The sequence below is a fragment of the Podarcis filfolensis genome (genome assembly GCF_964270895.1).
Source record: "Podarcis filfolensis genome assembly, chromosome: 9".
NCBI lineage: Eukaryota > Metazoa > Chordata > Lepidosauria > Squamata > Lacertidae > Podarcis > Podarcis filfolensis.
Window position 1 is genome coordinate 19,548,092 of NC_139610.1, and position 144,179 is coordinate 19,692,270.

Here is a 144,179-nt window from a genome sequence, read left to right on the forward strand (position 1 = left end):
CATATTTTCGAAACACCGAAAGAAACCTGTGAACAGAGATGGTAGCAGGCGAATATGTACACTTAGTATGCAATGAAAGTAATATTAGCTCACCTTCAGGTGTGAGGTGGTGAATCTCCTATCATCTGCTTCCAGCCTTAGTAGCTTTCTGTGATAAAACTCTCTTCTATATCTGGCAGTGCCACACGGATCAGTTTCAACTGACCATGACCATGCTGGGTCAGGGCCCCCTCCCCCCAAAAAACGTTGTTCTGGCACAGGGATCATAATGGCTTTTTCTGACTGCTGCTAGGTTCGCTTGTTTGCATGTGTAGCAATGCATAGGATCTAGTCTGCCTCCTAGTTTTTCAAATGGAAATCATTTTAATTATTTTCTACCCATTGTCATTATTTTCTGGTTATTATTTTAAAATGATTAGCGGTAACAATTTTAAGTGGCCTCTGTTTAATTGAGTGTGAAATTCAAGTTTTCAATAAACACACTGTTAAATAGACGTAGTGTTTATTTTCCTTGGCAGCCTTTTATCTTTCCCCAGTATTTAGCCTAAAGTTTCAACCCTATACAGAAAAAAGTAAGTCTCCTAGATCAGGCATGGGCAAACTCGGCCCTCCAGATGTTTTGGGACTACAACTCCCATCAACCCTAGCTAACAAGACCAGTGGTCAGGGATGATGGGAATTGTAGTCTCAAAAACATCTGGAGGGCTGAGTTTGCCTCTGCCTACTCCTAAATCCAAAGGTTAGGGACTTTAGATGGGCAATATGTCGTAGTAGTAATGACCAGTGCCTCTGTGTTGTTGTCCATCATTAGTTAATCTCCTTGCATTTGTGCCTAGTAATCCAAAGAACTAATGCAATATGGGTGCTTGTATTGCTCTGATTATGAGGCAAACACAATGAGCTTATGGTGGTTTGTCTTTGCCACAGTAGCATTGATAATTGTTGCAACGACTGCTAGGCCCCGTGTTTCCAAACCTGTGTCTGGTTTGCTAGGCTGAGCTTCCTGCACTGCTGAGGAATCGTATCAGCACAGCTGGATGCTGACATTTACAACTGGATACAAAATTATTCTGTATTGGCAATTGGATCAGAGGCTCCAATGAAGGAATTAAGAATGACTTCAGTGGGCGCATTACACTGCATAGCACTAAGTCACAAAGACTACGGTAAGTGTTAGCAGGCAGTTGAAAATACTATTAGCCACTTATAAAGGTAAGGAACTGCCTTATGTTGAGTAATCAAAACCATTATTATCTACACAGACTTGGCAAAAGCTCTCCAGGGTTTCACCTTACCTGGAGTCGTCTGGGATTGAGCCTGGAACCTTAGAGGTGCTCTAACACTGATCTCCTGTTTTATTTTCTGTTTTCAGAGGATTCCTTGAACAGGTGCTCAGTGTCAATTCTTCTTGTGCAAACTGCACACTTTTAGGATTGCATCCAAAATGCTAGTCTAGATATAAAGCCTTGTTTGTATGTGCAGGCCATCTTTGCTGTATTGGTACACAATTGTGAGTTGGATCAGAGTGTAAGTGGGGGGAGGGAAGAAGGAAAAACATGAGAGTTAATATAGGGAAGCTTTAATGGCAGAATCTGAAAATGTAGGTGATCTAGGAGTTACAGAGAGCTAGGATAGTATTCAGTAGATTGACCATCAAGGAAGAGACTGATTTGTGTGTTTTTCTGAGCACATAAAAAGAAGTACAATGTGGTCCTTGGGTTTATTTAGAGTGGATAGAAAGTGAACCTATTTTGTGTCCTGTCTCATTATGCTTTAGCTAGGCACATAATTTAATTCCTTAATGCAATGTATGGTACATATTATAATTTTTATTGGGTGCAATCTTTTTCTGATAACAGAAGGAGAAAGTGAAAATGCCGCAGCTGCTACAACTTTAGCTTGTTTGCAGTTAAGCTTTCTCCCCTGAAACTTCTATTTCATTTTTACCAGAACAAATATTAAGTCCAAATCTGGGAAAAGAAGTCAAACTCATAAGACAAGCTATACTAAAATTAAAAATAAAATCCTAATACACCTGCTGCAATTTTAGAATTCAGCAGGCTCCTAACTTCTCTCAGGTTGCATGAAATTTTGCCTTGTGCAGAGAGAATTTTAGTTATTATTTGGGGGGGGGGGCAAATGTCCTGTTCAACACTTAAATAAAATTGGCTTGGTGGGTTTATGGTGCTCCTCTGCTAGTTAAAAAAATGCAACCCCCTGCAACAAGACAATAGTGGCAGTTCTACTTGTTGAATTTTGCATCTGTGTTGAAAAGATTGCAGGGAGAAATTGCTGGATGTGGTGGTACATTTGGTGAGAACTTTGCATGGATCTCATTAGGTTCAACTATATTGATCAATAGCAAATGAAACTTAATTTAAATTTTAATAGCTGGTCAAAGGCTAGAGTTAGCAGTTCTTGATGCAAAGTAGTCTCTGTGTCTTCAACATCTGTATGGCAATTAAAATCTTGTCTGGAACAGCTGCTGCTGTGATGATTGCAGAATCCACTATTCTGAATCATAGTTCTGCAGCGATGTCATCAATTCAGGACTTTGGGGCCGACATCCAGTGTCCAACTCAGCAGAATGATTAGAGGGGCCTCAAAGAGCAGCAGGGCTGGTGAACAACATTTTGAAGTGACCCCCATCAAGGCCAGAATCTAACATTGCCTAATTGCACTACACACACAGACACACAGACACAGACACACACCGTCTTCACATTGTTAAATGAGTACACCTAAATGTACACCTCAAAATATAAGGTGTTACTGTGGAAAATAAATATCTGAAAATATGTGTTCTATATAGGTATGCTTGTTAGAGCAGAGACTGGCTGCAGCTGTACCTGCTGAGTGTTCCCTGGGTGAGAGATCCAGGTTTATTACTGTGTTATGTATGAAATGGGCCTCTGGCTACACAGAGCACTCCCTGCAGAACACAACACTGCTATACTAAGGCAGTCGAAAACTGTGCTCTTTGTGATGGAAATGCGTAGTTGACATGATTCTGGACTGAGAGATTTAATGGATATAGCTTTTATAAGAGAGTGAAGCAGGGTTAGTGTTTAATCTGAATTTGAGTGGGAAATTGTGAAATGCTTTAATGGGAGGAATGTCACGAATGAATGAGTAAGGTCTTGTTTTCTTTTGCAGAAAAGTAAAATGAGTAGTTGCTGGCCGTCGATTATTGTATGTTTACTTGAGAAAAGAAGAATGTACTTGAGAGAAACTGTTAATTGGAGTCCTCAGAAAAGGGCACCTACTTATTGAAACATGTAGAGCATTTTCTCTCAGAAGCCTTATAATAGCTGCAAACCAGACCACATTTACTTTAGAGTAATCCTGTTTAAAGAAATGGGGTTTTGCCACTGTAAGTGGCTTGTGGATCTGGCCAATGTGTCTTCCATTGGAACACTATTAATTTGAAATTAATAATGTTCCAGTTTCTTAAAGTATCCTTTTGGTTCATTTATCTTATTTTTCCATACGTTGTTGACTCTAAACCCAGATATCTGATCAGCAGAAAATTATTTTACAACCGGATTTTTAAGAACCCGAGTCTAGGCAGTTTTGAGTTATTGAAGCTAACCAGGATTTAGGAAACATGAAAATTAAAGTTGCTGTTGGCTAGAGTAAAATCCACAAGGAAAACTACTTCTTCAAATGATTTGCCACATCTGTGTGGGTAGACAAACCCAACTGTGCTATAAATGGTTGCTGATAGGGTTAGCTACCCACGTGTAGGTGAATCCATGCTAAAATCGTATTTTTTATAGAAAGAAGGGTCCATTTAACTAAATGGAATACTTATGAATAAATACGTACAGACTTGGTGTGAAAGTCTTGCTGGTTTCAGTGAAACTTAGGGCTGATTTACACATGCACATCATTCTGCATCTGAAGTGTCATTTAAACAGTCCATTCAGACTGTGGGAAGTGCTTTTCCACGGATCCCTCATACAGTGCTACTGTAATGTTTAAAGGCCTACAAGGTTATGGAAATGGCCAGATATCTTCATCTTTCTTATGGAATTAGAACTCTTGCCAGAAAATCAGTGCTCCTTGTAACTTTTAAAGAGCACTTGAAAAGCACTGTGTTTCCTGTGACCTCACCTCATTCATGTATTCTAGATGAACAGGTGTTTGTGAACCAACCCAGAATTACACCTTTCTTTAGTCTGGGATTTGGTGTTTGGATGTTTATAGGCTTTTGCCATAACAGCTACCCCAATCTGAAGCCTCTGCAAACTGATATTTCCAGACTCAGTTGGGTGTTTGCACTTGCCTGTCTGGAATATGCTCCAGTTGCATTCCTACTCAAGCTGTCAATATAGGTTTCATTTCTGGTTCTTTTGTACACTTCTGTCATTCTCTTTCTCAGATACAGGAAAGCGTATTAACTTTCTTCATGTGGTTAATCATTTATGATTTATTGCACTACTTCTGTGCTGCAAAACATAGTATGGTAGCCTTTAAGATGGGAGTTGGGGAGTCAATGGGCATGCCAGTTTGAATTCAGTCAACATAGATTTTGAGCTCATGCACACTTAACTTTGCCCTGTGCTCTCTATGCGCAGGTCTGGGCTTTCCAGGTCTGAGCATTGTCTCCCCCCCCTTCCCCCCCCCCGTCCCAGCACTTTCCCTGGGAATTCCCTGTTTTACCGCTGAATCGGAGCAAATGCGAATCCGCAGGAAACCCGATTCCCATTTGCTTTGATTCAGCAGTAAAACACAGGTTTTCCTGGGGAAAGCACCAGGACAAAAAGAAACCCCAACAGCAACCCACTCCAACACAAACCTAGAAATCTCAGACCTTTGCCTAGAAACACTATACAAAAGGAAATGTGGATGAGGCCTTTTCGTTTGGCAGTTTGAATTTCTGGCGTTAAAGAAACTAATTTACTTTGAAACATCTTATATCTGTGTCACTCCTCCTTCCTCAGTTTAATTCAACTAACTGACTTTTTTTAAAAAATAAACATTTAGGGATATCTAGAGATTGGTGTGCACCATAGCTTGATTTAGTACTTCCGAGAAGTGTTACGAAATGTGTTTTTGAAAATATGCAATATGGCTTGTTATTATTTATTAAATTTGTGTACTGCTCTTCATCCGAAGATCACAGGGCAGTTCCTGGTGCACTTATAATAAGCTCTGTAACTTGTTTTTTTATCATACACCTTAAATGTTAATTGTTGCATAATGTCACACCATTCTGTTGGCCTGCAACTCATGCAACTTGTGTTCAAGGTGCTCAGGATTGCACTAAATTAAGGTTTTTGTAATTATTAGATTTTAAACATATTTGGCCTAGAGGAGCCCTAGCGCAGGCATAGGCAAACTCGGCCCTCCAGATGTTTTGGGACTACAACTCCCATGATCCCTAGCTAATAGGACCAGTGGTCAGGGATGATGGGAATTGTAGTCTCAAAACATCTGGAGGGCCGAGTTTGCCTATGCCTGATCTAGTGTGTTAGACTTCTTTCTCATAACCATTTAAATTAACACAGAATTAGGGAAGAAATTGTTTGTTTTTGGCAATTCTATCTTTTTGGCAATTCTATCATGTTAGTTGTATCTAGCAGTCATGGGTTTACAGTATTTAGCTTTCAGCACAGAATGCAACATGGAATTTATTTATTCATCAAAAGATACATGTATAGATACGCGCTCGGGGGCGGGGGGGAATAGCCAACAGCTAAGGAAAACAAGGGAAGATTTGATGGGACTTCTATTCAGTACTGAATAGTAATTCATTTGGCTTCATCAAAACCAAGGTTTGTGATATGGATAAAGTGGCTTCTCTAGGCCAAAGAAATGATCAATCATACCTTAAAAAGTTTGCAACTTTTGACCCACCAAGCCATGTGCAATCCACTAGCCATGATTTTTGGCCTGCCAGATGTGTGTGACAAGCCCACTTTTTCTGTGTCCGTTGGTGACAGCAAAAAACAGATTCACTGAACCACTGGTAGGACTCTGTAAATCATGCCTAGCTGGTGGACTGTTTGCCTTGGTGAGATCGAAAGTTGAGCAAGCCTCATTTATAGCCAGCTTGTTTTCAAATGCCATCTGAGTTACATAGGACCCAAGCTGTTTGGGGTCAAAGCCAGCACTTTGAATTTGGCTAGAGAATAAATTGGAAATCAGAGAAGATGGTGCAATCTAGGAGTTACAGGCTCCATATAATGCACCCTAGTTAGTGATCTAGTAGCTCCCGTGAGCTGAGCACACTTAAAAGGCAGAGCCATGTAGAGTGCATTGCTGTGATCCAGTAGATAACTGTCCTGTGTGTGATAGTGACAAGGCCTGACTTTTCCAGAAAATGTTGCCACTAAGGCACCACCCTAATCTAGGGAAAAGTACTCACATTCATAGCAACTATGACCAGGGCATCCAAGGGCAGTGTTGGGTCCAGGGACACTCCTAAAACGTGACCCTGATGAGACTTTTTTATTTTTTTGTTGAGTGAAAAAGGAGCATCAGTGGTGAATTGTTTGCTTTTCTAAAGAAACACACACACAAACACAAACACACACAAATTAAACACTTGCACATTTAAAAAAATCTGCATGATAAATGTAGTCTATGTAATTTTGAACATCAGTGTCATTTAAAAAAAATCTCTGGATGGCAGTTCACTTTTAAGTGTTCTATAGATAAGGAGAAAACAAAAAACAAAAACAAAGTGGGATTATAATATTCTGTAATTTGTGACCTTGTTTAGCTGGGGGGAAAGTTATTGCTTTCATGAAAATGTAAAAGAAATAACTTGACCAATGTTTGAATGTGTCACTCTGCTTGCTGTTAAAAGAATATTTATTAACCCCCACACAGAATATTGCTAAATATTATCTTTTTCGTACTTATTAAAATAATTTAAATAGACTGTATTTGTTTTGTTTTGGCTCTGACGGCATACCTCTCCACATCTCTGTGTGTTCTGTAAAACGGAAAGAATGGAAGCACTATAATGAAAGGTGTTCACATAAAAGAAAAAAAAAATTCTCTGTGTTCTGTTGTACCATTTTGTGTGGCAGGGGTATTATGGATGCCGCCTCCTGGGTCGAGTGGGAGGGGGATAAATAATACCCAGGACATGGGGGTGGGTGAAAACAGGCCAGCACTTTTGCACTTTGGAAAGCAGGGTTGCCATGGCATTGGGTCAGGTTTTGTCAGCCCCTAAGACTTCTGATCTAAAGCCCAATACACCACAGGTGGCACTGTGGTCTAAACCATTGAGCCTAGGGCTTGTTGATCAGAAGGTCGGCGGTTCAAATCCCCACAATGGGGTGAACTCCCGTTGCTTGGTCCTAGCTCCTGCCAACCTAGCAGTTCGAAAGCATGCCAGTGCAAGTAGATAAATAGGTACTGCTCCGGCAGGAAGGTAAACAGCGTTTCTGTGCGCTGCTCTGGTTTCGGGGTTCCGTTGCACCAGAAGCGGCTTAGTCATGCTGGCCACATGACCCGGAAAAACTGTCTGCAGACAAATGCTGGCTCCTTTGGCCTGTAAAGTGAGATGAGCGCTGCAACCCCAGAGTCGTCTGCAACTGGACTTAACTGTCAGGGGTCCTTTACCTTTACCTTTTAAGACTTCTGATCTAAAGCTCAATACACCATCCCAGCTTGCCTTCTGGAGAATGCAGTGGCAGTTCACCAACACAGAAGGGCCAGTGTGTTCCCTCTGCCACATGACTGGAATGCAGCTGGTAACCTGAGATGAGTGGTGCCAGGCCAATCCCATCCAAACTTGGGCCAGGAGCTGGTACTCCTTCTCAATACCCCCCCACGAGGCACCCCATATTGTTTCTCCCACCCAATGCCATTTCCACCAAAGTTTTGGCAGATAGCCATAAGCAGAACATCTTGCAATTGTGCTACCCACCAAGAGACAGGAAAAAACCTCTCAACCACTGCAATTCTTTCTTTCTTTCTGTCTTTCTTTCTTTTTGTTAAATGCTTTTTATTAACTTATTATTACAGCACATACACACACTGCACTTAAAAAACAAACTACAAAAGAAAACACAAACTAAATGATAAACATATATCCATAAATCTGCAAGTATCTGCACACAGACTTGTGTTACCCAATTGTTAGTTCTTATTCTATTCTAATAGACTTCCTCCTCAACGCGGGTCTGATTTTAAACTTGATAAGCTGTTTCTTTCTCATTTCGTCTTTTCTACCCTTCTCCATATGTTGTATTTGTTTTGTAAAAATTATTCGAAGCAAGACCAGGTTTTAATTTGAGGGCACTGTTTTTTTAAAAAATAATCTCTGTACTTTCCCCACTCTTTTTGAATTTTTTGTTTAGACTATCCCCTAATTGCATCCGTCATTTTTGCCAACTCAAGGTAATCAAAAATTCTCTCTTGCCACTCTTTTTTTGTTGGTACTGTTTCACTTTTCCAGTTTTTTGCAATTAGTATTCTTGCTGCGGATGTTGCATAAAGGAATATTCTCTTATTTTCATTTGCAATGTCTGAATCTATTATGCTCAGTAGAAATGCTTCTTTTTTTACAAATGTTTGTTTAAATATTTTTTCAACTCCTCATATACTCAACCATTGCAACTTTCAGTTTTCTGGATGGGAAATTTTCAAGCCTCGGTACCCATCTCAAAAAGGGGAGGAATTTGCTTCATGGTAAGATAGAGCGGTATCTGATTAATAAGGCAGACCTGCCCATAAGTACATTTCTTGGGCTTCTCAATGGAGGATAAATATTAAGGCCTCAACCTTGGTAACCAACAGGCTGCATTCAGTTATTTAATAATTGTGCTATCAGACAATGAAAGTGATTTTTTTTCCAAGTCTTGTACTGTAATAATAATAACAACAGCAATAACAATTTTATTATTTGTACCCGTTCATCTGACTGGGTTGCCCCAGCCCCACTGAGTGGCTTCCAGCATATACAAAAACTTAATAAAACATTCAACATTAAAAACTTCCCTATTGAAAATATTATGTTTTGCTTCAGGCTCCATTAATTGCCATCCAAGCAGCCAATTAGCAAGCTATTTAAGCCTGGATTCAAAACAATCTTTAATTAATAGTAATGTGCTAATACTTGTGCAAATAAACAAATCCTACAGTCTTGAATTCTCAAAATAAATATATGCCAGCACCTCTCCATTCAAACTAATTATTCACTAGGGTAAGACTATAGGACAATAGTCAGGACAATAGATACCAAGACCTTTTGGATGTATGGAGATCTTAAAGCACAGTGCTTTTTGTTTGGTACAATGTTTGGAATCTTAGTAACCCCTAGAATGCAAGTAGTCCATGAATGTAACTAGTCCATGGCATATTCCTTTCTCAAAAGAGAATGTTGAATCCTATCTCTCTAGGGCAGCTTCCCCCAACCTTGTGCCCTTCAGATGCTTTGGGCTACAAATCTAATCAGTCCCATCCAGCATCGCTTAGACAGCAACACTATTCCGAAATGTTGCAGGAGGAGAGTTTTGTGAGTTCTTATTTTTTCCACTACTACTTTTAGAAAAATTATAATTGTGCCATGTTTCATCTACCTTGCTTGCATGGATGGTGGCTGGAGGATTTGGGTGTGTGTAATGATATATCATAGGGACGCGGGTGGCACTGTGGTCTAAACTACTGAGCCTCTTGGGCTTGCCAATCAGAAGATCGGCGCTTCGAATCTCCATGACGGGGTGAGCTCCCATTGCTCTGTCCTAGCTCCTGCCAACCTAGCAGTTCGAAAGCATCCAAGTGCAAGTAGATAAATAGATACCGCTCTGGTGGGAAGGTAAACGGCGTTTCCGTGCGCTGCTCTGGTTCGCCAGAAGTGGCTTAGTCATGCTGGACACATGACCCAGAAAAACTGTCTGTGGACAAACCCCAGCTCCCTCGGCCTGTAAAGCGAGATGAGCGCCGCAACCCCAGAGTCGTCTGCTTCTGGACCTGTCAGGAGTACTTTACCTTTACCTTTTAATGATATATCATAATATTTAAGATATGGCGATATATATAACTGATGCACACACATTCCAGCACATTCCAGCACAGTATGTCTTACTGAACTCAGTGGGGCTTATTTCTGAGCAGACGTGTATAGGATTGAACTGTCATTATGCAAGCTGTTGGACTTCCAAATAGTGTGTCTTATCTATGTTATATTAGCTGGAAAACCCTTTTTTTAAACATGACACTTGTTTTTCTGAAATTGAAACTCTGCTTTTAATAAAATGGCTAATATTTTTAAAGCCTACAGCTTCAACCAATGGGTTTTAAAAATACAGTTTTTTACATGGTATTCAAGGCTCAGTAATGATTCCATAACTTTCAACCGAAAGGAGAGTCAGAAAAGGTAGCAATGATGCTCCAGAAAAATAATGTTGAAAATTCCTGGCTTTCCTAAGAAGGAAATCATTGAGATATGTGGGAAGGGAGCATGAAGGTTGCACTGCGATGTGTACCGAGAGAAGGAAGGGGAAGGAGACTTCAATTGTGTTTAAATGCCATCGTTTTATTAAAATACTCTGCAAAGACCCTGAAATGCCACAACCAATGTATAGCATTCTTCTCTCTGTTTGTAAGCTAGCTACCCACAAGTCAAAAACTGAAGTATCAAGGAGAAGAGATGCACAGCTGGGTCTCTCACTGCTGGAGGGCTGAAGTACACACCTGCCTAGTGAAAGAAAGAAAGAAAGAAAGAAAGAAAGAAAGAAAGAGAAATTTGTTTGGGTGTAATACACATCAGTACAACCTGTCAAACACAGACTAACTGCCGTATATATAAAGTAAAGGTAAAGGGACCCCTGGCCATTAGGTCCAGTCGTGACCGACTCTGGGGTTGCGGCGCTTATCTTGCTTTATTGGCTGAGGGAGCTGGCGTACAACTTCCGGGTCATGTGGCCAGCATGACTAAGCCGCTTCTGGCGAAACAGAGCAAAGCACGGAAAAGCCGTTTACCTTCCCGCCGGAGCGGTACCTATTTATCTACTTGCACTTTGACGTGCTTTCAAACTGCTAGGTTGGCAGGAGCAGGGACTGAGCAACGGGAGCTCACTCCACCGCGGGGATTCGAACCGCTGACCTTCTGATCAGCAAGCCCTAGGCTCTGTGGTTTAACCCACAGCACAGCACCACCCGCGTCCCCTGCCATGTATATAGACTCTTACCAAACATTCAATGAACTTCTTCCCACCCGATTCTTAGGTGGAGAATCAGGTGGGATTTTTCTTAAGTAGTCCATAGGAATGTGGGGAGAGATCCTCCTACAACAAGTCCAGAGGTGATCTCTTCAGGATAGGGCGGGCTGGTGGAAAAAAAGAATGTCAGCAGGAGGCTCCTGCCCCTTAAGCAGTTGCATAGAACTGGGAATGTCAGCAAGTCTTGCATAACAAGCTATACCTGGTGTAAAGGGAATTGGGGGTTGCTCGTGCGTAAGGGGGCTGCTGCTCTAGGCAACGTTGTCTGGCTAAACCTTTCCCTGGCTGGACAGCCCTTTCTCCGTGGCTGTGTCAGTCACTGGCAGAATCCGTCAGTGGTCGTTTCCTGAACTTCTTCCAACATAAAAGCTCTTTGACGCCAAGTCTCCGCCTAGCCTCCCTGCGCGGAAGTCTTCTGCGCAGAGTGGGCGTGGCCAGCGGAGGTCCTGGGCTCTCCCCACTGGTCTCTGTGGAAGAGTCTTGGAGCCATGTCTCCGAAGTCCTTCCCTGCTCCCCTTTCTTCCTGGTGTCACGCCGATTTCCTTCCCCAAAGGAAGTGTTCTCTCTCTCCCTGCTGGTCCCTTCTCCTGCATCGTTGGGGAGCCTTACCTCCACTCTTGGCTCCGATGGCAGTTCCCTGACACCTGGCTAACATTTTCTCTTCCGCAGAGCCATTAAATGTTCAGGATTCTCTCTTTTTGACCTGGTCACTCACCTTCAGGATCTGACAGCATAAGCTCCTTGACCTGGGCTTCTTACCTCCATTGAGGCCATAGTTTCTATCCATCTCCACCTCATTCCCAACCTAGGTGAGCAGGCACAGCGCCCTCAGAAGTTGCTGAAGGGCAAAGAGAGAGCAAATAAATAATTATATGCTCAAAGCTCAGACAAGGAGGGAAAGTAAAGATAAGCATTTGCTATATTTAAACAGATTACGCCTTCTAAGAAGAATTCCCAGTAGACAGACTCGAGGCACCGAGCTACCAAAGTAATCTCTCATTTCGGCTTAAGGTGGCCGACCTTAAACCACATGCTTCACGTTTGTCCTCCTGAAGGTTTTATAAGCTAGGGAGTAATCAACCTAGTGGCCTCTAGGTAGAAGACTACAACTCCCATCGTCCCCAGCCAGCATGGCCAATGGCCAAGGATGACAGGCATTGTCATCCAAAATGTTTGAAGAGCACTATGTTAGCTGCTGCTGGTCTAAGCAGCCAGAAGACTGCAAGCAAAGGTATGTAAGAATCCTTCTGAACTGCAACATGCACCTGAAAATTTCAAAGCAACCTCCTGTGATCAAACACCAAATTTAAACAGGAGCAGTGTAGGTTTTCAAAGGATGGGTGCCCAGCAGCAAGTATCACACACATACCAAGTGCAACAGCACCCTTAAATAAATATGTGTAAATGTAAATGGAACCATTATACTGTGGTACCTTGGGTTAAGTACTTAATTTGTTCCGGAGGTCCGTTCTTAACCTGAAACTGTTCTTAACCTGAAGACCACTTTAGCTAATGGGGCCTCCAGCTGCTGCTGTGCTGCCGGAGCACAATTTCTGTTCTCATCCTGAAGCAAAGTTCTTAACCCAAGGTACTATTTCTGGGTTAGCAGAGTCTGTAACCTGAAGTCTATATAACCCGAGGTACCACTGTACAGTACACTTATCAGAGATGTGGAATTGGCTAGATTTTTCTGTCAAATGTACACAGTAGCAAAGCTGGGGTCCTTTTTTGAAATGCGCGAGATGGCCTAGAGTCCACTGGTGTCACATGAGAGTAAAACCAAAATCAGTATTCCTTTGAATGGTAGTTGTTAAGTTGTGGGTGAACATATCAGATGACACAGCGATTCTTCAAACAGCTCTTGTTTTATTCACAGGCCGGGACAGAACTGAACTGAAGGGTTCAGTCAGCCTGCTTATATAGAGCTCCAGTACAATGTAACTGTAACAATTTTCTAAAACTATCCAATCACTGAACGTCACTTTCGATCCCTTATTTGCATAACTATCTACAGTATCCCCCTGCTGGCCCAGGGTGAGAACTTCAGTACATAACAGTAGTCAGGATGTTTGAGGGGAGGGGCAAGCAGCAGCAGGTGACAGTTGCCCTCATACCCCACATATGGGGTTCTCAGAACATCTGATCTTTGGAAACCCCAAATTATTTCTGCACCAGCTTCCAACCTCCATCCACCCAACTCATCCAGAGGTTTCACATACACTTAACCCCATTCATACCTTGGCCAAGGCCAGGGCATTCACTTGGCATAGGATGAGATTACTCAAAATCTACCCAGATCACAATATACCAGTTTTAATTCAGCAAACAAGTCAGGTGTATTAACAACCCACAAGGCCACAGATACGCAGTCAGTGAAACAAACAAAACAAAATTGTTGGTTTTCTTCCCAACACTTGACCTAGTAGTTGATGAAATAAGCAGTTTGGTTAAATCCTACCTGCAGAGAATCCATAACAAAAGGCACTAGCTGTCTCAGAAATATAGAAATAAAATCAATCTACCAAGGTGTAGCATAGATTCCATATTTTGTGAACTCCAACTGAAGAAGCCTTTCACAAGACTGAGACTGTTCTAGGGGGTTCCACACAGAGGTGGAACCAAGGTCAGTCCACCATAGCAACACGTTAGGTGCATAGTTTTAGTTAGCTTTTATTGTTCCCCCTGGTCTTGTAATTTATGGTTGTTTTTATGTGATTTATTTAACTTGTATTCTGTACCCTGTCATAGAATCGACTGTGGTGAAGGGCAGGCAATAAACACTCTGAATGCATAGAAACATACCCTTTTGGCCCTTAGGGAAGAGGCTGGGAAGGAAGCTTGGGGGCTCTATTTAAACGAAGTCTCATACAGGCGTATACATTTTGTGCAATTTCTACAATTTAATACCTCCCTAACTCTCAGTGACAGTAACAAACAGATGAGATGCCTAAAACAGTCCTTCAAGTCTGGTAGTTTATCATGTCAGACAGTCATTTTTTTCTTAAAAATGTTTAGGGGTACTCTCATTTTGACTCAAGAAAATCACCATTTTACAGCTCAAATTGGGAAAAATAAATACAGTAAAGGGACAAAAGTATAAAAATTCACAAAATGTTTGGGGTATGCGTACCCCTGCGTACCCCCAGGGGGGAAAAGCACTGGTGTCAGATAAACCTAAGAACTACTGATTAAGAAGTGTAATTTGTTATTGAAAAAAAAATATCAAAAAAATCTATAGCCTTGAGTTTGAGAGGGCTGCTTTTGGTGTGTGTGTGTGTGTGTGTGTGTGTGTGTGTGTGTGGTATAAATGCTGATCAAACAGGGCGTTAAGCTAAATCCTACTGGGCTGTGGGGAATCCATAGCAGAAGGCACTAGCCAAATCAGATATTTTTAAAAAAGCTTATTTTCACCTTGACATTATACATGCTCTGCTTGGGGGGGGGGGTCACCTAGGCAAACATTTAGCTAATTAATTGGTGGGTGCCTATTGATCACTTTAGCATAAAGTGTCCACTGCTTTTCTTCCATTCTATTTGCTGCAACCCTATGCCTACTTACCTGAAAGTAAGTCCTATATAGTTTGATACTTACTTCATATATATGTGTGTATATGCATGTTTTACACAAAATGTGACATTATTCAATTCACTTTCAATATAATAATTCATTACATTTTGACTTCCCATCCTTACATCCATGATGTTCCTGTTGTATTCCTTTATCTGCTGTCATATCTGCTGTTTATTTTCCGTTGTAGTATAACTTATATTACAATCATTTATTTCCTGTCCTTCCCTTGCCTATTATTCAAATCCTGCTCACGATTTCATTGGACTAGTTCTCAAATAGTCCCAAAAGAAACTCCACTCTTTGACAAAGTTTTCACCTTAAAACAAGACTTACTTCTGAGTAGGCACTCATAGGCTTGCGCTGCAAAGAACCTAGAAGTAAATTATCCATGACTCATTTAACATATGGATGTTATATAATTTATTTCTGAAATAGTAATCTATTTAGATTGCTTGCTTGGCTTTTTCTTGAAGGCTCAATGCAGTCTAGCAAAAGCTAACTGTTGCAACTAAGTCCCGCTGCAAGAATGGAATACATCACGGAGCCTGAGTCCCAACAAATTCCATGAGACTTGCTCTCAATTACATGTGAATGAGATTAACTCAAGTTCTGCTGATTTCTCTCTGCTATGTGACCAGAGTTTGCTGGAATGTGACACCCAAACAGGTAGCGATTCATAAAACCACCCTGGGTTGGATCCAGATTTTGTCACAGTTAGAATACACCCACTGCAATCAACAGGCATCAAGAGAATCATGATGAACTCTAGATCCACCTCATTAACATTTCCAAATGACCAAGCTATTATATGATAATTGAAATGCTCTTCAGAACCTTTGAGGGTACCAGATAAGCCTAATGCAGGCATGGCCAAACTTGGCCCTCCAGATGTTTTGGGACTACAACTCCCAACATTCCTAGCTAACAGGACCAGTGGTCAGGGATGATGGGAACTGTAATTCCAAAACAGCTGGAGGGCCAAGTTTGGCCATGCCTGGCTTTGTTGTTGTGTTGTCGTTTAGTCGTTTAGTCGTGTCCGACTCTTCGTGACCCCATGGACCAGAGCACGCCAGGCACTCCTGTCTTCCACCGCCTCCCGCAGTTTGGTCAAACTCATGCTGGTAGCTTCGAGAACACTATCCAACCATCTCGTCCTCTGTCATCCCCTTCTCCTTGTGCCCTCAATCTTTCCCAACATCAGGGTCTTTTCCAAGGAGTCTTCTCTTCTCATGAGGTGGCCAAAATATTGGAGCCTCAGCTTCAGGATCTGTCCTTCCAGTGAGCACTCAGGGCTGATTTCCTTGAGAATGGATAGGTTTGATCTTCTTGCAGTCCATGGGACTCTCAAGAGTCTCCTCCAGCACCATAATTCAAAAGCATCAATTCTTCGGTGATCAGCCTTCTTGATGGTCCAGCTCTCACTTCCATACATCACTACTGGGAAAATGGGTGCCAATTTTAAAAATGCAATTGACTATAGGGATAAGTGTGGGTTGGTATATGAATGAGAGAGGCCCTCAAGTTTGCAAGGATCAAGCTATTCTGCCTTTCGTGTCAGGCAAGCCTTTGGAGTTCGTCATGTCTCTACAGATTCCACTGATAGCCGCCTGGGAGGAAGCCGCCTGCTTTCGTTCGCTGGCTGTTAATTAGCAGCACGGAGTGTTCACTTTCTATCAGACGTAACTCCCTAGTGCTTCTTAAATATTGCATGGAGTTTGAAATCATATGGAACTAAAGAGAGAGCAATTATTTCTAAGTCTGCTGGATTTACCTCCCTGCCCCCACCCCACCCCAGGCCTTCCTCATAGTAACAACAAAAACATTTTCAATTGCTTAAGTTGCAGATTTACGTGCTTTCGGTTCTGTATCTTTGTAGAAGCTGCAAAGACCTAAAACTGGCATAGGGGAGCCCATCTCTCTATCTGGCCATGATTCCTTCCCAGGCCATCCCCTTCATTGGCCTTCCTCTGCACCATCCTCCAGTGCTTTTGCCTGGCTGAGATGCCCCTTGAATTATGGGAATCTCTCTTGTTTGCCTGGGTGGAGAGGTATGCCCAAGTGTGTAGACCTCTTGACTGGAGATGGAGGAGAAATTCAGTTCAGGGAACATTTGAAGCCAAATCTGTCAAAAAACACATTTTAAAAAATAATATGTGAGCTGAAAGACAAAATTCACGCTGATCCAAATTTTGCACTGCGGTTCTCTAACCACGTTTTACAAAAATGCATATAATAGGTGACGTTTGTAAATCGCTTTGCAGGTTGCTGATGCTTTTACAATCAAGGAATGTATTGATTTTATGAAATAAAATTAAAGTGAGTAAGTGTGCATAAAAAGAAGATATTCATGAAAACGACATGCAAAAATGCATTATTTTAGGGGGAGGGTGCGTACATTACTCAAAACTGCATATAAAATGTGTTTATTAAGAGATATTCACACTAAAATGTGAAGAATTTTCTTTTTTAAAAAGAACATGGGGAACTTAATTTTTTATTTATTTTAATTTTAAACCCTTTATTGAAATTCATGGAGATTGGTCAGCATAATGATCAAGGTACATCTGAATTGTTGTAAGTGTTAGAATTTCACCTACTGTCTGACTGGCTGCACCAATCTACCTTTTAAAAAATAAATGGATTCGCATGGCACAAAGAGTCACAACACACCCTGGTCTTTCTGACCATGCTTTCTATGGTGGAAAGCACATTTACACAGACTGGAGCACTAAGAACATCCTACAATTCTCAGATTCAATAACTACAAGTGCCGCCCTGATCCGTAGACACGAGCAGCAATCTTGTGTGCATTGCTAGCTTAAATGTAGATGTGCATAGGCAGATGCACATCTTGATTCTCATCCAGACCTCATCGAAATGCCTGGATGCATATGCTGATGTGCACTTGGATCCTGTGCCACATGCTGTCGCCTTTGACTCATTGCCCAGGATGACTGTGGCTAGATCAGAGCCTGGATATCTTGCTGTTATCTTGGAAGCAATAGCCGTAAGACAGTCCTACAGAAGTTGAAACTGGGTTATTGCGCACGCCCTAACACCTTAAAGTATGGGCCGCAAATTAGGAGGTTTGATTTGGAAAGAAAGATATAAAAGTAGGTCCTATGTAGGGGATGGGCAAATCTGTCCCACACTGGTTTTCCACTTGGGCATCCCGGTTCATCCCCGTGTGGATTGTTAGGATAATTCCATATGAATATTTTAAAAAACAAACCCTGTACTGTGCACGAGAACAGTTCTGAACACACAAAAACAAAGACTTGGAAGTTGAGATAAGGCCTTCCTCTCTCTTTTCTCTGGTATAAGCAGTGCTGGATTTACGTATAAGCTAAACAAGCTATAGCTTGGGCCCCACTCTCTTGGGGGCCCCCAAAAAATTTAAAGGAAAAAGAAACACCTGGATGTGCATTTCCAAAATATAAGATAAAAAACAAATAAAATAAAACCTACATACAGCAACAGTATTTTGTGTTGTGTAGGCTCCTATGGTGTAAATAATGGGCCCTGCTGTGGACATAGTGTATTTTGATTTCAGTAAGGCAGGCGTAGACAAACTCAGCCCTCCAGATGTTTTAGGGCTACAACTCCCATCATCCCTAGCTAACAGGACCAGTGGTGAGGGGTGAGGGGAGTTGTAGTCCCAAAACATCTGGAGGGCCAAGTTTGCTTATGCCTGCAGTAAGGCTTTGACAAAGTCCCCCATGATATTCTCATGAGGAAGCTGGTAAAATGTAGGTTGAATTAGGCGGATTTGTAGCTGGTTGACTGACCGACCCAAAGACTACTCATCAATGGTTCATCATCATCCTGGAAAAAAGTGACAAGTGGGGTGCCACAGGGTTTTGTCCTGGGCCCGTTGTTGTTTAATGTCTTTATAAATGGCTGGGAAGAAGAAATTGAGGGAGTGCTCATCATATTTGCAGATGACACAAAACTGGGAAGGGTAGGTAATGCCACAGAAGGCAGAATCAGAGTTCAAAATGACCTTAACAGATTGGAGAACTGGGCGCAAGCTAACAAAATGAATTTCAATAGGAACAAATGTAAGGTTCTGCACTTTGGCAGGAAGAACCAGATGCACAAATATAGGATGGGGAGGGGGCACCTGGTTTCCTAGCGGTACATGTGAAAAGGATCTAGGAATCTTGGTGGACCACAAGCTTAACATGAGTCAATAGTGTGATGCACCGGCAAAAAAGGCTAATGCAATTCTAGGCTGCATCAACAGAAGTATAGTGTCCAGATCAAGGGAAGTAATAGTACCACTCTATTCTGCCTTAGAGTGGTACCATTACTTCCCTTGACACTATACTTCTGTTGGTGCTAGTTTTCTCCTGCTCTGGAGGGTAGGACTCAAACCAATGGCTTCAAGTTGCAAGAAAGGAGATTCCAACTGAATATTTGGAAAGACTTTCTGACAGTAAGAGCTGTTCAGCAGTGGAACAGACTCCCACCAGAGGTGATGGGCTCTCCTTCCTTGGAGGTTTCTGAACAGAGGTTGGGTGGCCATCTGTCATGGATGCTTGAGCTGAGATTCCTGCATTGCAGGGGGTTGGAATAGATGACCCTTTGGGACCCTTCCAGCTCTAAGAGTCTATGAAAACACAGCTAAGTCATTAGTTTCTTCAATTCTAAATGGAGTTGCTTTGAGGGGAAGTACCGTATTTTTCGCTCTATAAGACGCACCAGACCACAAGTTTTTGGAGGAGGAAAACAAGAAAAAAAATATTCTGAATCTCAGAAGCCAGAACAGCAAGAGGGATCACTGCACAGTGAAAGCAGCAATCCCTCTTGCTGTTCTGGTTTCTGGGTTAGCTGCGCAGCCTGCATTCGCTCCATAAGACGCACACACAGTTCCCCTTACTTTTTAGGAGGGAAAAAGTGAGTCTTATAGAGCAAAAAATACAGTATGTAATGCAGAATTTCCTACGAAATGGCAGAATAGTTATGGTTTGTAGCTAATGTGTGTACACCGCTTCCTAAGCCAGCGATGGAAGCACACTGGATGCAGAGTAAATAGGAGTGTGTACACAGCCTCAGTAACTAGGGATGGAGGGGAAATTCGATTCAGTGTGCATTTAAAGCGAAATCTTTCAAATCCACACTGTCTCAGAGATTATGTGAACTGAAACATAGCTACGCTTCGTCATTCACACTTAACTCAATTTTGTAGGGCAGTTCCCCAGCCAATGTTTGCAAAAATTTGAATATTAAGGGAAAGGTTGCATAAAAGGAAGCTATTACTGAAAATAACATGTCATAAATGCATCATATTAGGGGAAATTGAGAGACAATGGAGTGCTGTGCTAGAATACGGATAAATTTTCATTAGGGTTTTAATTGGTTTTGTGGGGTTCTTTTGCTGAAAAATGTAGAGAACTGAATTTAAGATTGTAAAGAGAGAGAGACAGAAACTGAGAGAAATGGACAGATATTTCTATCTTTACCAGTTCATGGGACAGCAGCAGGAGTCAGTTACAGTGGTACCTCCGGTTAGGTACTTAATTCGTTCTGGAGGTCCATTCTTAACCTAAAATTGTTCTTAACCTGAAGCACCACTTTAGCTAATGGGGCCTCCCGCTGCCGCCGCGCCGCCGGAGCACGATTTCTGTTCTCATCCTGAAGCAAAGTTCTTAACCTGAAGCACTATTTCTGGGTTAGCAGAGTCTGTAACCTGAAGCGTATGTAACCTGAAGCGTATGTGTCACGGACTCAGGAGCAGGAGCACTGGGGAGAGAGGAAATGGAGAGCGAAGGGGAAGAATCCGAGGGCAGCGTAGGGGAGTATGACAGTGGCCCGAGAGATTCCATGAGCTTCTCCAGCGAATCAGAAGATTCCCAGAAGGGGGCGCCTATGGTCAGGGCAAGGGGGGTCCCAGGGGGGACGCACCAGAAACAAGGAGCCAGAGGGGAACCCCAAAGCAGCAGTGGGGGATCGGGACCAGTTTCCCCACCAGAGCGTAGTGGGGGGGAAGAGTCACATGTGTCAGGGCCAGCGTCTCCTCCAGCGGGGAGAGAGAGTGAGTCAGGGCTGACCACGCCTCCAACGGAGGGGAGGTCAGTTGCAGCTAGCCCCCCCAGAGGGGGAAGCAGTGACAGCAGCAGCAGTGAAACGGTCAGGAGAAAAGTTACCGGCTGGGCACGCGCGCCAAGTTCAAATGTACAGGCGTGGGGAACAGCAGGAGACCCGGATGGGGAACCAGCTCCTAAAGCCCGCCGGAGGGAGGGGGAAGGCTCAGGGGACTCAGCGTCAGAAGAGGCTAGAAAGGGCGAGACCCCAACGGCCAGGCGCAACCAGAGGCGGAAGGAACTGAGGAAGAGGTGGAGTAAGGCTAGAGTCTTAAATTGGTGTCTGGGGGGAGGAGACTCAGACGGAGCATCAGCGGTCTGAGAGTTGAGACGTAGAGCTGCGCGCTGCGGCTCTGGAAGTGAAACTGAACTTCAATAAAGACTTTTGTACTTAACAATGAAGCAGCGTTGGTCCTTTGTGAGCTGGGACCTTGGGCAGCTCTGACAGTATGTAACCCGAGGTACCACTGTATCATGCTTATGTCGTCAGCTTCCTATAAGCATCTGGTTGTTCAGTATGAGAAACAGGATTCTGGGGCAGGTGGCTCATCGTCTGACCCAGAAGGGCTTGTTTTCTGTTCTTAAGATCTCAAGCCATCCTTAGATGACACTAGAAGATTTATCAGCTGTAACTATTTATACTGAGTATATTCTACTTTGACTAGGAAGCAGCACACATATCCTACACTTGGATCTCACATTCTGGCCCCATTATTAAATTCTCACTGGAAACACCAGGAGAACAATTTTAAAAGGAGTCATTTGCAAACACAGTTCCACAAAGGAGCTTTAAAGGTGGAAAGCATTAAGATCTATGTCTTCAGGAATTTCCCATGTCACATTATACTCCCTGGATCAGATTAAAGAGCATAGGAGTAAGAAGTCATCACTAAGGGAGTTTGTTCTGCTGAAACCTACATATCCCTAAGGTACTGTAAAAAATTGCAATAGTAATACTATGGGAATGGCTAAGAAACTCAGGCTAGCACAGTGAAGTGCTATTAAGATGAATGTGCCTATGGAGAAGTCTGGTCGCTTAAATAATTTAATTTGCTAAATCAATCTGGATTTAGTTCAGAACTTAGTTACTCGTTAAATTTTGCTTTTTCTGCAGCAGTGATCTTTTCCTTGCAGATATTGGGCTTTAATAACCCTACTTCTATCTTCTTAAAAGGTTTAGACTGTTGTGCACTACTGATATGCTGCAGTAGGTGCTTTTCAATGCTTGCTTTATCTGCAAGATTAAATCAGTTCACTGTGGCTTCACAATTCAGATGGGCAGAGCAAGCCCAATGAGGGGCCAGGGAGGATCGCAGCAGATACCACCATATTCTAAAACCCTGCTAGGGTGGGAAAGCGTGTTGTCCCTTCCTGGAGTTTCCTCGTGATTATATGTCACAGTAATTTAATATTTAAATGGATGCCTCCATAAACTATAAGTCTCTGAAATGGAGGGACGGAAAATCTGGCAATTAAATTTCAAGGAAGGAAAAAGTTGCATGCATATCAGGTGAAAATTTACAGGAAAATTGGCTCTCGTTCAGAACCAGCGATGTTGTCTAGTAAATCACCACCAGAGACTTTCTTTTGAACTATGGGCAGACAAGGGAGATGAATCAGTGAGCGATGTGCTCAGTTTCCCATCATGCAGGAATTTGCGGTTTCTATGCATCCCTTGGACACATCAAACAAAGAAGCGGAGATTCCCTGTTTTTACACACTTTAATCTTTGCACAGCTTGTAAAAAATAGTTTGCAGTCCAGTGCATCCATGACTAGCCATAATGACAACAACAGCATAACACTTCGGGTACAATGAGCCTTTTCAGATGTCACATTCCTGACTTAATAAACCATAGTTTACTAATAAACCATAGTTTATTAAGCTGGGAGTGGGCAACAGGCTCCTGGGACTTGCTCCTCACCTCTTTTCCTCCTCCATTTGTGGTGAGCTTTAGTGCTTCAGTTTTGATTTGTGCAAACCAGAGTTCCCGGTGACATCCAAAATGGGGTACTCTGGTTGAATGCCAAGTTAACTAATGAGGGTCATATTATGGTTCAAGTTACTGGACAATAAACTGACATTAAAACAGAGCTACTAATTCTGGATGTAATGTGGCTATTTGGTTTACTTTAAACAGAGCAGGATTGAAGCATCAAAGGGAGAGTGTGAGGGTTGTTTTTTTTAAAAAAACAAAACATAAAACTTCTCGTGTCCCTTTATGTTTTGTTTTGTCTTGGACTATGATTCATATGCTATCATATTAGCATGGGAGATTCTTTCCGCTGTTTACAGACTAGCATATGAGCTGCAGCCACAAATAACTCAGAGTGTGTTTCCAAACTCGGCCATTAAAATTCTGCTCTGGAGTTCTTCCTCGGCACAGATCTTTTCTCAAATTCAGCCTCTTTGCCACATCTGTTCAGCACCAGTTCATTCTTTTTTCCACCACTGCATTCCTCCAACAACAGTCCAGGAATAATTTTAAATAAAGTAAGAAAGCATAAGAAAGCACAAAGCCTTGTGCTTCCCCCTCCTTCTCCAGCTGTTGTAAGGGTTCTCAAGCTTCAAAGAACACATTCAGCTACCTTCAAAGAGCCAATCCCAGTCCTTTAGACAGCTGGGTGATTGCAGCCCATTAGCATATGTCAGTCCAGAAGTGCCTCTTGATTGATGTCAATTGTCCAAATTATGGAGGAACCAACCACAAATCATGCCAGAGACAGAGGTTCGTCCATGGCAGGGACACACTCCCAGGTCACACCTGTTCTGCCTTTCAAGTTGACAGACATGGGCTTGAGTGGCACAGCGGGATGCAGTGAGCTCCCTAGACCCCACTGGGGAACACTGCCAGGATTTCTGCCTCATAAATCCTGGCATTCCCCTGCCTGAACCTCCTTGTTGCCCTCCCACCACCATTGACTCATGAGGTAGCCAAAAACCCCTTCTTTTCCCTTTCTTGATCAGTGTTGTCAAAGTTGACCACACAAGCCATTGGTTTGACAGATTTCCACATAATAAACTCTGTATTCTCTATTGTGCACACAACCAGTACTTCTCTGCAAATATTTATAGATCAGGGCCAAAGACGGTGTTTCTTGATTCAGCACCTGCAGTACCATCTGGCATTCTTGTCTTCTGGTCAAGATGTCAAAAATACTGGCTAAAAGAAGTTAATGTACTTGTCAAAGTCAATTTGGGTCTTTTTGCTTTGTCCCTTTGAATCTGTTTACTGAAGATTTGTCTTCCATGGTGTCAAGATTATTTAGATACCGTATGCCAATGATGTCTGCTGTACACACACACAATTCGAAACGTTTGAACTCATTTTGAAAATGGCAAAACTGCATAAGAATGGAATTTTTAAAATGACTTTAAAAACTTCAGATCAGTAGAATTAGAAGTAAACTTTCTGTTCTAACTTTCAAGCCTACAAGAACATTTTCACTGATGTTATGTAAACTAAGGCAGATCATAAGATCAAAATTAGAAGCTACACATTTGAAGGCTTAGCTGGTGTGATGAGCAAACTCACCGTATATTAGCACAAGGTTCTTGGATCATACTGCACTCCTGTGTAGATGAATGGATCTCCTCCTAAAACAAAGTGACACAGTGAGTTTTTGTAGAGTACGTCAGCTTGGCATCAAATAGTTATCTGTCCTCTCCAATATTCAGCCTCTCTGAACATAAGATGCCATATTGTACACCTAGAAGCTATTTAAAACTTCCAGAAGAGACCTACGATTGCTGCTTTTTAAAAGGCTGTAGTGAAGGCCCTTTCCCTTCAACCCTTCAATTTTTCTACTTTATTGGATATTCTCCTGATACACAATGGCAAGAAGGATGGGGTCGTGCTGCCCTAAATTATGATACTTAAAATTATAACCTATTAAGGGATTGTCTTGCTTTCAATCACACATCCCGGCACATACAATGGGATTCCAATGCAAATTACTGTTATTTAAAAGAATTTACTCAAGAGTTAGTTCACATGTTAAACTGAAGAGTAGATGATATTATAGTTCATAGACATTTTAAGGAAAGTATAAGAGAGAGAGAGATGTGGAGGTCAATCCTGTCACTAAATTCAATGTAAATACTTCCTACTAAGCATGTTGAAGATTGCTGTCCAAGGTAACAATGGACCTGTTAATAAAGCTTCACTGATATAGATTGCTAAACACATAGATGAAAATGACAAATTCATGACTGGCTATCCTAATGTAGCTTTTTTTTAAAAGGAGGAGGAGGGCAATTTTCTGAAACTGCAATTCATTGTTTCTGTATAGCTCCCAGCAAAACATCTGTAAGTCTACTAGGTGAAAAAAAATGTAAATTAGGATTTTCCACCTAAAAGATTTTTCTATATGAAATTGCTGATTTCATGACGAAACAAATTAAAATAGGATAAAATTTAACTAGAAGAGTGTGACAGTTTTGTGCTTGGAGATAAAAAATGAACATGTTTGCTCTTTACTGGGTTTCAGTTAAGGCGGTAAAAGGGGTGGGAAGAGATGCCAAATTCTAACTATCACAAGCTGACTATTGCCTGCTCACTCATCACTATCTATTTGGGATGAGTCTAGATCTCCAATGTGCCTCACTGATGGAGTAACAAACTGTACTAGCCAACACACTGAACTCCATGTGTTTTGAAGAGGGATATTTCTGACCATTTGTCTTGTCTCCAGAAAGAACGAGTCGCTATTAAACAAGTGATCCACAATTGGCCCTGATCCACAATTGAAATATTTTCAAATAAATATTTCACTGGCTATTTCATTAGGCAGTAAGTGTTAGGATTGAGCATAAGCCCAAAGGTTGTTAAAGCCAATTCAAACAAATAAAGGCCTATCTTTCTTTAAATGTACACAATAAAACTTGTTTCTGTATAATTGTGACCGGATCTGTTAGCCCTATTATCTATTTCTTCAAAGCCCAAACAAGTTGGTTCTGCATAAAGATCTACAAATAATGCATTTTCTTGGAGCTATCCTTATGAAAATTGCTCATTTTCCAAAGCAAGGAGCTCTCCCTTCCTGAACCACAATCTGTAGTCAAGAACAAACCTTGGCTACAAATTGTGGCTAAGGAGGAGACAGCTTAACTGCGATCCCAAGTTGAGATGCCATGCCACTCTGAGCCAAAACATGCTAACAAGCCAATGTACCACCCAGCTTCTGTGCTGGTGGGGACAGGATAAACTAGAAGACAGATTTAGCTTTCTTTCTCAATAAATGAGCATAACCCATATCTAAGTCTGGAAAGGTTTTTTGTCTTTAGCTGCTTGAGGTGGGGGAATTTCTTTCTTTTGGGTGGGGACACACAAACGTTTTGCCCTCTAGGTCTTCCTCCAATGAAGTGTACCTTAGGAGTTTTCCTCCCCCTACTTGCGAACCATTTGGATATCTAGTCCATTTGAGAAGAAAATCCTGTTCAATTAAAGGAGGTTGAACTGAAATATTTTCAGGTAGAATTGTAGAGTTGGGAGGGTTGTTGTTGTTTAGTCGTTTAGTCATGTCCGACTCTTCGTGACCCCATGGACCAGAGCACGCCAGGCACTCCTGTCTTCCACCGCCTCCCGCAGTTTGGTCGAACTCATGCTGGTAGCTTCGAGAACACTGTCCAACCATCTCGTCCTCTGTCGTCCCCTTCTCCTTGTGCCCTCCATCTTTCCCAACATCAGGGTCTTTTCCAGGGAGTCTTCTCTTCTCATGAGGTGGCCAAAGTATTGGAGCCTCAGCTTCAGGATCTGTCCTTCCAGTGAGCACTCAGGGCTGATTTCCTTAAGAATGGGTAGGTTTGATCTTCTTGCAGTCCATGGGACTCTCAAGAGTCTCCTCCAGCACCATAATTCAAAAGCATCAATTCTTCGGCGATCAGCCTTCTTTATGGTCCAGCTCTCACTTCCATACATCACTACTGGGAAAACCATAGCTTTAACTATATGGACCTTTGTTGGCAAGGTGATGTCTCTGCTTTTTAAAATGCTGTCTAGGTTTGTCACTGCTTTCCTCCAAAGAAGTAGGAGTTGGGAGGGTAGTCTAGTCCAATCACCTGTGATGCTGGAGCCTTCTGCCCAGTGTGGGGTTTGAACTCACAACCCTGTGATTAAGAGTCTGATGCTGTACCAACTGAGCTATTCCAGTCAGATAATTTAATGATTCCAGCATTCCTAAATATCACTTTGAAAAACCACTGATTGGTTAAATACAGGGTAAAGAGATTTTTTTAAATACGTATATAAAAAAACCTTATTGTCCTATAAAGTTGGTCTTAAAGAAATTACTGGACAATCATACTGTTAGTAGCTGCACATAAAGCATTACACTGGATTATTGAACTGTACTTGAACAAATGAAGAGGAAGAAGAGGAAAGTTTAGCTTAAAGGGCACAGAAAACAGACTACGAAAGCCTAATTTTTCATTTCTGCTGTTGTATCAGGGTGAAAAATAAGCGAAACAATTGCATTCTACCAAATAGTCAATATGTCTGCTATAAAAGAAATTGCATAAAGCTCTTATTTCCTACAGTTAAATACCATTTTAATTAAGATGTCATTGATTAGCTGCCTCGATTGCTTACATTACTCATTAACATGATTACTAGCAGCACGACTACGGCAACACTTAAAAATTAAATGAAGGAGGTAATCCTTAGCGTAGAAGTGCTTCTTTTCTTTTTGTTTTCAAGAAGCACTCGAGGCCAAACTTTTAATAACAATGAATTACACCTTTCCTGCTTGCTCCATGTGCCTGAACACCGGAAGCAAATGACATGTGCAGAAAGATGTTCTCTCCATGAGTAGAGTTCATGTCTGCAGGAGTGGAGTGAGGCCATATCTCTTGCCTCTGACCACTTGCTCCAAGCCGTCTGCACCCCTATACCTGCATGCTCAGAGCAGGTGTTTGCAAAGGGCTGGCTCTGTGTGAGCAGCTGCTCACACCACTAGTAGCAGTCCATTGCAGACTCTCAACACACAGGTGTCGAGAACCAGGTCTGTAATGGATATGGCAATGTGGATGGGACACCCTTCTCAATTCAGCACAAGCATGAACAGTGTCTTTCTTTTTTAAGGGTATAAGCCAGGGGTCAGCAACCTAAAGTCCATGGGCCACAAGCGGCCCGCGGGGGTCATTTTACCAGCCCATGAGCTGCCCCCAAACTGAGCCGCCCGCTTGGCGAGTCCCTGCAGCGCTGGAAATTGTGTCTGCGTGGGCACAGATGCCAAAAATCGCATCTGCGCAAACACAGATGCCGGGAATTGTGGGAGCGCACGCTCACGACCCACGGAGGGGGCTCCGGGGCAGTGAACTGGCCCAGGCAAGGTAAGCCTTGCCGACCCCTGGTAAAAGCAATCACTGGGAAAGAATAAAATAAAGTGGTACCTCGGGTTAAGAACTTAATTCGTTCTGGAGATCTGTTCTTAACCTGAAACTGTTCTTGACCTGAAGCACCACTTTAGCTAATGGAGCCTCCCGTTGCCGCTGCGCCATCGCTGCACGATTTCTGTTCTCATCCTGAAGCAAAGTTCTTAACCCGAGGTAATATTTCTGGGTTAGCGGAGTCTGTAACCTGAAGCGTATGTAACCCGAGGTACCACTGTATCTAAGACCACAAGATGGCATTTTCACTATTTAATTGTGCAGACCCTCTGCACACTCTGTTCACATTAGGCCATGGAGCCCTGATTTCAATGCCTTCTGCTATATGTGCCCTTGCTTACACTCAGATGTTCGGCATCTGAAACCAGGCTCTGGGTGCTGTTGTCAGCTGGTGATCGGCAGGCATCCGCTGGGAGCAGGGCCTCCTTGGTAGTGGCACGTACTTTGTGGCTTCCCCAGAGGAGTCTTTGCCAGGTCCCAATATAAGCAGGCTTTCACAAAAAGCTTTCAGGTGATATGGCTTTGTTCTTTTAGGCTTCACAGATATCCAACTCCAGTGCTTTTGTTTTATTTAAATCCCTTGTTTATATGCTGCTTCTGCTGGGTTATTTTTCTTCTTATTATTTTTACCTTTGCTGCATTATATTTTGCAATCTTAAATTTCTGGGATGTTTTCTTGATTTTATTGTATTCGCTGGTTTGCGGTTTATTTGGATAAAGGAAAGTGGGGTCTAAAATAGTTAAATTCCACCAAGGTGCAGCAGAGGGAAAGAGAGATGGGAAGCAGGGCCATTCCATTGACTCTGAGAGACTAGCTGCCTTTGGCTCTTCCTCTCTACCTTCACTGTCACCTAAAGGCAGTGCTCTCCCATCATGCTTCAGCAGAGAGGAAGAAATGGGGGAAATGGCCACTTCAATCAGTTCTGTTGAAAAGCCTGCTCCTTTTGCCTCCTCTCCCTGAACTGTTTATAAGCTATAAAAAATGTAACTGTATTTGCCTATTTTCCCTCTTACCCCCACATCCCCTTTTCCTTTTGTGTCTTTTTTTTTTTTTAAGTCTGGGGGCAGGGACTGCTTCGTTGTTGTTGTTTAACTGATATGCTCCAATAACAGCCTTTTTGGTTAAAATACTTAAAAAAATAAAAAAGTAAAACGAATAGGTGAATAAAACAATCATTTAGATTGTTGTGATATCTAGGGATGCAATGACAAGCCACACAAAAATAAAAAGGTATGCAGCCTGATGAAGTGTTCCAGAAAACTCAAACCTTTGCTCGCTGTTTTGTGACGTTTTGATGAGTCTTAATAGAGGGAATGCCCTACTGTGGGTTTTGGATTTACTGAATTAGGAGCAGAAGACCTGCATGCACAAACCGCTCTGCCAAAAGCATGGAAAATGCCTTGCCAGAAGGATTGTTCCCCAAAGGTGGTCTTAAAGAGTCTGAAGCACTAATAAGAGGTATGTCATTTAGGATAAGTTGGGGTGATCATTCCCTGCTATGTTTCAGACAACACATGATTTTTACTCAGTAGAATCTTTCTCTGGTTATTATGAGGTGCAAAAATAGCCTTAAGTTGCACATCTGTGTGTGTGTGTGTGTGTGTGTGTGTGTGCGCACACACACACACACACACACAGACACACACAGACACAAGCATTCAAACCATGGTGTGAATCCCAGTCTTCTCACCACTGAAATCTAAGCCCTAGCAATAAGACTACAGTGTGTAGAAAAATCTGCACATTAAATAAGGGAAGATCTGAATATCTGTACAAGGATAACAACATCAGAAGCATTCTTGACTCACATTGATTTTAAGCACATTTAAGATTCAGGACAAGACTTCTACAAAAGTTGTTGAAGACTGTATTTAGGCCCCTTTTATGACTCATCAGCCAAACAAAGTGGTTTCTGGCATAAGTGCTGCTGTTGGTTGACTCAAGATGCAATTTCCACCTGGCAGTTACATTCTGGAATTTTTATTTTTATTTTTTTACATTTAAGGTTTCTCTCCAAAGAAGAAAGGAACTGTGTCATAATTTTAAAAATGGCACCCTCTGAGAAGTTCCAAGACATGTCTGTATTAGGCAAGCAGGGATTCTGTTGCTTCTCTTTTCTATCAATTCTCACAAATAACAGATTTCTACTGCATCTGAAATTTGCTTTGTGAATACACCATCCCCAAAAGAGCACTGTGTGAAACAAATTTAAGATACATGCTGCAGATACTTATGTGTGCATAGTGATCACAGTGAAGAACCACATGCAACTTTCACAGAGTTTCCTGCATCAGAATGATTTTTGCTGTAGGAGAATGATAATGCCATTACAGGAACAATAAAAAATCCATTTCACTCACCTGGCATGTTATGCATTCTTGAAACTGTAACCATGCTATCTTTAAAATACATTTATGGAAGGCTTTCTAAACTTTTGTTATGCAAAAGTAATAAAAAGCTAGTCTTGTTGTCTACTTTTGATAAAGCTTGCTGCTAGCAAAAACAACCATTTTTACAGACTCAAACAATCTTTGTTAAATGTAACCATTTGCAGATGTTTAGTAACTAGAGAAGTACAAAATGATACTTTTAGAAATGCTTATTTTGAGAGAGACTACATTAAATAAGTGTGCTAAACAAAGTTTTGCCTGTCAAAATATACAATTTGAAATGCATATATATATATATATATATAAGCTAATAACTGCATTGAAACATTTGGGAAACACAATAGCCATTGGACAATTTCCAAATCAGTAATGGATAGTGTTGTGCTGTGATGGCACTCACCTGATCTCTTAACAGCTTATATACTTATAAACCTATCTGTATACTGCAGTATCATAAAAATATATCACAGGGATTTTCAGCAACATAAAAACATAAAACCAGACAGTAAAACCATAAAGTTACAAACAAGTTAAAAGCAATACAATAAAACATCAGTAAGCAATTGTAGAGGAGTGCTCTTAATTGCCTGCATAAGCCTTTCATTTTATTTGTTATATTTCTATGCTGCTTTTCACTCACAAAAATCACAAAGTGACTCACAAACAACATAGTAGAACATCTCAAATACAACCTGAATCATGAATAATAATTAACAAACCATCACTAAAACAACCATATTCCATGAAACACTGTTTAAAATAACTTTTAAAAAGCTAAACATCACAACCACAACAAAAGTCCTGTTATAAGATTATCAAAGCATTACAGCCAGTGCTATTTTCCTAGAAAAAGAGGTGTGAGAGCTCACAATGAACATCTCCGTTGTTCTCTAATACCAGCAATGTTGCCCACCTGAGAGGTGATGGAGCAATCCACAAAAACAAACTAAGCAATGTTCCACTCAGTTCATCAAGACACTGACACACAATCCCCACAATGCAACTCCGTTCTGAAGGCTCCTAGGGCTGGAGGGTGGGGCAAGACAGGTGGAAAAAGCCATTGCCCAATGGCCAGCTCCAGGTCTCTCTCCTCCGACAGTTCTTCCTCTCCTCTGGAAACAGGAAACAGGTCCCCTGTGAAGGCTGGAGGAATAGAAAAGTTTTCAGCTGGTATTTAAAAGTTGGCACAGAAGGTACCCGCTGAATCTCTATTAGCAGAGTGTTCCACAGGGCTGGGCTGATGACACTAAAGACTCGGTTTCTGGTTGCTGTTAAATGAGCCTCACCAACTCATGGAATGACCAGAGATGCTTCCACAGATGATCTCAGTGCCTGAGCTGGGATATAAGGGTTCAGGTGATCTCTGAGGTATCCTGGAGGTATTCAGGGCTTTGTAAATGAATGCAAGAACCTTGAACCTGGTTCAGCAGCACATAGGCTGCCAGTGCACCTGTTTTAACAATGATGTCACGTAGAGACTGCAGATCAGTCTCTATCACAATTCACAAAGAGCAAATTCTTCAGCATCCCTACTGGGAAGACCAAGCCACTGGGAATGAGGCCTGGGGTGCATCTCTTTCTCAGTCTGTTGATTGTGGCCGCAACATGTCCTCCCAAAATGATTGCAAAAGCCATGGAAGTTTTTGTGTATATTGCAACGGAAATGTGATTGGCAATGAAGTTTCCAAAACAGTGTCTGAACACAGGATTAAGAGAAATGGCTCAAAAAACAATGTAGCTCTTTTGAAGGTTGAGAGAGAGAATTTTACTAAAGAGATTAAATGAGAAGGAATATCTCAGCAGGACAGCCAATGAGAATACCTTCATACATGTGCTCATTCTGAGACCAACTAGATACTCTTGGTGGTGAAATTTACTTCCAACCCTTTGGACTTGAAAGTGTCTTTGCAAGTTCACCCTAAACAGACAGCAAAGGATGTGTCACTCTGCTTCATACAAGAAGGTTGGTGAACTGCAGTCATCTTTGTGTTGTGACTAATCGAGCTACCAGCAAAAGCACAACTCTGTGGCCCATGCAGAACTTCCTGGATGCAAGGATTAGGCACCCTGCAAACTGAAAAGTTTCCGGTTACTATAAACGTGTTGTGGTGGCTCCTGCTCCTGCCAGATTTTCTCCATCCCCATAGCAACAGCCGAGTCTCAAAAAGCTTCAGCGGTATGCTGCTCATTAACATTGCTTCAAAGATTGGGTTGGGTACCAATCTGCCCATCACTGGTGCATTCATTTGTGAGCATGTGAGATTAAACCCAGGGAAGGTGGATTAGTTGGCCTAAGCCATTTAAAGTGGAAATTCAAGTGTCTTTTATGGGAAGTGTATATTACAGAAATCTAAAGGGGTAAAGTGCCTTAGAGCCTGCCAGAAATAATAAGCTCTAAAAGGTGGCCTCCAGCATTAAGATAATATATCTACTGTGCCCTGGTGAGTGGCTAGGTTTGCTACTGGGCCAAAATAACACATGCTGTCCTCCCCGCAATGGCTTGCTGCCAAATTTTATTGACAAAATATTACACTTTTTGCATTTGTAGGTTGTTAAGAAGGAGAACTCAATGATACCTCCTGAATACTAAATGTGAGCCTCTTGTTACTGATCCCTGCTACTGCAATGTCAACACAGTAAAGGTAAACAGTTAAGTCCAGTCAAAGGTGATTATGGGGTGCGGCGCTCATCTCGCTTCAGGCCGAGGGAGCTGGCATTTTTCCATAGACAGCTTTCCGGGTCATGTGGCCTGCATGACTAAACCATTTCTGACACAATGGGACACTGTGACGATCGGCAGAGTTCCTGCTCCATGATTGCAGTCATGGGATTGTTGTCTTTCACATGACGGTGTATGTTTTGACTCCACAAAGTGGGAGTGACGGAGACAGGATGTTTGTGTTACGTGAAGTGGGACTATTGTCCTTTGTTTTTTTCTCTTTGCTGTCTGATGCTAGAGAGAGAGGGAGCCATGTTACAGTGCTCCATGTGTGTTTATATGTAAATAAAGTAGAGTAGCCAAAATGCTGAGTTGCTGAGGTCTGTTACGCAAGCTGCGAAGACTCTGCGGATCCCTAAGTGTGCCGATGTCTGTTGGCATCGGTTGCTGTGATGTTCGGACTGAAGAAAGCTTTTGAAGCTCCCGAACGATCGACCAGGAAGGAGAGAACATACCAGTCGGGCATGTGTCCTACTCGAGTGTAGGATGAGCTCCTGACAGGAAACACTATTTACCTTCCTGCCACAGCAGTATCCTGTTGTGCTTTTGAACTGCTAGGTTGGCAGAAGCAACTGGAGCTCACCCCGTCACACAGATTCGAACCGCCGACCTTCTGATCAGCAAGCCCAAGAGGCCCAGTGGCTTAGACCACAGCACCACCCACTCCCTTTTAATGTCAGTATGATATGTCAGTTTGTGATATTTCACTGCATCAGTATTAAACATGTTACATCTGAGGACAGAGTTTCAACATTGCTAGAGAGAAGCATTTGACTCAGCTTGCCTGTGTGGCAAGAGCTGCCAGGTCTCAAACAGGAAAACATGCAGATCTGTGCAGCTGGAGCATCTTCCTGGACAGCTTACCTGGACCACCCAAGTTGTCAATTGGACCCTCCTGTACATGAAGTACTATGAAAGGAGGTCCTGCTTAAGTTAGGTCGTGTCTGTACAACAATGTCTTCCTGGCTCGAGTGCATTCCTGTGCGTTATTTTGATTGTTGATTGGCCCTGACTTTTGCTTTGTCCTCAGCCCTGACTTCTGGCTTGCTCCCCAGATCCAATTCCTTGGTTCACCTCCTGACTCCTGATTCATCTCAGATAACTGTCGACAACCCATCCCTGACACCATGACAGTGATGGAACATGTAAGCGTTCACATTATTCTGAGCTCTTATCCCAGTAGAACTTAAAAAGAAGCCATCTTCCAATTCTACATGAAACTAATTTACTTGTAAATGAACATAGATCTAGTCATATAGATGTATTCCGGCCTGTATGCATGCAGTAGTGCATTAAAATGATTCTTGTGAATTCATCCTACCAATAAGTACATGAAGGATTGCAGCATGCACTTTACAGCACAATTCCATTCTATAATAATGTTCACTGGAGCTCTTTAGGGGTCCATTTCATCACATCTTAGCATCCTCTATCATTGTACCTTGGAAATATGCCATCGATGGGCACCCAAGACTCTTTACCAGAAATTTGAGTACCGTATTTTTCGCACCATAGGGCGCACCGGACCATAGGGCGCACCCAGTTTTTAGGGGGGGAAATCAAGGGGAAAAAAATCCCCCCCCAGCCCCAAAGAGCAGTGTACAGGCTGCGCACAACCTCTCCTTGCCGGAGGGGTTGCGCGCAGCTATGGAGCAACCCAAAGCAGCAAGCGGAATGGACCCCGCTCGCTGTTTTAGCTTCCCCTTTAGCCCCGTGCAGCCTCTCCCTCCCGGGAGAGGCTGCGTGGGGCTAAAGACTCCATAGCCCCGTGCAGCCTCTCCTTGCCGGAGGGGTTGCGCGCAGCTATGGAGCAACCCAAAGCAGCAAGCGGGATGGATCCCACTCGCTGTTTTGGCTTCCCCTTTAGCCCCGTGCTGCCTCTCCCTCCCGGGAGAGGCTGCGTGGGGCTAAAGACTCCATAGCCCCGTGCAGCCTCTCCTTGCCGGAGGGGTTGCGCGCAGCTATGGAGCAACCCAAAGCAGCAAGCGGGATGGATCCCGCTCGCTGTTTTAGCTTCCCCTTTAGCCCCACGCAGCCTCTCCAACCCGGGAGAGGCTGCTTGGGGCTAAAGACTCCATAGCCCCGTGCAGCCTCTCCTTGCCGGAGGGGTTGCGCGCAGCTATGGAGCAAGCCAAAGCAGCTAGCGGGATGGATCCCGCTCGCTGTTTTGGCTTCCCCTTTAGCCCCGTGCTGCCTCTCCCTCCCGGGAGAGGCTGCGTGGGGCTAAAGACTCCATAGCCCCGTGCAGCCTCTCCTTGCCGGAGGGGTTGCGCGCCGCTGTGGAGCAAGCCAAAGCAGCAAGCGGGATGGATCCCGCTCGCTGTTTTAGCTTCCCCTTTAGCCCCACGCAGCCTCTCCAACCCGGGAGAGGCTGCTTGGGGCTAAAGACTCCATAGCCCCGTGCAGCCTCTCCTTGCCGGAGGGGTTGCGCGCAGCTATGGAGCAAGCCAAAGCAGCTAGCGGGATGGATCCCGCTTGCTGTTTTAGCTTCCCCTTTAGCCCCGTGCAGCCTCTCCCGGGAGGGAGAGGCTGCTTGGGGCTAAAGACTCCATAGCCCCGTGCAGCCTCTCCTTGCCGGAGGGGTTGCCCGCAGCTATGGAGCAAGCCAAAGCAGCTAGCGGGATGGATCCCGCTCGCTGTTTTAGCTTCCCCTTTAGCCCCACGCAGCCTCTCCAACCCGGGAGAGGCTGCGTGGGGCTAAAGACTCCATAGCCCCGTGCAGCCTCTCCTTGCCGGAGACGCTGTGCAGGGCTTTCCTGGCTTTACTGGGAGGTGGGGGGATTCACCCACCTCCCGCAAAACCGGCAGAAGCCGTGCAACTCCTTTAAAGAGATCGCGGCTTCTCCTGGCTTTTCTGGGAGGTGGGAGAAGGGACTGATGCGGCCAGTCAGTCCCTTCTCCCTCCTGTGGAAAAGCCCGCAAGAGCGCACGGAGCTTGTGTGAAGCTCTTGGGGGCTTTTCCCGCCTGCCTCCCCCCTGCATTCGCTCCATAGGACGCACACACATTTTCCCTTGCTTTTTAGGAGGGGAAAAGTGCGTCCTATGGTGCGAAAAATACGGTATATTATATGCTGTGTAGGAAAGGGAATCTTTGCTCATAGATGTTCATGTGCAGGTATGACCTCACCATGTACTACTGAAAGCAAATATGAGAACAGACACTTGGTACAGCAGTAGCAAATACCCCACTGCCACCGTTTGTCAAATACTCACAATCCCTTTTGCCTTGTAATATTGCAGCAGGCACTGTGGAGCTTAACATTTAGCCACAGCATACAAAGTTCAGCTGAAAAACCCTAAAGGGAACAGGTAAGTATTGTAAGCACGGCAGTTAGTAATCCAAAGAGATGGAGCCCCAGAAGCACACTGGAAGTGAGAGGGGCTGAGGCAAAGCACCACTCCCATTTACGGCTGTTACCTCCCTCTCTTTTTTGTAATTCACCTCTCGCATCTGTTTAGCTAAAGAGCAACCCATTGCAGCTGTTAACTGGTGCTCATAACTATCCTTGTCTCCCAGCTTTCCACAGGCAGCGGTCCAGTAGATACAGCAGCAACGTTGTTGGTATCATACAAACCAGAAGTCAGGCCCACAGACTGACCACCACTGCCACCTACAATTCAGAGAGATTGCCAGCTGTTCTGTCCTTGTTCCTTGGCAAACCTAATGGAGCAAGAAAGGGACATAACACCCACACGCCGCACTCTGCCAAGTGCTTCCAAGGGCACAGGCACCCTTCCAAGACTGTAGAGTTGGCAACCTCATCTGCACATTTTTCTTTCTGGATCCGCCTGCTCTCTGATTCTGTTCAAATTCACCTTGTTTTCCGTTGCAGCTGAGTCTTTATGCGAGTATGTGGTCCTGAGATAAAGAGCCCTGTGCCCCGTTGTTCACCAGAGCTGCCTTCAGGATATGTCCTGCAGTGGAAAGGGGGTCCAAAGCGGGAAACAGCTCCACTCACCACGATCAAAGGATCGGTCCATCATCCACACTCTGTAGCACAAGAAGAGCAGGCTCTATAGTGCAAAAGAGCCACGGGGAATCACAATAAGCTGGGGTAGGAAGGTGAAGTAGAGTGATGGGTTTGTGCCTCCATCACTATGCCACATATTTCCCATTTAGCCCCATGCAAAGCATGCTCTGAATGTCTTGCTAGAACCATGGACCAAACGTTTTGTTTTATAAAGAAACTATTTTCTTCCTCTCCTTCCTAGACTTTGCACAGAAGTCTTCAGGTGTGTCCTAGCCAAACCTATTTTAAAAACCTATTTGGTTTCAGTGGAAGTGATGGACATAGGAGCCAACTCCTAGGGGCCGAGGTTCTTTTGGTCCCCCCCAAAAAAAAATATTTGAGGGGGGCAGGCCTCAAAATTTGATGGGCATCTTGTGATCAGTTTTGAGGGCTTGCCTCCCTCCCAATATTTTATTCAAATTGGCACCCTTGAGATGGAGGTATAGCGAATAGCGGCAGTATTAATTAATACTGAATACAACCATGTGACCTTGCACATCTAGGGTGTAGAACAGTTAAAGAATTAGAATACAGATATTGGGGGGGGGGGGAGAGAGGTAAGTAACTGAAATACTGTAAAGCCTTAGTAGCTACATGTTTGCATCTGCAGTTCACTTTCTTCTCCTTTCGTTAAAATATGTGTTTCCCCCCTTTGATTAAAAGATGTGTTTTCCTACAACCACGGGGCCTGGAAACTTTAAAGGGGAAAAATGGCGGGGGTGGGGGAGACAGAGAAACGAATCTGTTGTGTGGTGGGAAGAAATCTCTTGATCAAGCAAGGAACGCAGGATTAGCTGCATAATAATTTGCTTCAGCCGAGACCCCTTTTCGGAGCTTGGCAACGCAGATCCAGAGAGAGAAACTCTCCCGCCACTTTTCCTGAGGGGAGGTTTTTCCCTCGCTCTTTCCTGTGAGACTTTTGCTGGAAAGAGAATATCCCTAGGAAGCACACACACACACCCCAATTCTAAAAAGTTGGAGGAGGGAGCAACTCCCCAGTTTACACAAATAACCTCCAACTTTCCTCCACGAGCAGCAAGCCCGGAGCCCTTCCCAGCAGCAGCCCCGCTCCCTATTGCAGCAGCCCGCCAATTTCTCCTCTCTCCCCTCAGCCCCGCTTTCGAACGGAAAGCAAACCCCGCCCCCGGGCCGGCTTGATTGGCGCTCTCGATCATTTATGGCGCGGGCTGAGGCGCCGATTGGCCAGTCACGCCTTGACGGCTCCCCCGCTCCCGGACCCGCGGCTACCTGTTTGCTGCTGAGGGGTTTCTCGCGCTCTCCTTAACTGCTGCCGCCGCCGCCGCCGCTACTACAACTATTATCGCGAAAGCAGCAGCGGCTGCAGCAGCAGCCGGAGGGCAAGTAGCGGCGGCGGCGCTGGTGTTGCTGCTGCCATTTGCGAAGTGGAGACGGGAGTCTGCGGACCCGGCGCGCCAGCAGCAGCAGTGGCAGCTGAACCCAGAGCGCCGAGCGCGCATGGAGCCGGAGTTGGGTGCCTGCTTCCCTTCGCGTCCGTGGGGCCCCCGCGGCGGCGCGAGGCTCCTGCTGCTGCTCTTGACGGTGCGCCTGGGCAGCTGGTGAGTAGCCGAGGCTCCGCACGTGCCCGCCCGGTCCTGCCTGTGGCCACTTCGCTGCACTTAACCTAAGGTTACCAGATTTTTATTTTTTCCCAGGGACATTTTTCAACTTCAATGGATTTTGTATGGGGACTGGTTAGCAAATCCGGGGACTGTATGCATGCATACAGTCTGGCAAAACTTAATTTAACCGTGCATTCGATCGGCGCATCTGGCGAGCAAAGGGAGCACTGTGCTTTTTGCTGCTTAGGGGGTCCGGTCCTTTGGATGCCATGATCATCATTATCATCATCATCATCCTCACGCTGCCATCACTTTCTGTTCTGGTCCAGGACCGAGCGCCCGCGTTGCTGGAAGGGGTTGCAACTCGCCACCTAGACAAAAACCGCTGCTCTCCTCTGCTCCTTTTCCGAGTGTGAACTTCTTCTCTGGGAAGCTTGATCCAGTCCGGGTCGATTCTGAAGCAAGTCCCTAGGGAATTAGAAACTGTAGAGTTGGAAGGGACCCTAAGGGTCATCCAGTCCAGCCCCCTGCAGTGCGGGAATTCTCCCCACAGACGTCCCTGGGTCGAAGCCACCAACCTTCTGGTTAACAGTTAGGCACACTGACCCACTGTGCTACAGGTTGCTGAGATTTATTCTTTAAAAGGAGGGGGGTGATTTGGGGTTATTGGGAGCTGCGAAGCCCTAAGTGTGTCTGCTTAGAAACAGTAAATCTTAGAATTGCACTGTTGGAAGGGATCCCGTGGGTCATCGAGTCCAAATCCCCTTGTAATGTAGGGATTTTTTGCCCAACATGGGGCTCGAACCAATGATCTAAGAGTCTCATGCTCTACCGATTGAGCTGTCCCAGGTCACTTCTAAGGAAACCAAGGTAGGGTGGCAGACTTGAGCCCCTAGCCTTGGTGAGTTTTAGTAGAAAGTTTTTTTTTCTTTTGGAGTGGGGAACAGCCACGTGTTGACTAACAGCCCGATTGCCTCTGAAGTAAATTCCCCTAAGCAAATTCCCCTTAGGTTAAGGTTCTTCTGGTAAGCATGTATATTAGGATGGGGCTAAATGGGAATTATTTTGGGGTAGGAATGCACGGGGAATCATGTTGCAATGCTGAAAGCCTAAGCACATTCAGCTGGAAGTTAAAGCCTTTTGAAAACAGCACCCAGTGCTTCTCAGTAAGCATGCATGCAAAGCAACATGCAAACTTACTTATTGGGGAATATGTCATACAGAATCTAATGGGACTTCCTTCTGAGTAACCCTGTTTTTAGCATTAGGCTGGGAGCCTGAAGCACTTGGAAATAAGTTCCACTGAGATCAGCAGGACTTGCTTTCAACTAACTGGGGCGGGGGGGGAAGTATAACCCCTGTGTCAGTCTTCCGTGCCTTCCAGATGTTTGGACTACAGTTCACATGGGGGTGGGGGTAGTTCTGGGAGTTTTCTGCAGGAAAGGATCTTCTGGGTTTTGTCCTGAAAAGTGGCTGGTTTTGCCAGAGGGCTGTGGAAGGCACTGTAACTGGGAGCAGAAGTTTTATGCTCTTTCTTTCTGTAGCATCGAGTCATTCAAAATTCTGCACTGCACTGCACCGCTAGCACTTCTGGGTGAAAAGCAACCGGTCTTCTGTGTGCACGGGCTGTCTTCCTGTGATCTCTCAAAACTACAGAAAATGGTTGTTCGAAAGAGTGTTTACTTGCAGAGCCCGCGGCTTGGCTAAACCTGATCTTTAATGGTCCGGGGAAACTACAGCCACAGCTTTTTACCCTCCTTTCCCCTTGATTCTTTCACTATGTCTTCAGCAATGGGATACATTTTGGATAGGAAGCCTTGGAAATATTGTGCCTTGTGAGTACACATGGAACAGCTGGGGTGCTCCTTCAGAGATTTTGGAAGCCTGATGTAAAAGGATTGCCAGGCTGACCCTAAAGAAGCAGCACTTCGCGGAGGAAGGCAAGCATGCTGCTTTTAAGATTTTTTAGGGGAAGAAAAGGAAATCAGCTGTCCCTTTTCAATCCCTTGAATAATTCATAGATACTGTAATGGGCATTGTGCCATCAGTTTGCATTTCTCATAAAGATATTAAATTGCAATGCATAAAGATATTAAATTGCAATCCATTGCCATTTTTTTAATGACGTAGGCCAAATCATTAAGCAGGGTGGGGGAATATTCCGGATATGCAGTATCCAGGGTGGGGGGTTTTTTATATAAAAAAGTGTTTAAAAGTATTTGAATTCATCCACACTGCACTATCATTCATGCATCTGTGTCAAGTGTGTGAATCTTAAGAGTGCGCCTCAGCTTCATCACCAGGATGCTGTAGGAAATTGGCCAGAAACATCTCTGATTATCTATTATTATTATTATTATTATTATTATTATTATTATTATTATTATAGCATATGCTGTAGTTTGAGCCCTCTCAAAGGCTGGTGGGAGGGGGAGACTTGTCAGGTTATGGTAACGTTTCAAAGGCATTGATGAAAATGACACCTGCACAGCTAAGACTTCTTGTGAATGAATCTTAATGAAACGAGTTGCTCCTCAGAAAAAATAATAATATTCAAGTGGGTACATTCTGTTTGCAGAGGGGAGAGAGAACAATCACCTGTGATCATTTAGCTAGTTGACAGACTTTGAGGGAAAAGGCAGGGACTGGGGAGGGAAGTAGTTTGGAAATGGGGCAGAGCAGGAAATGAACTATTACTGCATTCCTTAGCGAAGAGACAAAAGTTAGAGGAGTATTCTGTAACTGCACTAAGAACGTTTGATTTTTGCAGTTTGTGTGCAATTATCCTCAAATTACAAAACTATTAAATGGGAAACAGGGAGGGGGGGACTGCTTGACTTGTCATTTTGATTCCAGGCAGCACTTCCTCAGCTGAATGCTCAGTGTAAACACCAACACCTGCATCAACTGGTTTTCTTTAAAGGCACACCTCCCCCCACCCCCGGCCCCATTCACAGGATAATGGATAAAATGGCTGTAAGTGAAGTGAGTGGTTTTCAGAGCTAGACTTTGCCTCCTAGAATTGTAAAAGCTCTAGTGGTTTTGTTCATAGCTCTACAATGCCTGGGCAGTAGGTCAGCCTCCCCCAACCTGGCATTCCCCAGATGTTTGGACTATGGCTTACACCAGCCCCAGCAGGGCTGATGTGAGCTGTAGTCCAAACATCTGGAAGGCATGAGATTGGGGAAGATTGACACAAGGGTATACTCTCTCCCCCCCCACTTAAGCATCCTTTTGCCAACTGAAAAAAAGTTTAGAATGGATATTATTATCTTGACAGCATGTACAATGACCATCAGAATCCTTCATATTGGTGTTGGTGATTTTTTAGGGGGCAGGATGGCCAAAATGGAAGCCCCAGTTGTCTATGTAATGGGAGACAATGTCAGCTCTGGAGCAAGCAGAGTTTTTTGCCCTCCCATTGGAATCCATGGGAGGGAACTTAAGAAAAGACACTGGGAGGGAAGGAAATTTGCCCCCCCCCCCGTTTCTTCCTTATTGGTGTAAGCCCCACAGGGCTTGAATACCGCAGTTCATCTGTCTTTAGTTCTCTCTGCCCCTTCAGTATTGCTCTGTAAAGTGTTTTATGAATTCTCCACTTTCAAAGGACCCCTGTCACCTAAGAAGAAAAAGAAGAGTTTGGATTTGATATCCCGCTTTATCACTACCCTAAGGAGTCTCAAAGCGGCTAACAATTTCCTTTCCCTTCCTCCCCCACAACAAACACTCTGTGAGGTGAGTGAGGGTGAGAGACTTCAAAGAAGTGTGACTAGCCCAAGGTCACCCAGCAGCTGCATGTGGAGGAGCAGAGACGTGAACCCGGTTCCACAGATTATGAGTCCACTGCTCTTAACCACTACATCACACTGGCTCTACATTTATATGCTGAAGTCCATCTCTTCTGGAGCTCCTGCACTAGGAATGGATGGTTATATTGCAGGCTGCCCCATCTCCCCCCCCCCCAATACATAGACATCTTAAAATATTTTGGGGCTAATTCCTGTGCAGATTTTTTTGGGAATAATTCTGGGGGGAAACCTTAAAAATAATCAGCGAAAGGAAGAGGCAATTTAGGAGTCCTTTCAAGGTGTATCAAGCGTTTGATCTCTTGCCCCTTTTCTTGTTTTAACACATTGCAAAGCTGCTTGGAGCAGCTTCAATGAACAGGACTTCTGGTGCACTAGGTACAAACACTTTTCAAAATGGTGCAGAAAGAAACTGCACATGGTTTCCTGTGTCCATACAAAGGGCCACACAAAGGGGTCTGCCACCATCAAGGATGGGGAAGAAATTTGATTCGGTTCATATTGAAAGGCAGATCTGTCAAATTTGCACTTTCTAAAACGATATGTGAACCAAAACACAACCATCCTTCAAAATCCTCACTTTATATGGGTTTTTCAATGCAGTTCCCCAATCAGACAGGGTTTACAAAAATGCATATGTTAGAGGAAAGTGTGCTTAAAAATTAATATATATGTGAAAATAACATACAAATATGTGTCATATTAGGGAAAATCAATGTACATTGGTCAAAACTGCATTAAAAAGTATTAGGAGAAATTTGCACTAAAACGCTGGTGAATTTTCATGAGGATTATTTTAAAAAAACAAAAATGCAAAGTGCTGCCAAAATGTGGAGAACCGGCTTTAAGATTGGAAAAATGAGAAACCAAGAAAGCCAAAAGCAACAGAACTTTCCATTTCTAGTCTTCATGTTGCTCACAAGCAGCCTTACAGTTCTGAAGAAAGAAGAGAGAGCAAGCAAGGAAGCCCACCCTCTCTTCAGCAGAAAGGTTTGTGGTTCAGCAGACTAAATCACAAATCTATATACTGGTTTGATGAATTTATATATTTGTAGGGTTTGGATCAAAACCCTAGCCTGTGGGACTTCCGGGTTGGCGCCATCGCCGAATGGCGGACTCCCTCCGAGCTCCGGAGGGAGTCTGCTCGGCAGGGGCTGGGTTCTACCGCACCGGCGATGCGGGGACCCTTAGAAACCACGGCCACGGAGGCCGTGGACATGGAGACTCGGCTTGCACCGTTAGCGCCCTCCCGACTCGTGAAGGAGCCTTTTTAAAGGCTACGGATCGGGTGCCGGGGAGAAGCGTGGTGCCTTGAGTTCTCTGCTTCCCCTGCTGAGCGAAGCCGCATGCCATTCGGCGGAGAGCGCTGACTTCTTCCATTGAAAATTCGGACTTTTCAACAACAACCCGTGAGTAAATTTGGAAATCGGGTTCAAAAGGAGGAAAAAAAAATTTTTTTTTTCGAATTGGATACGAGCGGGGGGGATCCAAAAAGGAAGTCAGTCCCCTCCCTATTGTAAACTTTCCAAAACAAGGACGGGGAAACCAAGACCCAAAAAGGCTTGCATTGCTGATAAAAATCCAAAATTTCACGATGGGGAACTACAAGAACTGTGCTGGAGGAGGAACTGGAGAAGGGAAACGCAACCCCCCCCCCTGGGAACCGGGGTGACTGAAGAGAGAGCCTGGTGAAAGGAGTCGGAGATCTTGACAGCTGTCAAAATAGCTGTCAAAGTCGAAAAGCGGAGTGGATTTTATTATGAGAACTTGGCTGGTTAAATTTGATACAATTTGCTACAACTTGTTAAAATTTGGATACAAAATGGCGAATATGGATAACAAATTGACTTTTGGATTAGAGGAAACAAAGATACAACAATCCCCCTTGAGGAGTTTCGGGACATTACAAGGATTGGGAAAGTGGAAAAACACCAATGGAACTTTACAGGACTGGTTATCTTCTGGGAAAGCTGCAAAACGGAAATAACATCTCGTCTTCAGGGTGTTTTCTTTTTTGTTTTTTTAAAGGAGACAATAGATTTTTCTATTGAAGAAAGGAAGGGACTGAACGTAAGGTTTTGCCCCTGAATAACAACCATCCCTGCAGACTTACCAAACTTTCGAACTACAACGTTTTAGCAGCGGAACAAAGGGAAATCAGACTACAACCTGGAAAGAACAATGGAGGGAGTTCTATTACAGTTTTATTAAAGACTGAAGTTAAAGTTTTGAAAAATAATGATAATAATAATAATTTTGATTTTCAAAAAAATTTATTTTTAATTTTAAAAAAGAAAAAGCCAGCAAGGAGTTGGGGAAAAGTTGTGATTTATGGTCTTAAGAATTCCAGGCAGACACCAGGGGTTGATGGTCAGGGGGAAATTAAACCGGGGACAGGGGGGGGAGAACTAAAACTCCAAAGGCTTGCCAACTTGGTTATTTTTTGCTGAATTGGTCTATTATTCATTATATTTTTTTTATTCTCTACCTTTTCTGTTTCTATTATCTGGGGTGCTTCTTTTATTAAAAAATGGAAATTGTGGAATGACATGGGGTGGGTCTTGGGGAAAGAACACTGGGTTCTTTTTTTTTTTTTTCTTTTTTTTTACTGTAAAACAAATTAAGTTTCAATTTGAATGGGGAACTTGTTTGGCCAACAATATGAAAGGGGAATATGGTAGGGGTGGGGGAAGGGGGGAGTCCCGTAAAGTGATATTTTTTGTATTTTTGAAAAATTTTAATAAATATTATTTAAAAAAAAAAAAAAAACAAAACCCTAGCCTGTGGATTGCAAATATTTCCATGGCATATTCTACAATGCACAGTCAGTTTACATAGAGGCCAGGCCTAATGGGCTTTAAAGTTACCTAGTGCATACTAAAGAGTGTACTATAGAATATAGCCAAAGCTTATTTGTAGCTTCCCGTTACCAGAGAAGCTAGGCAGCTTGCTCCCACTACCACCATTTGGAACAGGTTTTCCAGCACTATTGACCTTCTTTTTAAGGAACCTCTGATAAGAATACCAGAGTTCCCTAGAACATGCTCTGAAACCTCTGCCTTTTGATAATTCAGCAGAGAACATTTGTGGGGGGGGGGGACATTTTTCGGTATCTTATGAAACGTTTTGCCTTGGTGTATAATTCAGTTAAAAAGTTAAAATATTTGGCAAGATAATTCTCCTTAGTATTATGTTGGTCTTTCCGTCTGAATGTATGCACGTTTTCTGAAAGAAGCACCTGGTTTTTAGGAATAGACTACCGTAATTCTCGGGGGGACGCGGGTGGTGCTGTGGGTAAAACCTCAGCGCCTAGGGCTTGCCAATCGCATGGTCGGCGGTTCGAATCCCCGCGGCGGGGTGAGCTCCCGTCTTTTGGTCCCAGCTCCTGCCCACCTAGCAGTTCGAAAGCACTCTTAAGTGCAAGTAGATAAATAGGTCCGCTTTATAGCGGGAAGGTAAACAGCGTTTCCGTGTGCTGCGTTGGTGCTGGCTCACCAGAGCAGCTTCATCACGCTGACCACGTGACCCGGAAGTGTCTCCGGACAGCGCTGGCCCCCGGCCTCTTAAGTGAGATGGGCGCACAACCCTAGAGTCGGACATGACTGGCCCGTACGGGCAGGGGTACCTTTACCGTAATTCTCTGAGTACAATGGCACCAAAGTAAAATTTGGGACCACAAAAGTGATGCCTGGCTCCCTTTACAGTGGTACCTCGGGTTACATGCACTTCAGGTTACAGACTCCGCTAACCCAGAAATAGTGCTTCAGGTTAAGAACTTTGCTTCAGGATGAGAACAGAAATTGTTCTCCAGCAGCGCGGCAGCAGCAGGAGGCCCCATTAGCTAAAGTGGTGCTTCAGGTTAAGAACAGTTTCAGGTTAAGTACGGACCTCTGGAATGAATTAAGTACTTAACCCGAGGTACCACTGTATTCTGAATCCTGTCCTGTATTTGCTGAGATATTGAAGTTGTGTGGCATTGCACAATGAAGAATACCGGAGGTAGGAATTCAGGTGGAACCACTCCCCCCCCCCCAGTCATGCATGGCACGTCTAGCTTCACATGGCTCCATTTACATAGGGTAAGAGAGACAAAATAAGGCTACAAGTAACCTGAAAGCCTTTCTATCTGTGCTACACATATGAAGCCCTCCTCTTGATGCTGTTCAGTAAGGCCAAACATGGTGCTCTCAATAGGCCCACAAGTACCCAGAAGCAGCTTATTTATACCTTTAACCTTAGTCATAACCAAGACTGCAGTTAGGTTGTGTACCAAAGTCACCCTCATCCTGTTTTAAGAGCAATGATATGCTATGGGACAAACAGATGCCCTTGTTCTTGCCATAGTGTGGACAAAGAAATTGCAATGGAATCTGTAGTCATACTCTTCTGGGTAGGCTAAATAAGTCAATTGCATATTTATGTGAATCAGATGTCCTGCTGATTAATGAAATTGTGTTGTTGCAGACATAAATGAATAGTCTTGTGAAAGATGGCAAAGTCAGTGAGATTCTCTAGGAGCTAGATAAAAGAAGCCTGGTCTTCTGACTGCTGAACCAAGCCCAGTTGTGTGTGTGTGTGTGTGTGTGTGTGTGTTTGCTTGTTTGTTTGTTTAGGAGCCAGTGCATACTGAATATCTACATTTTTGCATTCCTGGTCTCGAGTCAGTCCCAGTTCAGTGAGCAGGCCATCCTATAAATAATCTAGACTACTGGTAACTTTGATAGATTGCTCTTGTCAAATTTTCCATCCATCTTGTTCAGCTAGGAAGACATCTTTAGTGACCTAGATCAAGAATGGAGAACTGAACTAAGGATCACAGAGTCCCTTGCAGGTAACAGAGAGTGAGTGCATGCTGGCAGTGGGTGGGACCAGAGCCCAAACAGGGCGGTGGCAGTCTTTATCTCTCCTCCTGCTTGCAGCAGGTTGCTTAGGAGGGGCAGGTTGTTATCGCAAGAGGTCTGAACTCACTGCTTGCAGAGGACGTTTGAAAATGGGCTGAGGGTGCTTATGGCCGAAGGTCCCTGCAACCCAATTTCCTGTGCAAAAGCAGCAACAGCACAGAATCCAGTAGCTTTCATATCGCAAGAAGAATCTGACTGTACATTTAAGAATCTAGCAGCCAAAGCCTTGGCTTCTTCTTGAATGAGCAGCAGAGAGATAAATTTTCTGTGCCACCAGCACACTTGGCTTCTTTAATGGAAATGTTGAATAAAAATAGTGTACGCCTGCACACACAATCAAAAATCTTTCTATGACTAAGGAGGACTCCCCCGCCCCTCTCCCAACTTTATGAAACATGCCACTATGGTGTATGAACAGCCATCTTCCATGAAAAGGATGAGAGAAAATGAATTTCAAGCAGCAGATGCTGGCCACATTACATAGTGTTGTTGGAAGGAACACAAATAACTATGGTAATGAAGGTGGAGGGGAGAAATGGAATAGGTTGCAATAGAAACAAATGACTAAAAAAGGAATATAAAAATGTTTGTAGCCCAGGCCTCTGTATATTCTAGATGTGTGTTATATGAAGCAAAAAGCTGGAAAATTGTTTGCATCCTCAGTCAACTACTTCGAATGTTTCACTCCTAAATGGAAATACCTGTAGGGAATTGTAACAAAATAACAAAAATTCCTTCCAGTAGCACCTTAGAGACCAACTAAGTTTGTTATTGGTATGAGCTTTCGTGTGCATGCACAAAAGCTCATACCAATAACAAACTTAGTTGGTCTCTAAGGTGCTACTGGAAGGAAATTTTTTTTATTTTGTTTTGACTATGACAGACCAACATGGCTACCTACCTGTAACTAGAACGTAGGGAATTGTGTGAAACCATGACATACCATATTTTAAAGGAATATGCACATGAAATGTGGACTCATCACCACAGACTTGGGTTTCACGTGATTTCCTGCACAGAAGTCTTTTCCTTATAGGAAATGGGTGGAAATCTCAGAAACTCTAATTCTGGAATCATTGTGATACGGATTCAATATGACTCTTCCTTCATTGCACCATTCTTACTTAGGGGTCTTTGATCGTTTCTGGGCTAATTTCCTCCTCTGATGGGCTACTTACATGCTCCACTTTCCACACCCTCATGAGCTACAGACTGGCTGCATTCACACGGCAGTGTATTCTATTTCCTCAACATTTCCCTAAGTGTTAATTTCCACCTTACATTTGAGCCTTTGCACAACAGCAGTGCCACTTCTAGAAATACAGCAGAATACAGCACAAGTTTAGTTCACATTTCCATGTTATTTGCAAACATATTCTTTTTCTGGAAGTAAATAACATAGGAATGAATGCTAAACTTCCAATGAATTCTGTTATACTGCATTTCTGGAAGTGGTGTTGATGTTGTGTGAAGTCTCAAATATAATGTGGAAAGTATAACAGTTAGGGAAATGGAATATGGATTAAATAGCCGTGTGAATGCAGCCTGTGAGTCCTCCCCATTCCAAGAATCTCACTCTGTCACAAGTGACATCTATTTTTGTCTCTCACTTTAAATACAAAGCTACAGGTGTTCATGCTTTGGCTGAACCCAGTAATGGTGGCTATCTGGACAAATGCTCCGTCTGGCTGACGGAGGCAAGCTTGCTATGAATAAGTGGAGCAGATCGATAGGTAGAACCAGATCAATTGAATTCCAGTTGCATTTGATGTATCGTCGGAGAATCATCAGCAAGAATCAGACCTATGAATCTTAACTTACAAATGTGTTTGCACTTCCACATTATGTGTAGGCTACTATCTAATAAATATATTTAATCTAATCCTGACCAAGTAGTCTGGTGGAGTGGAGGTAATGAATGACAGTGTCGATCACGCTGAAGGGAAGAGAAATTTCCAGTGAGAGATGATGGGTCTCAAAAAAAATGGCTGTGGTCCAACAGCGTCCTAGGAAATCTAATTTGCTCGCTTCTCAGATGCATGAGTTGGATTGGTTCCCAGCAAAATTGTTCATATGTATGAAGGTGTGGTGCCAGAATAAGCCATGCAGGTAACATTTTACACCTTGCAATAACATTCCAATATGCATTATTTTGACACAGTGTGTATAGCTGGGGCCATGAACAATGGAGAAACACACACACAATCACATGGTAAAGAACCTTATGTGCACCAGCTCTGTCTTATAAACCCCAGAGTACTAATTATATGGTGCTACTGTATATTTGCCCATAAAGCAGGCATAGGCAAACTTGGACCTCCAGATGTTGTGAACTACAATTCCCATCACCCCTGACCACTGGTCCTGTTAGCTAGGAATGATGGGAGTTGTAGTCCCAAAAACATCTGGAGGGCTGAGTTTGCCTATGCCTGCCATAAAGCATTTTTTGGTGCTTCTTGCATAACAACTAATTCTAGCACACCTGGTCTCACATGACAAATAACATCAGAACATGTGGGAAAATACAGATTATACAAATTATAGCAGTGACCTATTAGCCAAACAGGACACCAGACTATTCTACGTGCTGTATGAATTCATTCATTCATTCATAAAGTTTTGCTACAAGTGTTAAAGAACTATGTGATGAGCAGAGAGTGGAAGCAGGAATTACTGTTTGGCTTGTATTCAGGAGGATATCTTATCTACCACTCCATACTAAGGCTATCCTTTGCTCCTGCTGGCATTTTGGAGCTGAGCTGTCTTTGCTCTTGCTGACAAGCCTTTTTGTTATTTCCATTAGTAGTCAGAATGAGGCTGAATGAATTGTTACTGGGGCAGCGCCTCCACCTGTTTCATTCCCTAGCATTCAAAAGCTTGTTGTAGGTGGAGGCTTCAGGCTGTGCACTGCAGGGGTATGTCAGAGCAACATTGACTAAACATTGACTATAACAATGTAGCTCAGGTGTATTCTGTGTGGCGTTATATTGAAACATTGCATTTTTGTTAATGTGCGCATCTTCAGCTGACTTGGGCCCCAGGTTATGCGATGTAATAATAATAATAATAATAATAATAATAATAATAATAATAATAATAATAATAATATCTTTATTGTCATTGCCCCCTCTCGGGGACAACGAAATTACTTGGCTGCTCCATAAAAACACTAATTAAACAATACAGTATAGTACAGCAAGGAAGATTAGATGACTTTCAAAGTCCAGGGCCGAGATCGCTCTGGAGAAGAAGCTGTTCTTAAGACGGCTCGTTCTTGTCTTCATCGTCCTGTATCTCCGTCCCGACGGCAGGAGCTCGAAGAGACAGTGACCAGGATGCGATGGATCTTTTACTATGTCCAGTGCCTTCCTATGGCACCTTGTGGCATAAATCTGCTCTAAGGTGGAGAGTGGGCAGCCAACAATGCTCTCTGCTGCCTTAACAACTCTGCACAACCCCATCCTGTCCTGGGTAGTACAGCTTCCGTACCACACACATAAGCCATAAGTGAGCACGCTCTCAATGGCACAGTGATAGAAGGCAAGCAGCATGATGCTGTGACGTCATGTTATGTCAGCAGCGGCGCTTCCAAGGCCTTGCAAGGTCTCAGAGCTCAGGTCCTTGTGAGACCTTGGACGCAACTTCTTATATAAACCGGACGTTGTGTTTGGAGGCCTGGTGTGGCCTCAGACATTGCCTCTGAGGCCTCACAGGGTCTCGGAGGTCGCATCCGAGGCCTTGCGAGACCTCTGATGCAACTTCCAGTTTATACTGGAAGTCATGTTTGGAGACCTGGCACAGCCTCAAACATCTCCAGGGAGGTTATTTCAGGGTAGTGTCAAAACCAGAAGTCGCGTCGGAGCTCTGAGGTGTGGGTGCCCTGGCACCCAGGGGCCCCTAGAGTTGGCACCTATGGCTTATAGTACCACTCATTTGTATCTTTAATTTGTACCAATATGAAATTTGTTTGTAATACTTGATGGGATTGACAGAAACTTATTTATTTTTAGTTACAGATAGGTAGCCGTGTTGGTCTGCCATAGTCAAAACAAAAAAAAATTTTTTTCCTTCCAGTAGCACCTTAAAGACCAACTAAGTTAGTTCTTGGTATGAGCTTTCGTGTGCATGCACACTTCTTCAGATACACTGAAGATGTGTATCTGAAGAAGTGTGCATGCACACGAAAGCTCATACCAAGAACTAACTTAGTTGGTCTTTAAGGTGCTACTGGAAGGAATTTTTTTTTTGTTTTTATTTATTTTTGTTAAGTCTGATTAATTGGGTGTGATTGGATTGCTCTTATCACCCAGGTGTCCCAGATGTAGGAAATGGCGTTTCTGTGCGCTCTGGCAATTGTCACGGTGTCTTCTTGCGCCAGAAGTGGCTTAGTCCTGCTGGCCACATGACCCAGAAAGCTGTCTGTGCACAAACGCCGGCTCCCTTGGCCTGAAAGCGAGATGAGCGCCACAACCCCATAGTCACCTTTGACTGGACTATGGGTCCTTTACCTTTCCTTTTCCCGGACGTAGGGCCATTTAGTGTCATCTGTCATTGCAACACAGGGAGCTACAGTAGTCATGATGGTGGGAATAAGAAGCCCTGCTAAAAGCGCACAGTGATCAATATACTATTGGTGTTCCCATAGAAATTCCACCATAAATACAAAGCCAATCTGAGGTTCCTTATGCAGGACATTCGGAAGGGAGCCAAAGTAGTTTTTTGACAGAACTGGCAAACTTCAAATATCAATTTGTGGTATTCCTATTTGGAATAAAGGAGGGAAGTCATTTGCTTAGGGCATTATTAAAATTGATCAGAAAAACCTGCATTTGAAACAAGTTTCTGTTGTTGTTTCTAGTAGGAAATTGCTTTCCTTTCCATTCTGAAAGTTCAGTGTAACTTAAAGTTTTCAAACTCCTAACTTAACAGATGCAATTCCAATAAAAGATGATCAACTCACCTTCTCTTATTATCTGGGAGCATTCTTCATAAAAACGTCCCAGCTCTGGTCTAACCTAATTCTCGTCTTTGTTCTTATAACTGTTCTCCCAAACAACTTATTCTTTGGGGTTTATTCTGCACCAGGTAAACTAAGAGTAGCAATGCATCTAGACTTTTTTGTCTTCTTTCAGTTTAGGTAACTCACCAACATAATAAGTACGGAATTTGTGAAAGTTGTTTCTGATGAGACCGGTTGCATTCTGTGAACATTTCTGATGTGCTGGAAATAATTTCACTTTAAAAACAGGAACCCTTCTTTCAAGTGAGCCGCTTGCTGGAAGTTTAGTTAATTATACTGAGCTTATCATGTGGAGAAGAAAATGTTTAATGTCATTTGGAGATGTGCTTCACAGCTGTAGTGATTCAGAAGAGACTTGATCTTCTTGGCACCCGCTGTATCCATCAAGCCACCACAAGTTTGATGGCCTGTTAAAAGGAAATAAAAAAAGAGGATCAGATCCAATTTTTTCAGTGCAAATGGAAGAAAAATGAGTGTGACCTCAGGCTCAGGATTGCGATACTGGCTGCCCTCTACCTATTGGGGGCCTGCATCTTCCATCAAAGGGACTGAAAGATGGTACATCTCAGGCAAATGGAAGCTTTGTCCGCACAGACTCCCAAGTCCCCATGGGTGCTGGCCGTTTCCCCATCACCACCTCTCCTGACCTTTCATGCATTGAATATGAATTGAGATTCCAACAAAGATTCTTCCTGCTCAGTAAGATACCCTGATTGCACAGAGGTGACATGGCTGGGGGCAGCATGTATTTCTGTGCAGTTTGAGCCCTCATAGGTTCTTCAGCACAACCAAAAAGGACATGTACATGAAATTACCCACTTCAGACAAGTAATCCACATTGTGGGTCCACTGCCAAGTGCTGATTCTGGTCTTCACCATGCAGAAGATGTTACTGTGGACAATCAGTGTTTGAATGAGATCTAATGCTTCCAGGCATCTGAGTTTCTTTGTTTAAATCAGTACTGAGCGTTGCAGAGTCTGCATAATGTAATTGACATAAAATCTTAACTGGTAACCCCCCCATCCCCATTTGTATTTACTCCAGCCACCATTGCCAATTGGCAGAGGAAATAACGAGTTGTAGTTCACAAACATCTGGAGGACATCTGGCCCCCTAAGAAATTTTGCTAGACTTACCACATTTGCTTTCCTTAAAATTCCTTGAATATTTCTCCTGAGCAGAAACCTCCAAATCTGCCTTGCAGTTTCACTCCAGATAAAATTCAGTAGCAACTCTAGTCCCAGGTCTCATTGATTCTGCCCACTGCCCAAGGAGTGTCTTCACAATGACTCCTAACAAGGGAACCAGTGCTGGTGAGAAGCAGTGGTGCTCTCAGGGCAAGACAAAAGTCCAGGACCTGACCCAGTGGAATGAGCAGGAGGACCACCAAACAAAGTAAGGCTGGCTTATTATGTTTTGAATCAGTGCATATTTCCATCTGAAATGGAGACCGACATAAGAGCAGTGTGTGAAATTCCCTGACTGCAACCATTGGCGAGAGGTGGATGACCCCCCCCCCAATTGACTGGCACCATGCATTAAAGCTGTCTCTGTATTACAGGCAGTGATGTGCAGACCCCTGCCCAACTGAGAAATTTGATAGTTCGCTCAAAACTCCCCCCCCCCAAAAAAAATTACTCCGATGTTTCTTCTAAGAGGAAACTTGCACATCAGCCTTGAAATTTCTCTATGGGCAATATGCAGTGGCAGCTTGAGTCTCAGATTTGTGGGTTGTCATCTTCATCTCTTGGGTGAGAATACTGAGCATTGCAACTATTTTAGCCTTGCTAGCAGGACATGGGGATATTAATTTTCTGTAGGGAAGGGTTGTAATTACACTCCTATGGAGGAGGGTAATAATTCTTGAGTGCGACAAGCAAAAACTCTTGCAAGGAAGGCATTCTGTAAAAGCTATAGGAGGCTAGTTGATGTGATTTGCCTAGGCATGAAACATCCCACGTTGTAGCACAAGTATTCTGGATAATTTGTCTTGGTATTAAAAGGGAAGAATCATGGCTTGTGATTAAAAAGAGAAAAGCAAACCCTCGGTGGGGTTTTTTAATGTGATGTTATGGCATTATATTAACTAGCAGAGTTTTACTGAGATAGCAGTCCTAGATAGTGTGAAAATGCTTTGTTTCATAGAACCCCCAAAAGCAGTTGTGTGAGATGAAATGCATAAAAACAGTTTATGGTGCCCAGGGGAGGACATCTACATTTACAATTACCTCCTATCTTCACATTCACAATGGCACTCCAACTGCCACTGTTGCAGGAGAAGGCAACTGAAAGCCAGGAAGCTGGAAGTCATGGCATCTATGGACCTGTTTCAGCTAATATATGGTCTGACAAGTGTGACAAGTCATAACCTCAATCTGGTGCTTCCTATGGGATAGGATGAGAGTGATCTGAGGTGACGCCATTCCTCCGATGTTCCCTTGTGAACAGTTTAACCAAAGATCTGGTCAAGTCTGCATCCACAGTGATAACCAACTTCATGGGGGTTACCTCCATCCTGTAGGTCAATCTTAGGTCACCAGGGTGTCTAGTTTGGCCTGCAAGGCCATTTCCCCCAAACCACACCAGGGCACCCATCAGCTGCCATCACTGGTACAAGCAATGCCCGTGAAGAGGACAAAGGACTCAAGCAATACAGTGATCCACCTGCCTTAAAGAGTGTGGAGCATCTTCAAAGAGCACTTGTGCCAAGGGCTTTAAGGCAGTCCCTGTGCAGAGTCCTTGCAGAGGCTCAGACAGGAGTGCAGGGTCTCTATTAAAGTGCTTGGCAAAAGTGCTATTTGAAGCAGCCTCTTCTCCCTTTAAACACTGCCAAGTGATGCTAAATGGAGGGGGCACTGCTTCAAAGAGTGCTTTTGCAAAAGCCTGTCAGGTAGCACCCAACCCCCACCCTACATAAGATAATGTGGGGGCTATCTTAAAGCCCTTTGCAAACAGCAAAAGGTCTTTGAGGCTGTTGCTGGTTCTCAAGCACCTGACACCCAGCTGGCTATCTGATATTCCACACAAGGGATTTTGAGAGGTTCACGTGGCCACCCCTCTATCAAATCCCCCCCCCCTCTGGTGAGGCTGATCCTGATAAGGATCTGACCCATGGTGCCAAAAACGGTTCCCTGCCCTTGGTTTATGAGGATGTTTTAGTCTCGAAAAAGATGCTTCTAGTGCAATAGGAATGACAAATAATTGTGTTCATACTTTCCATGCCTTAAATCACAGGAGTTGTTGCCCAATTAAATGTTTGATCAGACAAGAACATCAGCATACTGCCCTGGGTCTTGTGACTCATAAGCTCCAGTTCTGTGAAGAAATAAAAAAATAAGGAATAAAATGCCATCTCAGCCATATGATTTGTTTATTGAAACCGGGAGGTCACGTTCAGCTGCTGCCTTTTAAAATTCATGGTCATTAACTTAATTTGGGCGCTCAGATTTACAGAGCTCAGATAACCCAACTTTGGTGCTGAAGCTCACTTACACTGTGGATAGCAGCAAAACACCATTGCTCTCTTATTTTGTGCTATCCACTGCATAATCTGACAGGTGTTAATTACAATTTAAAACTCAGCTGATTTGTCTGCTCCATATTGAAAATAGAACAAAGATCTCCAATATTCATGTTTAAAGATGAACGTGCTGCCTGCTAGTGAAAATACCTAGTCATTAGTCATTTTGTGCTTGGGGATTTATTAGTCATGGTGCTGTTTCTAATTAGTTGGAAATAATAATTAGGACAGTTTCCCCCCCTTGCCTAGTACAACTTCCACTTGAGTATGAAATATTGTCTGTTTTTATCATAAGACTCTGGCTGGAACTAGATATTGTCGCAAACACACAGCTGGTGCCGAAAACCATAACAGCTCCATGCTTTGTTTTTCCCCTTTCTCTCTCGTATTGCGTAGTTGGGAAAATCAATACGCAGTGTGATGTCATCAGACTGTGAGTTCTGCAAATGAAAGCAGGGGGAGAGAAATCACAGCCTGAGTACATCGCATCCTGTGTTGAGCAGTCCTAGTCATATGGGGAACAGAGAAAAAGGAGACCTGGAGCAGTTATTTCCATTGCCTTGTGCAAAAGCATGAATTCTAGAGTGGAGGGATCAAGCGAGCTAATCCAAACCTTCCATCACCAAGGAGATTTTGCTGCCTCCACTAACCAACCTTTTGGCCCCTGAAATTTGTTTACTGGCCCATCCTACACTCTGCACTGTATGATATGTTCGTTCAACTCTGTGCTGTATAGGCATGGGATAAATAACAAAATAGGGATGCGGGTGGCGCTGTGGGTTAAACCACAGAGCCTGGGACTTGCCGATCAGAAGGTCGGCGGTTTGAATCCCCATGATGGGGTGAGCTCCCGTTGCTCAGTCCCTGTTCCTGCCAACCTAGCAGTTCCAAAGCACGTCAAAGTGCAAGTAGATGAATAGGTACCGCTCTAGCGGGAAGGTAAACAGCGTTTCCGTGCGCTGCTCTGGTTTGCCAGAAGCGGCTTAGTCATGCTGGCCACATGACCCGGAAGCTGTATGCCGGCTCCCTCGACCAATAAAGCGAGATGAGCGCCGCAACCCCAGAGTCAGTCACGACTGGACCTAATGGTCAGGGGTCCCTTTACCTTTACCTAAATAACAAAATATAAGAGCATATTTCTCTCTCTCTCTCTCTCACACACACACACACACACACACACGTAGTTGGCATCCATATGTCCCAGGAGACAATGAGAAAATATTTTAAAGGGGAAGAAAACTAATTTTAAAACACTTTGAACAATTACATGTAAACAATAGAGGGAATTAAAATGAGATAGGAAATCATCCTACTCAGCCTAGTTCAAACTGTTTCTCTACATAAGCTAATGCTTAGCAGCTAATCCATACCAGTTTTATTTTAATAAATTAATTCTACTCTCCCACCTCAAGCTTTTGGCCAGCCAGAAGAATACTGCTTCTGTTTCACTTTCTCATAATTTATTTGGGTTTCCTCACCCCCCCTTCAACCTTTCAATTTCATTCCCACCCTTAAGTATCAGGTTCTTGGACTGAACGTTTGGCCCTGCTGTGAGTAGTATTCTCTGAGGAAAAGCAATCGTTCTACAGCGTAGGAAACCCCCCCCCCCAGTTGACATAACAGTTAGATTCCTTCACATCTTGTGCTTGTGATAGTGTCTCATTCCAGGCTCAGACAGCGCTAAACCAGTCTGTATCAAAGTCTTCTTATATAGGCGTTTTGCAATTTACTTAACTTGTGCTGTCTCCCTCAGCATGGAGTTAATGCAGCTTAAAAGTCCAGCTTCTTGCTACCAAAAGTTAATATACAATGGCTCATTAAGAAGGAGCATCACTGACAATGTAACCTGAGAGCAAACTGTAATAAAGATATCCCAGAGGGCAACGTGTGGTTAATAGTCTGGCTAGGAGCGAAACCACTATAAACGTGTGTTTCTTTGGGGAGAATAATAAGCAGGAAACTTCTTTAATTTATGCCATGAATTTGTAAACATTTGACTGCTTCAAGTACCTGTGGCAAGAGTCAACATTTATACGGATTGGGGGGGGGGATATTTGTTTATTCAGGCATAAAAATTCTCAAAATGAATACTTACTAATTGCTCAAGCCCAGATTTGAATAGTGGAATTACAGTAGTACCTCAGGTTAAGTACTTAATTCGTTCCAGAGGTCCGTACTTAACCTGAAACTGTTCTTAACCTGAAGCACCACTTTAGCTAATGGGGCTTCCTGCTGCTGCCGCGCCACCGGAGCACGATTTCTGTTCTCATCCTGAAGCAAAGTTCTTAACCTGAAGCACTATTTCTGGGTTAATGGAGTCTTTAACCTGAAGCGTATGTAACCTGAAGCGTATGTAACCTGAGGTACCACTGTACTACTACTTGGGTTGATTACATGATACAGCTAATACTAGCATTTAACTCTAGTCTGGGCATCCAGATCAGGTGTGTGTGTGTGTGCGCACGAAAAAAACTGAGGACCCTGACATGTGGAGTTGTTTCCTAAAGCAGTTGGAGGATGAGACCATCACAGAGGTTTATTAGAATAACATGTAGATGAGGATTAGGGCATGAAGCTTTTCTATTAATTCTCCTCCTAACCTCGGTATACTGTAGTCTGCTTCACTGAACTCGGTTATCAATTATTCATTTGCTACTTTTTTCCATATCTGATTAGCATGCCTTGAATTATTCTAAGGAAAAGCATATTTGAAAACCTCTTTGTTCACTAACTCAGCATAATAGGACACTAAGTTAAAAGGAAACAAAATCTCAAATGTGAAGCACACAATTGGCTTCTAGAAAATGCTACCCATGGATAACATGCCCAGTTCATGTGACCAACTAAGTACAGTGAAGGGTGAGAGGGGGGTTCCAACCCGGACGTCCAGTACAGTAGAACCAGTGTGGTGTAGTGGTTAAGAGCGATAGACTCGTAATCTGGTGAACCGGGTTCGTGTCTCCGCTCCTCCACATGCAGCTGCTGGGTGAACTTGGGCTAGTCACACTTCTCTGAAGTCTCTCAGCCCCACTCACCTCACAGAGTGTTTGTTGTGGTGGAGGAAGGGAAAGGAGAATGTTAGCCGCTTTGAGTCTCCTTCGGGTAGTGATAAAGCGGGATATCAAATACAAACTCTTCTTCTACTACTACAGTGGTACCTCGGGTTAAGAACTTAATTCGTTCCAGAAGTCCATTCTTAACCTGAAACTGTTCTTAACCTGAATCACCACTTTAGCTAATGGGGCCTCCTGCTGCTGCCATGCCGCCGGAGCACGATTTCTGTTCTCATCCTGAAGCAAAGTTCTTAACCTGAAGCACTATTTCTGGGTTAGCGGAGTCTGTATCCTGAAGCGTATGTAACCTGAGGTACCACTGTACTTACAAACGCCTCAGGTTACAAACGCTTCAGGTTACAAACTCCGCTAACCTGGAAGAGTTACCTCAAGCTGAGAATTTTGCCCCAGGATGAGAACGGAAATCGTGTGCCTGCGGTACAGCGGCAGCAAGAGGCCCCATTAGCGAAAGCACGCCTCTAGTTAAGAACAGTTTCAGGTTAAGAATGCACCTCCAGAACAAATTAAGTTCATAACTAGAGGTACCATTGTAATTTGTCTGGCAAAGCAGTGTTCCCAGTCATGCTGACAGAGACTGCACACTGCTTGTATGTGCTTAGGCCTTTCCAGATGAGCCAACGAATGTGCGCAGGCAATGCTGTCATTGTGATCCAACTTCCTTGTCCTCTGTGCATTCACTGTGCAGTGGTACCTTGGTTCTCAAACGCCTTGGTTTCCAAACGCCGAAAACCTGGAAGTGAGTGTTCCAGTTTTTGAACGTTTTTTGGAAGCCGAACATCCAATGCGGCTGTCAGCTATTATTTCCGGGGCGCCTGCACCAATCAGAAGCTGCGCCTTGATTTTCAAACATTTTGGAAGTCAAACGTTATTCCGGAATGGATTAAGTTTGGGGCTTTTGTTTTTGCTATTTATTTTGCGTTTTTGTTTTTGAGGCTTTTTCAGTTAATTTGCTTTTGTGACTGTGTGGAACCCAGTTCAGCTACAATGACTATCATCAGTGCAGGCTATCTCTAGGCAGATGTGAGGATCGTGGGGTCTCAAAAACTGTGGTTGCTGGCTGTGAAACTCACTACATCTCTGTGGCAGCTTGCAGCAGGAGGCCTGATCCCTGCTGTGCTGCACTGGCACAACTGCGAGTATCTAACGGATGGGAAAACAGGGGTCAGCCTGGCAGGGATCAGGTGACACAAGGAACAAATAAGGTCCCATCTGGCCCTATGAAGCTGACTCCTCCATCTGACTAATGTGTCTCAGGTGCAGACTAAACTGCTCTCACGTAACAGTATATCCCTGATTACCAGCCTGTTCACTGTCTACCAAACCATTAGCTCGCTTTCAGGCCACCAGCACTGTCAGCATAGACTGAGGCTGCATTTCTCGGATTATCAGATGCTGGCCACAAACCACTGGGCATGGCTACTAGAGGTGTGCAGAAGATTCCTGAAAATCCAGGATAACAAGCCAAGGTGGACTGCCTCAGCTTGATTTGGGGCTGTGGGTTAAACCACAGAGCCTAGGACTTGCCGATCAGAAGGTCGGTGGTTCGAATCCCTGCGACGCGGTGAGCTCCCGTTGCTGGGTCCCTGCTCCTGCCAACCTAGCAGTTCCAAAGCACATCAAAGTGCAAGTAGATAAATAGGTACCACACCAGCAGGAAGGTAAACGTCGTTTCCATGTGCTGCTCTGGTTTGCCAGAAGCGGCTTAGTCATGCTGGCCACATGACCCGGAAGCTCCCTTGGCCAATAAAGCGAGATGAGCGCCGCAACCCCAGAGTTGGTCACGACTGGACCTAATGGTCAGGGGTCCCTTTACCTTTGCAAGGCAAGCACAAATCAAAACAAGAAACCCCTGTGAGCTTTGTGGCCACCCGCAATCCAGACACTTTTGTAAAAGGCTGCAGACAAGCATTTGTAAACCCAAATCTTGGTTCTTAAGCTTAACCATTAAAGCTTCCACGTGGGGGAGTAGCAACTTTGCCAAACAGGAGCACCCATCTTTAGCATAAGGAAAACACCAGGGTCAGAAGACAGGTATAGTTTGCAATCAAAGGGAATGGTATTCCCAGCCATGCTTCTGCAGTCCTTTAACTGGAGATACCAGGGATTGAACCCAGGCTTGCTGTATATGAAGCATGTGCACTGCTTAGGGGCGTAGGAAGGGGGTATGTGTGGGGGGTGCGGTCCTCCCCGGGTGTCATCCTTGAGGGGGGTGACAAAATGTCACACCGTGGGGGGCTGCACTTACTGCGGGGCCTGGCCTGCAGCGTGCCTGAGCCACGCGTCTCTCCTGCGAGTGGCACAGTGGCTCAGGGCTCCGCTCTACCTGAAATGGCAGTGTGGGGCTTGTATCCACCAGATGAACTCCGTGGGCAGCTCATCATGCCAGCCCCCTGGGCAGATTGCTGTGCTGCCCCCCATTGGTGGATCTCCGTGTCGCCCCTATGTGGATCTCAATGGCGCCCCCATGCACAGATTACTGCAGTGCCCCCTTTGTGGCACACCCATGCTCTGGTCACTGCGGCACCCCTGAGGGCGGCTCGCCATTCCCTCGCCACTCCTGGTACCACAGCAGCTAGCTATGCCCCTGGCTCTGCTAATGAACTATGGCCACATAGTGCTGCTGGTTTTATTATAGATAATAATATGTTGAATATTTATTGGAAAAAGGATAGGGAGATGTGACTGAGCCCTTGCTCTTCTCACCTCAGATATAATACTGGTTTCAAATGATTAAGTGATCTAGGTTAATACAGTATTTTGTGTTCCCTGGAAAGCAGATCACATGCAATCAATATTGCTAGCTTCATCTTTAGTTTAAGCCTCCCACTCCGGGTGCCAGAGCAGCCCCTGGCTCTGCTAATGAACTATGGCCACAACCCACAAAGCACTGCAGTGGCAGCACTGTGTGTGTGTTGTCCCCTACAGGAAGGAGAGTGGGCCAGCTTTGCTGATTGGCTCCTCCTGGCACGACTCATTCCCCATCCCGCCCTTCACTTGCCAGAGCAGGAATCTAAAAGATACTCCTGCATTTGGTTTTTTTTGGCCATTTAAAATCGAGGGTCTGTTTCTACCGGCGTTCAAAACATTAAGCATAAATTGGCACTCGCTGAAGCATCCTCGAGGCATAGACGTGTGCAGCAGACAATGAAGGCCTGTTTCTAAATGACTAGTTGGAGGATTAGCTCCCCGCCACCCCCGCCCCAGTAATGCAGAATGCTGATTTTGTGGCTATAGTGATGAGATTTACTAATATGCATTTGTCATTAATTCAATCATACTCATTATCTCGTTCGTTCAAAGGAACAGCAGAGAGACTCTCAAAAGCCTTGTGGGTGGTTCAAAATCCCCCTGGTGAACCTGCATCCAAGAGTGCCCTACTTTTGCTCAAGATATGGCACAGGCACCCTCCTCATTTAGACTTCACATACTTTTTTTATTATTATTAATTTGCAGTCTACACAGCAGTCATATTCTGAAGCTGAACTTTCCCGGCAATGATTATCCCTTATTCATTCAATTACAAAGAGTTTTATGTGGGCAGCTCACCATTCCCTGTGTTCCAGAAATGGAACTGCAGACAGGATCACGTTTTAAATGAGGGGTCTCACCATGGAAAGGGAGAACAGACCTGGCCTTCAGTCCTAACCACCTTTACCTGGGAGTAAATCCCACTGAATCCAATAGGAGTTACTTTGGAGCAGCTCTTAGAGCAGCCACCCAACATATACTGCTTTACATGGCTTTGTGTAAATAAATGCTTACCATTCATCCCCATGGGGGATGGATAAATCACTAAGGAACAGGTGATGAGGGTTAGAAAAAGAAGAAAATTACCTGCTCACCATCTCATTGATTACTGGGGATATTGCTATTGTAAAGGGTGGAGCAAAGGACATGATCAGGCATGCTAGTACTTTTGTGTGGGGTGAATGGGGTCTGGAGAAGTCAGAAGTCTGTATTCCAGCCTTCTCTTTCTCAACAAATTAGCAACAGCAGCAGCACACACTATAACAATAATAAATATAAGGTGTACAAGTATGTAAAGCATCAGATCCCCATCTCAGTAATCCGTGCAATCACTTTGCAATTTATATTTATACATGCCTACATGATTCTCAGTGCTATGTAGCATCACTCAGGTAGTTAGAAGGCAAGTTATTTTCACACTTTCAAAAACAGAACTGCCAGCAACACATTTGGTCATTACACTGTCTATCTCCTATTATTTTTATTTTACTTAAAAACAGCTTAATAGTTTAGAAAACTCTGAACATCTTGTTTTCCATTAGTTTGTTAGTGTTGCTTTGCCATGTAAAGTTATATTCACATCTACCTGCAGTTTCCTCCCACCCTCCTCTTTTGTCCATTTACAGAGTGGGATATGATGGGATGTAGTGGGAAATGAGGAAGGAAAGATAGTGGGATATTGGGGATGGGAGAGGGTGGGATAAGGGATAATAACAGATTGGAAAGATGTGGTGCTAAATAGAAATTGCATTCAACAATGCAGTTTGCTAATGCATCAAACAAAAAGAATAAACACTGAAAATCAAAAACATTCAAGATGTAGGGTTGACTTTACAGATTATTTCTACAGTATTGCCTTTCTTTGCATCCACTCTTCATATAATGTTCAGGTTAGTTTTCTAGCTCTCTGTTAATCCTTTAAAAAGACATGGAAACTTAATTTATTTTGTGGAAGTGCAATTCTACCCAAATAAAAACCATTGTATGAATAAAATACTACTCCCACAGTTAGTGAATCCATAATAATATTCCTTTTGGAAAGTCAAACACCCTGATCCAGCCATCAGTTCAAGAAATGAATGAATGAATGAAACTTTATTTGCGTCAGCCATCGGCCATAGCAATAAAACAACAATACAATATACAAAGAATAGAAATAAAAAGTCAATTATATAAAATACATTTTAGGGTTTTGAATCAATAGTCAAATAGTGGATCTTATTCTGATTGCCCCAGCTATAAACCTTGCAGCCTTTGCTACCACCTGCTCATCTTGATCAGCCAACAGAAAGGACACTGTGGCAGTGGCTGGGTGACCCAGAATGGACAATAAAAGAGGGGTGATAACCTCATTCCCTCAGGTCTTTATAAAGAGTGCAAGCCAGAAGGACATGCGCCACTGATTTGGTACTGCCATCTCCACAGGGATGTAAACGTTTTCCATGTGGAATCTGTTGGAATCGTCCCTCAAGTACAGCCGAGGTCAATACATTCAATCTTGCGAGAGTAAAAGTGTGTCTATATTTTAGACGCCATCAATCCAAGATATGGGAACCTGCACAGAACTGCCTTAGAATAATAGAATTTTTGAACTGGAAGGGAGTTCGAAGGTCACCTATTTATTTGTTTAATTTATTTATATGCTACTTTATACTTAAGACATTCTTTAAAGGATCCAACCCTTTACTCAATGAAGGATCTACAATGCAGGATGCAATTGCAGTACAGTGGCCCTGATCTCTTCTTGGGTCACTCATTTCGGTGGAGGAAGCAGATCCATGTCATCCATTGGTAAAGGTTGTACTATTTTGTAACAGACTTACACAGAGAGAGAGATTTCTGGATTGGGCAGTACTCTGTTGAAACTAAGCAGCAATAATATATGTTTACAAAATATTAGGATCCCCCCCCCCCCGAAATAACTGTGCTTAACTTAGGTTTATAATGGTTTTCTTTCCATTCTATATGTGCATTCCGCGCATTAATTAATGCTCACCATTGTCTGCCTGTCAAGATATGCTCATCACTGCTATGGTTACCACTTTCAGTTTGGGTGCACTTTGTTTGACTTCAAGCCTCCAGCAATTGCTTGAAAATTTATTGGAATGAGTAATGGAGATTGCAAACTTTAGCACTGGAGGAATATTTAAAGTCCGCACTCATTTGATTCAAATAGAGAGAAAATTACTTCTAGGCATTCTTTGACCTTTGAGGGGATCATCTGAATGAATTTGCAGACACGCTCAAGCTGTTGCCCATTTTTTCCCCCTTGCGTGTATTTGCAAAACAGCAGTTTATACTTTATCCAACTGAAGGGTAAGTAATAAATGGACATGCAATTGTTTTCACTCTGCAGCTCCTTCCTTTTTTCCATCTTGATAAGAATATGCAGACAATAATTCAACAGAATTATATTGAGTCTAGCAGTAATGTATTTGTGAACAACTAATTTACTTGCTAACTGTCTTCATTTGGGGACATCATAATAATGTCCAAGATTCAACGATAAGCATGTGCATGCCAAGAGGGGTGTTTGATTTGTTTTCATTGAATGCTAAACTAATCCCCACCACCATCCATATTGTTGTTGTTAAGTCGTTTAGTCGTGTCCAACTCTTCGTGACCCCATGGACCAGAGCACGCCAGGCACTCCTGTCTTCCACTGCCTCCCGCAGTTTGGTCAGACTCATGCTGGTAGCTTCGAGAACACTATCCAGCCATCTCGTCCTCTGTCGTCCCCTTCTCCTTGTGCCCTCCATCTTTCCCAACATCAGGGTCTTTTCCAGAGAGTCTTCTCTTCTCATGAGGTAGCCAAAGTATTGGAGCCTCAGCTTCAGGATCTGTCCTTCCAGTGAGCATTCAGGGCTGATTTCCTTCAGAATGGATAGATTTGATCTTCTTGCAGTCCATGGGACTCTCAAGAGTCTCCTCCAGCACCATAATTCAAAAGCATCAATTCTTTGGCGATCAGTCTTCTTTATGGTCCAGCTCTCACTTCCATACATCACTATTTGGAAAACCATAGCTTTAACTATACGGACCTTTGTTGGCAAGGTGATGTCTCTGCTTTTTACGAGACTGTCTAGGTTTGTCATTGCTTTTCTCCCAAGAAGCAGGCGTCTTTTAATTTCGTGGCTGCTGTCACCATCTGCAGTGATCATGGAGCCCAAGAAAGTAAAATCTCACCACCCATATAGCCAACTACTTTTGAATGCCACCCCCATTTCAAAAGCAGTTTACCATTTGGAGTAAGAGGACAGCTGTTTAAGAAACAGAAATCCACAACTCTGTTGGAAGTATGGAATTATCTGCCTGGGTCTTTGGACCATCTCCTATGAATCCATGAAAATACTTTTTGGAAGTGAGAACTAGGCAAACTTGAACACGCAGCTAGTCTAACTTTGTACTTTCCATATGGAAGCTTCTGGCTTGATAACGATTGCCATTGCCAGCCTGGAGAGCCATTCAGGTGATGATTTGGATCTCTGAGGGAAGAATGTGAGATAATCCTTCTAACATGATTGAATGTCCTGGAGCAATTTGAGCAAAGTGCTCAGCATGCCACAGCTTAAAATGGGGATATGCTGGAAGGCTGTGGGCTGAAGTGCAAGAAAAAAAGATGTCGCCAAATGAAGGAAACGGGCAAAATTAAATGTAGGATTTCATTCCATGAACAAAAGTGTATGCTGCCTATTATGGTACTTTGGTATAGGAAAACCTGTAATAACTTAATAACGAAATAGATTACTCAGCAGTCTGGAAAGAACAAATTTCATCCGTTGATTTTTTTTTTTTATGTACATAAAAGCTACAATTACCTTCTGATTACCATGCAACCATCTAAATTTGTTAAGAGCATTATATATACATTATCTTCATTTTTTTAAAAAAAATTGCCTTGTTTTAGTCTGTGTGATATCAAGTTTGTATTTAAAAGTGTAAAAATCTATTAGGTATAAATATTAAAAATTTGGGGATTTTTTTTTTAAATGAAGGATATGTCTCTGCATAGCAGGTGCCATATGCACCTCAATGAAGGACAGCATCTTTTACCCCTTCAATGCATATATAAAAAATGAGAATACAACTGTGTAAGAACTGATACCTGGATTTGTTTGTTTTCCTCTTTCCTCCCCATCCCACTTCCCTTTTTGTATTGCATATATTAGAATAAAACACTATTTTAAATTGTAAACCACCTTGGATGAATTAGCAGAAACATGGATCGTAAATGTAGTACATACCTTAATAGTAAGGATGTGCATTTGATTCAGATGAATCCAGAGCCCATGCAGGGTACCTCAGAAAGAGTTGTGGCTTGTCTGGGGACAAAGTGGGATCAGCAGAAGGTGGCCTGAGTTGAAGGAAATATTTTATCATATATAGAATAATACCAGGGTGGGATGATGGGGGAAGAGGGAACTCCATTGCGATTGACAGGCAAGTTTGTAATCCGGGTGAATTATGAATTATTATACCTGGAAACCAAATCCCTTTTGGCTCGTCTCATTCACAAATCAACTTTAAAAGGTATCTAGCGCAAAAGCCCCTGAGTCTCTTTAACTGCAGTTCAGTGGGTTTCTTAACTATGTGTGTCTCTGTCTTGCCTGAAGTTTTCAGACTCATTGCTCACAGAATGCTGGTGGAGATTACCCACCCCCAAACAGCAATGGCTGCCCTAACAGAAAAATACTTCCGCTATCCATTGGAAATTTGGCATGGTCCATGTCCTCAGAAGGGGTGACCTTGCCTACAAATTTCATTCAATTTTGCTTCAGAATAAAACAAATATTGTCAACATTTCCTTAAAAATAATAATTAAAATTTGAAACTACGCAACACAAAACCCCCTGAACATATTTGCCTATATTTTGGCAGGTTGTATCTACTCCTGAGGGACTAGCGTGCTTGCAAATTTTACTCACTTGTGTCAAAAGAAAATAGTTACAGATTTTTAATAAAATTATTTTAAAAAAATTCTCAGGAGTTTTAAAGGAAAACATGCATGAGTAAGCCCCATATAAATTATATTGGGAGTTGCTGTTACAGACCTGTGGTAATATCCCCCTCTAGTTCTGATAATGTCAGTAAAATGCACAGTGTTCAATTATACAACTTCACTGGGATCAAGTTGACTGATTTTTCAGGAAAATGAAGACAGTTGGGTTAGGAATGAACAGTTAAATTTATTTTTGAACCCATTTTTTTGTTTCATTGTGACCCTAACTGCTGCTATAATAATGCTTTTGCATATTTATTTTATGCAACACTGATTGTTGAATATTTCATTCTTCACACTGCTAAGTTCCATTATTTTCCCTCTCCCAACCTTTCATTGAACTACCATTAGCATGGATAAAGCAGATGATGAAGATGACGAAGACCTAACTGTGAACAAAACATGGGTGCTTGCTCCAAAGATTCACGAAGGAGATGTCACTCATATACTGAACTCTTTACTCCAAGGCTATGATAATAAACTCCGACCAGATATTGGAGGTAAGTGGTGAAGTCATACCTCATGTTGAGTCCGCTTCAGGTTGCGGTTTTTCTGGTTGTGGACTGCCGAAACCCGGAAGTACTAGAACTGGTTACTTCCGGGTTTCGGCAGTCGCGCATGCACAGAAGCGCCAAATCGCAACCCACGCCTGCGCAGATGTGCAGACGCGGGTTGTGAACGCTGCGGGTTGCGAATCTGCATCCTGCACAGATCACGTTCGCAACCCGAGTGTCCACTGTATTAAAATTTCAGTTTTAAAAGAATATATCTTGAATACGTCTTGGCAACAGCTGTTTTTGTTCTTGATGTATCTTGGCAGCATACTGGATCAGACCTCTAATTCTGGGATAATTATCACAATGTGTCTGTTTAATGTAATGTGTGTACTACCTGCTATTGGAACACTCATTATCCAAAATTTCAGTTATCCAAACAAAAATAATTATACCTAAACTTCACTACAACAACTGAGGATTCAGCTATCTGAACAGTTGGGATTTGCCCACTTTGTGTTTTGCTGGTCAGTGGCAGCCATATTGGGCCGAAACCATGAAGGGAGAAGGAGAGCTTGGACAAATCAGTCTTGTCTTTGTTTGCCTTTTGCTGGTTGACTGCAGCAGTTTCTGCAGGGCCGGGAGGGAGATACAACAAATTAGAAATGTTCCCATAGGAAATAGTGGAAACCCTCAGCGCATTATGTGAACACTTGCCTAATGAACAATTTCTTGGGAATGCATTGCGTTTGGAAAGTCGGACCTGTGTGTCTATTAAAAGCAGAGATACAATATACTGATTTTATTGTAAAGTTATTCCTGGCTTATCTACAACCCCCACAGTCCAGATAAAAAGACAAACAAATCACTAAACTCTTCCGTGCTGAAAGTTCCTCTTTTGATTGCACTTCTTTAATTGCTTAATTGATCATAGTCACATTTCTATCCTTTTTTATCCTTTTTTGCACAAAGGGTAAGCAACCTGAAGCCACACACCTACATCCCACCCCAACTGCAGCAATGAACGCTGCTTGCATATGATACCTGAAAAATAATTAAAGTCTGCTTTCAAAGTGAGGAACCACCTTTCTTATGGCACAAGGAGATAGGCTCAAATGACAACTGTTGTTCATTAGCTATTGAGGTTATCTGGAGATGACATTGATAACATTGCTACCCAAACCATTTTGTTAGATTTGGGGTGGGCTGTGAAATGTGTATTATAGTTTTTAAAGTTTACGTGTATGTCCCAGGTGGCTCCCGGGCAGAGAGAAATTCACAATTAAATGAATTATTGCTCAGGCAGACAAGGACAGGGGAGTGGGCCGGTGAAGATATTTTCTTTGAAGTTAAGTTTGAAAATACTCTGCAACATAACAATTAAGTTCTGAGTCACTGTTCTTTCATATAAGTGATTGATTTTGTGCCCAGTGTAGTGTATTGATCAAGAGTCTAGCTGAAAAGATATTAATAAACCTGAGTTGTGCTTTGGTCGGGATACAATTACGAGGGCTGAAGAAGCTAATGGATTTTCTAAACCTAACTTTGCTAAGAACATATTGAGAGGAAATAATTGGTTTTGTGTTTTCAATGTATTAATTTGTAGGCTGCATAATTAGTGGTGCATTTGATTGGTTTTACCCATTTGTTACTTTTATGCATTAATCATAATTTGGAGTATGAATGCTTGCCATCCGCTCCCTGTGCCCCAGCTTTAAAAGCTTAAAAAACCCTATCTTTCCTCCCAATGTTTTAATATGTTATTAATGTTTCCCCCCAATGTTTTAATATGTTAATAAACAATATTTTATGTCAACTAAGGTTGCAGTCCTACAGTACTTGCCTTGGAATAAGACCCATTCAATTCAGTGAGACTTCTGTGTGCATTGGGTCTGAACGTAAATAGAGGAGCAAAGTTTTACATGAGGTGTTCCACTGAAGCATGATGCTTATATTACGAATATTTTTTAATCAATAAATTACAGGTGTTTGGCCTGATCTACCCCCTCCCAAATGTGCAGAGCAGTAGGCAAGCAACTCTGTGTTTTCAGGAGGCGATGCTGATTGGCACTGAATAGTGCCAATCCTTTCTCTTCTTCCTCTGCCAACCTTCTGCAGGGCTGCTGCTGATATGCCAGCAAAACCTCTGCCTAGCTGGCTACATTATATAGCAGGGAACCCTTCCATGCACCACAAATGGGCATTCAACAGCTGTCTCCTCTATGTGCTCCTCTAATGTTCCATGTTGGAGTACATAGGGAACTCCCTTATACTATCAGCCTATTGGTCCATGTAGCCTTTTACACCCTTGTGCAAATTAATTGAAACAAACAATGTAGTTTATTCTACAAAACTCACATGTACATGTACAAAACTCACATATACCGTATGTACATTAGTAACGGATATGACCTCAGCTATTTTAAAGCAGCATTTGAACACAGCTTGGCATGGAGTCTACTAGTTTTGAACAGTCACTGTTGATTTTCGGATCCCTGTACCACACTTGAATCAACTTCTCCATAGTCGTACAGTCTACAGCACGGAGGCGACTTTTGCATATAGCCCACAAATTCTCAATGGGATTTACATCTGGGGAATTCCCTGGCCAATCAAGTACCTGTATTTGCTGCTGTCATGAATTTCTTCACCGCTTTCAATGTGTTACAGGGGGCTAGGTCCTGCTGCAATATCCCAGTATCGTCAGGATACCTCTTTTCCAGCTCTGGAATAACTCTCTTTTGTAGAACCTCAATATATTGTGGCGAGCGCATCATTCCTTCTACCGGCTGCAGGCTTCCGACACCATAATGATCAACTGACTTTTTGTGTTTGTTTTGAGTACAGGATTACGAGTCAGTTAGAAAACATGCTTTGTTTCAATTAATTTGCACAAGGGTGTATTGTGTATTCTGAGTGACACCTGTTTCTCAGGGTCCTAGGTGCATCATCATTTACCTGTTCCATTGTAACCTGGAGTTATGGGGTACTGAACCTGAGACCTTGGGCTTGCAGAGCTTGAGTTCCCATAGAATAGTCTGCTGTGGGCCTGGAGAGCAGTGGTCAACTGGATGCCAGCATGAGGTGTGGAATGGTACCCCATTGTTAAAAATGGCCAGGCATGTTGCAGTGTGCCCAGCATAGTAGCATAGCATACCACCTGAAGGCCAATACCAGGCTGTGTACAATGCCCATGAAACTGTGTGTCCACAGAAAGGGATGCATTAGGAAGACTAATGGTGTGGTCTTCTATTGATTCACAAAAAATTGCATTGCTAGACAACAAAGGAAGCACCGCATTTCACATGGAATTATGCTTACTGTTTTGTTTAGTGAGAACTACAGTAATTGAAACTGATGTCTATGTTAACAGCATTGGTCCGGTTGATCCAATTAATATGGTAAGTTTATGGTTATAATAGAACTTCCAAGGTAAGATTATTTTTTGATATCCATCTGCTTTCCAATGCCTCTCACACTATCAAGAGATAAGGTAACCTTGTGCTTTTGAAAAGTGACTATTATTTTGACTGAGATAGCTGAGACATCAAGTATTCTTTAGAAGCTACTTTTGTTATCAAGGAAAATCTAGCTGAATTAAGAGTCATAGAAGACAAAGGCAACATTTGAAATAGAACTACACCAACCTTATTCAAATGACTCCCTTTTACTTCGTATCCTCCTGACAATCTGGAAATGACTGCTTGGCAGATCAAAACTAAATTAGGCTAAAGTGGAATATGATCTAAGTATATTTAAATACCAACAGATACTGTTTAGGTACTTATGCTGTTAAAATATGCAAGGTAGGAGAACTTGCATGCTGCTGAAGGTTTAGTAAGGTAGCTTTTGACTTCCAATTTGGGACTGAGGCAGTTTTGATTGTAGGAGGGTGACCAACATTCTGATCATACTGTGATCATACTGTGTTTTAGAACCCTGATTTTCTAGGATTCTAAAATATGCAAAAGAGCACCCTCTAATTTGTGAAGGGTGATCAGAAGGGTCACTGTGATCCCACTTTACATGTTTGTTTAACACTAATATAGAATGTGTAAAGAGGGCTTTCATCCTCTTGAATTCTGATACATGCTGTCCTGAGATTCACAACTTCTGGACTAAAACGCCGATTCAAATGTTGCTATCAATCAGATTTTTCACTTCTCTGAATGTTGTAGTGCAGTTGTTGCTGTTGTTGTTTTAAAAAAATCAAAATGTATTTTAAAATGTGGATTTTGAGATATAATACTTTCAGATATGTTATTTAGATGTGAATTTTCATGAAGATTTTTTTTTAAATTGAAATTAATGCAAGAATGGAACACAAGTCATCAAATGGTGGCGTTTGTCCATCCCTAGTAATGATCTCCTCTGAGCACAGCTCTGGACAGCTTTGTGTTCTCTCTCTCTCTCTCTCTCTCTCTGTACCTTTTCAGAGCTTCTGATCTTGTAGCTACACTGACTCCCATGGCCATAGGAAGAAAACCTATGGATCATGCACAATGCCTTTGACACCCCTAAATTATTATTTAAGAGACCCTCTCAGTTAAAACCCTCAATACTGAATAGCAACCATGGCTCAGAAAGCCGTGTTTGTAGTAAACCACCCTGAGAGGAGCTATTCAGATTGAGAGAGTTTAGAAATTTTAAAATAAAGAAAGAAAAGGGTGGGGTGGGGGGAAGAAACCCTGTCACAAACTGGATTGATTTTTGTCAAGGTGTTAAGTGTCTGCCTATTTCTCTTTGCTTCAACAATCTATAGGCAGCAAACTTTTACGAGTATTCATTGAGTTTGTTTCCATGTTTTTGGCTGCGTAGTTATTCAGCAAGGTGATTGTGTTAGCATTCAGGGATTGATGCCAAACACCGTAGTTCACAGCTTACATTTTCAAAACATTCAAAATAGATGATAATTTCCAGGTAAGAGTTTTGTTTGCTAAAATATTTTGATAACTTTGCATAACACTTAGCTGTAAGTGGGAATAGTTAGTGCTAAAAGATTAATTACTTCAATAAATTACCATAAGACCTTGAAATAATTTTTAGATTCATTTTGGGTTTTTGCCAACTTTTGCACTTGGCTTGTTTTGAAAAGCTACCCCGAATATTTACCCCCAAAGCCTTCCGAGCTCTCTTTCACACCATTTTTCTAGGTCAGTTATGGTCACAATTTTGTTCTGGATTCATCGTTACTCAATATATTTTCCCTCTTGAATCATTTATTTTATGTTGTTGTTTCTCATTGTTGTCTTTTCCACAATATAATATTGTATCATTATTCAGAAGCATCTCGTTTTTAGGATTTAAAGGGGAAATGTTGTGGAAGACAGAGTCCAGGGAAAGGGACAAATTTGATGGGTGGTAGAGTGACCAGTAGGGGACGCGGGTGGTTCTGTGGTCTAAACCACAGAGCCTAGGGCTTACCGATCGGAAGGTCACCGGTTCAAATCCCCGCGACGGGGTGAGCTCCCGCTGCTCGGTCCCTGCTCCTGCCAACCTAGCAGTTCGAAAGCACGTCAAAGTGCAAGTAGATAAATAGGTACCGCTCTGGTGGGAAGGTAAATGGCGTTTCCGTGCGCTGCTCTGGTTCGCCAGAAGCGGCTTAGTCATGCTGGCCACATGACCTGGAAAAACTGTCTGAGGACAAATGCCGGCTCCCTCGGCCAGGAAAGTGAGATGAGCGCCGCAACCCCAGAGTCGTCCGCGACTGGACCTAACGGTCAGGGGTCCCTTTACTTAGAGTGACCACTAGATGCCTTTTTTAAAAAAGGTATTTCTTTATCAGCATTAATGATACTTATCCCAGGGTGGCTTACAGTGCAATTTAAAACAAAACAGTAAGATGTACAACAAACCAATTAGAGTGCCCAGAGGAAAGGCATAAATGAAGAGGCCCAGGCCAGAGAGCACATACGGTTCAGCTCCTGATAATAGCCGATTGAGAGGACTCTGTTGCTATATATTTGATACCATTTTTAAATAGGGCACCTTAGCAAAAAGGGAGTATATAAATGCAATCTATCAATCAAAGAAATCGATAACACAATTAGTACACTACTCAGTGGGCTGCCCATCTAACATTGGTCCGAGTCCGAGTAGACCCACTGAAATTAATGAACGTGACAAACATGACAATGGGTCATGGGAATTAATGGGAAATTAATTGGCAGCCGGGTTGGCGTTATATGCGCAAACCATCTTGTGAGCAACCTGGAGGCTGAATTCTGCACCAGCTGAAGTTTCCAAACTGCCTTCAGAGGCAGCCAGCCCTATGTATAACCTAGAAGTTACCAGAGCATAGATGACAGAAGTTCCATTGAATTCAATGAAACTTATTTCCAGGTAAGGGTATACAGGATTGCACCCTACAGCAAATCCCTGTGCAGAATTATGTACTGTAAGAAAGTTTACCACAAATCCCTCAAACATTTTAGTTTGTCATAAATGTGTGAGTCTTCAGACAATCAGCACCTTTAAAAAGTAAAGGGTAAAGGGACCCCTGACTATTAGGTCCAGTTGTGGCCAACTCTGGGGTTGCAGCACTCATCTCGCTTTATTGGCCGAGGGAGCCGGCATACAGCTTCCGGGTCATGTGGTCAGCATGACTAAGCCGCTTCTGGCGAACCAGAGCAGAGCACGGAAACGCCATTTACCTTTCTGCCAGAGCGCTTCCTATTTATCTACTTGGACTTTGACATGCTTTTGAACTGCTAGGTTGGCAGGAGCATGGACGGAGCAACGGGAGCTCTCCCTGTCACGGGGATTCGAACCATCAGCCTTCTGATCAGCAAATCCTAGGCTCAGCGGTTTAACCCACAGCACCACCTGCGTCCCTAATCAGCACCTTTATATTTTACCAAAAGCAAAAGGTGCAGTATCTAGGGAAGAGGTAACCCTCCAGATATTATGAATTACAATTCCCAGTAGCCCCAGCCAAGATGGCCAATTGTCAGGGTTAATAGGAGTTGCAGTCTAACAACAAGCTGAAGGGCGCTACAGTGTTGGCTACCCCTGACCTAAAGTAACATGACTACTCAGAAGCATGGAGTGGGGGTCATGCTTTTAGTTCTACCCTGATGTCACCTCTTTGTATTTCAACAATCATGTCATATGTGTGGATGTCTCTAAAGAAAGCCCAAAGCAAGTCTTTCTCCTTAACGGTAAAGGCTCCATGCGATCAGGACACCTGAGGAGGACTGGTGGGAGTTGCACCACAAAATATTTGGAGGATGCCAGGTTTGAGGAAGGCTCGTCTACACAATCTTGTACTACCTGTGAATAGGGCTTTAGCATTGTATCTTTTTCATTAAAGAAACCCCCAATACCTTGCAAAACTGATGTTTTTGTGAACTCTATTAATAAAATGACAGGGTAGTACAGCATCTTTATCCCGTAGGTGACTGAGGTGCCACTGAAGGTCATTGTAATTTATGTCTAATGAGGTCTGCCCGTGATAATCACAACATGAGATACTTGTAGGTCTTGGTTTCTTATCACTTCCTAAATTAGACACCTCTTCATAGAAATACCCTTAATTTAAACTTGGTACAAAATCGTGCTTCATTGGTAGCATCTATCTTGAACTGCCTGTGAGCTGCTTCAGGATGCTTGCTCCAGAACTGGAATTCTTGGGGCTTTGGCATGGGATCTCCAGTGGGGACCCCTCTCTCTTTAACCTTGGATCTTTTTCATGCTCCCACTGTCCTCTTTGAGGGCAGTCTTAGTGATAGTGGCAGTGCCTGATGTTGCTATTTTGTTGCCCCTAGAGCTGGCTCTACATAGAGAGAAGTAAAGTCTAGACCAGGCATGGCCAAACTTGGCCCTCCAGCTGTTTTGGGACTACAACTCCCATCATCCCTAGCTAACAGGGCCAGTGGTCAGGGATGATGGGAGTTGTAGTCCCAAAACAGCTGGAGGGCCAAGTTTGGCCATGCCTGGTCTAGGGACAGGAAAATAATTTGGTCTTCTTTTTGCAGTGGCTCATCCCAACCTGGTGTTCCACAACTTGCTTCTGGATCGAACCACAAGTCCCATTCCAGTCATGCACTTCTTTGGGTTTTACTATTCTTTTTCACTGTGCAAAAAGTCTGCACAAAAAGACCTATTTTATGTAAAAGCTGTGTGAAGAAATGCATATGGAAAGTGTATATTTTATTTAAAAACTGTGGGTTTTACATAAAACATTGATCACAAAATTCTTGCAGTGGCACACAACAGGACGGAATGGAATGGAACAGAACAGAGTTATGGCTGAGTGCCAGCAAGATGAAAGGAAACAGTATTAGCTACTAAGCCCATCCCTAGTAAAGACTTCAACAAGTCTAAGTGACTGTGCTCTGTGTGGATCAAGGAGGTGGGCTTCAGATGCAATAAATTCTAGTGCTGTCACTCAACAGAGTTTGTTTACTTGATGTTTACAGCACAGCCTGCCTCCTAAATCATGCTTATGTGCTCAAGGTTGGAGATGCAAGAATGGAAAAACAATGAAGAAAACAGTCAGTCCATTCCAGCTTGTGTGGCTTGTTTACTTTACATAATGTTCTCCATTATGCTGCAAGGTAGTGGGAGAGAAGTGTTTGTTTGTGTGAAGATTTCAAGAGTTGCAATGTGTGCCTGTGTATTGTACATAGATACACCTATAACAAGTTTGTCCAATCCACTTCTAAGGCCATTGAAAAACCTGTCACATCTTAGCCCTCTTCAGGCATTCCAGTGACGGCCATGTAAACACTTGAGACAGTGAGGAAGAGTATGCTAGCTCCATCTCTTTCTTCTCTGTCCCCATCTCCTTCCAACTTGTGGAAGGTGAAGGCTTTCTGTGCTCATGGAAACTTCTTGTTTTAGGACCCTGGAAAACTGACTGGCCAGCTGGTCATTACAGATAAGGGCTGCATCCGGCCTCCCACCACAGAGACTTTGTAAGCCCTCCAGGGCAACAGCAAAACCTGCCACCTTCTGCTCCCCCCACAGGCACAATGGATGGCTACCTTACCCTGGCAGGCATCAGCATCTACCTGTTACCACAGTCACTCACTCTGAATGTAGGTTTGCTCCATCTGTCTGATGAAGTGGCTCGGCAGGCAAGGAGCTGTATGCATGTGGCAATAGAAAGGGCTTAGGCACATACCTACAGGACCTACCCCCAACCTCTGGTGGTGGTGGTGACCAGCTCCCCTTCCACCCTGCTGCTGTGCATCAGGCAAGTTCAAAGGTGACAACAAAGAGTCAGGTGAGGCAGTCAATGATGGCTCTGCTAAACTTGGGTCTGTGAGAGGGGATGGAAATCTGCTCCCATATCCTATGTTCTGCCATAGTGAAATGGATGGGGGAAACATTGGTGCATTGTGGGTTATTTATTTGAAAAGTTCCCCTTGAAGTCAGAAAGTATAAAATTTCTTGCACTAAGTCTGCTTCTGTTCTAAAGTTTTGTCATTGACCAATGTGTTGTTTGGATTTGATATCCCACTTTATCACTACCCTGAGGAGTCTCAAAGCGGTTAACAGTCTCTTTTCCCTTCCTCCCCCACAACAAACACTCTGTGAGGTGAGTGAGGCTGAGAGACTTCAGAGAAGTGTGACTAGCCCAAGGTCACCCAGCAGCTGCATGTGGAGGAGCGGAGACGCGAACCCAGTTCCCCAGATTACGAGTCTATTGCTCTTAACCACTACACCACACTGGCTCCCTTGTCGTGGACAGAAGTGGCATTGTTTGTGTATGATTCTCCACTGTGCTGCTGCAAATTCTATCCTCCTCGGCTTGGTCCCAATTTAGCATTCCTACTTGCCTATCTGTGCCAGCAGAACTGCTCCGCTGTGTTCCAGCAGCATATCTGAGGTCCCCCACCATTGTATCCATCATGGCAGTGACATATCACACCCCTCAACCTGAAGACCTGCGGTGTAGGATCGCACCCCAAAATATTAAAAAATAACATATTTTGTTTCTGTGTGGCTGCTGCTGCTGCCGCCTTCTCACAGAAGCAAACCACTTTTCCAGAGCAATATAAAAAGAAACACAACAGCATTTGTTATATAAATGTGCATAACTGCCTGTTCAACACATTTGACACGACTCATAATAATAAAGCATTGAAGCGATACAGCTTGCATTTTCTACCTGGCAGCTTCAGGACATATTCCAGGTTCAGCTGAACCAGAAAGTAGGTGCATTAGCCGTATGTGGAGGATTCCTAAAGATGAAATAAAGTCCTGTCTCACACCTGCCCACCTGCCTGTTGTTGTGTAGTTGTTTAGTCGTGTCCAACTCTTCGTGACCCCATAGACCAGAGCACGCCAGGCACTCCTGTCTTCCACTGCCTCCCGCAGTTTGGTCAAACTCATGCTGGTAGCTTCGAGAACAATGTCCAACCATCTCGTCCTCTGTCGTCCCCTTCTCCTTGTGCCCTCCATCTTTCCCAACATCAGGGTCTTTTCCAGGGAGTCTTCTCTTCTCATGAGGTGGCCAAAGTATTGGAGCCTCAGCTTCAGGATCTGTCCTTCCAGTGAACAGGTTTGATCTTTTTGCAGTCCATGGGACTCTCAAGAGTCTCCTCCAGCACCATAATTCAAAAGCATCAATTCTTCGGCGATCAGCCTTCTTTATGGTCCAGCTCTCACTTCCACAAAGACAACAGGCCCACCTGCCTAGGGATATATTAGTGCCCAAGCACTGAAGGACCATGGCAGGTTCATGCGTACCTCTCATATTCCCTTCTAGCAATCTTCCAGATGTTGATGAGTAACTTGCATGATGCAGACACACAGAAGACTGGGTGGGTATATGGGAGATGCTCACAGCTGTTTCATTCTTGGTGTGGCCATGTTCTGCATGTGTAGGTGGGGTGAAGAGGAATGGGGAAAACAAGGATCAGTTCAGACCCATGGGAATCCATGCAGGGAAGATGAACCCTCCCACCCACATACTACATGGCTGCCATAGCGCATTTGGTATCACTTCCCTAGGAACTCAAAATGCTTTTTATTTGTATTGTATAAAGGGCATGGTGGCATTTATCAGAGTAAACATCATAAGATGATACAATGTTTGCTTATTCTGGGCAGCACAGCAATTTATTCAGATGAATACGTTACCTTTGTCATGAGATTAAAATTAATAGAAACTCAATTACTGACCAGTAGAGGCTCTGCAAGATGAAGTGGCCAATTTGTAAAGTCTAATGCTCCATTAAGGAATAGAGAAAGATATTGGGAGGAAATGCATGCCTTGGTCAGGAGGAGTAATTTCCCTCCTACTGATAAGCATGGCAGTCTTTTTAATGTGATGGATCTGAATGCTGTTGGGAGAAGAATAAATAGAATGAGGTTGTCTGGATGTCTTATTACAGTTTATGTGGGAGATGAAAAACAGTGTCTGGATATGAAATCAAAAGAGAATGTTATACGAGTAAGAATTTCTGCCCAAAGTCTGATGAATCAGTACCCACACCTGCAATTACGGTATGGCACAAAGAGCATTGGTGCAGATGTTTGGGTCGGATGTTAGATGGTTGCTGCCAAACCGCAGGGAAAGAGAGGCAAACTAGAAAACGTGAACACTTTCTGCCCATTTATGTGCTAACGGCTTTGGAAACCTCTACTGCATGGAATGATGGCTCTTGCAGGTGCACATAGTATGTTCCAACCCATTTCATCTGATGGACTGATTTCTCATCTGTGTCACTTTCATATGTCATTCGCTCACATCGTTCCCATTCCTCTTCTGCTATAGAATACATATTTAAAGAAATGCATTTGCTCCCATGAAATATACTCAGAGTCGAGTAATGATTTCATGTTCTTTATTTCAGCTCATAGGAACAGTGATTGATCCCCCCCAAAAAACCTCAGGCTTTATATACATTATTTACACAAAGGGTCCCATGTGATTGGCTGACTCTGCTTTCCTCCTGGAGCCTGATTGGTCTGCTCCTGCAGGCCAATCAGGTTGCTGCATTCTAGAATCCTACCGACCTGATAGGCTGATTAACTTCCTCCTGGGGCCTGATTGGTCTGCTCCTGCAGGCCAGTCAGGTTGTTGCATTCTAGGATCCTAACTACCTTTTGTTCTAGCATCCAAGCTCAGTACATAACATCACAAAACACACATTTTGCACATTGTTAAATGCATTTTTGACATACTTTGCATTTGAACATTCAGGAAGTGGAAAAGCCAATGAACTGCTAAGCAGAGGCCGATTTAGGGCAGCACAATTAGTTCTATGCAGGGCGTAACGACTTTGACGTTGTGAATTGAGAAGAATGGAAGGCAAGAGGAGGGGGGCACCAAATTTTGGCTTCGCACAGGGTGCAAAGTCTGACCCTGTGCTAAGTTCTCATCCAGGCAGGAGATGCAGATCAGGTTGTTTCATATCAGAATTTGTAAAGGTCAAATTAACTAGCACCCCTACTACATTGGAATGACCTTCTTCGTCAGCTCTTGAAGTTTGTGCCACATCACCCAAGCCTTGTAGGACAGGGGTGTCATCAATGGAGAAGTTTGCTATGATCAGGTTGCTTGATAGGTATCAAATGTAAAGGTGACTGGTGTGCCTTTTAAAAAGAAAATTCCCCGTGTGAAAATTAGGAACGCAGTGCGACAGATGTAGTGAACAGGTGGGTATTTTTTTTTTTTTAAAGGATATCATTTGTAGTAAACAACCCTACAGTTTTCTAAAGAAGCAGCCTTTCTTCATGTTAGGCTCACACAGGCATCCTTCTTATACTATTAGGAAACTTACCGTACCTTATTATACTATTAGGAAACTTACCCTTAACAACACATATTTGTGAATTGCCCTGACGAACATGTAAAAGCCAGTTATTAAATTATTTTATACAATTGATGGTCATTCAGTCATGGGGAGTAGTGTAGACGTTGTGTTTACTGTGTGTCTTTAGACCCACAGAAAAGCACACTGCAACCCAAGGAGCCATTGAAATATACAGTGGTCCCTCGGGTTAAGTACTTAATTTGTTCCGGAGGTCCGTTCTTAACCTGAAACTGTTCTTAACCTGAAGCACCACTTTAGCTAATGGGGCCTCCTGCTGCCACTGCACCACCGGAGCCCGATTTCTGTTCTTATCCTGAAGCAAAGTTCTTAACCTGAAGCACTATTTCTGGGTTAGCATAGTCTGTAACCTGAAGCGTATGTAACCTGAAGCGTATGTAACCCAAGGTACCACTGTACCACCTTTCCTGCCAGTGTGGCATTTTGCTATTTCTTATTATTCAAGTGTCTTGCCTTTCATTTCGACTATTGTCATGAAACTAAGCCAGAAACCCAAGTGGTACATGCCTTTCTGCCCTCATCACTGGCTCTATAGCATACACAACCATTGGTTGGCATTCTGTGGCCACTGAGTGTGTATAGCCATTGCTGGGCTGTTTTCAGGGTTCCCCCTCTCAGTTTTTTGCTAACTGGTTTTGTGCTTCTGAATACTTTGGGGCTTCCCTGCTGACATCTCCTTGCTCATAGGAGGAACTTCAGCAAAGGCAGTTCTATCCATTGTCAGGCACATAGAAAACTTATTTGAATCAAAGCTCAGGAACTGGGCTAAGATACGGGCCATGGAAGTATTAATTATATTGAAAAAGTCTGCAGAACAATGGAAAAAGTCGCGTGAAAGTCTCAGGAATTGGAACGCAAAAATAAAGGTGATTTGGCAGTCAAAGCAGACTTCTCAGTGAAATCTAAATGACTGATGTTCCTCCTTTGATCTGCTCCTACTGTATTAAAAATATTAATCCAACTTCTTGAAAGAGGAACAATGTGACCATGTCACACCACAGGAATTCATCAGTTTACAGACATAGAATGCAGGCAGGGTTACTGGAATTAGATGCCTAAAGTTAGAAGCAAGATCTGTAATTGAATGAAGCTGATTTTCAAGAGTTTGGCACCCAGCCGCTTTCACTAAAAAAAATAAAAAAAATGTTGGCAGCTGTGATTAGAGAGGCTCCACAGTGTGTGCTACTTAGCTCAGTTTCCTTATGTAGAAACCAGATTACCTAATTAGAACTAAATTCAGAGGGTGAAATCCTACGTTTGTGGCATACAGACAGCTCAATGTTTGCTGTTGATGCCAGCAATCTCAGGACCTCTTCACACCTTACAGATTTTAGGTGTACACCAACAATCTTTAAGGTGTACCCCTGAATGTGCAAAGTGTAAATGAAATATACCTATATTTGCAAACGTGCTTCATACGGGTAGACAACCAGGAGCTCTGATTGACTGCAGCTCCTTCTTAAGAGTTTGTTGCAGATGATTACAGGAGGTCGTTGGCCCTTACATTTTATTTCCTGTTTATCTCATATTGTACTGCATGTGTGGTAGCGAAGCCTCACTGCTAGAAGTTCATGCGTTGGCCTGGGATGAAGGAGCCAGACATGGAATTGCATGTAAATACCGTAATTCCGTAGTATGTCTACGGCCATATTGCCCTGAACACACCCGATCTCGTCTGATCTCGAAAGCTAAGCAGGGTCAGGCCTGGTTAGTACTTGGATGGGAGACCGCCTGGGAATACTGGGTGCCGTAGGCTATTTTTTTGGACGCAGGTGGCGCTGTGGGTTAAACCACAGAGCCTAGGACTTGCCGATCAGAAGGTTGGCGGTTCGAATCCCCGCGACGGGGTGAGCTCCCGTTGCTCGGTCCCTGCTCCTGCCAACCTAGCAGTTCGAAAGCACGTCAAAGTGCAAGTAGATAAATAGGTACCGCTCCGGCAGGAAGGTAAACGGTGTTTCCGTGCACTGCTCTGGTTCACCAGAAGCGGCTTTGTCATGCTGGCCACATGACCCGGAAGCTGTACGCCAGCTCCCTCGGCCAGTAAAGTGAGATAAGCACCGCAACCCCAGAGTTGGCCATGACTGGACCTAATGGTCAGGGGTCCCTTTACCTTTACCTTTAACTCCATAGCCTTCTCTGCTCATGGAAGCTAATCATCCGAGGTTCTAAATCACACAGAGCCTCCCTTCTGCAGACGTGACCCCTCAGATGTGTCAGAAGGATGATGAATCCAAGCAATGGGAATGTGATGGAAGGTGGCAGTGAGCATGCTCCTGCTATTATTATTATTATTATTATTATTATTATTATTAATTATTTATTGAATTTATACACTGCCCTATACCCGGAGGTCTCAGGGCAGTTCACATAAAAAGATCCCAGTATATAAAATAAAAATAAAAACAATAACAATAACCCAGTAATACACCTCCCCCCCCAAAAAAGAGCCACATTTTAAACGGGTATGGGATGTTGATCAGGTCAACCAAAGGCCTGGTTAATAGGAACGTTTTTGCCTGGCACCTAAAGGTGTGTAATGAAGGCGTCAGGCAAACTTCCCTGGGGAGAGCACTCCACAGACGGGGAGCCACTGCAGAGAAGGTCCCATTCTCGTGTTGCCACCCTCCGCACCTCTCAAGGAGAAGGCACATGAAGAAGGGCCTCAGAAGATGATCTCAGGGTCCGGGTAGGTTCGTATGGAAAGAGGCGGTCCTTGAGATATTGCGGTCCTTAGCCTGCTATCTTCCTCCTGTGCTTCAAATGGCATAGAGGGGTAAAAACCAGAAAACCCAAACCCTATGTGTCTTTGCTCAGAAGTAGGGATAGACGAATCTTACCAATTTCAGTTTCTCATTTTCCCCATCTGAAAATATTTTCTCCACATTTCCACAGCAATTCATGTTTTTGTTGTTGTTTTTTATAAAAAGACCTCATTGATATTTGTCAGCAGTTTAGTGTGAATTTATCCTAAAATGCACAATGGTGCCTCCTTGAGAGGTGCCGGAACTGAGTTCCAGTGAGTTCCAGCTGAAAAAAGCCCTGCTTATATGTAGGACACTTTAGTTGGATACTATCCATAGGATCTGAACTTAGACTGATTCCAGTGTTTTTACTACCCAATTTGATACCTTATGCTGAAATTATTCTCTCTCTCCTTTTCCAGGAGTACACCATAGATATCATTTTTGCCCAGACTTGGTATGACAGTCGCTTGAAATTTAACAGCACCATGAAAGTACTTATGCTAAATAGCAATATGGTTGGAAAAATTTGGATTCCAGACACTTTCTTCCGGAACTCAAGAAAATCAGATGCCCATTGGATCACAACTCCAAACCGCCTGCTTCGCATTTGGAGTGATGGACGTGTTTTATATACCCTAAGGTAGAGTTGTTAACCACCCACTGAGAATTTTTGGTTCTCTTTGCCGTTGTTTCCTGTTAATTGCTAATTTTGCATATTGCTCTGGAAAATTTAAAGTTACAGGATTCACAGCCTAATCTTACTCATGTGTACTCAGAAGCAAGTCCTGCTTTTTTCAAGAAACATGACTTCAAAGACATGTGCATAGGGTTACAGTCGAAGAAAATCAACAGTGCTAAGCAAAATTTCCTGCCTAGAATTCAGAAAGAATTGCAGCAGCAGGGAGTGCCATTTTTTTTGGGGGGGGGGGGGTTGAAACTTAATTTTTGCAAATTTCTTTAGCGAGGAGTCTTAAAATACGTTTTTTTTGGGGGGGTGAGGAATTCAAATCTGCTATTATTTTTGTTATTGGACAACATTCAGCTTGGAAAGTCTATCTTTGATGAAGAAGCACATAAACTGCTTTTGGAAAACCAAAGAATTTTAATTTTGCCTTCTGAAAATGTCAGGTAATGCACCGCTGCCGCCGCCAATAATAATAATAATAATAATAATAATAATAATAATAATAATAATAATAAAACTGCAAGTACTTGGCAATTATTTTTAATTACTTCTTCTATGCAATTTTACACACATCTTACTTATCAAACAAAACTTAATTATATTAATTTAACCAAAATATCTTTTGAATTCCCAAATCATGTCTACAGAGGAAGCTTCTGTAGCTGCAAATATGGAAAAGGAGCACTCTTCCTTGTCCTTCAGGAAGAAGGGACAAGAACCCGTAGCTCTCCCACCAGACTTCAGCCCAGGCCAATATGGCTAATAGCCACAGATGATGGGATTTGTAGTCCAGCAATGGGCCAGAGGCTCCCCACCCCTGGGTTTTAGGGTTTTCAGTCCTGATCGACAAAACTGCACCTAACATGCAGCTTTCATTAAGTCAGCAGACAAGCTGGTAAATTGAGTTCTTAAATTGAGCACGTAGCCCCATGGTTTCCAACTGCATTTTTGTGCACAGGGGACTTGCCCAAGGTGAGAGCATTCTGGAAAACAAAGCAAAGTTCAGATGTGAGCGAGTGTGGTAGCAGTAAAAGGATCTGACAACCCTTTGGGCTGTTTGGCTCCCCAAGAATCTCTGGCACCCTCCCTTTCGCTATGGCATTCTGTCCATGGAAGGCTGGAGGGGAGAGCTGGCAATTCTCAAACCTGCTTCTTTTGTTGTCAGGCTGATAATTTGCTTATTTTGCTCCCCTAAGGCCAGCCAGTTGCTGTATCTTGTGCTGCCAAACTGAGAGACATTCCTGTTCTAATGTTTCATTGGTATAAAAGAGTGTACTTTGCAAAACACAGACTGGGAGTTAAGGGAGAAATAAGGAGAGTTGCTGACTGGGCCTCTACAAATAACAAACACACAGACAATTTTAAACTCTGAATTTAAAGGCCTTCCCTGAGGGGTTGGAATGGGTTTTTTAGATGGTAATGCATTAGCAGCTAGTTGCTATGAGTAGAGTGGGTTGCACTCATCTCAGCCATAGCCCATTCTCTCTCTATCTGGGAGTAATGTAACCCATTCCCTCCCCAATATAAATAACTCAGTGCCTCTGTCTGTCACTGCTTGTTTACCCCAGTGTCCTTTCTGGCCAGAAAAAAACTGATCTGTTGCATGTGCATTCCCTGTGGTTTGTCCTCGCCATTCTTTCCTTGTGTGGGTTTCCGTGGGTTTCCGTGAGGCGAGGTCCGAGTCTAGTCCGTGGTCGAGGATGCAGTATGGAGGCAGTCCGTCAAAGATGAAGCTGGGTCCAAGGCAGGGAGTCAGGCGAGGTCAAGAGATCCAGCAGGACAGGGTTCAGGCAGGAAGTGGCTACCAACAACGTTGCTCCCACAACTTGGGACTGGGGCTGGCTGGCTTTTATCTGCCCTGAGGCATAGGGCGGCCCCAGTCCACAGGTGACTCCCCTCTCCTGGCCTGGAAGCGAGCACTCCTCCTGCAGGAACTTAGTTCCCTCCGCCTCTCTGCCCTGAGCCTCTGCAGCTCAGGAGAGGCTGGAGGGTTACCAGACCCAGAGGCAACCTCAGCTTCCTCTGACGGGGCTGAGAGTGGCGCACCTGCAGGCAATGGGTCCTCCATCACCTCAGGAGCCAGAGCAGACTCAACTGGTGCCTGCACCTGAGGATCCAGCACAGGTGAGGACCCTTCAGGCTCAAGCCCCAGCCCCGGCTCAGCTGGTTCTGGAGGCGGAGAATCCTGCGCAGGCTGGGATTCCTCAGGTTCAGCCTCCGAGTCCAAATCCCAGGCCATCACACCTTGCGATTGGTAACACCAACTAGGCACCTCAGAGCCCAGATGTTTACATGCTCGTGGAGCATCATGACTGGCACCCACAACCAATCCACATTCAGCGCCATTTTAAATTCTCTGGCCATGGGCCTGTTGCACACCTGCATGGTTTGACCGACTTGCGGGACTCACTTTCGTGCAGGTCTGTGGTGCATTTTTGCACAGAGATAACAGGCTCCAGGGAGCCATTGAGAGATCCCTCAAAGGCAGTGGCAGAGCGTTCACTGCTGGTGCCCAGGGGGGGTGCATGCCAGGGTGCTTGTGGCGTGCCTTCAAAGCGACCCCACCCCCTGTAGCTAAATGGGGCCACACTGAGCCGCCTGCTAAAAGGGGAAGAAACGCCTTATCCATTCACTGCTTGGACTTGTCCTGCGTACACACTAGGCCTTTAAAGCACCTTCAAGGCATATTCTTCCCCTCAAAGAATTCTGGGCACTGCGGTTTGTTAAGGGTTGCTAGGAATTGTAACTCTGTGAGGGTGCCTACAGTACCCTGTACAGTGGTACCTCGCAAGACGAATGCCTCGCAAGACGAAAAACACGCAAGACGAAAGGGTTTTTCGTTTTTTGAGTTGCTTCGCAAGACGATTTTCCCTATGGGCTTGCTTAGCAAGACGAAAACGTCTTGTGAGTTTGTTTCCTTTTTTCTTATAGCCGCTTGAAGAGGTGCAGTTGAGACGGACCGTGCTTCGCAAGACGAAAAACCGCGCAAGACGAAAAGACTTGCGGAACGAATTAATTTCGTCTTGCGAGGCACCACTGTATTATGGTTACCAATTTTTTTCCAATGAATCCGGGGATACTTTTTTGGGGGGGGGAGCTGAGTAGCGACAGGGAGTCAGTAGTGGGAATGGTGAGGCAAAAGACCCTGGGCCCAAGCACACATGCATATTGTATAAAGGTGCAAAGCCCTTCTTTCGCACCCTGTGAAACATAAATGCACAGTTTTTAAAAAAACTGGGCAATGGCGCGCTGCACGCCCATGACTCCTAAGCCTTCCCCAATCTCCTTCCCCCTTCCCCCTTTGTTTTGACAGATCAGGGGAGGCTCGGGAGTCACAGGCGGGTGGCCGTTGCCCAGAAGGGGCCAGCCTGGCTTCAGGAGCTGCTCACTGCTGTGGCGCAGGAAAAATGGTGGGTGCCACAGCAGCGAGCAGCTCCTGAAGCCAGCCAGAGCCAACTGCGCTACCAGGCTGGCTCTGGGCTGCTGAGGCTGCCGCTGCCACATTTTGCAGGGACAGATTTGCAAATCTGGGGACATTCCGGGGACGGAATTTGTCCGGGGACAGATTTGCAAATCCGGGGACTGTCCCCAGGGACGTCTGGTAACCCTACCCTGTATTCTCGGGGGAGCAGGGAGAGATGTGTTTCAAATGTGCTATAAAGGTATGCAGTGGTACCTCGGGTTAAGTACTTAATTCGTTCCGGAGGTCCGTACTTAACCTGAAACTGTTCTTAACCTGAAGCACCACTTTAGCTAATGGGGCCTCCTGCTGCCGCCGCGCCTCCGAAGCATGATTTCTGTTCTCATCCTGAAGCAAAGTTATTAGCCCGAGGTACTATTTCTGGGTTAGCGGAGTCTGTAACCTGAAGCTTATGTAACCTGAGGTACCACTGTACTGTGTAGACAGCCTTCCGTTGCTGGGCTTGAAAACTCTGCATCCTTTAGGAGAAGGCCCCCCATTGCACCTTGCAGTTAGGGCAACACATCTTCCAGGTAAAGGATGTGCAGTGGTGGCAGTAGACCTGGGACATAAGTGAGAATCCCATACCTGGTTGCTGCTCCTGATCCCAGACACTCACTTACCAATGGGAGGAGACACCTTGTACCTTCTCTGCTTTGCCATGGCTTCCTTTCTCATCACGCAGCACAGAAACACTGCTGTCTGCTTTTCGGCAAAGAGAGCCACCCAGCAAGGCTATTATCTATCACAGCTAATGTTTACTGGTATAAGTCCATTTAAAACCTATGAAACTCTCAATTAATTATGTGTGCTGTGTCCATTCCCAAGGCAGTAAAGTGTTGCAGCCTGGGAAACGACTTCTGGGACTGCGCAGAACATGACAATAGTGCCTCTTTTGGGTGGGAAGGTTTTGCCACTGAAGAGAAATGACTTTGACATCTTAGTTAAAGTGCCCAATTGTTTCCAGTTTGTTCTCTCATGCTTTTCTCCCCTTTCTAACCAGGTTGACGATTAATGCCGAATGTTACCTCCAGCTTCATAACTTTCCCATGGATGAGCATTCCTGCCCCCTGGAGTTCTCAAGCTGTAGGTGGTAAAGTATTTCATAGAATTCTTCTCATTTTAAATAGAGGCCCCGTTGATTAACAGGCTGTTCGGAGGGCTTTGTCGCACTTTGCACCAACTTAGGTTTGAAGTGTCAGGAGCACTTTTGGTATTGCTTATCACGTCTTTCCAGTTGAGGTGAAGCGACTCGCCTATGGGGAAATGCTATTGTACCTCAAGGCCACCAACAAGGATGGAAACCTATTATACAGATCCAGAGCGTTGATACACATGAGCCATAATCCCTGCTAAGGAAGTTTGTCAGGTTCAGGTTCTAAAGTAGAAGAAATAAAGATTATTATACATGGCTCCAGGGTCTCCAGGAGATGCTAATGATTTAAACCTTCTGCAGCTGCTCCAGCACTGAGTTTCTGCCCTTTTGCCATCATAGCTGTTCCCACGGATCCTAAATTCATCTAAGAATTTCTAGCTTCAGTGGTTTTCAGAATTATATCCAATGTTACAAAAGGCAATAAGCTTATAAAACTAATCTGCTCACAAGGACATAACACTGTCATGCGCAGAATGAAAAAACAACAACCCAAAGTACATCTAAACAGTTTCTTTCCAGTTCTTAAACTTAATTGGGGATAAAATGTACCATATTTTTCGCTCTATAAGATGCACCAGACCACAAGACGCACCTAGTTTTTGGAGCAGGAAAACAAGAAAAAAAATATTCTGAATCTCAAAAGCCAGAACAGCAAGAGGGATCGCTGCGCAGTGAAAGCAGCAATCCCTCTTGCTGTTTTAGCTTCTGGGATAGCTGCACAGCCTGCATTCGCTTCATAAGACGCACACACATTTCCCCTTATTTTTTAGGAGGGGAAAAAGTGAGTCTTATAGAGCAAAAAATACGGTAACTACTACGTATGTCTTTAAACTGTGATTTATTGCTGTCCTTTATTTTAGTCCTCCAGATGGGAAGTGCTTTCAGAATTCGTTCCCTTCAAAGACGCAGGGCCTATTCACACTTACTGTCCTCCACTCCATGTTCAAGCACCAACCCCCCTTGTAAATCAATACTTCCTTATAGTATGCATAATTCTGATTTTCTTTTTTTATCACTTGCATACTTTATGCTGGTTTTACTAACTTTGGTAAATCATATTCAACAGCCCCTTTCAGCTTCCAAGATTTCAGCAGGCATTGCCTGTAACACTTCCAAGAATATATTTACAGCTCTAATAATGGAATCATGGTACACACACAGCCCTGAAATCTACTCAAATCTACTGCAAAGGGTGGTTAACTTCTAAATTGAAGGCTGTCTTCCTGTTGCCATCACTCTTAGCAATAACTTGGAAAAGCCTCCTTATTTACCTCCACAAGCCTTTTACCCATTAGTGGAACTGGACTATTCTCTGAAAGTTGTTCTCTAGTTATATACAACATGCTAAAACATTCTGTATCAGAATTACACCACCCCTCACTGCTACTGGGTGCTTGATTTTTTTGTACAAATGTTGTGCTACTATCTTCTAGATGGATATCCGAGGAATGAAATTATATACAAATGGAAAAAGTCCTCTGTGGAAGTGGCAGATCCCAAATACTGGAGATTGTATCAATTTGCATTTGTAGGCTTACGTAATACAACAGATATCTCCCATACACAGTCCGGTAAGGAAACAACCACATTTATTTAAACTAGATATTTCTGGACTATGGATGCAAGTAGACATTGTTTTCTGTTTCCCCCTGTTTTCATCACATGCAACGCTGTTTCTGTCCCACTACAGCTCATCTTCTGTTAAAAACAGCACTATTTATCTCGATTCTGCTGCAACGAAATCACACAACTTACACAATCGATGTAACTGATTATATAAATTGAGTTGTGATGTTATTCCACCTCGTTCACTTCAGTGTAAAGGAAACAAAAATGCTAAGGGCAAAGGAGGAAGTATTGTTTGCAGACTGAAAACAACAACAACTAATACTGATTGTATTCACGGGATTGATTTCCATTCTGGATGTGGAATGAATAAGCTGATTTGGGCAGTTTCTACTCCTTTGTCCTTATTTGTCAGAATTCTTTGACATTCCTATTCTAGACTCATTTTTTGGTGGAAGATTTGTGTGTGTGTGTTTCCTACCTGTAACAACCTCAGAGTAATGTTTCAGACTCTGCTATTTTCACTCATATAGTAGAATGTGAAAATGAACCTTACTCAGTCTTTTCCCCCCAGACCAAAGCAGCTCTGGTCATCACGGAGTGCACTTCCCTCATACCTGTGTCTAGTTCCCACACTGCAGAGTGTTTGCCTCTTAGCAGTCCCTCCGGAGTCTTCCCATTGTGTGTCTCCAACCTTCCTCCATGGTGCTCTCTGCTGTGTTTGAGGAAGTAGCAAGAACCTAGAAGCAGTGTGCCATGCACCCCACCCCACTCACCCACTGCAGGCACCTCTGTGCAGTTTGGGTGCATCTGTGTCTTATTGGGTCAACAGGGAGGAAAGATCCCACCACATGGCACACCAACTACACACCCTTTCACAGTGGGTTTGATATTATACTAACTAGGTAAAGGTAAAGGGACCCCTGACCATTAGGTCCAGTCGTGACCGACTCTGGGGTTGCGGCGCTCATCTCGCTTTATTGGCCGAGGGAGCCAGCGTACAGCTTCCGGGTCATGTGGCCAGCATGACTAAGCTGCTTCTGGCGAACCAGAGCAGCGCACAGAAACGCCGTTTACCTTCCCGCCAGAGTGGTACCTATTTATCTACTTGCACTTTGACGTGCTTTCGAACTGCTAGGTTGGCAGGAACAGGGACTGAGCAATGGGAGCTCACCCCGTCACGGGGATTCGAACCGCCGACCTTCTGATCAGCATGCCCTAGGTTCAGCGGTTTAGACCACAGCGCCACCCGCGTCCCTTGTATTATACTAACTAGAGAAATTGTATTTCTCTATTATACTAACTAGAGAAATACAATTACTGTCACCTTCTTTGTTAGAAGCCAAATAGGCAAAGATTTAGTAATTTATTTTTAATAACCTATGGTTTTATTGAGTTTCCATGACACAGAAAACAATGAACAGAACCCCCATCATTCCTAAGAACAACAAGAAAATAATTAGTTTCCCTTCACCTCCCAGCTGCTCACTTTGACCTTCTGTGGCAATTAGAGCAAACATACAGTTCTCGACTTCTTTGGCTTCTCCTCGTCCACAGGCTTTGTGTCCACTGGTCTTCCATAAAACATTGAGGATATTTGATCAGAGAGCACTTCACCAGCAGCAAATTCCCATCCGCATTATAAGGTGTTCTTTTGGTGGGAGAGGGGAAGAGATAACAAGAGATCACTTGCAGGATATAACTGACCGAATTTCTTTTCTTTTCCTTGCAGGGGATTACGTTGTCATGACGATTTTCTTTGTTCTCAGTAGGCGTATGGGGTATTTTACCATTCAGACATACATTCCTTGCATATTGACGGTAGTCCTTTCCTGGGTCTCGTTCTGGATTAATAAAGATGCAGTGCCCGCGAGGACATCATTAGGTAGCTATTCTCTTTGCAGCCCCATCTTCATGTACGCTCCTGTATGTGGTGGCATGCATTAAAAAAAAATGTTTTTTAAAAATTATACCCTCTTTCTGTGGCGTAGAAAAATTCATGAACAAGAAAAGAACTGGCTACTTTTCCAGTCTGCCCCTCCAACCCCCACCCCATTGCTCACCTTCTAAGAGAACCTGAACTCTTGGCTCAGCTCTAGTAAAGGTAAAGGTAAAGAGACCCCTGACCGTTAGGTCCAGTCACAGACGACTCTGGGGTTGCGGCGCTCATCTCACTTTATAGGCCGACGGAGGCAGCGTACAGCTTCTGGGTCATGTGGCCAGCATGACTAAGCCGCTTCTGGCGAACCAGAGCAGCGCACGGAAACACCGTTTACCTTCCCGCTGGAGCGGTACCTATTGATGTACTTGCACTTTGACGTACTTTCGAACTGCTAGGTTGGCAGGAGCAGGGACTGAGCACAGTGGCGTAGCGTGGGGGGTGCAGGGGGGCCAGCCGCACCAGGCACAACATCTGGGGGGGCGCGCGCTCGCACTCGCAGCTCTCTGCCCCCTGCTAAAATCCACGGGTTAGGGGGCGCAAATTACTTGCCTTGCCCCAGGTGCTGACAACCCACACTACGCCACTGACTGAGCAACGGGAGCTCACCCCATCATGGGGATTCAAACCGCCGACCTTCTGATTGGCAAGCCCTAGGCTCTGTGGTTTAACCCACAGCGCCACCTGCGTCCCTCTCAGCTCTAGTAAATACACACAAAGACTTCCCACAAAGGCATCCATCTGGTATCATTTTAAAACAGGAGCCATGTAAGGCATATCTTGGAACATTTGGTGACAACTATATAGCTCTAGGTACCAAATTCTGTCTTCTGTCCCCTGCTTTCACCCCATTTGAGCTCCTTTGGACTTCCAAATTAAATAACTAAATGCAATAGTGATTTTAATTGTTAAATAGGTTGCTTTGTTGAGAAAACACCATGCGAACAGGGTTATCAGTCCATTGTGCTGTTTGAGAAAATGGTAAATGGAGGAATAGGCACACAATTAAGGTAAAATCTATATTTAGCTGCATTTTGTTTTTCAGCCACAAAGCCTTCCATAGTAAAGCATGATTAAAACTGTTATTAAAATACCCTTAAAACAAAGTACAAAACAACAAATGTAAAGAATAACCCAAAACCTATTCAGCAACTTTTTCTATAATGAACGAAATAGAAAAATTAGTGGGGTGAAAATGTCTTAAGAGATATATGCAACCTTAAAACATAAATATGAGTGCCGCTTTGATTATTCTGAGAAGTACCCAGAGTCTAAGTGTGTGTGTGTGTGTGTGTGTGTGTGTGTGTGTGTGTGTAAAAGGATGCCTGCAGTAACAGTGCTTTCATTTGCTTGCTTGCTTCTATTTCTATCCTGCTTTCCAGCCAGCAGCTTTGCAAAGTGACTGACCAAAATAATCCAGTTAAAACACTAAAAATATGTAACCAAAACCAGAATTGGTTTTTTTTAAAATAATTTTTATTAACTGGCCAATCACATCAAATTAAATCACATCACATAAATTCCAAATTACAAAGCCAAATTTTTAAATTTTGTTGGGGGAACCCATACTTCAAGATCCAAAGGGGGATTCAGATCATCTTCTTATTACTGCGTTAATGTCCAAAACAGTCCCAATCAGTCCAAACAAAATTCATAATTCTATCCAGTCTTATCTTGGTGTTTCCACATCATATCTTGTTCATATAATTTCTATTTTTCCTTTACGATCTCTTCTGTTAGTCTCCTTAAGCTGATAAGCAAAATAATAATCCTGTGTGGATTTCCTGTTCCTCCACTAAGTCCAGATGGTTTCCATATATCTCCTTTGTAGATAACATCGCTCTTTCCATCATAAATTTGGCATTTGTCGCTCTTAAGTCCCACCGAGAAGTTGATCCACGATATGTAAACAACTCTATTTCTCTCTTTCTCCTCCCAGACCCAAGAGCTCCAACAATGCCTCCCAAAATGGCGACGGCATTTTTAACTGCGTCATTCCAAAACTCTTAGCTTTCCAGCTTCATCTTGAAACATTGCTTTGGTTCGAAAGTTTATCTCCACACAGCCTTAAATCCACAGCTTAAGTCCTTAGTTCCAAAACCAGAATTGGATCTATATTTTCATGAGTTTGCATCCTTATAGATCTAAATTGTTATTGCCTTTGGTATCTACTTCACGCAAATGTTTCCATAGTTTAATCATCTCTAGAATATTAACACCTAACAGCATACAGTCATTCCTTGATTCTCGAACTTAATCCATTCCGGAAGTCTGTTTGATTCCCAAAACCATTCGAAAACCAAGGTAAGGCTTCCGATTGGCTGCAGGAGCTTCTTGCACTCAAGTGGAAGCCGTGTCGGATGTTCGGCCTCCGAAAAATGTTCGAAAACTGGAACACTTACTTCCGGGTTGGTGGCATTCGGAAATCGAATTTTTCGTCAACTAAGCCATTTGAGAACCAAGATATTACTGTAATCCTATGTGTGTCTACTTAGAAGTAAGTCTGACTGAGTTCCTAAGAACCTTATGAAGAGCCCTGCTAGATCAAACCAAAGGTCTATCTAGTCCAGCACTCACAGTGGCCAACCATATGTCCATGGGAAATTCACAACCAGGGCCTGCAAATGATATTCAGAGGCATTTCACTTCCAACATGGAGGTAAAGCACCACTATTCTGATGACTACTAGCCTTTGATAGTCTTATCCTCTCAGTGGGGGATTATTCCCAGGTCAAGTGGGTATTAGGTTATAGCCTAAGCATTGTTGTGAGTTCTCTTGGTGAAACCATTTCTGTTATTATATTTATTTTTTAACAGGCATCACCACTGTGTTGACCATGACCACGCTGAGTACAATTGCAAGGAAGTCCCTTCCCAAGGTTTCCTACATAACAGCAATGGACCTTTTTGTCTCTGTGTGTTTCATTTTTGTGTTTGCTGCACTGGTGGAGTATGGCACCTTGCATTATTTCACCAACAACAAAAAGGGGGCCAAAGAGAAAGACAAGAAATCAAAAAACAAGTCCTCAGTAAGTGTAAATAGCTAGAGAATTCTAGCATTTTTTATCTCCTCGGTCCTAACGTTTGATTATGAAGGAAATGTTTTGGGAGCAAGGTTGCGGACCTGACATTTTAGCAAACAACAATGCTGTGCTTTAACGTTTATAGCCAGGATCCTTGGGAATGCTTAAATAATGGTGTCGTAGGATAACCTGAATTCAGCCTACATCTTTAATTTGATACAATCCTTGGGCATAGCTGTCAACTTTCAGATTTGAAAATAAGGGATCGGCAGTCTCGAAAATAAGGGATCAGCAGCCTCACTTGTCCCGGGGACAGTCTACGGGATATCTAACAATCTGGGGTAGAAGCAGGAAGCAGCGGGAAAAGGCACTGGAATGAGGGAATTTCCCACAAAAAAAGGGAAGGTTGACAGCTATGTCCTTGGGTTGTATGATGCTGGATAATATCATAGCCAGAAATTCCATTCCGTGACCAAGCAGAAGGGAAGAATTTAGCAGGAATAAAGGACAGGTACATAGTCCTCCCAGTTCTCATACTGCATGGGGAGTAGGAAAAATCGAGGTCAGATTTACTCTAAGGCAGGGATGGGGAAACCTGTGGCCGTCCAGGTATTATTGGACTCCAACTCCCATATTTCTGGCTGGGCTTCGCAGGAGTGAAACACAACAACCAAAGGGCTGCATGTTCCCCAACCATGCTCTAATGGGATCTCTTCACATCCCAGGATGGATTGTGCCAAGCACTCTGTACCATAAAGCTGAGTGAAAATGGACTCCCAAATTCTACATCCTTGATTGCAAGGATGGGGGTGGTTGGGGCCAAGCCCATTACTTTCTTCTGTATCATTAAAACAGTTTAAAAAACTTTATTATTGATATCAAAATTTACAAAGGAAAACCCAAATTAATCTCGTTTACAAATTCAATACTGACAATAACTGTATTTAAAATATCACCCATTCTTACAAAATTCAGAACAATTCATATTAGCCCATTTCTCTCCCTTCTTTCTAATTTTTTTTTTTAACTTGGTAATGTTTTAATCCAAACCCCACTTGCTGCTTAACAGTCTTCCTGGAGTGGTGGGGCCATCTCCATTTCTGCAACCCTACCAAGCACGCCAGACAGGAAGGAAGGAAGACGGAGGTGGCGAAGGCCAATCACGAGTAGACTCAGTGCAGTCATGTGACGGCAGTGGAGCTGGCTCAGGACCCACCAACTCCTAGGCTGACTCAACCCCTCCGTTTGTTTGTTTTATCCTGACAAGCAAACGCCTCAGCATTAGTTCCCATAGCAATGACAGCACCATCTACCGGGTATACATTTTGCTTCTTCGGTTAGCAAAACACCTCCATCTGTTCATGCAATTTTGTTTGCAACAACAACAACAAACTCAAATTATCCATGAATCAGCAGTTTGCTTAGTTACGGGAGAGATAGCCATAGCACGGGTTTGTCTCTGTTTATGTCTTTGTAATTATATCAAAATAATATTATTGTATTTTAGTGTTTTGTTGGAAGCCGCCCAGAGTGGCTGGGGAAACCCAGCCAGATGGGCGGCGTATAAATAATAAATTATTATTATTATAAATTATTATGTGTTCTATAGTGAGTCAAATAGCAAAGATGGAAAAACGCTCACCCACTGGTGGAGGAAGAGCGGGGCGGGGGAGCGCACCGGCCCTGGCACCACGATCCTGATGGGGTGCCATCGTGGCTGCTCCCCCTGCAGGTGATGTGCCATGCCCCTGGGATGCGCGCCAGCCATGCCCCCACTTGCTCTCCGCCCCCGGTGCCAGAGCATGAAGCTCCGCCACTGCACTCTCCTCTTTTTCTGACTCCAAGGTGACTATCAGCCCATTGGATGGTGCAAAAAGAACTGTGCTATTAGGCCAACTGTATTCATGTCTGTCCATTTCCCACCCTGGAAAAAAACTGCCCTGAGGGAGGAATTCAGTGCGAATATAGCAGAACAATATTCCTGCTCCATGATTACAGTCATGGGATTTTTGTCTATCACATGACGGTATATGTTTTGACTCCACAGAGTGGGAAGTGACGGAGACAGGATGTTTGTGTCACTGTGTTCCCTGAAGTGGGACTATTGTCCTTTGTTCTTTTTCTCTTTGCTGTCTGATGCTAGAGAGAGAGGGAGCCATGTTGCAGTGCTCTGTGTGTGTTTATATGTAAATAAAGTAGATTAGCCAAAATGCTGAGTTGCTGAGGTCGGTTACGTGAACTGCGCAAACTCTGCAGATCCCTAAGTGTCCTAGTGGCGGTTGGCATCGGTCGCTGTGATGTTTGGGCTGAAGAAAGCTTTTGAAGCTCCCGAACGAAAAACCAGGAGGGAGAGAACATGCCAGTCGGGCATGTGTCTCTGCCAGGGTCCTACTCAAGTGTAGGCCGAGATCCTGACAGTTCACTGTGGTGTCAGTACATGAGCTGGTATTTGGTCATTGCAAATGCAAGTGGAAAAGTTGTTCCACCAGGCTATGATCCCAGGTGCCTGCTCTGTTTTCTGTGGTCCTGCATGGTGCCCATTTTCTATATAGGCTGTGCACACACTCCCATTTACTCCCGTGTGCTCCCCAGGGCTGGCTCAAGATGTTTTGCTGCCTGAGGCAAATGGCACCCTTCCTCTAGGTACAAACAGAAGCCAACTGGACTTCTAGTTGACTCTTACTCCAATTCCGGTGAAAGGACAGTGTCTTCCACTGCAGTTGGGGACAGGAGGCTAGCGTAGGGGGTATAGGGCAGACTACATAGCACTCCCACCTCCATCCAGTCCCCGCGCCTCAGCATCTGCTGCCTGAGGCAGCTGCTTCACTCTGCTTCATCATAGGGCTGGCCCCATTGCTCCCAGCACTGACTTGGGAAGCTGTGTACACGTGGCATTAGTCACAATCCACATTCATCCTGTCGTTTCTTGTGAACTACTGCATTTTAATGCTTTCCTACTCAAAAACCGGCCTTGACCCAAATGGAGAACTGCTCATTGGCTAAAGCCATCACCATCCCATCTCCACCCAGTGATGCAGATATATAGTGGACAACTTACAATCATTTCCAACTATGCTCCTGTGTACAATAAGGTGCAAATGTAGTTTCAAACACAGTGAAGAAAAAGGACCTCACTGCATGTTAAGTTGCGAATGTGTACAGAGACATCTTTTTCAAAATCCGGTTGGTACCAGGCTGGGTCTGGGGAGAGCCCTCTGTGTTAAGGGGTACAAACTAGAACAGGTGTTGGAGCTGGTAGTTTTGGTCAATACAGTGGTACCTCGGGTTACATACGTTTCAGGTTACACACTCCTCTAACCCAGAAATAGTGCTTCAGGTTAAGAACTTTGCTTCAGGATGAGAACAGAAATTGTGCTCTGGTGGCGCAGCGGCAGCAGAAGGCCCCATTAGCTAAAGTGGTGCTTCAGGTTAAGAACAGTTTCAGGTTAAGAACAGACCTCCAGAATGAATTAAGTACTTAACCAGAGGTAAGGTAAAGGTAAAGGTACCCCTGCCCGTGCGGGCCAGTCATGTCCGACTCTAGGGTTGTGCGCTCATCTCACTTAAGAGGCCGGGAGCCAGCGCTGTCCGGAGACACTTCCGGGTCATGTGGCCAGCGTGACGAAGCTGCTCTGGCAAGCCAGCACCAGCGCAGCACACGGAAACGCCATTTACCTTCCCGCTATAAAGCGGTACCTATTTATCTACTTGCATTTAAGAGTGCTTTCGAACTGCTAGGTGGGCAGGAGCTGGGACCGAAAGACGGGAGCTCATCCCGCCGCGGGGATTCGAACCGCCGACCATACGATTGGCAAGTCCTAGGCACTGTGGTTTTACCCACAGTGCCACCCGCGTCCCTCATAACCAGAGGTACCACTGTATAAAAGCAGAGCCCAGCGACAGTTTTGGAGAGACATCTTCAGTTCTTTTCTAAGAATGCAATGACAGGTGATTGCTGAATATTGTGCTACATACATTTTGCATATAGCACAGAATTTTGAAGCTGGCTTTCAGTTTTTGCATGCCGTGCAACCTTGCTTAGTGAGATAGAAATCTCAGGTAAATGTATATCAATACTTGGCAGTCACACACTTGCACATAATTATGTTCACTTCCACCATTGATTTCCGTGGTACTAAATTTCCCATAAGGTTGCCACTAGGAGCCAAAACATAATAAGCACTCTAGATTTTTCCTTCTCTTTGTCTATATGCACTTCAGCTAGAGAGTAATGAAGAACCCATGCTTCTTCCAGTCCTCTAATCATTTTGATATTGTTTGAAATTTGTCACAGGGTACCTGGGTGATGTTCTGTAGTCATTTTGTTATGTTTGGAGAGAGCTCCTTTTTTTATACTACTGTCTCAGTCACTCTAAATAACAATTACCATTCGTCTCTTCAATTATTTTGAACTTCAAAAGAGACCAGTGCACAGAAACATGAACATTTAATAATCCCCAGAGGGTAAACATGCTAAAATATTAATATGGAGCATATCATTAAGCAATATATAAATTTAGCCCTCTCCTATAAATAAATAAGAAGTTACTTTTCGTTACTATGATGTTGAGATTTTTTAAAAAAAAAATATGGAAATTCCCAAGCACCATAATAAAGGATCACTGAACTGGAATCACAAGGACTGCAAAGAGCTTTCTGAAATGGAAGAATGGCTAAGTTAAGAATTAGGAAAGAAAGCATCGTCTCATATTTAATTCACTGTGCATTATATCAAACCTTAATGCTGAAACCAATCTTTACAGCAGCTTGAATTCACCACATTTTCACTTTCCGGATGGAGGGTTGTATCTAAGCTCCAGTACACCTACTGAATTTAATGGACCTACATTGCTCATGCCTTCTAATTTCAACAGAACAAAAATAATAATAATAATAATAATAATAATAATAATAATAATAGTGTCACGAAGAGTTGGACACAACTAAATGACTAAACAATAATAATAATAAAGTGATAAAACATCAGACATTAAAAACTTCCCTAAACAGGGCTGCCTTCAGATATCTTCTAAATGTCAGGTAGTTGTTTATTTCCTTGACATCTGAAGGGAGGGCGTTCCACAGGGCGGGTGCCACTACCAAGAAGGCCCTCTGCCTGGTTCCCTGTAACCTCACTTCTCACAGTGAGGGAACCGCCAGAAGGCCCTCGGCGCTGGACCTCAGTGTCCAGGCTGAGCGATGGGGGTGGAGACGCTCCTTCAGGTATACTGGACCGAGGCTGCTTAGGGCTTTAAAGGTCAGCACCAACACTTTGAATTGTGCTTGGAAACATCCTGTGAGCCAATGTAGGTCTTTCAGGACTGGTGTTATATGGTCTCAGCAGCTACACCCAGTCACCAGTCTAGCTGCCACATTACTCATTAATATGAGTAAGGCTAATGTTGAACACAACCCTGTGTGTGTATTCGTTGCTGGTAATTTTTAAATTATTGCCAAAGCAAACACCTATTCTTTCATTGCTTACTTGTTATCTGGACAGCTGCCCAAAATAGCAGAATCTGACGGATGCCTACCACAGAAAAAGAAATATCCCAGTTCTGATTTGTGCATTATTTCATGCACAGATAGCTCCCTGCACAAGCTGGAAGAGCAGCTTCCAGGTCCCCTCTGTGCCATCAGTGTAGTGGAGAATTGTTTTATGACAGTCCTTAGGTGTTTCCCCCTAATTTTTTTTTGTAGTTCTGAAAACCTTTGGGTTATCCCAAGCTTACTGATATGTCTCCCTTGTGCATGGATAGTACCACTTTTGCCACATTGAGAGAGAGAACTGAGATTGCTATCAGTATATATGATAATTCCATGGAAATAATAGCATTTATACAATGAAATAATGGCAGCAATAAGAGCTCCTTTAATGCTTTTTATTAAAAAAAAACTTGCATAAATTGTACAGGTACAGTTAACTAATATGGCCATTTGGTAGTAGATGAATTATACCCATCTTTGATGCCACCTTTTTCCCGCAATGCTTACGGTTCAATTAAGGAGATTAGATTCTTTCTACTGGAAATATATCGTTTAGTAACCAATATGTCAGAAATGTGTCCCATCCAAAACTTTTTATTTCTTCACACAAAGAGGAAATTATCTGCCTGCTGTATTAAAATGTGTTTAAGCACTGCATTTTAACAACACTGCAGATGGTAATTGGCTCAGTTAGATCCTAAACACTACCAAGAATGCTGAAAAAGCAGCTTGTATGAAAATACCTATTTAAAATTTAATCATATAATTTCAGTAAATTTGAGTAGCTCTAATGGTTGCTGGACTATTTCAGCTCCATTCCTGGGTTGTGAACAGGCTTTGAAGACCTTCATTCTGAGACACGGCACTATCTCTGGAAAGTCAACATTTCACAAACTCTTGAGTCTAATAACATTGTAACTTGAGTTATTAGGCTCCATATTATTTGATTCTTATCCTTGCATTTATATTACCCTATAATCTCATGTATACCTTGAGTTTCATGATGGAAGAAAAGTAGGATGTAAACACACTTAAATTAAACAAATACATCTTTAGCATTAACCTTCCATTATTCTAGCATTTGGTCTTTCGACATGCGTATTGGATAGTGAACTTAACCACATACTTATCTCTCTAAAAAGTCTTACCCTTGAGCCTGTTAGGACCTATTAAAACTGCACTGTTTTGCAGATCTTGTTACTTAAGATTTTTGTTGTGAGCAAGGTCCCTTGCATCCCACTTCATTCTCTACTGGAACTAATTTATATTTATATTATTTATATTTATATTATTTATATTTATATTTATATTTATATTTATATTTATATTTATATTTATATTTATATTTATATTTATATTTATATTTATATTTATATTTATATTTATGGGTTTCCCCAGCCAGTCTAGGCGGCTTTCAACATAGCATTAAAAACAGAATAAAACTTCAAACATTAAAAACTTCCCTAAACAGGGCTGCCTTCATATCTCTTCTACAAGTCAGATAGTTGTTTATTTCTTTGACATCTGATGTGTCTACAGTAAAATGTGCCTACAGCAAACTATTTTAGGCATGCATAATGCTCCTCCTTGGACATTTAAATATATGAACTGTAGTGATACTGCTAAGTTCAGAAACAATGCATCATCCACATTAGGAAGATAGCACTGAAGATTTAGTCAAAACATGAAGAAGATAATGATAAATAATGGCTTGGAGGACAAATGATGAAAGCAGAGCTGCTTAATTGCTGGGAAACAAGCCCAGGTTTCCCCACGGAGTGTTCATTTGACACATTGTTTACTGCTGTGCGCTGACATATGTACATTTAGGTGTACACCAAACAGGGGTGGCGTGTTCCATTTCACTGCTTGAGACCACACCTGCCACCACCTGCTGCCGCTACTGCCACCTTCTGCCACTCACTCTGCTTCATCCACCGCTGACAGAGAAGTGCCATCGACACTGATTTCGGGTCAGATCACACCAACTTCAGGTGAGATCTCACCTTGTCTGAAATCGGCACCATTGTTGGCACTGCTTCTCCACCACTGGTGGAAGTGGTGGCACAAGCAGGGTGCTCATGGGAGTGGCATCTCAAGGGTTTCTGTTCCCTGAGGCAGCAGGCCCTCCCTGTCTAATGGCTGGGCCAACTTAGACACCAAAAAACATAATGTGTGATGTGTTAGCAGAGTCGCTTGAATAACAGAGTCCAGAGAGAAAAGAAGCTGATAATAAAATTCATAACTTTAATAATAATAATAACAACAACAACAATAATAATAATTTTATTTATATCCCAGCCTCCCCAGGCGAAGCTGGGCTCAGAGCGGCTAACAACAATAAAAGTAGCACAGTTTACATAAAATCACAATCAATTAATTGAAATGCATTCCAAGATCAATTCATTCTAAAATCAATTCAAAATCAAATTAATGGCAACCATTGGGATAGAGTTCTATGAGGATTATCGAAGGAGGGGGTCAGACTGTGCATTAGCCAAAGGCCTGGTGGAACAGCTCTGTCTTGCAGGACCTGCGGGAAAATGTCAAGTCCCACAGGGCCCTAGTCTCTTGTGACAGAGCATTCCACCAGATCGGAGCCATGGCCAAAAAAGCCCTGCCTCTGGTTGAGGCCAGCCTAACCTCCCTGTGGCCCGGGATCTCCAAGATGTTTTTATTTAAAGATGTCCCCCCATTGGGACATACCAGGAGTAGTGGATGAAGCAATGCATCATTTGAGGAGAAATAAAACAGAGGAGAAAGGAACATGACCAGGACATTGGAATAATTGACTAACCCTTGCTCTCAATGAGGAGTTTGAAGGTGAATTAAGTGGGGGTAGAGAGGTAGGGGAGTGGTGACTCCTAACAGAGAGTGGGTTTGAGAAGTTCATCTCTTCTTTTCTCCTCTCTCCATTGAACCTGACGGGCTTTTAACTAGTTCTTAAAAGCCGATCCTTAGCCTGTTATCATTTTCTTTAGACTCCTGCACTTCCTGTCCGCCCTGGATCAACGTTAATTCCAATCAACAATCTCCGTCACCTTCAAGAACATCATGGCAATTATGGATATGAGTGCCTTGAAGGGAAAGACTGCACCAGCTTCTTTTGTTGCTTTGACGACTGCCGCACAGGATCATGGAGAGAAGGACGAATACACATCCGCGTGGCCAAAATTGACTCCTATTCCCGGATCTTCTTTCCCACGGCCTTCGCTTTGTTCAACCTTGTCTACTGGATTGGTTACCTTTACCTATAAATGCCAGATATTTGACAATCTTGAAAAAAGGGATAACTGACACTCTGAAACACATCGCAGTAAATAAGATTAAAAGGTTAAAGCCCAGCGTATCATTTCATTTTGTTTTTATGTTGACATTTCAAGATGCGGAAATGAAATTGAGAAAATGTTGACTAGAACTTTTCTATCTTGACCATTTACAAAGCTGGTTGAAAACCCGTTTGGAAAGTTGGGTTTTTTAATGTTTTCCATCATTTTTGCACTACAAAGATCCGTGGTTTAAAAACCAGACTAGGAATTTCCTTATAATTTGTTTAGAGAGAACAATAATTGTTTGAAGTGCATAATTTTGTTGCAGCTCTTACACCAAAGCTGACAAAGCCTTAGGAAACCAAGACTACTCTGAAGAAAGATTTAGTCAACAGCTTATGTTCACAGAGTAATTGGATTTAAGCCCATTTAAGCCCACTGACAAATAAATCACTTTAATGTGATGAAGTCAGCTCAAACCAGTTCATCCTGCTCAGACCAACTTTTGGATAGGGCTGAAAAATGACACTGAAGACCAAACTACATGTGATTCTGTGGGGGTAATTCATGATCGTATTCCCTGGTGTATTTGTATTTAACCTTTAAAAGCAGCCCTGGAGATTGGCATCATTGGAATTGGGTTGCTATTAGATGGGGAAAGGAAGAATCTGTATCTGTATTGCAGATATCCTTCAACTCCATCAGGGCCATTCAGAGTCTGAGAGAGAATCCCACTGGGAAATGCTCAGGTTTTAAATAAGAGGTTGGAAAATTCATTCTTGGATCTCCCACATATAGTTTGGCCTTGCTAACTGACCAGCCCTCTCACGTTTTTAGCTCTCTGTTCCTCTGTGTAATATTGTTTCATATGGAAATATGTTGGACCAAGAACAAGATATTCAGAACAAGAGATGAGAGCAGCATGGAACCAGCATTTACATCAAATCATGATACTTCTGGGTGCTTTCTGCCCTATATTTATTTATTTCATAAAATTTATATGCCACTTGATTGTAGGGGGGGAGCTCAAAGTGGTTTATATGTCACATTTGTTACATGTTTTCCTTAAAAAAAAAAGTCTACTTGTCATCACTTTTGAGAGACTCCTGCCACAGAACACAACATCCCAGAAAAGACCCCTCCTCCCAGCTGTCTTTGGTATAAACTGAAGTGCACCAGAAATCCAAGATCTGTGTTACTTTTAAGTGGTGTTGTCGCTGCTTCTCTTTGGTCACGTCACATGAGGAAGCAGAAAGCAGCAGAATAATGCCTCAAAAGGTGCACTTAAAACAAGTTTTTTTCCCCAGGCCCGATACTTTTTGTGTAAGCTCACTCGTCTTCATGGGCAACCGAAATGTGGAATCGCGTCAGCTCAAGCAAATTCTTTATGCTATTCGCCACATCTTCAAGAACACTGGAATCGAGGAGATCACATAGGGTGGGATATCACAATCTTGCTTCCCATTAGCATTGTCCCTCCCAGAGGTCTGGGCAGCACTAATGTGATATATAACCCCATTGTTAGCTTCTCCCAAGTGATGCCATCAGTTCCAGTCATGCCACAGAGCAGGACCATGCAGAGGTGGCAAATACATTTGGAAACATAAGAACCATGAGATTTGGACACACGAGACAGATGATGAAATGCTATTCTTAGGAAAAGTTATATGTCATATTATAGTTGGAGTGTTGGAAATCACTAGAAGTTACTAGAAAACCCCTCATACAAATCCATAGATGAGAGATATTGTCTCCCTCAGATGTAAAAATGACTTGGCCAGCCTTGGACGTCATGCATCTTAACTTGGCGATGGGAGAGTGGTTCACTTTTTCATCTGTAGAAGCAAAATGTCTTAGGCCGCCCTGTCAAGGTACAATCTACATTGAAATGCAGAAAACTACAGAGATGAGATTTCTTTAAAGTCATCTCATGGGCTCCAGTTTGAGCTGAGATGTGGACCGGAAAGTTAAAGATAGATGCAAAGAGCTCCTTTAATAATTATTTACATGTAAGGATGTTCTAGAAGAGGAGGAGCAGAAATTACCACAGGACGTTGCCACAGCTTGCCCTATGCTTGTTGTGTTGTGATTGACTAGTTGCCCTGGGCTCACCATTGTATGGCAAACACCAACCACCAGATTTGTTAGGTTTTAAAACTTTTTGTAAAGGCTTTTAGAACAGTTCCTTTTAGGAAAACAGAGTATTCTCATGACAGATTTCCTGTCAGTCACTTGGAGCCATGCCGCTGTCAATTGTGGTTCGGCCTGCACAACACCACTTGGCTCTGGAGAGATTAATCATGTCAGCTTCTCAGCAACTATGGGTTACAGAATGTGATACTCTTCGATCCTACAAAGGCTCCCAGTTTCAGTTTGCTCATTAATCTGAGCATTTTGGGAACTCTGTTTCTACATCTGGCTACAGACCCATTGGTGCCTTTTTGGCTTTACATCTTTTGAGCCTCCTGGCTTTTCCTTTGCCTCGTTCCATTTTCCCTCACCTTGTTTTGCCTGTGGCTTGACTAGAACTGGATCTGATGACAGAACAAAGGTGTGTTTCATACAGGTACACTGCCTCCACCACAGCTGCCTATATCCTAAAACAAATCCCGTCATACAGAATCTAGGTATGACAGTTGTAACTATTTGTGATGTATCTAAATGTGGGACACAAAATGGCCAACTGGCGATGGTGTAAATAAATAAAAAAATCAGATAGCCTCCAGCGTATTCTATGAAGTCACACACCTTGTCCCACAAGCGACCTTGTCAACGAGAATCACTTACTGGCATTACACTTCATGTCATTGCCTGAGCAAGCATTTCGTTTGCTGTAAAAAAACACCCAGCCCTAAACTCAGGGACAGGCTGTGAATGTGTTTGAGAAAGCTATGACTGGTCATGGCCCAATGGCAAATGTCTACTGTGGGTTTTGAGATGTATGCTTTCCCTTCACATTTTATGTCTGCTGTGGAAGACAGGTGGACTTGAAATGCCCTAAATGGTCTTCTAAGACAATCTGGCAAACATCCGTGGAATATTTGGCTGGGAAAAAGAAAACGGTTAAAATGTGCAGGAAAATAGCTTAAGTACATCTCTTTGCTTCTAGAGTCATTCAACAATTACTTCTTGGTTTAATGTTTTGTAATAAAATGGTCTGATGTGCTAGTGTTTTGTGACTAGTCCATTATCTGTCTGAAGTGACTGAAAAAATATCGATGTTCGAAATTCTCTAGCTGTATATAGGCAGAGAATTGTATGGTTTTCCTATTCTTCCTGGTGGAGAGTTCTGTGAACTCATTGTCTTCAGTATTCCTTAACCTACAGAGACTGATCTAATAAAATATACCACTTTACCTCTTCTGATTTGCTATCTATATTATGATGCGCTCAGATAATTTGCAGGAGTAATGGCAGCTGCAAAGCCACTGGCAGTTAAATATCAGAAAATACCGAGATTTTATTGGCTGCTGTTGAATTAGCTGCTCAGGTGCTGGAGAGGGAGAAGGCAAAAGGACGCAGAAGAGAAACAGGCTTCCGAGGCCTAGGAAAAGGAGCTGATGGGCACCTAAGTAACTGGATGCAGGTCCATGGAAGTTGAAGTGGGAGCACAAGACAGAAGAGCTGAGCAAGGAGTGGTCTACAGGAATGAAAACAAGGGCAACAGCCATAGCTTGGTGGTAGAGGATCTGCTTTGCATGCAATAGGTCCCAGGTCCAATCCATAGCTGTCAACTTTTTCCTTTTCTTGCGAGGAATCCTATTCGGAATAAAGGAATTTCCCTTATAAAGGGAAATGTTGACAGCTATGGTTCAATTCCCAGCATCTCCACGTAGGACTGGCAGAAAACCCTGCCTGAGACTTTGTATAACACTTTCCTATGTTCCTATGGTCAGAAAAGTCCAAGAGGAGAGATGAGCAGGACCAGGTCCGGGAGTGGTAGGTAGCAGAAGGCTGCAATTCATAAATCAATCAGCCAGATCTTCTTCTCCGGGCCTTCAGCACCCGTTTAATGCAATACATCCTTAAGTATCTTCATAGAAAGCATTTACAATAGATGGATCAGCCTATTCAAATATTTAATTGGAAGTTTTGAGATAGATTTTATTTGATTTGCTCCTTTTATTAAAAACATTTTTTAAAGTCACAGTATTACTGCAAATGTTCCACTTTGGTCTCTGTAGTCTGTAATAATTGCTTCTGATAATGTAATGTGTATCCTTTCTGATTAACTGGGCCATTAACTTGCTGCCACATAGATCTAGGGCTTAACCAAACTGTTTGAATAATGTTTTCGTTGGAAGCTGCCCAGAGTGGCTGGGGCAACCCAGTAAGATGGGCAGGGGTACAATTATATTATTATTATTATTATTATTATTATTATTATTATTAATGCTACTACTACTAATACTACTATTATCTTCTGATAATTTTGGAGCAACGCCTGTAAAATTATTCATTGACATTTCTCTCTGTTATATGTTTGTTTGCTATCAGTGTAGTCAAATCCAATAGGCTCCGAATTACCACAGAAATCCTTAACTAGGGATGACCATACTTCAAATCCCTAAATGACCGTATCATTACGTATCACAGATTGGGAGTGGGGTGGGAAGCTGAGAGAAAAGTCTATCCAGTAGGGCCACTGCTCAGGTGAAATGTGTGTCAGATACTTTCCGGCACATTCACATTACACAGCAACAGACAATAGTAATTCTTTCTTGGCTGCAAACCCTGGGAAGGATGATTCTTTGCGGAGGGCTAGATTGTAATAACTGGGGGGGGGGGGTGCGGGTGGCGCTGGTGTCTAAAGCGCTGAGCCTCTTGGGCTTGCCAATTGGAAGGTCAGCAGTTTGAATCCCTGTGATGGGGTGAGCTCCTGTTGCTCTGTCCCAGCTCCTGCCAACCTAGCAGTTCAAAAGCATGCCAATGCAAGTAGATAAATAGGTACCGCTGTGGTGGGAAGGTAAATTGCATTTCCATGCACTCTGGTTTCCATCGCGGTGTCCCGTTGCACCAGAAGCTGTTTAGTCCTGCTGGCCACATGACCCGGAAAGCTATCTGTGGACAAATGCCAGCTCCCTCAGCTTGAAAGCGAGATGAGCGTCGCAACCCCATAGTCACCTTTGACTGGACTTAACTGTCCAGGGGTCCTTTACCTTTATCTATAATAACTCAGAGTTTTCAAGAACTTGGGACCAAGGACCACCTTACCTTGTATGCCGCTGCCCAGTCAATTTGATCCTCCAAAAGGGCAATTTTACTAGTGCTGTATGCTTCTGAGGGTTGTCTTATGTCCCCTAACACCATGGCTTTTAGGTGGCTGCTGAAACACATCTCTTCATCTAGACCTTCATCTAGACTTTACTATGAAGCGGCAGCTTTCTGCTGGCTGAAAGAATGGCTACTTCTTGAAAACACAGACATTTTGGATTTGGAAGGTTTTAATAACATTTTTGGGTGGCATGCATATTTGTGGTATGACAAGGTTAAAGCACATAAAAGTTTCAAAAATCATATTGTCAGAAAAGCACTATTAAATGTCTGGGTCAGATATAAAGACTTGCTGGAAAATAAAACTCCAAGGTGGCTGTCGCCAATGGAAGCTAAGGCAGTTAAAAAGTTAAATATGGAGTCCAAGTGGCCAAGATACTGGGAAATTTTGGAAAAGGAAGGGGACAAATTGAGATTGCAGAGTTTTGAGAAATTAAAAGGGAAGGTGAGAGACTGGTTGCACTATCATCAAATAAATGAAGCGTTTAAACTGGACAGTAAAATTGGCTTCCAGGTGGAAAAATCAAAATTGGAGACAGAACTGTTAGAACCCAGTACTAAGAATTTGTCCAAAATGTACATTTTGCTGCTGAAATGGAATACACAAGATGAAACGGTTAAATCGGTCATGATTAAATGGGCTCAGGACATTGGTCATAATATCTTGTTTGCTGATTGGGAAAAGTTGTGGACCACCGGGATGAAATTTACGGCATGTAATGCCTTAAGAGAAAACATTATGAAAATGATATATAGGTGGTACATAACCCCAGTCAAGCTTGCAAAGATTTACCATTTGCCTGACAATAAATGTTGGAAATGTAAAGAAACTGAAGGTACATTTTTTCATCTTTGGTGGACTTGCCCGAAGATTAAGGCATTCTGGGAAATGATCTATAATGAACTTAAAAAGGTATTTAAATATACTTTCCCCAAGAAACCAGAGGCCTTTCTCTTGGGTATTGTCGGCCAAGGGGTGTTAAAGACGGATATAACTTTCTTTATGTATGCTACAACAGCAGCTAGAATACTCATTGCGAAGTACTGGAAGACGCAAGAACTACCCACACTGGAAGAATGGCAGATGAAGGTGATAGACTATATGGGCTTGGCAGAAATGACGAGCAGAATCCGAAACCAGGGAAGAGAAGCAGCGCAAGAAGAATGGAAAAAATTCAAGGACTATTTAAAGAAATATTACAAAGTTAATGAAAGTTAGAATGATGTTGGACTGGAAAGTAAATGGTTACTATTAGTAATGGTTAAGACAAGGAGAATAAGGAAGAATAGTCTAAATTTAAATTAAAATAAGGGAAGATTTGCTGAACAATCGATAAGAATTTGGAATACAGAAAGGGGAGGCATGAGGAAGTCGGGGAAGATAGGATATGAAATTAGGATATGAAATGATACATGTTTTTTTTGTTTTTTTTTTGTTTTTGTATGTTTATGTTTGTTGTATTGTGTTTATATCGAAAAATAAAAATATTATAAAAAAAAAAGACCTTCTCTGAGGGGTGCTGGTCTACCAAGCTGCAATGCACTTTTACTTCCTTTATTAATATAATGTTATTGTTAATTTTATGCTGTTTCCTGGCTGCCATGATATTTGGTCCTTCAGTGTTGGTGGTATAGAAAAGTTAAATAAATGAATGATTAAATAAACAAGCAGCCCCGCCCCCAAATTACTATTCCCCGCATTCTTCGCAGAAAGCCATAGCAACTGAAGTTGTATAACAGGGCTGGGGAACCAGTGGCCCTTCATATGTGGCTGGGGTGGGGTGGGGAAAATCCCATTGTTTCTAACCATTGGCCATGTTGCCTGGGGCTGATGGGAGTTTGAATTCATAACATCTTTAGGTCCACAGATTCCAACATGTTCTATGTAGTGCAGATCAGTCCTTGACCACTAGGTAAGGTCTGCCGTCATCATTTTAGTAGCACAGAGTTCAATGGTAGAATTTGGGAGGTGATATGGAGGAGCCCAACCTTTTGTTGGAAGATGCAGACAAGCCAAGGCTACTTCATCTTCATTTGGCACTTCTCTGTGATTTCTTTCCCTTCTATTTGGTTGTGAGGTGCCAGTGACTGAATTAGAGAAATTCAACCCTTGGGTCAGATTTGGGAATGGGGGCAAGGGCTGCGGAAGGAAGGGGGAGTAATAGAAAGTTGCCTCCCAGTGCCCCTTCATGGAAGCCTCCACTGGATCAAAGAGCTTCTATGAATGGTTGCAATTGGGGGGGGACCAATGGCTGAAATGTTTTGATTTGAAAAGACAGCTAAATTGATCTTTTAATCTATTCCTTGATGATACCTGATGGGTGCTTATTTTTATATGTTTTGTTACAAATATTGTGTATGTGTGTTTTAAATTTTATTTCCCCTCACTGATTATTTGCGGGGGCCGGGGTTATTGGGTTGTTCTTGTTTTTATATTGATTATGTATTTTATGTTTTTATCCTGAGAGCTGTGGCTATAGGGCGGTATATAAATTTAATTAATAATAATAATGAAATAATTGGCAGGAAAGTGGAAGAAGAACTGTCTCTAAATTCTGTAAAACACTGGGGTGGCATATTAAAGCAGTTCTGGCTGCTTGGCTTATAAATACACAGTGCTTCAGTCTGTTGACAAAAGTTTTCTTTGTACCTCATTTGTTTCCTGGAGAAATAATTTCGGCTCTTCCTAGTACTGTGAGTGTAGACACAAATGGGAATGCAATGAACCGTAGTTTGGCAGGTAACAAATGTATTACTTGAACCTGCAATGGCTTTCCTTTTTTTCATCTGCCTGCAAACCATTTCCCTGGGTATGAGAAACTCTCACAGAAACTTCCCCAAATCCGGCAAGCAAGGAGTGAGAAGATTGAGCGGTTGGTGTTTCTGGGTTTTAAGTCTTACTGCCCCAGCAAATAAACGTTCAGGACAAATGTTCAGTGAATGTATTGTTCCACCATTAGAACACCAATCAAGTGTTCCACTCTCAACATCAAAAGGTTTGTAGATATCATGGCGGGTTCTACATCAGTAAGTGTGGGAGACGGCTTAGGTTTCGTAGCACCATTTTATTGAGGAATACGCTAGAGGCTAGACACCTGAAATGGCATTTTCCACCATCCTTTATAAGGTTTATGAAAAGCAGTGAGAGATTTTACTTTCTTGGGCTCCATGATCACTGCAGATGGTGACAGCAGCCATGAAATTAAAAGATGCTTGCTTCTTGGGAGAAAAGCAATGACAAACCTAGACAGCATCTTAAAAAGCAGAGACATCACCTTGCCAACAAAGGTCTGTATAGTTAAAGCTATGATTTTCCCATTAGTGATGTATGGAAGTGAGAGCTGAACCATAAAGAAGGCTGATCACCGAAGAATTGATGCTTTTGAATTATGGTGCTGGAGGAGACTCTTGAGAGTCCCATGGACTGCAAGAAGATCAAACCTCTCCATTCTGAAGGAAATCAGCCCTGAGTGCTCACTGGAAGCACAGATCCTGAAGCTAAGGCGCCAATACTTTGGCCACCTCATGAGAAGACTCCCTGGAAAAGACCCTGATGTTGGGAAAGATGGAGGGCAGAAGGAGAAGGGGACAACAGAGGACGAGATGGTTGGGCAGTGTGCTCAAAGCTACCAACATGAGTTTGACTAAACTGTGGGAGGCAGTGGAAGACAGAAGGGCCTGGCATGCTCTGGTCCATGGGGTCACGAAGAGTCGGACACAACTAAACGACTAAACAACAACAACACCACCTTGTGCAATTATTTTGTTTGGTTTTGGTTCTTGCATTTCTACCACACCTTGTCCTCCAAGGAACTCAAGGTAGCTTATGTGGTTCTCCCCCTCCTCATTTAATCCCCAGAACAGGCCTGTGGGCAGGTTAGGCCAAGATGAGTGGCCCAAGGTCTGCCAGTGAGCTTTGTGGCCAAGGGGGGATTTGAACCCTGGTCTCTCAGATCCTAGTCCAATATCCTAACCACTACACCACACTGGCTCTCACTTGTCCATCACTGGCTGTCATCATTACCATCATTGGTTGTACCATCCAGAACTGTTCATCAAATCTCCAGATTTGTATATCCAGCTGATCCCTTTCTCTTTCTCTTTCTTTTTCTTCCCTTTCCTGGAAATCAGAGCTTGTCAGTCAGTCTGGCTGACAGCATGAAGTTGCAAAATCCCAGGAGTTCTGTGTGAACGCTGTCCCATTTCTTTTAATCTGTTCAAGTTCCTTCCATTTACTCCATTCACTTGCCTGGAAAAAGGAACAGGCAAAATGAGCAGCCATGTCTTGAACAGATAAGGTAGTCTTCAGTCCTTTGTTATATGAAGCACAATGTGGATGAACGTGTGTGCTTATGTGTGTATGTGAGGGAGAGGAAAATTGATTTTTGCCTAGGGCAGCAAAATGGGGCTCATCTGAGCTGGTCGTGCCTGAAATCTTCAAATGCTATTGTTCTGTGTAAAAAGAGATCCATGACTTCAGTGTCCTGGGTTTCACACAATGCCAGTCAATACCTCTTACGGAGCTGAGCTTTGTTCTGTCTTGAGGCAAATAGCTGTGCCTGGCTTGTTGTGTCATCATAAAAGCATGCAGCACCATTTCACTGTCATGTTTGAGGGCTTCTTAGTTGTCGTATTACGTGATTTAAAAGGAGGCTCAAAGATGCATTGCAACTTGATGGGATTTGGGAAAGGGCCAACGCTCAATAGCAAAGCATCTGCTTTGCATACAGGAGGCCCCATGTTGAATGCCTGGCATCTCCAGGAAGGGCTGGGAAAGATCTGAAATCATGGAGAGCTGCTGCCAGACATTACTGAGCTAGGTGGGCCAGTGCTCTGACTCAGTATAAGGCAACTTCCTATGCTGGAGCACAACTCCTTTCCTTCACCATTTGATCTCGTCTTGCCCTTCCATCAATCCCTTGTTATGCTTCCTGTGTATGCATGCAGACATACCGTATTTCTCGCTCCATAAGACGCACCTGGCCATAAGACGCACCTAGTTTTTAGAGGAGGAAAACAAGAAAAAAAATATTCTGAACGAAACAGTGGATGTATGATTTTTGTGGTTCATGCTGTGACCACAGACATGTGATCTGATGGTGAATTTGGAGTGACCCAATGCAAAAATCCTGAGGATCCATGGGCTTTTACCTCCCCCCTCCCAGGCAGCCTCCACTAGCGTCCCTTATCTCTCTTCTGATCCCACGATCAGCTGTTTCCTTTCCACACCCCCTTTCCTCTTGTTTGCCTTAGTGTAGTATCTTTTCCTTAGCTGGAGCAGTTTTTTGCTCCTCCTTTTCTTCTAATTTCTCTCCTTATTGCTTTAGTCTTCCTGTCCCCCCCCCCCTTTGCAAGTTTGCTGCCTTTACCTCCCCCCTCCCAGGCAGCCTCCTTTATCTCTAGCATCCCTTATCTCACTCCCCAGTCGCAAATGATCAGCGGCTTTGTTTCAACACCCACTTCCCTCTTTCAAAAACAAAAACAAAAACATGACCTGCTTTTTGCCCCTGGGCAATTCGGCTCCAGGGACCACGCATTCACTCCATAAGACGCACAAACATTTCCCCTTACTTTTTAGGAAGAAAAAAGTGTGTCTTATGGTATATATGTCCCAAGAGGACTGCTAGGGTGGAAGGCAGGGTCCACAGCAGGTGGAGCCAGAGTCAATGATGACCAAATGGACCAAGTTCCAACACTTTCGAAATGGACCACCTACCATGGTCCTGAGAACTGTTGCTTGCTTGTCTTATCAAAACGCTTCATTTCCCTCAAACCCCTTTGAATATGTCACATGAAGAGAATCTTCTACAAGGAGTAGATCTGTTAAAAAAGATAAATGTAAAGGACACCTAACAGTTAAGTCCAGTCGCAGACGACTCTGGGGTTGCGGCGCTCATCTCGCTTTACTGGCTGAGGGAGCCAGCTTTTGTCTGCAGACAGTTTTTCCAGGTCATGTGGCCAGCATGACTGAGCTGCTTCTGGCGAAACCAGAGCAGAGCACAGAAACGCCGTTTACCTTCCCGCTGGAGTGGTATTTATTTATCTACTTGCACTTTTCGGCATGCTTTCGAACTGCTAGGTTGGCAGGAGCTGGGACCGAGCAACGGGAGCTCACCCCGTCGCAGGGATTCAAACCGCCGGCCTTCTGATCGGCAAGCCCAAGAGGCTCAGTGGTTTAGACCACAGCGCCACCCGCATCCCTGTTACAGCATCATAAATGTACTTCTTTCACATGTTTTTTGCCTTCCTTCAATGATCTCACACCTATGCACACCCTGATCCTAAATAACCCAGTGAGGTAGGCTAGGCTGAGAGATAGTGATGTTCCTATTTTCATTGCAGAAATGTTGGAGGGTATGGAACAGGAAGTCCCTATTTTCAGCAGAGAAATGTTGGAGGTTATGTGATTTGCCCCTCACCCAGACCATTGTGTAAGCTTCCCCTATCCAAAGCCAACCTCAGCTGCTCCACCATGTCGGCTCAGTGTGATGGAACAAGATACAAGGGGTAGACAACTCAGGAGAACACATGGCCACTCATCTGCCACCAAATCACTATCTTGCCCTTATTAATTCTATTCATATCACATCAGTAAGCTCTTGCTGAACTGAAGCTAAGCTTGTGACCTAATAAGTACAGCTTATTTTCTCTCAGTCATGCCCACTGCACAGCACTGTCAAATTGCAAGAAAACAAATACAACCCCAATGACAGATCTTTAAACATAAACAAATAAATAAACAGAAGGCATTGGCCAATGCCTAGGGATTAATGACCAAGCGAAATAAGCTGCGGGCCATTAAATTCTCACTGGCCATTAATTTGAACTCAATATCCTGCTCTTGGACTATTATTGCTAATAGGTCTTTTAAAACATGGTAATCATGGAGACAGGATGTGGACAGGGTGTTTAAAGATGGGCCGTCAAGTTACTTGTGGCATTTACACATCATTTCCAGAAAATGAACAATCTGTTTATCCAGACACAGTGACTGCCTGCTGAATGGCCTCTCGTCGTCTTATTTCCCTTTTGGAGAAGTGTGCAGCAGGTGTGCAGGATAAAAGGGGAGAAGGGGGTGTAATTAAGTGAAGTAGGCACATTCTCTTAAAATAGTCTAAAAACGCAGCACAACAAATTGTTCTTGCAATCCGCCAGAGAGTCACTTAAGAAAAACAATTCAGGTCTATACCACTACAGAGAAATACAGAATTTTCAAGCTGCATGGTGCTTTAAAGGTGGAGCAGGTACAAGTCTTCTTCAGCAGATGGGGTTCACTGGTCCTTAGGAACACTGGAAACAAAAGTCATGAACTTAGGGAGTCAGACCACTGGCCCATCTCACTCAGTCTTGTCCACATTGACTAGTTCTTTGGAATTTCAGACAACTGATTTTTTCCCAGCCATCCCTGGAGATGCCAGGAATTGAGAAGACCTTCTGCATGGGACATCATTTGGGGCATGAAAGCGGCAAATAGATGGTGGAAGGCCCCCAAATCAAGAGGTGGGGGAAGTGAGGATCTCCCAGGGTGAGAGACTGGGGGCTCAACCACACTTCCGCTTGTGCCGTGGCTAGAAAACATGAATCTGAGCAGTTTCCCCCTTACCCTGCTATTTTCCAAGAGAAAACCCACTCTTCAATAATAGAATGGAACAAATGGCAATCTGGGGGAAACCCAAATTGCTGTTTGCTCCGACTGAGTGCCAAAGAGTTGTTTTCCCCATAGCACAGATAAGGCCTGGGAGGAAAGCAAAGCTCCCAGGTGAGCATATATCATTTTCTATGGCTGGCTTGGATTAGGAGCTACTTTAGATAGAGAGAAAATTGTGCATTTGTGCACTGTTTTTGTATTTTAGATGCCCTGCTGCTGATTTTCTCCTTTCTTGTTTTTTTATGTTGCGGCTGTTATAAAAAGCTATCGTTCATGAGAAGCTGTTTTCTGTCATGTATTAATTTTAGCAGTTATAAAACTCTTTTGATTTTTCCATGTTGTAAATTGCTGTGTGGTCTTTTCAAGAAGGGTAGTATATAAATTTAAATAATAACATTAATCAGGGTGTGGCGTTTGCCATCCTAGGTGTGTGACATCATACTGGGTTCATAAGGAACGGGTCAACTAATTGTAAAATGACTAACCAATAGGAACCCAAGGGGAGGAGTTAGAGTTAGAGTTGTTAAGAAGCCAGTCTGAAGTTAGAGGAGAGACAGAGAGAGGATAAGTCTGTGGGTTGGGCTAGTCTGATGTGGGAGAGTGAGAGAATCTGTTAAGAGGAGTCAGTCAAGCAGTTGAGATAATCAGTCAGAAGGTATTAGGAAGGTATAGGCCGGTACAGAAACTAAAGTTAAGAAACTGACAAGAATATTATCTGAGAAACCATAAACTTGTTAATACTTATAAAATAAACTTGTTTATTTGGTTCAAGTTTAACAACTGTCTGGATTCAGTGTGAACCTGAGAGTAACGGGTTGGTGGCAGCGGGGAAGCGGGCACAGTGGTGGCACAGGGATCAATAGACCGTTAAACGTCTGGGGACCCGGTGTGATCGCCACACAGGGTTTCCCCCCCCCAGCCAGAACTCTGTTCTGGCACCTCTCAGGTGGGCACCATTGCTATAAGAGAAGAAGGGAGGCGTTCATGGTGAGTTCTGGCACCTCTTTTTCTAGAAAAATGGCACTGATAGTAATAATCACAATGACATTCAAAACATGTGCTCTTGCACCTAACTACAACCCCTTCCTTACTGGAGGGTCTGCGGACTGAACCTGTAATCTTCAGAGTGACATGAATAACCTCCTCCTCCCTTAATTTACCTGTGTCAATACAGCTGGTGTTAGCCTTTTTTTCTATATCTGCTCATGTATGTCAGACCAGACTCATGAGAATCCAAGAGGAAATCTGCATCCTTCATACAAGCAGAGATAAAAGTTTGCCAAAGCTTTAGAAAGCTACAGAGTTTAAATCAAGCTATTAGTACTGTGTCCTTTCAACAAAGGAAACCGATAAGACTACGCTGTGATGTTCCAGACAGTAATGTGATAAGAATCGAGTGCAGTTAAAACACCACACTTTATAAATCTCCTTGTAATGCTTCCTTTTCTGCCTGGTGTCATCCTGTGATTGGATGATTGGTCATCCTGTGATAAGTGAAAAAGAACCTAGAAAGCTAGTCTGTTAATGTTTATTTATGACACGGGTTATGTATTTTCCCCCTTTGAAGAAGCCGATATGACAACTTTGTAAAGCCAGAGCTATTGCTTTCAAGTTAACATGTTGGGTGGGAAACAGGGATGGGGGTGGGGAAACAAAGATTATTATTTTTCTACTTAGTTTCCTATGAAATCAATCTTGATTTGATTTCATATTAAATTAAGGTTTCAGGTTTGGTTTATGGATAGCCATGTGCTGAGATTGCAGGACATGCAGCTCTTAGGACAAAGAGCAGTCAACAGTCATTCTAGCAGGACTGATACAAAAATATTTCTGGCTCTGAGTTTTGAGAGAAATTGGCAGAATTTACATGAGCAGTAATATTTCAGTGATCTTCAAGTGCTGCAAAGAGAGAGACCCTGCTTAGGGCAATGGTTTTAACTTGTTTATAAACCAGTGGTCGCTATTAAAATTTAACAGAGATCTTTAAACTTGCAACAATATTTGCCATCGTTGCAGCAAAGCAAGATTGGTGCTGGTGTTTTCCTCTTTCCTTTTCATTTCTATGTGCATCTTTTAGATTGTAAGCTGCCTTGTTTGATTGCTGTTATGTAAGCTGCTCTAGGAGACATTTTGGCTGATTAACGGAGTAAAAACGCTTTAAATAAATAATTGCACACGGCAAACGGTAAAAACTGTGTATAGCTCAGCTGTAATAACCCTAGGCTGCTATTCTCAAGAGGGCTTCTAATATACTGGCTAGCAACACGCTGTTAGAGGCAAGATTTGTGGCTCTGTTAAGGCGAGAAGGTGGCGAAACCCTTTAAGTGATTACTGAGCTAAATAGGAAAATTGTTATACAGACAACCTTCACATTTCCCAGCAGATAGAATGAAGATGAATGGGGATGTGCTGTCATTCCACCGTTCCTAAAGAACACTAGGGGAAAATTATAAATGGAAGCTAAATTGTCCTTATGACCACTTAGGGCAGCCATTCATAATGGCGCTGTCTCTTAAAAGTGGAGATACTGAAACGAAGGCATTTACAGTATGCTTGATATTACTCTCAGTGCTTGGAATTATGAGGCTCATGGGAAATGTTTGAGGTAGCTAAAGACCAAAACGCTCAGTCAAACAAAAAGTTGTAAGGTGGGGGCTGCCCAGGCAATGGTCTCAGGCACATATATTAAGGGGGCTCTGTGCATTTGGCTCCTCCCGTTGCAAGGCTGGGATCGGATCTGAATGCCGGATTCGCCGATGGAATAATTCAGGTCAGATCCCAGCCTCGCAAAGCAGCACAGGGATGACAGGGTGGTGTGAGAAGAACACAACAGTTATGTGACCTTCAATCTCAGCCTCACCCTCACTTTGATTAATCAAGGGCCATGTCAGCTGACCGGGCTTCCCCCTTGGCTCAGGGGTCGGGGTTTCACTCTGGCAGCGTCAGCAGTGAGGGCTGGGCTAGTGAGGTAGGCTCTGTTCACCCCCTGTGCCTTGCACCCCCAGTGCGCGCCCATCCCGGGCGCCAGCAAACCACGCTACACCACTGAGAAGCGCAATTTAGAGGCTGCTCATTTTGCCCCAATCTAATCAGCGTTAGACTTCTCTGACAGGAGGAAGCACTTCCAAAATGGTACTGAGCACATGGATGGTATTCCTAAAATGGTTGCCGTGAGGTGGTACCATCTTGCTCCACTGCTGAGCAACCAACCACTCTTGGAGGACCTTGGGCAATGTGTACGCCAGTTAAATTTGACAGAAGCTTTCCTTCTATCTATTCTTCCCATTTTGCTTCTTTGCTTCCTGAAGAAGCCCTGCCTATTAAATATTCTCTTTCTGCTGTTTGACACTCTAACTTGTCTTATTTCAAGTCATCTTCTTATCATTATCAATTTATGAACTGACTGCGTTTTAAAGTTCCTTAGAAAACGCTGTTCTTGGCTGTGAAGAGCTCATATTGGCTATAAGTCCTGGAGGACCTGCCTTGCAGGCCTCTTCCCACCTGGCCTGGGAGGACAGGGCCCCGACTGACTCCAGGTACAAAAGCCAAGGCTGCTGAAGAGGCCAGAGAACATCTTGACTGGCTCTAGTAATGTTTTGCTGTCCATGTTGTTAACTGGGTTGGAAAACCAAACTTAAAGGGTATTTACAAATAGTTCAAGGGAGGCGGGTGGCGCTGTGGGTTAAACCACAGAGCCTAGGACTTGCAGATCAGAAGGTTGGTGGTTTGAATCCCCATGACGGGGTGAGCTCCCGTTGCTCAGTCCCTGCTCCTGCCAACCTAGCAGTTTAAAAGCACGTCAAAGTGCAAGTAGATAAATAGGTACCGCTTCGGCGGGAAGGTAAACGGCATTTCCGTGTGCTGCTCTGGTTCGCCAGAAGCGGCTTAGTCGTGCTGGCCACGTGACCCGGAAGCTGTACACTGACTCCCTCGGCCAATAAAGCGAGATGAGCGCCGCAACCCCAGAGTCAGCCGCGACTGGACCTAATAGTCAGGGGTCCCTTTACCTTACAAATAGTTCAAAGCATATCCAAGGTGCTGCTTGGTTTATTTTTAAATCTTTATTTTACTGGAGAGCTTTAATGTGCTTCTGTGTTTCAAGAAACTTGCAGATACCAACTCCTTGAACTAAAATCAGAAAGCTACAAAGGCAAAGGCACCTACTATCATTTAAAATATATGCAATTAATTATTATTCACCTTTTCTCACCGCATATGAGGTGAAAAAACACTACAGGCATATTCACTTTCCCTTTGCAAGTGAAGTTAGTGTGTCTACTTGCTGAAAGCCTATTAATTTGTCATTCTTCTCTTCCTTCAGACTGACTATTAAGTTGTCCTGGGTAAACTTTGTCGGGATTATTTTCAAAATGTGTAAAAAGTGGTGGATGGACTAGGTGCTTAAAATAGGTAGGATTAGTAGGATAATCAATTTTATATGGCATGGATATGCAGATTGTAGAATATGTGTTTACCATTGTCTATCAAGGTGAGTTGCTTACCAACATTTCTTTAAACTGCTAATGTAACCTGATTTTTGCATCACATTGCATTAGAACACAGTCTTACCTAGGAATTGGGAAGTATCTAGGTAGATCTGACAAATAGGAGTTTCAGTTGCATAAAAGTTATTTGAGGCTCCATGCAGCTATAAAAGCAGGAAAGATTAAAGGAACTTTGGCTATAAAGGTACAAACGCCCCTATTTTGACAGAGGCAGAGCATATTCAAACTAGGCCAGAACCAAAAGTATCTCCTAGAATGCTCATCAGAAACTCACCAGAATATTATTTGCCTCAACACAGCTGTAGTCATCTCCTACATAGCGGAGAATGAGGAGAATGAGCTCAGAGATAATAATGGCAAGTCTCACTCACTTAGATTGCTTTTTTTGGACTTACGATTTGTCTTCAGGTTCATGAAGAAGTCTGGCAAGGACTGTTGGACATGGGGATTCATGTGAGATTGTGAGATGAGGAAGATGACCACTCTTTGACCTGCTGTTACATCAGAACTAGACACTGCATGGAGAGCATGGGATTCCTGTTGCTTTGTTTGCCAAAACTATGAGCATTGAAGCAGTGGCATAGTGTGGAGAGGGCACAGGGTGTTGCCCCGGGTGCAAAATTGTTGGAAGCACAAATTTCAAAACCCAGTACTGTACTGCCTCTATTGAATGGAAGCTGCGTGCTTCTGATGCTGGGCTCCGTTGAAAACAGCTTCTCCAAACGAACCAGGAAGTGACCTCTCTAGACAATGCAATGACTCTTTTTTTCCTTATCTCTGCGACTGCCATCTCCTGGGTGACACGGTAGCTGTTAGGCAGTTGAATGCACATGCATACTCCATCCATTTCCCACCCTCTCCTTAACATGGCCCTGGGCACTAGCAACCCATGCTACACCACTGTGTTGAGGATGGAGGGCATTTGTAGGGGAGAAGTGGTTGGTGAAGTGAGGTGCTTCACCCCTTCCTTTACCTATGTATACTTAACTTCCAGTTGCTGGTTCTCCCTGCAAAACCAAAACCACCCCCCCAAAAAAAACACCCCTGCGTCATCATCTCTGGTCATTATTTCAGCCTTCGTCATCCCTATCTATATACACTAGTTTGGTTGCTTAATGGTTCAAGGTGAATTTGCAGCAAATAGAACTATGCTGCTATGTGGATTCTTTGCTTCATAGCATTAATATGAATCTTAAATGTGTGCTTTGTTTTTAAGGAGAGCAACAGTCTATGATTTAACACATTGTCAGCTAAGTCTTTGCTATTATTTCAGAAAACCTGCAAGCATTTGAAGATTTCCATCCCCATGTTATCCACCAATAAACTCTAATATCAACCACTTACACAAATGATATACATCATTTATACAGTGCATTAAGGGAGACAGGCATTTTGCAGTCCCAGTCTTTTGCTAACCCAAATAACCACCTGTATTAGGCAGCTCAGTCAATGTTAGCATCTACATTTGAAAATGCAGCCATGAAAAGGAAGCCATGAGGCTGCAATCTCTTCAGTGATATCTGTCTTCCTTTCTTAAAACCAAGATCTCATCTATTCCTAGGAGTACCAAGTTTCATGATGAGATTGGGTGCTTGCAATCTTTCTCACAATAATAACAAAATCAATCAATCAATTAATTCTAGAACGTGGAGTTCTTGGGTGAAATTGATTAGCAATAGTTTTGGGGCAGATAATGACAATAGGTTCTATTTAACACAACTTACACTTAACATGCAATTCATGGTGAGAAAGATAATAATGGTCAGTGCTATTTTTCTTTATTCTCTTAGGATGACAATGGTGCCTACCTAAGAGGTCCCAGAATTGAGTTCCGGTGAATTCTCCCGGGGGGGGGGGGGAGGAGCCCTGAGAATGGTGTTTAACTTGAATGGCAGATGATTCATGAAAAATAGATCTAGCAATAACTGCTAGTGATGAGGGCTAAATGGAAGTCCCAATATTTGGAAGCAATAAAGCTCTAATTACCAGAAGTGGAGAGTAAACAAAGGCTATCTCCATCTTGCTGTGTGTGTGTGGGGGGGGTGGTGGAGAGAGTGCAGTTCCCTGGGAGAGAAGAGTTCTGCACTAGATGGGACACTTCTCTGATCCAGCATATGTCTACAACTACAATTCCCAGAGTTCCCTGTGAAGAGGGATTGATTGTTAAACCACTCTGAGAATTGTAGTCAGTGCTATTTTTCTAGAAAAAGAGGTGCCAGAACTCATCATGAACGCCTCCCTTGTTCTCTTATAATGTCAATGGCACCCACCTGAGTGGTGCCAGAACTGAGGGAGCCCAGATTGTAGCTCTGTGAGAGGAATAAAGGTAAAGGGACCCCTGACCATTAGGTCCAGTCGTGGCTGACTCTGGGGTTGCAGCGCTCATCTCACTTTACTGGCCAAGGGAGCCAGCGTACAGCTTCCAGGTCATGTGGCCAGCATAACTAAGCCACTTCTGGTGAACCAGAGCAGCGCACGGAAACACCGTTTACCTTCCCGCCAGAGCAGTACCTATTTATCTACTTGCACTTTGACGTGCTTTCGAACTGCTAGGTTGGCAGGAGCAGGGACCGAGCAATGGGAGCTCACCCCATCGTGGGGATTTGAACCGCCGACCTTCTGATCAGCAAGTCCTAGGCTCTGTGGTTTAACAACACCCTCAACAAACTGCAGCTCCCAGAAATCTTTGGGGGAAAGCCTAGATTCTTTGCAGCGGTAGCAGAGTGCTTTAAATGTGTTGGGCACGAATGTGCCCTAAAGTCAGTTTCTCTCTGCTTAGGCTCTTTCTCAGGTTTGTTGGGGTGGGGGAGCACTGGGAATCAGAGGCAGGATTGCCTCAGAATACCAGTCACTAGTGAACAACAAGAGGAAAAGCTATCACCCTCATGTCCTATTTGTGTGCTTCTCATAAGCCGCTGGTTGACTGCTGTGGGAAACTAGAGGCTTTGATGGGACTCCTCTCACATTCTTCTCACAAGAGAGAAGGAATCGCCAAGCACTCTGCAGGGTGAAAAACTGTAATAATGAATCAATAACAACTCATTAAACAAATAAATAAGCCATAAATAATGGAATCTAATGATTTTTTAATAGTGGTAGAGAAAGCTGTGGAAATAATAAAAATTAATGGTGTGGTTATTTTTTAGTTAATAATTAAGATGCTATTTAGCTGCCCTTGCAGGGAGTGGGGTGGCTGGAGGAGAACCCCCAAGTAGCTTGGTTACTGCTTACCAAGACAAGAGCTCTCTGACACTCTCTGAATTTTGCAGTGCAGTTCGCAACCGACAGATGTGTGCAGAAATGCATGTAATATGGGGAAATGTACATAAAATGCATATAGATGTCAAAATGGCATACAGAAATGCTTTACATTAGGGAAAACTGCTTGCAGAAATTAGTCAATACTGCATACAAAAAATGTTTAAGAGGAAGTCACTGAAAAATGATGCCGAATATGCAGTGTGTGTGTGTGTGTGTGTGTGTGTGGAAATTACTGCAGAAATGTGGGAAACTCAATTTAAGATTTGAAATTAAATTTTAGATTTGAAAAATGAGAAATGGAATACAAAGTCAGATTTGTCCACTTTTAGTATAGGTAATACTATGCCAAAATACTATTCCTCCCTCTGTTCCCTCTCCAATCACTGGGCTCATCAGTTTGCTATTTCCATGTTAGCGAGATACATATAACCAGGAGCTTTATGGCAGCTGTACTATTAGAATGGGCCCGTTATGTTAAGGAGCCATGGTCAGCTGATTAGATAAGTGCCAATATGCAAAGCTGTTACCTAAGGATTTCATAGAATCATAGAATCATAGAATTGGAAGAGACCACAAGGGCCATCGAGTCCAACCCCCTGCCAAGCAGGAAACACCATCAGAGCACTCCTGACATATGGTTGTCAAGCCTCTGCTTAAAGACCTCCAAAGAAGGAGACTCCACCACACTCCTTGGCAGCAAATTCCACTGTCGAACAGCTCTTACTGTCAGGAAGTTCTTCCTAATGTTTAGGTGGAATCTTCTTTCTTGTAGTTTGGATCCATTGCTCCGTGTCCGCTTCTCTGGAGCAGCAGAAAACAACCTTTCTCCCTCCTCTATGTGACATCCTTTTATATATTTGAACATGGCTATCATATCACCCCTTAACCTCCTCTTCTCCAGGCTAAACATGCCCAGCTCCCTTAGCCGTTCCTCATAAGGCATCGTTTCCAGGCCTTTGACCATTTTGGTTGCCCTCCTCTGGACACGTTCCAGTTTGTCAGTGTCCTTCTTGAACTGTGGTGCCCAGAACTGGACACAGTACTCCAGGTGAGGTCTGACCAGAGCAGAATACAGTGGCACTATTACTTCCCTTGATCTAGATGCTATACTCGTATTGATGCAGCCCAGAATTGCATTGGCTTTTTTAGCTGCCGCGTCACACTGTTGGCTCATGTCAAGTTTGTGGTCAACCAAGACTCCTAGATCCTTTTCACATGTACTGCTCTCAAGCCAGGTGTCACCCATCTTGTATTTGTGCCTCTCATTTTTTTTGCCCAAGTGCAATACTTTACATTTCTCCCTGTTAAAATTCATCTTGTTTGTTTTGGCCCAGTTCTCTAATCTGTCAAGGTCATTTTGAAGTGTGATCCTGTCCCTTGGGGTGTTAGCCACCCCTCCCAGTTTGGTGTCATCTGCAAATTTGATCAGGATGCCCTTGAGTCCATCATCCAAGTCGTTGATAAAGATGTTGAATAAGACCGGGCCCAAGACAGAACCCTGTGGCACCCCACTAGTCACTCTTCTCCAGGATGAAGAGGAACCATTGATGAGCACCCTTTGGGTTCGGTCAGTCAGCCAGTTACAAATCCACTGAGTGGTAGCATAGTCAAGACCGCATTTTACCAGCTTCTTTACAAGAATATTATGGGGCACCTTGTCAAATGCCTTGCTGAAATCAAGGTAGGCTACATCCACTGCGTTCCCTTCATCTACCAGGCTTGTAATTCTGTCAAAAAATGAGATCAGGTTAGTCTGACATGACTTATTTTTCAGAAATCCATGCTGACTATTGGTGATCACAGCATTCCTTTCTAGGTGCTCACAGACTGTTTGCTTAATGATCTGCTCCAGAATCTTCCCTGGTATTGATGTCAGACTGACTGGGCGGTAATTATTTGGGTCCTCTCTTTTCCCCTTTTTGAAAATAGGGACAACATTTGCCCTCCTCCAGTCTGCCGGGACTTCGCCTGTTCTCCAGGAATTCTCAAAGATGACTGCCAGTGGTTCTGAGATCACATCTGCCAGTTCTTTTAATACTCTTGGATGCAGTTCATCTGACCCTGGAGACTTGAATACATCTAAACTAGCCAAGTATTCTTGTACTATCTCCTTAGTTATTCTGGGCTGTGTTTCCTCTGCTGAATCATTTGCTCCAAATTCTTCAGGTCGGGCATTATTTTCTTTATCGGAGAAGACTGAGGCAAAGAAGGCATTGAGGAGTTCAGCCCTTTCTGTGTCCCCTGTTTGCATTTCACCATCTTCTCCTCTGAGTGACCCCACTGTTTCTTTGTTCTTCCTTTTGCTACGAACATACCCATAAAAGCCTTTCTTGTTGCTTTTAACCTCTCTAGCAAGCCTGAGTTCATTCTGTGCTTTAGCTTTTCTGACTTTGTGTCTACACGTGCTGGCTATTTGTTTGAATTCCTCTTTGGTGGTTTCCCCCCTTTTCCATTTTTTGTACACATCCTTTTTTAATCTTAACTCACTTAAAAGTTCTTTAGATAGCCACCCTGGCTTCTTTAGGCACCTTCCATGTTTCCGTCTCATTGGTATTGCCTGAAGTTGTGCTTTTACTATCTCCCTCTTAACAAACTCCCAGCCATCATGAACTCCCTTTCCTTTTAGTATTACTGTCCATGGGATCTCACCCAGCACTTCCCTAAGTTTTATGAAGTCGGCTTTTCTTAAAGTCAAAAAATTGAGTCCTAGTATGCTTGGCTGCTCCTTTCCGCTGTATAGTAAACTTCAGAAGAGCATGATTTGCTCCAGGGTTTGGGGTTAAATGGTTAAATATGACTGCTGTGTGATTTTGTATAGTTAAACCCCCAAAGTAACAGTTCCTCTGTTTTGAATAAACTAATTTGAAAGATATGAGAATTCAGGAACAAGGGACAATGATAACAATGATAACATATTGTAAAGGGAATTGGGGTTTGCTCGTGCGTAAGGGGGCTGCTGCTCTAGGCAACGTTGTCTGGCTAAACCTTTCCCTGGCTGGACAGCCCTTTCTCCGTGGCTGTGTCAGTCACTGGCAGAATCCGTCAATGGGCGTTTCCTGAACTTCTTCCAACATAAAAGCTCTTTGACGCCAAGTCTCCGCCTAGCCTCCCTGCGCGGAAGTCTTCTGCGCAGAGTGGGCGTGGCCAGCGGAGGTCCTGGGCTCTCCCCGCTGGTCTCTGTGGAAGAGTCTTGGAGCCATCTCTCCGAAGTCCTTCCCTGCTCCCCTTTCTTCCTGGTGTCACGACGATTTCCTTCCCCAAAGGAAGTGTTCTCTCTCTCCCTGCTGGTCCCTTCTCCTGCATCGTTGGGGAGCCTTACCTCCACTCCTGGCTCCAATGGCAGTTCCCTGACACATATGTATAAAGAACCATCTATGTTCAGTAAAATTGTGCTGTTTGGTTAGTATAACGCTGGGTGTGATTCTCCATACTTATATATTCCTTATTTTTATTCACAATTATTTTATGTTATATTTTAAAATGTGTCTCTTGTGTGCACTACAGACTAACAGGCTGCTGTTCAGAATTCCTTTCCTAAAACACTGTATACCTGATGTTATAGACTGATGACTCCAGCAGTGCCAAAATGGAGCAGCTGAATCTATAAAGCTGGAACTTTGCCAGATCACTAGATATGTAATCCACTACTTGACAATTGATCTACGTACGTGTTCATGACCTTCTTTGACTTCTTCGGCTTTCCCATTACTCACTTGGACACAGATGGAATATAGACTTTCCCCAAAAAAGTGTAAGACAAGAAGCCAGAACCACACTAAATAGCCAACATAAATTCCAAGAGCTTTCTACTGGAAATAACTTATTAAATGGCAACATCAATACAAGGAGAGGGTCAACAATGCTCATAGCCATACAATATAATGACAAGCCCAAGGCAAATAGCATTACTTTTGCTCATGATTCATAAGTCCTTGGATATATAACATTTTCTTCTTGGTTCGGTGGCTTTATCTTCCTTTCTTTCACAAGAGAATTAACAAATGGAAAGTGTTGTGAAAGCAACGGCTCTTGATTTTGTTCATAGATGTGGCTGTCATTAAAATCTGCACTGCAAGCCACTTTTTAAGGAAAGGTAGAATCTTACAGAGAAAAGGGATATCTATGGGGGGCAGAGAGACATCATAAAAGGGTTATATTTCATCTTTTTTGCTGGCATAGTGTTTCTGTTTCTTAAGATCTAAGCCACTGTACATACCATTTTATTAGTACAAGTCACTACTACATGTCGGAACTCGGTATGGCCGAGCTACTCCTCCTCAGATGTGTCTTCAGAATCTCCTCCGATGGTGATTAACGACCTAAGCCCTTGATGAGGCTTCAGGCATGTTCCCATTATGCAGAGTAGCCGCACAGCAGCAGAAGGACGAGAAATATATGAGCTACATTGCTATGTTTTATTTTTAACTACACAGACAGAAAAGAATATACATCCTCTCTCTGTGAGAGACAGTGAACCAACTGGTACAAAGAAACAGGAAACCAGTAACATCAACATCCGTCCCCCATCTCCCGTGACACTTCCAACAGTCTGGAATGTAAACAGAGTCTTGTGACTCCAAGCACTGCACAGTGGCATAAACAGAAATCCAACACTATAATGCTGTGTTTTCAAGAGTGTTTGACACCCTAAGTATGGCAGGGTAAGAAAACCCATCACCAAGTTCAGCAACTGTGCTGGTCCTGGGGGGGGGGGTGTTGCCGTGAGGCGTGGTCAAAGTCCAGTCCTGGGCCGAGGGTCTGGAGACTGTCCACCAAGGGGGAAGCGGGGTCCAAAGCAAGAAGCCGGGCGTGGTCGGGAACACCAGAAAAACAGGTCTGGGTGCTGGCAGAAACAGGTTTCCAACGTCGTTGCTCCCGCAACCTGGGACTGGGCTGACTGGCCTTTATCTCCTCTGAGGCCAGGGGTGGTCCCAGCCCACAGGTGACCCGCCTCTCCTGGCCTTAAGGCGAGCACTCCTCCTGAGAGAACTTAGTTCCCTCCGCCTCTCTGCCCTGAGCCTCTGCAGCTCAGGAGAAGCTGGAGGGTTACTGGACCCAGGGGCAGCTTCACCTTCCCCTGACAGGGCTGGCAGAGGCGCACCTGTAGGCAATGGGTCCTCAATCACCTCCAGAGCCAGAGTGGATACATCTGGTGTCTGCTCCTGAGGAACCGGCACAGGTGCATGCCCTTCAGATTCAAGCCCTTGCCCCGGCTCAGCCGGCCCTGGAGGCGGGGACTCCTGTGCAGGCTGGGACTCCTCAGATTCAGCTTCTGAATCAGATTTCCAGGCCATCACAGCAACATTCAGGTAAGCCTAGATAGCTCAGTTGGTTAGAGCGTGGTGCTGAGAATGCCAAGTTTGCAAGTTTGATCCCCGTACAGGACAGCTGCATATTCCTGCATTGCAGGGAGTTGGACAAGAGCCTCAGAGTTCCTTCCAACTCTACAACTCTATGATTCTAGATGGGTCATCCAGAATCATAGATCATGAGAGAGGGTCTCGTGCTCTACCAACTGAGCTATCAAGCAGCTGGCTGGTCCACCCATTGGTAGAGCTGACCATGCGTGGTCTGTGTATGTATCTCAATGACAGAGTAAATCTTTTTTTTTTAGCCTATAGATTTTCATTCAAAAGTGCAGCAGATTGCTGAAAAACTGAGCAGCCTGTTAAGTGTGTGGCTGGAGTGACACCAATTAAAGTATTGTGTGTTTGTTAAAGCTTTCAGTCACCTATTTGCTCTCCATAGCCCCAGGTTCTCCTTCCTTCACAGTGCATGCAAGTAACAACCAAAACAGACCAAGAGGTGGTTTGAAGCAGAAAATAGTTATGTGATGTTAGGGATTGTTGGACAAGACCTGCCAAGAAAAATAAATAATTTGTTTATGTATTCAACGATGGCGGCAAGAGTCTTGATAGCACAAGGATGGAAGAATGAGGAAACCCCGACAAAGGAGCAGTGGCAACAGAAATGAACGAACTATGCAGAACTGGTGAAACTGACATGTAAATTGCGGGACAAAGACAACTGTGACTTTAAAGAAGAATGGGAACCTTTTACAGTCTATTTAAAAAGACAACAAAATGAACTGGACTCCTTGGCAGGTTTTGAATAAACATACACAAATTTATTGGGTTAATATGTTGGATAGATAATATAAGGATGTATACAATTTTATAATATGAAGAGAACAATATGAGATGAGAAATCAGAGAGAGGAGCTGAGGGAAATCTTGGGGGGGAGGGGGGGTTTGTTGGGGAGGGGGAGGGGGGAAATGGGAGGGGGGAAAACCAATGAAGACAATTTGTATTGTTGATTTGTTTTGCTGGATTTGTTAATAAAAAAACTTTTTTAAAAAAGAAAATAGTTATGTGATGCTGTAGAGGCATCCATCCACAGGACCTGATGTTTTATGTTCATTGTCTCTTCTCTCTGACATGCTAGGGGCAGAAATATGTGGCTGCCTCTGAAAAGGAGGGCTGTGCATTCTTTTCAGACACAAAAAATGGAACGTTTAACAAAACAGAACCCATTTGTCATGAAAGAAATGGGGGGAAATTGGTATTAGCAGGGAGTCCCTTCCAGTCCATTTCAGGGGGAAATGACAGTTGTCAGGGGAGGCTGCTGTTTTATGGCAGCCATGTTTCTCCAGTACCCCAGAATTAGGAGACACTCTGGGGGGAAAGACAATGGCTACCTGAAATATACTCTGAGTCGAGAGTGGATTTCATGCTCTTTATTCAGCTCATAGTAGTGAGGAGGAGTGGAAGTTCTCCCAGAATGTCTGCTTTATATACATTATTTACACAGTGGGCCCCACATGATTGGCTAATTCCGGGATTCACCTGTAGGCCAATCAGGTTGTGGATTCACTTCCACCTGGAGCTGGATTGGGTGGCTCCTGTGGACCAATCAAACTGCTGCAATTTGGACCCTATTGTTCTAGGACCAATCAGACTGCTGCATTCTGAATCCTATTGTTCTAGGACCAATCAGACTGGTGCATTCTGAATCCTATTGTTCTAGGACCAATCAGACTGCTGCATTCTGAATCCTATTGTTCTAGGACCAATCAGACTGCTGCATTCTGAATCCTATTGTTCTAGGACCAATCAGACTGCTGCATTCTGAATCCTATTGTTCTAGGACCAATCAGACTGCTGCCTTTTGGTTCCTATTCTACTCAGTACATAACACTACCTGTAGGAGGGGGTTCAGCTGTTGTTCTACTGCTGCCACTGCCCCAGGAGGAAGCAAAATATATTAAAGAATTGGGAGGGGGACACAACCCGTCAAAATGGATGTGGATACCAGGACAAATGGAACGCTAATGAAAGAAACAGGAAATGAATCAGATCTTAACAAACTGAGCAAAGCTTTCAGTAATTACTGTAAAATGTAATGTTGAAATGATTTTTTTCCAGTTCTGCATCAAGTCCTGAATTTAGTTTCTTGGTAGTATTATTGCCTTCATTGTAACATCCTTTCAACCTATGAAGTAGATCGGTGGTGGAGAGAGTGTGATGGTTATATCACATGTTTTGGCAGGAACCCCATGTCTCCTGTGAAATCTAGCTTTCCCCTAACTGTTCATCCACCTTACGACATTGTTTTCATTCCCATATGTTGCATACATAGCAGACATTACCTTTCAATTAGATGTTTATCCTTATTAGTTATACTAATCAGTAAATGTTCCTGATATGTAATTAAGAAGTAAATATGGTGCCCTAGAACACATATACTGGTAGTCTTATGTTCTTTACTGTAGGGTTGTGCGTCTTATGCCCATCCAAAATAAAAGGCATAATGACACCTTAATGATAGCTCACACCCTACAGAATTATACCAAGGATAGCTCCAGTTCTATAGTGTTTTTTCACTGAACAAAGGAAAAGCTCTTTCTGGAATGTAAACTTACTGTCATCCCGACTGCAAAAGTTTGCAAAAGAACTAAAGTGAGCCATTTCCCCGTAATGATCTACTCACACCTTCCTTGCTTCCTACAGAGGGCAGCTAGAACTGAAATAGCATGCTATTCTATCTGAAAAATGCCTTTCTTGAGAAAACTGGTAGGTTGAGTGTCCTTTGTGTGCTGTTGCAATTGCTTACCTCACCCACTGTGATGTAGCACCGTTGCCCAGATAACCAAGTTCTAGCTAGGCTTGGTGTCATTTGATTACAGATGACCCTGGCCCAGCACAGAAGGAGAAACTACCAAAATGACAGTCATGCGAACAATCTGAAGGTCATGCCAGGCCGTGCCAGAAAACTCTCCAAACATGAACATCCTGAATGCTCTCCTTTCTATGATATTTGCATTGTTGGCTGGGCTTATCCTCGTTTTCTGCATCACCATCATGGCTTGTGTCCTGCTCTTCAGCACGAAATTAACCATCACAATGGGCAAAACTAAGATGGTCACAACATTTCAACAAACGGCTCCCGGCGAGGAATTTGCAAGGCCCATCGTCACATCTGAACCAACCGTCCTAACCATTGAATTTGATGAAGCGGAGCTTTTAGCCAAACTAGTCAAAGAAATCGCTCCCAATTATGGCATGGTGGGTGGTTTTCCTTTTCTTTTCACTTGCAAGAATGTGCCAGCTGCCTTTCTGGATCATACTGAAAACTCATCTAGTGTAGCAGCAGCTGTCAGATGCTCTGGGAAGCTCCCAATGTGATATTTGTCCCTAGCATCTGGATGAACTCAAATGTATACTCTAGATAGACATCTCTTCCCTGCATTTGTTCATCCGTATGATGGTGCTGTGGGTTAAACCACAGAACCTAGGACTTGCCAATCAGAAGGTCAGTGGTTCGAATCCCTGCGACAGGGTGAGCTCCCATTGCTCGGTCCCTGCTCCTGCCAACCTGGCAGTTTGAAAGCACATCAAAGTGCAAGTAGATAAATAGGTACCGCTCCGGTGGGAAGGTAAACGGTGTTTCTGTGCACTGCTCTGGTTTTCCAGAAGCAGCTTAGTCATACTGGCCACATGACTCGGAAGCTGTACGCCGGCTCCCTTGGCCAATAAAGCGAGATGAGCGCCGCAACCCCAGAGTCGGCCACGACTGGACCTAATGGTTAGGGGTCCCTTTACCTTTACCTTATGATGGCCAAATTAAATGTAACGGGGCCACTATTTAGGCATTCCGCTCATTCACACCTAAAACAGAGATTTGTCATCTTAATTTAGTGCTAAAAGAGTGTGGGAGAGGAACACAGAATCTGTCTTATACTGAGTGAGTTTACCGATCCTCCTAGTTCAGTATTATCCATACCAGCTTTTCCCAACCTTGTCTCTTCCAGATATTTTGGGCTATAATTCCCATCATCCCTGATCACTGGCCATGCTAGGTGGGGCTGGTGTGAGCTGTAGTTGAAAACATCTGGAGGACACCAAGTAGGTGGAGGCTAAGCTACCCCTGAGATGCCAGGAATGTAACCTGGGAGGATCAAAGCATGGAAAGTATATGCTCTACCACTGAGCAACGGAGAGGGATATGGAAACCTCACCCCTCTTGCACTATCCCTCTCCTCAATCCATTGCTCCAAGAACCTTTCTCTCCTCTTAATTCCAGTGCCAGAAGTTATCAAAGAATAGCGATAAATGCTTGGAGCAATGAACCAGAGAGGATAGGAAAGGGAGAAGTTTGGTGTCCTTCTCCTGTGTACTTCTGTTAGACAAGCACATGTCCACCATCCCTTTGTATGTACACAGAGTATACATATGAAAAGAAGTACATTTCTGTTATTCTGTGCATCTACAGTGGTACCTCGGGTTACATACGCTTCAGGTTACAGACTCTGCTAACCCAGAAATAGCACCTTGGGTTAAGAACTTTGCTTCAGGATAAGAACAGAAATTGTGCTCTGGCGGCGTAGCAGCAGCGGGAGGTCCCATTAGCTAAAGTGGTGCTTCAGGTTAAGTACAGTTTCAGGTTAAGAACAGACCTCCAGAATGAATTAAGTACTTAACCCGAGGTACGAATGTAGTTCGATCCCATGGCAGAGCATTAAGTAAAGTAAGAAAAATACAGAACACCATTTTGGCTTCTTTTCTTTGCAGAATTAATCGGGGGGAAATAGATAACAGTAGATTGTCATAAATCCGAATTTATGTGTTTCAGCCATTAGACCCGCTCTAGAGACCATCACAAGCAGCAGAAAGCTGTATTCCCACTGCTGTGTGTGAGAAACTTCTCTTCACCCTTTGAACAGATGGTCAGTGCTGTAAACACCACTCACTTACTAGTGGGGAGAGAGCAGAAGTAACTCCACAGCTGTCATTAAAATATTCACTTGCAGGCTGCTTCTGTACGTGATGAGCTCTCTCTCACACAGTGGACAATTCCATGCTTGTCTTTCTTCCCATACACAGCAACTTAGCTAGAGAGCAAGAACTTTGCATGCACAAAAATGGAAAGCAGAGATCACGCAGTGCTAAACTCTTGGCATTACAGGACATTAATTTCCCACAACCACATACTTCAAAAATAAATGTGTAGCACACCATTCAGAAAACAGAGGAGTGTGTTCATTAAAGAGATGCATTACAGGAAAGTTCCAAACTCCACAGTAGGACAGTGTCCAACATAGTAGTGAGCATACTCTCAGGTTCTCCAGAACTCTTCAGCAGTCCTTGCTTAACTATTGCTCAGTATCTTGTGAGCTTTTGGATGATCCTAATAAAAGTATACGGGGACGCGGGTGGTGCTGTGGGTTAAACCACAGAGCCTAGGACTTGCCGATCAGAAGGTTGGCAGTTTGAATCCCCGCGACGGAGTGAGATCCCATTGCTCGGTCCCTGCTCCTGCCAACCTAGCAGTTCGAAAGCACGTCAAAGTGCAAGTAGATAAATAGGTACGGCTCCAGCAGGAAGGTAAACAGTGTTTCCGTGCTCTGCTCTGGTTTGCCAGAAGCGGCTTAGTCATGCTGGCCACATGACCCGGAAGCTGTACGCCAGCTCCCTCGGCCAATAAAGTGAGATGAGCGCCGCAACCCCAGAGTCAGTCATGACTGGACCTAATGGTCAGGGGTCCCTTTACCTTTACCTTTAATAAAAGTATTGCTCTACTGGTGATTTTGGGATTTTTCTGAAGGGCCAACATAGCCACCTTTCTTCCTGTGTGCCTTACGGCACATGAATGTCTGAGACGCCACAGCTTGTGTAATATAGAGTGAGGAAGAATTATTATTATTATTATTATTATTATTATTATTATTATTATTAATTTATTTATTAAATTTGTATACCACCCCTCATCTGAAGATCACAGGTGGTTTGCAACCTAAAAATCCAACCCAAAATACATAACACAAAAACAAACCAATAGCCCCACTCCCACAAACACATTTAAAAGGCCATATTTTGTTTAATCAGCCAAAAGCCTGGTTATAGAGAAAGATTGTCACCTGACACGTGAAGATATGTAACAAAGGTGCCTGGCGAGCGTCCCTGGAGAGAGCTTTCCACAAATGGGGAGCCACGGCAGAAAAGGCCCGTTACTGTGTTGCCACCCTCTGGACCTCTCATGGAGGAGGCACACAAAGAAGTCCTCAGGTGATGATCAAAGGGTCCAGGTCAGTTCATATGGGGAGAATGACCTGGGCATTTACCCCTTCAAGTCTCATCTTATTCAAAATTCACTAGGAAAGACTCTGAGGCAAGTGCCTATGTTTCAACCTTGACCACCACCCCACCTCCAACTATAATATGGGTATAAATAGTACTGGTGTGTCTTAGACAATTTTGTAAGGATTTGTGAGAGCATATGAGAAGTGCTTTGAACCCTTGAAAGGTGCTGTATGAATATATTTTTATTATTTATGAACTTGTGAAACACCAAGTCAAAGAGAAACCACCAACCATGTTTTCTTTTTCTTTTTTTATAAATAATTTTTATTAATTCACAACAAAAACACACAATAATTTCACATCCAATTTTTCACAAAGTATTTCTTTTCTGGACTTCCTTCAGCTTTTCCGTAAATCATTCGTAGTCATTATTTAATTTACGCATTTCTTAGGTTTGTATTGTCATTATTTGAGCCTTTCTTTTTCTATTCCCTTTTAACAATACTTCTCACATTTCACAGTGCTTCTTTAAGTCCCTCTACCGTTATCTGTCCCTCACTTATACTTTCCAGATATTCCACAAATTTTCCCCAGTCCTCGATGAACTTTTGGTCTCTTAGATATCTAATCTTCCCAGTCAATTTATCCAACTCAACATAGTCTAACAGCTTCATTCTCCATTCTTCCATTGTCGGTATTTTCTGTTGTTTCCATTTCTGAGCCAGTAACACTCTTGCAGCTGTCACTGCATATTGAAAAAATTTACTATCCTTTCTCTTTATCTCATTTCCTAAAATTCCTAACAGAACTCTGGCTTCTTTATAAATGTATATTTTAGTATCTTCTTCAGTTCATTATATATCATTTCCCAGTATCCTTTCACTTTCTTACATTCCCACCACATATGGTAAAAAGAGCCTTCTTTATCTTTACATTTCCAACACTTATTACATGTCTTATACATTTTCGCTAATTTTACCGGTGTTATGTACCATCCATAAAACATTTTCAAAACATTTTCTTTTAATGTCATACATGCAGTAAATTTTAAATTCTCCTTCCATAATCTTTCCCAGTCTTCAAATTGTATGTTATAACCAAAATCTCTGGCCCAATGTATCATTACCGATTTAACTTCCTCATCCTTCAAATTCCATTCTAGCAACAACTTATACATTTTGGATAAAATTTTGAAATCATTATTTATTATTTCTGTCTGAAATTTTGAATCCTTGTCTGCATAACCACATTCTTTAATACCTTTCCTAAACATTTCACTTATTTGAAAATAATGCAACCAGTCATATACATGTTCTTTAACCTGTTCATATGGTTTCATTTTCCATTTTCCTCCTTCTTTAAATAACAATTGGCCATATGTGATCCAATTACCTCTCATATTGATTTTCCTTACACTCATAACTTCTAATGGAGATAACCAGTGTGGTACTCTAGGTTCTAATAGGTTTTTATACCTATCCCAAACTTCAACTAAAGGACCTCGGAAGATGTGGTTCTCAAAACCTTTATGGATTTTCTTCTTCTCACACCATAAGTACACATGCCATCCAAATCTGTTATCAAACCCCTCTAAATCTAACAATTCCTTATTTTCTAATTTTATCCATTCTTTCAACCAGCAAAGGCATGATGCCTCATAGTATAATTTCAAATCGGGCAGGGCAAAGCCTCTTTCTCTCACATCTGTTAATAACTTAAATTGAATTCTCGGCTTTTTGCCCTGCCAAATATACCTTGAAATCGCTCTTTGCCATTCTTTGAAAATCCTGTTCCCCTTAATTATGGGGATAGCCTGAAATAAAAATAACATCCTTGGAAGCACATTCATCTTAATTGTAGATATTCTGCCCCAAAAGGACAGTTTCATTCTTCCCCACACCTCCAGGTCCTTTCTTATTCCATTCCATACCAGTTCATAGTTGTTCTTAAATATTTTTAGAGGTTAACCATATTCCTAAATATTTCACCTTTTTAACCACTATCTCTGTTTGCTGTTGCATTATTTCTATTACACTTTGGTCCATGTTCTTCGCGATCATTTTCGTTTTCTTCTTGTTTAGTCTAAAACCTGCCACTCCTCCAAACTGTTCAATTTCCTCCAGTACTTCTTTAGCAGTACTTATTGGATCTTCTATCGTTAACACCAAGTCGTCTGCAAATGCTTTAATTTTATATTCATTTTGGCCAATTGTCACTCCTTTTATTTTTCTGTTTTGTCTTATCGAATTTAAAAGGACTTCTAGCACCGTTATAAATAATAGTGGCGAAAGTTGGCATCCCTGTCTTGTTCCTTTTGATATCTTTACCTCTTCTGTAATGACATTATTTATAATAAGTTTGGCTTTTTGTTCTGTATAAATTGCCTTTATTCCGTTGAAGAATTCTTTGCCAACATCCATGTATTCTAAATTTTTCAACATAAAGTCCCATGCTATGTTGTCAAATGCCTTTTCTGCATCCACAATCATTATGGCTTGTTTCTCATTCCTGGCAGACAGATATTCCACAATATTGATTATATTCCTTATATTACCAACCATGTTTTTGTTCGGAGTCAATTTAGTCCGGGGGTCCGGCACACTTCCCTGCGCGGCTCTGACCTTTCTCAAAGACCTTTGACTCCAGCAGAGTAAACACAGCAGAAGGAGAAGCAGGAACGTTCTGTCGTGTGGTAATAACTCAGGCTGAAACACAGCAGTCTCCTTATCTTTAAAGTCTTTATTTTCGTACAGATCAACACATCGTAAATCTTCCCGGTGAGACGCAACCCATGTCGACTCTCTCCGTGTGCGACTAGGCTCACACTGCGTGCGTCTTTCTCTCTCTCTCAGAGATACTGGCCACTCCCAGTGTTCTAAACCCGCCCTCAGAATGTGAGGCGTCATCACTCAGAACTCTTAACCCTGTAAGTTCTGAGCCACTCCCAACAGTTTTCACTGCTTGCCCAGAACTGCTAAGACAAGGTGGGTTTGCCAGGCATAGGAAGTTTTGGGTTGGGCTGTGCAACCCTGATCACAGTTGTCCTATAAAACAATTTATATTTTGATTTCCCAGACCAACAGACAGGCAACTGTTACTGACCCATCAGGCAGGTCGCTGGTTAACTTAACATTCTTCATTTTCACTGGAAAAGATTATGCAGGTCGCTGTGAGGAACCAAACCTGGGCTATCGTCTCGCTGAATGTTCAACCTAGCAACAGCACTTGGAACACAGATCTCCACCTCAAGGAGGACAAAGCAGAAGTCAAAGGCACAGAGGAGCATATATTGGTGTTCATCTGCAAGCAGCTGAGTGAAAACTGCACCTTAGAGAATTATGAGTCTCAAAAGAAACCCGTCATTCAGAGCCTAGAACTCAGCGATGTCATCAAGGCCTTCTTGCGGGCTTTTCGTAATTCATATCAAGCTTCCCCTGTTCAAGAAACCGATGCTTCTGTGGATGCCAAGACTGAAGAGGAAGAAATCTTCCAGAGCAGTGAGGAGTGAACTTGCGTCTACCACTGTCACCCCAGAGACGGGCACAATCTGCCCACAATGTGCAACCTTTAATGGGATATCACCCTGGCATCTAACATATTTTAAAGGCAAAGATAAAGCATTTGACTGGTGAGAAATCGGCACTGTTTTCCATTGTTCAGGATGTCTTCTTCACAACTCCTTAATGTACAGAAGTCACTACGTCTGAACCTTGCCAATCTTGGGCTGCAATTCTGTATACCAATAACATTCCCTCCAAAATTTCTCCAATGAAAATAGGGATGTCCTACTCAATTATAAAGGGATGCGGGTGGCGCTGTGGGTTAAACCACAGAGCCTAGGACTTGCCAGTCAGAAGGTCGGTGGTTCGAATCCCTGCAACGGTGTGAGTTCCCGTTGCTTGGTCCCTGCTCCTGCCAACCTAGCAGTTCAAAAGCACATCAAAGTGCAAGTAGATAAATAGGTACCACTCTGGCAGGAAGGTAAATGGCGTTTCCGTGCGCTGCTCTGGTTCGCCAGAAGCGGCTTAGTCATGCTGGCCACATGACCCGGAAGCTGTACGCCGGCTCCCCTGGCCAATAAAGCGAGATGAGCGCCGCAACCCCAGAGTCGGCCATGACTGGACCTAATGGTTAGGGGTCCCTTTGATCTGGGATCAAATGAGAAACCAGGGCAGCTTCCCTAAATTCAGGACTGTCCCTGGACAATAAGGACACTTGGAGGGTCTGCAATAGCTCCTGTAGTAAATTCCAGTGAGTTTTATAGGACTTTCTCCCAGCTAAGTGTGTGTACAGGACTGAAGCCTCACTCATATGATTACTGTAATTGATTAATATCTCCCTTTTTTTGCAACTCTAGTCTTAAGTAACGCAGAGCAGCAAATTAATCTGAATTGGCCTAAAAAGCCCAATGGGAGAAGAGGACCCTCAGGCTGGATATGCACAAAACCATCATGAAAATCCATTCTACGTTCTTAATCTGCAAGTATAACTCTGGGAGGCAGAAATAAAACCCAATCTCTTCCCTAAGTGACTCGTGATTAAGAGCCAATAGACACACTGTCTCCTCATTAGTTGAGGTGCAGTGCGGAAGTCTTGAGGGTTGCACGGCAGTAATGAAAAGCTGGAGTTAGTCCATTGCCATCTGTCATTCTCCCCCCTGCTAACCCACTCCATTGGACGCCTAATTTCCTGTGAATAAGTGTTTCTAAAAATACAGTATCTGCCTTTAATACAACAGAAACACATTGGGAGGGCTGCAACACAAAGCTTACCCTGTGCATTTTCACCCCAACAAACTTTGCATCCCCACCGGGAAATCATACTTCACATACATTCTTGATGTAAGCAGGGACCTAGGAGAAAGTCAGGATAATCTTTCAGCTTGAGACATTTTGTTTTATTCTGCAACCCTCTAGAGTGTTCTGTGCCATAATTAGTTGGTTACTTTTTTTAGTGCACTAAAAAAGTGTTGTCTCTCACACACATACACATCTTTTCTTTGGATTTCCAAAATTCTTTGGCAGTGTAGGAAAAACAAGACAGAGGAGTATAATGAGCTCCAGAACTGACTAGGATTTTGGTCACTTTCACACCATGCAGAAAGATACAGGGTCACCTTAATCTCTGTGCCTCAACATTGCCCCCAGATTTCCCAAGCCAGTCCCTAAGGTGAACGCAGACGTATGTCCCTTAACCAACACAAGGAGCAGCCAAGTATTACAGCTCTGGGAAGGCCATGCCTGCCCCCTGAAAGTTTCTGGGAAATTATGCCTGACTTCTGTTGTCTGCCACTTTCTGCAGTGACTGGGAGCTGCCCATTTGCTTCTTGGAGAAGGGGTGTGGCTCAGTGGTAGATCACATTCTGGCAGCACTATTCTGGAAACCTGAGAAACACACAGTGGCTTACCAGCTTCAGATGAAGGCTATGAGAGGGGGACTCTGCCAGTCAGGACACATTAGCTAGAGAAGTGGGTATGAGAAATAGATCAATCTAGGTCATGTTTTACATTTCAAGCTTATATCTTGGTCCTTCTGAAATTAAAGACTCTTTTTAAAGGAGTCCTTCACACAAAATTACAATTAAAGGTTGGCTTTCAGAAAGTGACTCAAATGAAGGTATTCAAAGCTTAATCTGTTACTTTGTGATTCGAGGACCTGTCCCCTGCTTGGGAATAATAAAGACACGTGGACACAGTATATTAGGTTAATGGGCTAGAAAAGGCCACAACTTTATTGATTACAGCATGTGAGAAGGTATTGGCTTAGGCATTGGACAACACCAAATTTGACTCCACCCACTCGGAGAGGGGTGAGTCTGATGAGGGGTTAACCACCAGTAGGGGGAGCTGGTTGATGCAAATACAACTATAAGCTCTCCCCTGATGTCACCGGGGGTCGTTCCAGGGCCCCCCGCCACACAGGGCATCGGACAGGATCCACGACTGCCAGATTCCTTTAATGGAATACCCATAAGTGAAGGGGTAGGCGATGGCCACACCTTGCCCTTCCATACACCAACAGCACATTCCAATGCCTAACCAATAGCAGGGAGAGCTGGTGCGGCCGCATTTGAGTGGCTAAACCACGACCCTGTGGTGTCACCCGATTGGGTGCCCAACTGGGAGGCATGGCGTGCCAGCAATGATGTCAGGGCAGGGGGCAGAACGCCCCCTGCATGACGCGGGAATCGGCTCCTGCTCACAACCCCTCCCCTCCGGAAGGAGGAGAGGCTTTGCCATTCATGGACAGCTTTATGCTTTCTTTGATATGATTCAATGTTCCCCATTTCTAGGCATTCACCCCTCTTGGAGAAACACATTGGGATACTCTGGCTAAATTAATGTTATCTAAAAAGAATGCTTTTACAACTTCCCCAAGAACATTCTGCTCAAAAGCCAGGCAGTGACCGATGAGGAAACAGTGGGCCTGCTTCAGAGTAATGGCTTCAAGAGTGATTATTCAAACTACTTTTTAATCATTGCTGCTATTTCTGATGTTCGGTCTGTAACGGAAGCAGGAATTGCTGGTGCTTCCTTCTTTGTCCCATGTCCAGAATGGAAATCAATCCTGCTATTAGGATCAGCATCCACTGTTCTTGCTGCTTTCCATCCACAAACGATGCCTGATTGATTACATGTCATCCCAGCCTCTTTGCACTGTGTTTCCTTGGCACTGAAAATAACGGGATGGAATAACACAATGACAACGTAGCTTGGATAAATTTTGTAATTATTACATAGGTTTACCACAGTGGGCAGTGAGATGAATAGCAGTCTTAGATGGAAAATGAACTGCAGTGGAATGGAAACAATGGTGCCTGCTCAGTCAGTAGAGCATGAGACTCTTATTCTCAGGGTCATAGGTGATGACTACAGGGAGGAATGGAAAACAATGGCACAATGGCATCATCCACACATAAGGTGGAGGTATCAGGAGCAGTGAAGCAAATTACTGTTGACTTGGAAGGGACCCCAAGGGTCATCTAGTCCAATTCGGTGCAATGCACTAAAACCCCATAACCTGACATTTTTGTGCCTGTTTCTAGCCACTGCTTCCTCTCTCTGATGCTGCTTGGCAACCATTTTCTTCTTCTCTATCCCTCACTGAGTGATCCAAGCCAACCAGGAATCTCAAAGGGAACATGATGATGACATCACATCAGCACAGAGCCAATCAGGTTGGGCTGCATCATGATGTCACTGGGAGCGAATGAAGCCAGGTTAACCACATTGTAGCTGTCATGTCCCTTTGCAGCATTACCGAAAGGGGACACATTTGTAGTGGGAGAATTATTCAGATTATA

General features: G+C 43.3%; 2 protein-coding genes and 2 long non-coding RNA genes across 11 annotated transcripts; 2 read left to right on the forward strand and 2 right to left on the reverse strand.

The window, feature by feature from the left end:
* Positions 1-11,144: 11,144 nt before the first annotated feature.
* LOC310770322 lies at positions 11,145-38,704 on the reverse strand. 3 transcript variants are annotated; one of them, XR_014552067.1, is made up of 5 exons: positions 38,598-38,704; positions 24,376-24,434; positions 16,609-16,876; positions 11,828-12,021; positions 11,145-11,385 (listed from the first exon to the last, which is right to left on the reverse strand). It is a non-coding gene; the product is annotated as an uncharacterized lncRNA (long non-coding RNA). The 3 variants fall into 3 exon arrangements; XR_014552068.1 differs by lacking the exon at positions 38,598-38,704 and adding an exon at positions 38,308-38,575; XR_014552069.1 differs by lacking the exon at positions 38,598-38,704 and having other exon boundaries at positions 24,376-25,076.
* GABRG1 (gamma-aminobutyric acid type A receptor subunit gamma1) lies at positions 38,650-107,964 on the forward strand. Of its 5 annotated transcripts, none has more exons than XM_083630614.1 (9): positions 38,650-38,926; positions 68,349-68,497; positions 71,825-71,892; positions 84,443-84,663; positions 89,172-89,254; positions 90,758-90,895; positions 92,623-92,775; positions 95,647-95,858; positions 104,321-107,964. In XM_083630614.1, the coding sequence occupies exons 1-9, from the start codon at positions 38,826-38,828 to the stop codon at positions 104,594-104,596; spliced, it is 1,401 nt and encodes a 466-aa protein (XP_083486740.1). In that variant the 5' UTR covers positions 38,650-38,825; the 3' UTR covers positions 104,597-107,964. The 5 variants fall into 5 exon arrangements, with proteins under 5 accessions (XP_083486740.1, XP_083486741.1, XP_083486739.1 ...); XM_083630615.1 differs by lacking the exon at positions 38,650-38,926 and adding an exon at positions 38,977-38,996; XM_083630613.1 differs by lacking the exon at positions 38,650-38,926 and adding an exon at positions 53,316-54,052.
* LOC310770311 lies at positions 52,945-72,597 on the reverse strand. The gene is made up of 4 exons (XR_014552056.1): positions 72,139-72,597; positions 67,243-67,352; positions 55,871-55,972; positions 52,945-53,063 (listed from the first exon to the last, which is right to left on the reverse strand). It is a non-coding gene; the product is annotated as an uncharacterized lncRNA (long non-coding RNA).
* A 25,492-nt stretch (positions 107,965-133,456) lies between the features above and the next one.
* LOC310770267 (uncharacterized protein) lies at positions 133,457-141,403 on the forward strand. 2 transcript variants are annotated; one of them, XR_014552007.1, is made up of 3 exons: positions 133,457-133,861; positions 140,031-140,504; positions 141,234-141,403. XR_014552007.1 is itself a non-coding variant. In XM_083630842.1 (2 exons), the coding sequence occupies exons 1-2, from the start codon at positions 133,580-133,582 to the stop codon at positions 140,382-140,384; spliced, it is 636 nt and encodes a 211-aa protein (XP_083486968.1). In that variant the 5' UTR covers positions 133,457-133,579; the 3' UTR covers positions 140,385-140,512. The 2 variants fall into 2 exon arrangements, 1 of the variants encoding a protein (XP_083486968.1); XM_083630842.1 differs by lacking the exon at positions 141,234-141,403 and having other exon boundaries at positions 140,031-140,512.
* Positions 141,404-144,179: the final 2,776 nt, after the last annotated feature.

Coding starts and splice junctions, on each gene's coding strand:
- GABRG1 (XM_083630613.1), top strand. CDS start 53,943: ATGACTCCTAACAAGGGAACCAGTGCTGGTGAGAAGCAGTGGTGCTCT. Junction 54,053..68,348: donor CAGGAGGACCACCAAACAAA/GTAAGGCTGGCT, acceptor AACTACCATTAG/CATGGATAAAGCAGATGATG. Junction 95,859..104,320: donor AATCAAAAAACAAGTCCTCA/GTAAGTGTAAAT, acceptor CATTTTCTTTAG/ACTCCTGCACTTCCTGTCCG.
- LOC310770267 (XM_083630842.1), top strand. CDS start 133,580: ATGAACATCCTGAATGCTCTCCTTTCTATGATATTTGCATTGTTGGCT. Junction 133,862..140,030: donor TCGCTCCCAATTATGGCATG/GTGGGTGGTTTT, acceptor TCACTGGAAAAG/ATTATGCAGGTCGCTGTGAG.